This window comes from Musca autumnalis, unplaced genomic scaffold (genome assembly GCF_047663935.1).
Source record: "Musca autumnalis isolate F117 unplaced genomic scaffold, ASM4766393v1 scaffold_2, whole genome shotgun sequence".
Classification (NCBI taxonomy): domain Eukaryota; kingdom Metazoa; phylum Arthropoda; class Insecta; order Diptera; family Muscidae; genus Musca; species Musca autumnalis.
Window position 1 is genome coordinate 270,540,984 of NW_027411755.1, and position 144,179 is coordinate 270,685,162.

A 144,179-nucleotide genomic window follows, 5' to 3' on the forward strand; every position below is an offset into this window, starting at 1 on the left:
TTTTTGCATCAATTTGATGTTCTTGTTTTCCATGATTTTTTTATATTTTTCAGATTTTGATGTTTAATTTTTTGATATTTCAATGTTTAATTTTGTTTTCGCCAAACAAGAATAAAAAATAAAACAAAACAAATGTTTTCAAATCAGCTGATCAGACTTGCAAATTTTTGCGGGACAAATTTTCCCAGCAAAAATTTGCAAGTTCTTAGTCACAAAACTCTCCAAACTCGCTCTCTTTTGCTGGATAATTTTGTTATCGAACAGCATTCAGCAATAGGTGTGTACGATAACTTCGCAAGTAAAAAGTACTTGCAAGTTCTCAGTAACCTCTCTCCACCATTTTTACTCTCTCGAAGCAAAAAATTTGCAGATTGTTATCGAACAGCAATTTGTAAAAACTTGCAAGAAGTCAGCTGATTTGATAAACAAGAAGAAGTTGGCGGAAAAAGATTAAATAAAATAAATAATAAAATAGTCACCACAAGCTACAAAATAAGTTATTTTACTTACATTATCGTTTCCAAAATTTATTTAATATTTGTTCCCTTCTTTATATCTATTTATTTTAATAGCCAAACGTTTGTTTATGTTTTTGCCAAGACGTCCGCCACAAAACATTCGAATTTAAATCAGCTGATCAAACTTGCAAGTTCTAACAAGAAAAATTTCCCTTGCAAAAACTTGTAAACAAAAGTCTCCAAAACTCTCCAATATTCTCTCACAATTGTCTCCAAATTCTCTCTCTTTTACTTTGCAAGTTTGTTATCGAACAGCATTTTGTAAAAGTTTGTGCAAATTTGCACAAACTTTTGGGTTATCGTACAGACCTAATAATTTGTACGAATTTGTACAAATTATTGGGTTATCGTACACACCTATTTATGATTAAATTTTTATCGCATATTTAAATTTTTCATCAAAAGTCGAAAATTACAAAAAAGTCGATTTTTTTGAATAGCTTGGGTTTTAGGCCAATTGCGTGGAAATGCGTAGGTCAAATGAAGCGTTATAAGCGTGAAATAACAGATAACAGACAATACTATTACAAAATGCAAAAAACCCCACAAAAATATTCGAAAAAGCCAGAGATTTACGTCAATTTTTGCAACCATTTTTCGTGGCGTTTAAACGACCAGTGGCTTTATCTGGGTTAACCTTTGGACTTAAATTTTCTCTCTAACTTTTGGTTTGGCTTGAGGCCAGCAAATTAAAGACATGTTATGTACCGCCTAATGCGGCGCTATGGTGGGGTTCCAACTCGCTCAGTCGGGGCACACACATTCAGGGGGTTCTTAACCCTGCCACCATCAGCCCTAGGGGTCAAACAATAATGAGAAGGGGGGAATACATATACAAACAAAATAAAACGACACATACACAACATACTACCATGACCAGGGAACTTGCTGTCTTCGTTCCCACACTTGCCCACCCTACCTTGACTCTTTCGTCCTAATAGAAAAATTTCATAAGAGCCCCGAAAGCCACACACCCTTATGCCAAGTTTACACTAGCGCTCCAAAATCCACTGGATTTCACGAAATCCTGAAATACACCCCGGTGTTTACACTTATTTTTTGTTGATTTCAAACATATCAATATGATCAAGGTAGATGCATATGCGCAGCTGATCGAACATGAATTTTCACAAGTTGTTGTAAATTTAATTAATCATTAAAAATATAAAAATATAGAACTTTACAACTTTATTTGGAAAATTATCGTAAAATTATCTATATATTGTATTAATTGTGTATAGTACTAACAAATGAAAAAATAAAAAAAATGATTTCATCGTTGAGACATCATAATAAAAAATTTTGATAGATAAAAGTTGTGCTCAGAACCTGCATAATATTAGTACTTGCAGTAGTTTTCCCGTTTAGTGCTAAAAATGCGTTCCCGTACCCCGAAATGTAGCAAGACTTGCACTTATCTTTAAACGAAAATAACGCCAAATAACACCTCCTGTTTTCTGCCATACAATTTTGGTCTAGTAGAAACTAGCAGCAAGTATTTTCATTGGCATCTTATATGATAGCTGATACGTTGATTTTGACATTTATGCAATTTCCGTCATTTTTCCGTTCCCGTATTTTTTAAGAAATTTGTATAGGGAAGCAATTTTTGACTATTCCCTCTTTCTTCTAACACTACCATTAAAAAAGTACGGGAACACAATGAAAAATAGCATTGTAACAAAGTAATTTAATATTTTTTCACATTGTTTACAAATTTTGATACTAAAATTTTTTGTTGCAGCAATTGACCATCTACCTTGTTTATTGTAATACGTGAAAAGTGTTGCAACTTTTGGTACTGTTTGAGGCAAAAACAGGTTGTATATCATGTGTTCTGTGATTTTGATGTTGATTTCGCTGAAATCACGAAATGAGATGATTTCATTTTTGTATGCGAAATCATGATAAATTTAACTTGATTCCGCGCGAAATCACGAAACGCCTTCGAAATCACGAAACGACGACGAATGTAAACTAAGCATTACCGAACAGTAACTTACATCCTATTCCTTCCCTCACAAAGAAACACTTAGCAATTCATTATAATGACATACAATCAAACATTAAAATATTTTATTGACATTTTTTTAAACTTAAACCTAACAGCAAAACATTTAAACAAAGTCAATATTTTGAACTCCTAACACCGACGCTTCTATTGTGAGCCAATCGCTCAGGCTACCAACTAATACGCTTAGGAATATTTTTTCGCCAAAATGGCCACTTTAGAAAAGACTACAACCTTCTAATAGAGCTCTGTTATGAAGGTATCATGGACGTTACCATATGTCCATACACAAAATCAATTCCAATTTTTCATATCGTACATCAGTGTAACCCTACGCTCACGTAAACTCTAGGGCGTTAGAAATCCTAACAAAATTTTGAATCTTAAAAGTAAAATATACTAACTACGGACAACACGACTTAGCTTAAATTTTAAATATACTTAAAACTATTTGATTTCTTTAAGGTTTTTTTTTTTTTTTTTTTTTTTTTTGGTCAAGATTAGTGACTCTTAGTATAAAAAAATGCAAACATTAAAATTGTTAATTCAAAATTTCTTTTGTTCTTTTCAGGTTATCTTCAAAATTAAAGGGACGATTTAGTCCGTAATTTCATAGGAAATTACGGTACAATCACTCTCCTCCGAATCGGATGGACATTTAAATTTTGGTAAGTATTTTTAGTCTTGATTGGTTACCTTGTTTCCTCAATACTTATTTAATTTATCTTTATAAGGGTTCTGTCGTCTCTTTATATTTATTTTTAATATTATATTTATTTTCAGATATTTGTGTCATCTCCGACAACCATCATCAGGGATTTAATCTTTAAAAAGAACAAATTACATTTTTATATAAAAACATTAACAACAAATTGTTTTTATCACAATAATAACATTTGTTTTATTTTACTTCCTCATCTATTCACAAATACGTTCCAACTTAAGTTTTTGATGTTTTTCTTCCAAGTTTCTGTAGATTTGCGCACAGTGGTCTGTGTCTGTCTTGTAATTCATCCGATTTTCTGCCGGAACATTTATTATATGGAACATTTCGAGCATAAATCGTCGCTTGTAGTTATTTTCTTGCGTTAAAATGTCCACATTTTTGAAGCTAGGAGACGTTTAATCAATGGAATTGACAGTTGAAATCGAGTGATTTTCGTAAATGTAAACTTACTAGTACACACATATATAAAATCATATGAAAATGTTGATATTTTCATTGCTTTGCATTGGTTTGAAAGTTACGAATTTAAACACAAAGAATAATTTCAGAATACAGAACCTTGTGTACAGAGTTTCACCCCTTCAAACCCCTTACCTATAATGTGTGTTCGTTTACTTACAATTTGTACAAATTGTTACTGGATGTTGTTCGTTTACTCTACAGCACCATGCAAAAGACATTAGTCGATTATAAGAAGTTACTGGACTTGTACAAATTTGTACAAATTATTGAGTAAACGAACATACCTATAAACTAATTTTCATGTTAATGAAACTGAACGTGTGTACCCCACTTAATGTATAAAAATCGTCAACCGTAAGAAGTCGATTATTCGATTTTTTCTATAACCGAAAGTCGACTTCGATTTTCAGACTTTTTAAACTAAAAATCGATTAATCGAAAGTGTTTAAGTGTATGTGTGTGAGTAAAAATTACTTTTTTCTTTTGTTAGTCATTTTAGATTGCAAATTAATTTGCAAAAGAAAGACTGCATAAAACAATATTCAGAAGTTTTAACACTTGGAAACTGCGTAAAAAGTCTTATTGGGTAGTTTTGGAAGCAAAAATTTTATATTCAAGAAAAATTGAAGTCCCTAAACACCAAAAAAAATTTAAACTTTGCGTTTGTTCGATTCCCGAAGCCTAACAAAGGAAACAATGGGTATATTCGGTCAGTCTTCCGGATTTGATGCCGATGTCGGTAAGTAGGCTATAAAGCTTTGTAAATGCAAGTAGAACGGCTTTAATTCAATTTAGAAACAAAGTGCAACCCAACCCAGAACTGTCATATAATATCTTATTAATTATTATTATACATTTTCGTTGAATATCGCTTAATTACAGAAAAAGCCACAAGTGAATCAAACACCAATGAAAACTGGTCTCTAATTCTGGATGTTTGTGACAAAACTTCATCGAATAGCCGCAATGCCAAGGAATGTTTAAAAGCCATCATGAAGAGAATGGGCCACAATGACCCACATGTGGTAATGCAAGCAATCACATTATTGGATGCATGTGTAAGCAACTGTGGCAAGCCATTTCATTTAGAAATAGCTTCACGTGAGTTCCAAAATGAATTTCTTCGATTGCTGGGAAAAGCACAACCGAAAGTGGCAACTGTAAGCTCTTGAAATGAATAATATAAATTCAATATAATCAATTATTTTGTTTGAACAGAAAATGTGCCAAGTGCTTAAAGGATGGGCGGAGGGAGATTTTAAAAGTGATCCCGAACTAAATCTTATACCATCTTTATATGCAAAACTGCGCCAAGAGAATTATGATTTTGGCAATGCAAACGATAAAGCCACGAAGCCTACTGCCAAAATGATCTCTGGCAAAGACGCAAAGGGCACCAATCAGCAAGAGGAAGATGATTTGGCCAAAGCTATAGAGTTATCTTTGAAGGAAGTAAAAAATAGTCCAAAAAACACTGTATCCTCCTCCGGGGGTAGTACATCCAGTTATGTGAGTAGATTTCCTTTCAGATTCAGATTATCATCTCATCTCAAAACACTTTTCCTTTTTGGAAACACTTAATTTGCTGATTCTACGTATAACTAGACTTGAGCCGATTTTGATTTGAAAGTGCTGCAGCACATGTCAGTCTATGTTGCGCTTTCAAAAAACGAAAACTTACTGGGCTACGCTGCGAACATTGAAGTAGCTCAGTACATGCTCTTTCCTACGCTTGTGAAATCTTCGAAGCATAGCACATTATCATAGCCATCAAACCAACAAAAACTAAAAACGGGCTAAAATATTGCTAGCGATGCTGATGCTATTTGATATTGTTGCTATAATCGAACACGCATACTCATATTTTGCAGCACACATAATCAACACATAGGTATCAGAAAAGAAAATAAGCAACAAAGTTTCAACGGCTTATACCCTAGACAGTCAGCAGCGTTAATTTGCATTCACTGCCATAATTCAAATTAATTCAAATTAATTCGTTAATCCACATTCTTAATGCACAAAATCAAAGGAAATTTAAACTGAATTTAGCAATTTCAATATGGCAATGCTGTTGAAAATCAATTGTCTTTTGTCAAATTTCCATGTTTAAGAAAATAAAAAGTGAAAGCAAATCAGCAATTTTAGCGTTTCTTCAAAATAAGTAGAGGTCTTTTTCAAATTTTTATTTTCACAAAAAATTTCATTACCCACCATACCAATTCTATCGAAAATTATATCTTTTTTAACCCCCAGTTTTTGTAACTAATTTTTGTTCGTTCGTCTATATTCGTAATAATTTAGGCATCCATAGCTCTGCCCCCAGATGACATACATACCGAATTTTTCGTAAATGCGTTCCATATTTAGTAAAGAATTCCTCATATAAAAAATCAGCGCTCTATATTTGCGTTTTGGCGAGTAAATCGATCTACAAAATTTGACAATTCGTGTGAGAAGAAAAAAAATATTACAAAAACAGAGGTTAAATGTTTTTTAAAGTTTTGCAATATTTTTATAATATTAAAAAGGCTAAAAAATATCGCGAATAAATTAAATTTATTTTTGCTTCATCGTGGTGAAAATGTCAAAGGTAGAAGTGTATTTGTTTCACATATTTTGGCGAACTTGTATAAAGCTTTATGAAATGGTCTGCTGGGTACAAACAAACAACACAAACAGCTGTTTCATAAATGCAGATACTATCGTCTGTCAGGGTGAAAAATTAATTCAAATTAGGACATTTTTAACGCAAATTAACTCTGCCGTCTGTCTTGGGTATTAGCCAGGTTTTCAGCAAACAATTGTTTTTAAGGTCAGGGTTACCAGTGTAATGCATTAAAAATCACGATATAATTAATTCCACTTTTTCGTTCAAAGGGAATGTGAATTTTTTGTGAAGCCGTTCAATATATATTTTTTATTTTTAAAAAAAATAATTAGTATTCCTTAAGGGGTGAGTACATAAGTCCCAATTTACATTGGGCGAGTTTACTTGCGGCAATTGTCAGTTTGATGGAGAGAGAGGTGAGGCATATGGTAACCCTTTGCCTCTCAGCACCCTCTCTCACCTACAAACTTACAATTGCCGCAAGTAAACTCGCCTAATGTAAATTGGGACTAAGCTGACTTGCCTGCTTACCTTGCTTGCTTCTGATAAAAGAATAAAAAAAGAAAAGGGCAACCCAGTTCAAAATTTGCTCGGCCTTAAGGCCTGCGTACATAAGCTGCTCTGCCTGATTGCCTTGCTTTGCTGCTTCAATAAAAAATAAAAGAACAAAGAAGGCCGACCCAATTTCTAACTGATGGCAACCCAGTTCGAAATTTCGTCTTTATTCTATTATTTTTATTACGTCAGAAATGAAGCAGGTAAGCAAGGCAATCAGGCAAAGCAGCTTATGTAGCGAGGCCTTAATTCATTCTTTTATTTTTATTATGTCAGATATGAAGCAGGAAAGCAAGGCACTCAGGCAAGGTAGCTGATGTGCGCAGGCCTTTAGGTTCTACCATATGATGGAGGCATTTTGACATTAAATGACACCTTTTTTATTACTGCGTTGGTAACTCTACTCACAAAAATACCCTCGGGTTCTAATTCGATGCGACGAATGGTCAGTCGACTGCTAAAAATGTAGCGTGGTTATCGATTATGCCTAACGAAGAAAAGATTAGGTAAAAAAGGAAATAAGCAAAAATGTACAAAAATAAATATGCGTTCGGTTACTTATTTAGCCGTGTGTGTCAATATTGTGTAGCAGTTGAAGTGTACAGCTAATGCTAATGTTTTTAGATGCTGGCTTTTAAACCCTGATTCTCCAGCAAGATTCATACACTTTTGCATGCGCTCAAATCAATTGTTGAAGCAATTTTTCCACTCAGATTGAGACACATCCAGAATATGGTTTGCCGCCTACCCTTCAAAAATCGTTGACCATGACCAGTTTTTTCAAAAAAAAAAAAAAAATTCTTTAAGGTGGCAATTCATTAGAGTTTTTCGAAATACCCACTGAGAATCATCCCAGCAAAATGTTAATGTTCGATGTCAAAGATGTTATACAAGAATGGGTGCAAGTAAATGGAATGTCATTTTTTTAGCGTCTTCACTCTTTCTGTATAAGAGTGTTACCCACAGATGCAATTCATTTTCGGATCCTAAGCATGTCATCACTAACCCGGTGGATTGGGATATTCCCCAACTCTTTGGCATGGCATCTTTATCAAGCATTTGGCATGACATAACCAATACCCTAGAATAGCATTTCCATTAACCATTTGGCATGTCATTTTTACCAACCCTTTGGCGTGACATTTTCACGTCATGTTTGGAAAAAAATGCTTTATTGAAATATGATTTTCATGACAATACAAACTCTTTATCCAGAGAAATACATTAAATAGCTATAATTGAATTATAATCGAATAGTTTACATCCAAAATTTCAGGTTTTTATTGTTGTAACAGTATTTGATATGTTCGTTATGATATGTTTAGGTTTGAATATTTTTCCATCGCGTTGGACTTATATTCGCGGACCAAACTGGCTCCACATAGCTTTCCACTGACCGACCTATCGCGTTATGTGTGGTCAACAAGGTTTCTTTATCTGCTAACGAAGTGCTGCCGGCTAGGGACTTGAGGACCGTGTTCCTACATCTCAGCTTATCGCAGATAGATGTGGCCCTCGCGGAAGAAATGAACATACTGTCGAATGTGACCCATAGAATTTTGGAGTAGCTGGTGGTCTAAATTTAGCCACTATCGACATGACATTCAACTCTGTTCTCACCTCTGCCGCCCATGTGGTGAACAGTGTGGCCGTAGATTTAGTGGCGGATATTTGGAAAAAGGTGGTAAGACCAGACAAATAGCAGTTCCGTTTCAAACTTGACCAAAGGGTAATCTGATCGACGTCCTCAAACAGAGTGGAGTGCTTGTCGGTATCAAAGGCTTTTGATAAATCTAGCTCCACCATCACTGTTCTATCGAACGGCTTGCTACGACTGAGTCCTAGACTAATACGTGTGGAGATGGCGTCCAGCCGTGTTATTGTGCTGTGCTGCTTACGAGAAACAAAAGAAAAATCGGTCTGTACGATTCACCATTGCATCCTTCAGTAACGGGATCACCGTTCCCATTTTTGAAGACTTCGGAACCGATGTGGGTGGCTCCCAGCACACCCAGCTCTTTCAGTATCAGTTGCAGTTTAATCGCTACCGCTGCACCGAAACAGTGCCTGACTTCATATTTGCAGTATGATGCGTCAAATGACATCGTCGCGACTTCATAAATGCAGCATGTCTTTTTATTGACATCGTCGCGACTTCATAAATGTCACGCGACACATCACACTGCGCTGCAATTGCCGAATTGGTGCAGTCTTACCACTTGGACTGCACAATAATTGAAATTTCTTTAGTGCTGTTATGCGAACTGATATTTGCGAAGAAAACAAGAAAAATACATAAGAAACAATTCTTTTTTGACATTGTTAGTGTTGCCATGCATATTTACTTCGTTTTATGATATTGTCATTTTTTGCAATGTAAATCCTACATTTATGAAGTCAACCAGTGTTTGCTTCCTCCGCAACTTACTTACTTACTTAGCTGGCCCATTACAGAACATTTGTTCTATAGGCCGAACTAAGAAGAGATCTCCATTCCTCTCTATTTGTTGCTTTGCACTCTGGAATACCGCGCCTTGTCATCTCATCATCCACTTGTTTGCGCCATCTATTCCTTGGCCTGCCAATTCTGCGTGCACCGCCATGTGGCATGTATTCATACGCCTTTTTAGTGGGTTCATCATCGCTCATTCTTTTGATATGGCCTAGCCAACGCAATCGCTGCATCTCGATACGTTTAACAATATTGATGTCGTTGTATAGCAGATACAGCTCGTGGTTCATGCGACGTCGATATTCACCGTCAACGCAGATTGGTCCGTAGATCTTTCGAAGAATTTTTCTCTCAAACACACCAAGCACTGCCATGTCTGCTTGCGCAAGTACCCAGGCTTCGGAGCCATACATCAGCACGGGTAGTATCAGTGTTTTGTAGAGCGTTATTTTTGTTTGACGAGATGTGGCTCTGTTTTTAAACTGCTTACTTAATCCAAAGTAGCATCTGTTGGCCAATACAATTCTTCTTTTTATTTCACAACTGATGTCGTTTGTTGTGTTGACGGAGGTGCCGAGGTAGACGAAGTCTTTTACTACCTCAATATTATAGGAACCAACTTCCACAGTCGGTCCGAGCTCAATGGACGCATTGCGCGTCGACACCATCAACTTGGTCTTCTCACCGTTTACCGCCAGACCCACTTTAGCAGATTCTCCTTCGACCTTTATAAAGGTATCAGTTACTTCTTTTACTGATCGACCCATGATGTCTATATCATCAGCATAAGCAAGTAACATGTGACTATTGGTGTAGATTGTGCCACTTCTTTTGACGTTTGCCTCTCGTATAACCTTTTCTAGCAGGATGTTGAAGAGGTCACACGAAAGGCTGTCTCCTTGTCTGAAACCTCTTTTGGTACCAAACTCTTCGGAGAGGTTCTTTCCTATTTTAACTGAGGACCTCGTGTCAGTTAAAGTCATTTTACAAAGCCGGATGAGCTTTGCGGGAATACCAAATTCAGACATGGCTTGGAATACCTTTGAGCGCAGCGGACTGTCGAAGGCTGCTTTATAATCGACAAAAAGGTGGTAGGTGTCGATCTGCATCTCTTGGGTCTTCTCCAGGATTTGCCGCAGGGTAAATATCTGGTCAATGGTGGACTTGCCAGGTCTAAAGCCGCATTGGTATGGTCCAATAATCTCGTTGACCATTGGCTTTAGTCTTTCGCACAATATCCCTGACACGATCTTGTAGGCAATAGGGAGTAGACTTATGCCCCTATAGTTAGAGCATACAGTCTTATCTCCCTTCTTGTGGACGGGGCACAGGATACTCAGGTTCCAATCGTCGGGTACTCGTTCTTCCTGCCAGATGGTGCTAACTAGCTGATGAATACACCTTATCAGCGTGTCGCCTCCGGTTTTGAACAGCTCGGCTGGTAAGCCATCGGCCCCTGCTGCCTTATTATTCTTCAGCCGATTTATTGCTGTCTTTACCTCATCTTGGCTGGGCGGTATACATTCAATACCATCTTCTGGGATTGGGACTGTGGTATCTTCGTCGTCTTCGCTGCTATTGGATACCAACAGATTTGAAAAATGTTCTTTCCATATCCTGAGTACACTATCTGTATCAGTTACCAAATTACCTTGCTGGTCTCTACAGGAGGATGTGCCTGTACCAAAGCCATCAGTTTGATGCTTGACTCTTTGGTAGAATTTTCGTACTTCATTCTGGCTCCTGTACATCTCGATTTTTTCACACTCCCGCTTTTCCATCTCTCTCTTTTTCCTGCGGAAAAGACGTTTCTCCTCTCTCCTTTTCCCCCTGTATCTCTCTCGTGCGCTACGCGTTGCTACGGATTGTAAAGTAGCCTTATATGCCGCATTTTTCTCTTCGGTGGCAGCACGACTCCTCATCATACCATGGATTCCTTGGTGGAGGTCTCTGGTATCCAAGTATGGATTTTGCGGCTGTTTGCATGGAGTGGGATGAGGAGGGCTTTGATTAAGCAATTGGGCTAGTTGAGTGGAATATGCTGTGGCTATCTGTTGTGATTGCAGCTTACCGATGTCTAACTTTCGTGTTGTGTCTGTTCGTACTTTGTTTGCTACGTTTAAGCGGGTGCGTACCTTTGCTGCAACAAGGTAGTGGTCCGAATCAATGTTTGCGCCTCGGAACGATCGTACATCCAACACGCTCGATGAATGTCTTCCATCTATCACAACATGATCAATTTGGTTTCTTGTTTTCTGATCTGGAGACAGCCAGGTGCCCTTATGAATATCGAGATGATTAAATCTGGTACTGCTAACTACCATGTTTTTTGCAGCTGCAAAGTCTATCAGTCTCATACCATTGTCAGATGTTTCACTGTGGAGACTGAATTTCCCGACTGTTGGTCCAAAGATAATCTCCTTTCCAATTTTGGCATTAAAATCGCCTAGAATGATTTTAATGTCATGGGCAGGGCAACGGTCATATGTTTCTTCTAAGCGCTCGTAAAATATATCTTTGGTCTGTTCATCCTTTTCTTCAGTGGGAGCATGAGCGCAAATAAAGCTGATGTTGAAGAATTTAGCTTTTATTCGAATTGCAGCAAGTCTTTCATTCACTGGAGTGAAGCTGGATACAAGATGTTTTAGTCTCCGACTAACTACGAATCCACAACCAAACTCATGCTTTACGTCATGGCAGCTATAATACAGTGCGTCACCTTTAGGTGTTGTTGTGACGCCTTTCCCAATCCATCGTATTTCCTGTATGGCAGTAATATCGGTCTTGTACTTTTCAAGTACGTCTGCCAATGCGAAGACTGCACCTTCTCTATAAAGAGTGCGAACATTCCAGGTGCAGATTCGCAGATCATGGTCCTTAAAACGTTTGCGGGGTTCGTCAACTTTAGAGGGGTTTGTTTTTCTTTTCTTTCGTTTTTTCATAGTAGGCTGTTTTTTCTAGGGGAGGGTTACTAACCCGTCGCCCAAACCCAAGTTTTTAACGTTCTTATGGGTGAACGCGCGGCACATGTTAGCTCACTACCTTTAACGGGTGTTAAAGGCAGTTCCCCAGGTGACACCACGGGGAGGTCAGTGTCCACTTGGGATGAAAGAGGGACCAAGATAAATCCTGGGCTTTGCCATGTTAAAACCGGTCAGGACCGTTCCTTGGTATCTTCCATCCCCTACGTCACCCTCCTCCGCAACTTATTTTGTTTTATATTACAAAAGTTTTTTTGTAATTTCCCCATAACCAATTCAGGACCTGAACTGCACTCCATTAACAATTTCTATTTCTTGAATTATGAGTTGTCTATCCACTTTGGACATTCATTAGAGCTTTAACGAACATAGTTAACACAACATTAAGGATCCGCATGTTACACTCAAAGGCTGCTATTTCCCCGATTTTTAAAAATCTTGATCTTTAATGGGGGATCATTTTCAATTTTTTTCTTAAAATGCACCCAAAATTTTTATATCAGGTATTTATCAGTTTGGTGTTATATTACATCAGCAATTTACACAAATACGATGAATATGACGTGATCCGGCTTTCGGAATGGTGGTACATGAACTTGTTTGAGCTCTCTGGATCCCTTTCATTGACTTTCAGAATAATGACTGTTAAATATTTCCTAATGATGTCTTCCCAGTTATTATTATGTAAATAAACCCTATTTCGCATATTATTTTGCTTGGTCTATTTAATGCTGAGTTCGTTAAGAGATTGTTTATTTAATACAATAATAGAGATTACAATTTATGGCACTCATTACATTTCTTATCCATAACATGACTCGATTACAATAACATAATAGGTTTGTCCTTTTACGTACTGAACTTTACTGAACATTGTTTCTTCAGTAATGTTTAGCAACATTTCAATTATACAATTGTCAAAACTTTACTGAAGAAAAAATGTTCAGTAAAGTTCAGTACGTAAAAAGACAAACCAAATATTATACCATGTTTACATTATGACAGTTCTCCCCCCTTAATTTAACCAAATTCAAGGTAGGAATCTTGAAACCGCTTCGGTAATTTTTTCTCTCTCGTCGACCTTCGCAGTCCGTTTGGGATCGTCGTATCTGCACTCACCTCCACCGTGTCGGCTAGTACCTCTTCATGCAAATCTCCAACTTTATTTTGAATTACTCCATATCGCCACTTTTCCTGTTTTGATAAATAATCTCGCACTGCGACTCTCTCCCCACGGCCAAAATTGTTCATCTGTGCCGGTCGTATTTGATCTGTCACGTGTTCGTTGCTAATTAGTAACTCTAAACGTGATTGAATTTGTCTACCAATCATCAGCATAGCTGGTGACTTTTTAGTTTCTCGACGTATAGCTCTCCAGTAAGCTATCAGTATCTTTGACAATTCCGCATGCATTGTATTAGCATTACACTTGGATGCCATCAACTTGTTTTTGATTGTTTGAACATGTCGTTCCGCCTGCCCATTTGTTGCAGGATGATATGGGGCTCCTTCCTAATGTACGATGCCATTGACTTTTAAAAAATCTTGAAATTCTTTGGAGTCAAATTGTCTCCCGTGATCACTCACCAAAATGTTTGGAATTCCAAATTGAGCAAAAATTTCACGACACTTCTGGATCGTAATATTTGCATCCATACTGGAACAGATACACCCCTCCGGCCACTATGCATTCACTAACACGAATAAATATTTTCCAAATACTGGACCAGCATAATCAACATGCATCCTTTCGAAAGGTTTGCTGGGTTTCATCCATACATGTGTAATTAACTTTTTAGGATCAGGCCTATTTTGACATGCCGCACATCGAATGACTATGTTTTCTATGTCTTTATCCATTGCACTCCACCATACTCTGGCCAAACTTTTTATTCGTGACATGCCAAAATGTCCCATGTGTAACTCTTTCAAAACACGTTCTCTAGGTTTTTCGGGTATGTAGACACTGATTCCTCGAAAAATACAACCATTTTGCAAACTAAACTCAGATTGATCCACTCCAAAACGGTCTTTCGCATCACATTCACGACCATACTGCAAACATTTCAACAATTTTAATACTTCCTCCTCTTTTGAAGTTTCTTCTGTTAGTCCCAATTTACATTGGGCGAGTTTACTTGCGGCAATTGTCATTTTGTAGGAGAGAGAGGTGAGGCATATGGTAACCCTTTGCCTCTCAGCACCCTCTCTCACCTACAAACTGACAATTGCCGCAAGTAAACTCGCCTAATGTAAATTGGGACTTAGCTCTCCTGCAGCCACTGGCAAATTTTCTATAAATTGTTCTTGTATTACAAAAACTTCTTCCACCTTAGAAGAGTTTGTACCACTCGACAATCTGGACAATGCATCAGCATTCGCGTTATCTTTAGACTTTTTGCATTTTATTTAATAATCGAATTGCTGTAGGAAAACTGCATAATGCTGCATCCTTGTAGCTGAATATACAGGAATACCTTTTCCGGTGCGAATATTTGCGATTCTGCTCGGATATCTGTAACCGGATAAAATTTCCTTCCATATAGATAATCATAGAACTTACGTCCTCTATAAATTATTCCACTTGTGAATATTTTTGTTGTTTTTCAGTCAAAGTCTGCGATGCGAATTGAACAGGCTGAACATCACCAATTTGACTTAATACTGCCCCCATCCCTGTGGGACTTGCGTCGACTGCCAACACCAAATTCATCTTAAGGTCGTAATAAGCCAATACCGTATCTGACTGCATTTGCTTCTTAATTTCCTCAAAAACAAAATGTTGATATTTGCCTATTAAATGAAACATGGTTAAATAGTAACAGCTTAAAAAACCGAAAATATAACGTCTATAGAAATTATCGTATAGACAACAGGGGTGGCGGAGTAGTCATTCTTCTGAAAAAGTGCATAAACCATCAACTTTTACCACCTCTAAATACGACCAATATAGAGAACATTGGAATTAACACATTGACGATAGAGAAATGCTAATATCCTTTGATGTTGTGTCCTTGTTCCCAAGTATCCCAGTAAACTTGGCAGTAAATGCTATAAAAGAGAAGTGGAACATTATCCAGGAACACACAAACATCCCCTTGAATATATTCATAGATATTCTAACATTATGCATAAAAGACTCTAGATATTTTGTGTATAATGATAAAATATTTGAGCAATTAAAAGGGATGCCAATGGGCTCGCCAATTTCCAATATAATAGCAGACATTGTGATGGAAGAGCTACTCGATGAAACGATGAAAAAACTACTTATAATAAAACTACAAGGATATTAACAAAATATGTCGATGACATATTTTGTATAATAAAGAGGGATCAAGTTGAAAATACATTGGAAACTTTGAATACGTACAACAAGCATATACGATTCACGATGGAATCCGAATCAATTACCATATCTTGACGCCGTTGTTCTAGGACAAGGCAACCAACTAACTATAGATTGGTACCAAAGCCCACTTCTTCAGGAAGGTTAATCAATTATTACTCTAAACACCCACGTAGAATCAAGATCAATACAGCAACCAATTTTATTCAAAGGGTACTAAACATCAGCGATGTTAAATTTCATACAAAGAATATAAACAAAATTACAGATATTTTAAAGATGAATGATTTTCCAACCAGCACCATTAATGACCTCATCAAACATGTTACATACAAAAGGCGGGACAATATGGAGCAAAGGCCAGATAAAATCTACAAACGTTCAACGTATATACCTGGGTTACTGAGAGACTATCCAACTCTAACCTTTATAACAAAGAACAACACCAATTGGCATTAAAAAGCACAAACACTAACAACAACTTTTTTAGTCGAATGAAATCAAAAATACCTCGAGACGACAAATCCAATGTCGTATACAAAATCAAATGTAATGGTGACGGGTCCAACATATGCCAAAAAGTATATGATGGGACAACAAAATCCAAACATAAAACCAGGTTAAGCGCCCACAAATCTGACCAGAAAGCTAAAGGCAAACCTTTGGAACAAAAAACAGCACTTGCAGCACACTTTGCAACAACAGGACATGCACCTAACATTAAAAACGTTGATATTTTGACTCAAGAGAACAATTACAAGCGTAGATATATGTTGGAAATGCTCCATATTATTAATGTTCCAGCAGAAAATAGAATGAATTTTAAATCTGACACAGAACACTGTGCTCAAATTTATAGAAATATTGTAGAGAAACCATGGCACAATTACCCAGGTAGTGGCATCGTAAAATTTCGAATATGTTATGTCAAAACTTTCTTTATGTTGTTGGGGAAATTACAACAAAAATAACTTTTTTATAAAGGGATTTGACTTTTCATATTCGATCAGCTGGTGTGATACCACTACCTGGTAGTTCTGCCATGAGAGAAACATAGAAAAGTCGGAAAATAAATTATTGTTAAAATTATAAAAGCAACGTTATTTGTTCTTTTAAAGCATAATCCCTAATGATGATCGACGATGTTGATCGAAATATTGGAAAATAAAATGATATAAAAAACAAAAATTGTTTTTTATTCTACTGACCTCGAGCCAAACTAATCTAAAAAGGAATACTAAGCCCAAGGTCACCTAAAATCAATACAAAAACATTGGAATTAAGGTATACACAGGTGATAAATATTTACACATATAGCTCTAACGCAGTGTTAAGAAATCGTTTCTTATCGGATCTACGCAAATTAACTACAAATTCCAACAAGTCGGAGGAGACTTTAACAGCAGATGTACAAGAAACAATGCGTGGGCTAATTTAGTCTACGACAAACTCCAACACAACAATCTTCAGATTGTTTTCTCATCTAAAAACTCATATATACCAGCTGATCCAAGAAGGCGCCCATCAAATTTAGATATATTTCTCACTAACATTTCTCACAATGTGATTTCTGTAAAAAGCATAAACGATCTTAGTTCGGAAATTAACTTGAATGTAAGAACTATGACTGATATGTTCCTCAACTTTAACAAGGCAAATTTGTCCCGTTATAAACGTTTCATAAATGAACATCTATTTACTTTGGAAGAACCTGTTTTATGTGAAAATATTAAGCAAATTGACCCAGTTATTGACATATTTACGAACACCATAAAATCTGCAATTGATTATAGTGTACCTAAAAGGTCTACAGAAAAAAATCAATCCCAAACTTCATTAAAGTTTTGATTCAACTTAGAAACATATACAAAAGAAACTTAAAAATTCAGAGATGACGGCGATAAACTTGCTATGAACCGCCAAAAAATAAAAAATTAAACAGGAGTTAATTACCTTTAGAAACCAGACTTGGAACACCTTGAGGCCATCGACACATTGTGCTTAAAAATAATGCGAATAGGAACTTCTAAGAACTAGTTGGGGCCCTTATTTTTCGATATTCGCTCTAGATAGCACCCATCAAAAATACATCAATATACACCTATTTAAAAAAGACTCGTCAAGAAACGCGGATGTGCCTCCACATTCTATTTTTGTAAAATCCCCATATTACTCGCGTATCTCTGTAATTTATGACACGCCTTTTCGTGAACATTGTAATCGCGTATAAAGAATTCCATTTATATAAAAATATTCAAATATTTTTTTTGAGCACACTCATGAAATACACATCAAACGACGTAAAATCACGGGTTTTGTAATCCGGAATATAATCTCGTTGCACGTCCAGATTATTACAAAAAAATGAAAAAAAACGAAATTCAGTCTTAAAAATCAATTTTAGGTTGTCATATAATTAGGAAGGGAACATAAAACTCGTTGGCTTCAACCCATATTTTTCTACATTGATGATCCATATTATGATTTTTTTACATGGATTGAAAAAAAATCCCATTCTCAAATCCCACACCTTTTACTTATCAGTGCAAGTTTTTCTACAAGTTTTTGTAGACCTGATATGCTGCCAGCCAGTAATGTGATATCGTCGGCATATCTAATATTATTCACAAAATGTCCATTCACTTTAATTCCAATATTTTCAACTTCTATCGATTCTAGAAATATTTTTTCTTAATTTTTAATGCATCGTAATTATTATTATATATTTCTCATATGAAAACATATTTTCGAGTTTGTCGGCAATTCCGAATTAAGAGCTTCTCTGTTGCCCATCCCTTCCTTAACCCTCCCAGTCCATTTGTCGAATATATTTGACATTTAGCAATGTTTTGAGATGGGCAGAGATTATTTTTGACACAAAGGGTTAAACTCAAATTGTGTTTTTCCCATAGCTTGTTCCCAACTGCCATTTTTACCATTTTTAACCTGCAAAGCGTTCCTTAACCCCGAAAAGTGGCAAAACTGGAAGCAATTTTTAAGAGAGTGAGAGTGGAGAGAGAGCGAAAATGGCTTTCTCTTCTACCACAGGCTACCAGCAAAATGTCTGCAGGTAAAAAATGACAGAACTGATTTTTCGACTTTTGTTTGACGATTATTTCACAATGAAAAAGAAAATGGACGAAAAACAGAAGAAAATGTCGAACGCTGACAATATTAAATTAAAAACTGTGAAATAAAAGACGAAAATTGATTTTTTATGTTTCTTTTTGACATTGCTGCCAGATCTACCATTTTTCCGTTCCTTTACTTTTCTGGTAAAAATGTTCATGAGAGAGCAATTTTGACACTTTTCTCTTTTACCACCCTTACCATTAAAAAAGTAAAGGAACAAAGCTAAAGTTGTGTTCAAAATAATAGGAGTGCCAATTAAAGATGGGCAATCTAGTTTCTGGAGCGGATCGATACTTCTAGTAAATAGTTCCTTAATATAGTTCTATAGTTCCAAATAGTTCCGAGACCGATATAGTTCAATGAATCTTTCTCTTTCGTCGTTATTTTTATTTCCTTCGTTCCAAATAGTTCGAGAATGAAGTAGTTTAACGAACCTTTCTCTTGTTGTTATCTTTTGGTAGATGAATTGACATAAAAGTAAATAAATTGCAGCGATGTAACGAGGATGTGATTTACGTTTATTGAAACAAAGATCGAAGTGCGTGTGCAATTAGAGTTTTAAATAAAGAAAATGAATTATACAAATGAATGGACTTATATGCACGGCTGGAACTATATGAACTAAAGGAACTATACAAATGAAAGAGCCGGATATAGTTCCAATAATTCCTGGTCGAATAGTTCCTTGGAACTAGTTCATTCCGGAACTACACAACTCTAGTGCCCATACAAAACAAGGAAATGGAATGGAAACATGGTTACACTTATCCATTTTGGCTCATTCATGATACAATAAGAAGGTAGCATTATCAGCCCAGCTGAAGCCCAGCTGATGGTAACATAATGTGTCAATTGCATTGAATTTATGTCAAATTTTGACATCTTATGTTACCAAAAACGGCAGTTGCTGCTACCTTCTTATTGTATCATGGGCTCATTTTGTATTTGTTTAACATTGTTGACATCCCAACAGTTACTTCATTAGCAGAAATTTGACAATTTGTTTTTAATTATTAAATCGTCTTCAATTTTTTTTTATTAAAAAAAGGGTGCGGGAGAAAAAGGACAATAAAAATAAACTAAAATTGAGTTTAGTATCAAAATTGCCAATATTTTATTGAAATTTTGCCTGTTAGGGCGAAGATCATTTTTAATGATTTTTATTAATTTTCTCGTTTAGAGTTAAGCTTGATGATCGATGATTTTAGTTGCCAGTATTGAATCCAACAGAGTTGAAGGCAGTTTGAAAACAAAAGTCCTTTGGAGGTAGCCAAGAACAGGATATTGTACTTGCGGCGTTTTTTTTCCATAAATTGAGCACTTATTTATTTTTTATTTTTATTACTTTGCAATTGAAGTCATATTTTAAAGCAATGGGCAATTCATATTTAACTACAAAGAATCCACCTTACTTCATAGCTACTGCGCAAACAACTGATTGAACACTATTGCTCTTAAAAGTATACGTTGAAATATAAGCTGTGTCTGGTTACCCTAAAATTTGTAACAATTTGTACCAATTGTTGCTGGAAGTCGTCTGTTAACACAAAAAACCAGCAAAAGAGAGCGATTCGAGAGAGACATTTTGACAGTTCTTTCACTGAGAGCTTGCAAATTCTTGCTGGACAAATTTCTTCTAGCAAGCACTTGCAAGCTCTTCTTCTTCCTGAAAACAATCAATCAGCCGTTTTTAGTTTTTTGTTGATTTATGTTTGTGAACATTAAAAACAATTTTATTGTGGAAATAACATAGTCTAATTGTATTGTTTTATGGAGAACAAATTTGTAAAGTGGAAAAATACTTAGTTGTTTCATTTTCTCTTTTATTTTTAATAAAATACAACGTGTTTGCTTCCTTTGTTGCCGGACAAATTGTTCTGTTTCGGCAAGTCAGCTGATTGCTTGCTGGTTTTTGCTGGGAAGGTGTCTGTTTACTTTTTACAATTTTCTAGCAAAAGAGAATAAAAACCCCTTACTCTCTGAGAAAGTTCTTGCTGGACAATTCTTGCTGGGAAAGTAACCAGACAGACTTATAGAAATGATTTTTTTGGGTTATGAGTTATCTCCTTTACATCGTAGCTAATTAAATGTACATAATTATAAAAGATAAATAATTCATAAATAGATAAAATCTACTTATACATGAAATAAGATTAACATATTATAACTTAGGTAAACATTTTTATAGGACTTTCAAAAATGTTAATGCTACTTAATATAATGCAAGCTTTTAATTAATATCAAATAAATATACGTTATACAATTTTAACAATTCAATTATCTAATAGAATAATAAACAGTTTTCCACGAGATACTCCAACAACTGACGGAGTTACGTAATCGAAAAACAATCCATTATGTGGTTTCTCGGAAGTGAAGAAAAGGATTTTTTTATATAAAGCATTGAAATAACCGAAAACTTTAAGGCTGTTAGGAATCACGTTAAACAGCCTTGATACTCTAATAGTGAATGATTCGTTCATATGGGTTCCAATCCTCGGCAATATTAATTAGTTTGCTCGAACTGAATGTGAAAAAGAAAACAATTTTACCAAAAACAAAGGTGATTGTTGCTTGAAGACTTTGTAGAATAATAACAGAAGTCTAAAACTTATAAACGATGAAAAAGAAAATCCAAGGAAACGTCGCACAGTGTTGCCGCTTCCATACTAAGATGGACAAAAATAGAAGGAGTTGACCTAGGTTGATGAATTTTTGCACAAGTACTTATAAGGGCATAGGAATGAAAATTTTCAACTTTGGTCCATATCGGTTCCGATTTGGATATAGCCCCCATATATATCTTTCCCCGATTTTGCTAGAACTCGGTCAATTTTGATCGAATAGCCTTCAAATTTTATATGTCATATTTTCTTAGGCCCCTGAGTAGTTACCGATTTTCATAAAAATCGGTACAGTTTTAGATATAGCTCCCATATATATCTTCCCCGATTTTGCTATAAATCGCTAAAGTTTTGATGAATAGCCTTCAAATTTAACATGGGATGTTTCCTCAGGCCACTGGTCAGTTTTACCGATTTTGATTTGATTTCGCAAAAATCAATACAGATTTGGATATAGCCTACATATATCTTTCACCGATTTTGCTATAAATCGGTAAATTTTTGGAAAGTATCCTTCAAATTTAACATGGTATGTTTTCTTAAGCCCTTTTTAAGTTTCACCGATTTTGACAAAAATCGGGTTAAATTTGGATATAGCTCTCATATATATTTTCGCCCAATTTTATGTATTCGATGCACTAAATACGCAATGTATGTGAGATATTGATTAAATTAGGAAAATATGTCGTAATTATCAGTAATTGAGTGGCATCGGGCGAAATTATATATGGAAGCCATATTCAAACCTGAACCGATATGTACCAAAGTTGATATTTTTCATTCCTGTGCCCTCATAAGTACTTGTGCAAACATTCATCAACCTAGGTCAACGGTAAAACTGAACAGGGGCCTGAGGAACCTCCCATGTTAAATTTGAAGGATATTCATCAAAAATTGAGCGAATTATTGCAAAATCGGGGAAAGGTAAGTATGGGGGCTATATCCAAATCTGAACCGATTTTCAAGGCTATTCGATCAAAATAGAACAAGTTGTAGCAAAATCGAGAAAATATATATATGGGGGCTATATAAAATCTGAACCGATATATCTCAGAAGGTTGCAGGGATGGGCAGAATGTTTTTACACATTTCGCTTCGGAAGAGATGTCCAATTAACGGAAATCAAGAGCCAAGTTGGCAATAGGTGGCAATCAAAAGATATACTCTACGAAATATTAAGAATTTATACTTTTTTATCAAATTTAAATTTTTAGTTCTTGATAACGGTACTTTGCCCATGTGCAATTGAGGTCAACTTTTTGCACTAAATTTTTTTTATATATAGCCCACCCATCAAATCCCCATCCAAAACTTTTTATATTATCAACAAACTTTTCAGAAAATGTTATTTTAAATGTCGTCTAATTTTCATATGATTATCGCTTTAGATTATCTGGGAATATTTTTCATATTTAAAGAGCTATAACTTCATTATCGATGCACATATCGACAAAATTCTTTCAGATTCGTTGTATCGGATGTGTTTACTGTAAGAAAAAAACATAAACATATATAAAAGTTAACATCACATTTTTTTGATTTTTGGCCACGCGGCAACACTGTGCGTCGCACGAATGGGGATATATGTTCAAAAAGATTACGAGAGAATATGTAACGTACAACTCTATTAAACGCATGTTGTTGCTTTAACAAGTATCTAGCATCTGTGCCTAAATATACCTCAAAGCATTATAAAATATTAGGCATAACGAGCGCATGAATAAGTTTTTTCTTTATAGGCTGGGGTAATGCTAAGTCGGTGTTGTAGAATTGTCTAAGGGCATAATTTGTATGGGCGACCACCACATTAATATGTGACTCAAACGTTAGTCTGTCATCTAATTTACACCTAAACATTTCATGCTGTGTAATATTTGCTTGTTACCATTTAAGTAAGAATATAACAATTTACATGCACTATGCACTTTTGTTGAACCTGTATACGTTGCAGAATTTTTGAATTAGGCAGAAATAGTCAACCTGATCGAAAGCTTTTTCTAAATCAAGTGATATTAAGACGCAAAATTTTTTATTAGAGAGATAACGTCTTACTGTGTCGGTTAAATCTGTCATTAACATAGAAGTGCTCCTACCATTACGGAACCCACACTGACAGTCATGCAGCATTTTCCAAATAACTGGAAACGTGGATGTACAGATTACAGTGTTGATTATGTGCAAAAGGTCTCCAATATTTGGGGGAAAACTAATTCTAAAAACTTTTTTGTGAAACAATCATTGCCGGCAACATTGATCGAGAAATTAATGCCATAAAAATAAGTTTTTTTGGCCTATCCTTACATAATGGGCTAATGTAAACTGGATATAATTTGGCTCAAGGATCAAAATAAACAACATTCTGTGATTCCAACCATTATATTGTGTTCGAGATAACAGCCATAGCATCAAACAACTCTATTTACTAAATGTTTGATTTACCTACTAAGTGCTCAATTGATGGAAAAATATCGCCGCAAGGACTATAGCCCGCTTTTGGCTACCTCCAAAGGACTTTTGTTTTCAAGCTACCATCAGAACTATTCGATTCACTACTGCCAACTAAAATTTTGACAATTTTGATCCCAAACTTAACTAAACCTATTTTTATTGTCCTTTTTCTTTCGCACTCCTATTTTTTGAACAAAAAAATTTAAGACGAATTATAATGTTGGTGTGATCAATAAATAATTTAAAACAAATTGCCACATTTCTGCTAATGAATTAACATTTGGGATGTCAACAATGTTAAATACAAAATAGACGAAAATGGAGAAGTTTAACCATGTTTATTCGACCATTAACTTGGTTTGTATGAGCACTCCTATTATTTTGAACACAGCTGTATGTGCTGATGAATAATTTTTAGGGATTTTTTCAGTTCCTATTAATCTAAATTCACAACATCGTTTGGCATTGCTTTTCTTGGGAATGGCGATGAAAGTAGATTTGAGCAAATCTTCCGAATATTGAACAATGTCGTATACGTGGTTAAAAAGTGTTATAAGGAGTTCAATAAGGCGCATACAATTTCACTTTCACAATTTCAGCTGCTGGGGTCATTAGATCCGTCGCTTAAAAAAAAAAAACTAAAATCACGAGGGGTTCAAAGGTACCTGTATGACTGATATTATCTGGTTGCGCCCTCCAATTATAAAAAATCAAAAATCCCAAATTTGTTTAATGTGTTATATGTTTAATGGTTGAAGTCTTAAATCCCGGGCGAAGTCCAACTATTTAAATTTACAAAAAAGGACATAACTCCCATTCTGATTTCTGTCCTTCACATAACATCTGGCTATTGGTCCACAAAAGCATTACATCCTACTAACGATGTATCTAACGCATCTCGTTTGTGTTTCCTACATTAATTTCCCTTTTTCGTATTCTCATTTTTTTCTACAGCCTTCCTTATATCCATCGGTAACAAACAACGTTACACCACATTCAAGTAATCCGGTGGAACCCCGAAAAGTTCGAGCATTATATGACTTCGAAGCTGCTGAAGAAAATGAACTGACCTTTACAGCTGGGGACATTATACACGTACTTGATGATTCAGATCCCAATTGGTGGAAAGGGTTTAATCAACGCGGCGAAGGTTTGTTCCCGTCAAATTTCGTTACTGCTGATCTGTCAGTAGACCCCGAGCAACTAGAAATAAATCAACAACATAAAATGAAAAAAAGTTCCCAGTTTGAAGAGGACACCAAGGAGCTACAGTCCAAGACTGAAGCTGCAGCTGCCGCTGCTGCGTCTCAGAAGATCGAAATCGACGAGAAAAAAATTGACCGCTTATTGCATTTGATAAATGAAGCTAATCCCGAAGATCCTTCACAAGACTCTGAAGAAATGTTGCGTTTAGAGCAAGAAGTGCATCAAATGGGTCCCTTGATCGATGCAGAGTTAGAAAGAGTTGATCGGAAACATGCCCAGTTATCACAGCTATCTAGCGATTTAGTGGACGCCATTAATTTGTACCACTCCTTAATGAGGGATGATCGAAATTCTCTAGGAACGCCATACGGTGTAAGTAGTATGGCAGGAATCCATGGAATGCCCAATTATCATAATATGGCTCAGCCTGGTCATAATATTTTATATGGATCAAACACCGGTTTCCCAGGAGCATTCAATAGTGGGCCTCACAGTTTACAGGCTGGTCTACCATCCATGACTTTTCCGGCACCTTCTGCTAATTACCAAACAATGAGTATATCGATGCCGTACCAAAACAATCAAGCAAACACACAACAGCCATCTCAACATCAAGGACTTAATCACCAATCAAATTCGCATATAATGTCGCAACAGCCATTGTCTTTACCACCACCGAATCATTCGCAGCAGATCTATATGACATCCAATGGTCAATTACAAGGCCCCTCTGGTAATATGTCTGCCTCGTCAGATACACAGCCAACATACCAGATCCAACAGCAGTATGCGGTACAAACACAATCTCCTTCGATCACAACAAATTCAATGCCAACAAACCAACAGGTTCCACCTACTCAGTCCACTCAAAATCATCACTTCATTTCACCACAGCACAGCACGCTGCAGCAGCAAACGCCCCAGTCTTATGTTAGTAGTTCTTCCTCTCAACTCTTACCAAACAATACACCCATATATAGCCACCAACCTCCCCAAACAAATGCTCCACCACAACCCACATTCGTGGGCCCTCAACAACAGGCTTCACACTTGCCACCATCCCTTGATGACCAATTCGGGCAGCTGCAACACCAAATGGCTAACATGGCAGTCACTTCCCAACCATATCAGACAAATATGCAGCAAAACATTCCAGTATATAATCAACAGCGATAAAATAACCAAACTAAAGTAACACATTGTGGATAAATATTACCATTCAGCAATATGGATATGAGCCTTCATCGACGAAGATATTATTCAACTCATACCATTTCACATGTATGTATATGATTTTATTGTAATAACGCTAGAAAGCTATTTCCTAAAGATTTTGTTCCTCCTTTTCTTCGTTCGCATCCAAATTTAATTCGGTGCGTTATTTTTAAGAAAAAGAAGAGGAGATACGTCTAAATATATACTTTTATGTCGTATTGAATTATTAATAACCACATACACATTCATAATAAAAATTCTATATTATAAAAATATGTTATTAAAAAACTATTGTCATATAATACAAATAAATAAAAACATTAGAAACAGTTAATAAACAACTATTTTTGATTTTCTTACTGAAAATATTTATCTGATTTTTGATGATTGCATTAATTATTGTCCAAAATAGCTTTATATGTAATAAATACTTTGGGTTATGACTGTAAATTCCGATTACATTTCGATCCTTCCTGCCATTTCCAAAATTGTTGAGAATGTTCTTAAAGACCAGATATTTCAGCAGTGTTCCAGCAAAATTTGTCAATCTGAGTATGCGTTTCGACAAGGACATACTACAACGCATTTGCTTCTTAGCCTGACTGATAGCATCCGAGAATGTTGGAAAACTTAGTATTAATTCCATTAACTACAACAGACTGATCTTCAAACTATTAAATGAATATAGATTCCCTGATACTGCCCCCATACCATTGCTATCGCAAACGATCCGTTTTCGAATGTTTTTCGATAGTTTTGCGGATATTTTGTTCGAAAACGACACTCGAGAACGAATTAAAAACGATTCATTCGTCGCTCAGTTTGTGGCAGGAAAACCTTCGAATTCGAATGTCGTTAATAATATTATTAGCGAATGAAAGATGATAGTTTTTACGATAGTGCCGAAAAAGCATTTTTGGCGGAGTTTCGATTTTATGACATGTTTAACTTTATCTGACGTCTCTTGATTTTTCTGTTATGTACCTTTTCTTCTTTGTAATGTTTGCGATTCAATGCGTGTAACAGTTTATAAACATTGTTGTCTTGTATTTGTAACAAAGCTATATGTTGTGTTTATCATTACTTCTTGTTAATATTTGGTGTGTCTTTTTACTTACTAAATGTTGCTGAAACAATTTTTTCAGCAACTTTTCCTTTATACAACTGTCAAAATCTGAAACATTTGTAATAATTATTACAAATTATCGAGTACGCAGACAGGCATTATAGGTTTGTCCTTTTACGTACTGAACTTTACTGAACCAAAGACATAAATACAACAAGATAAGACATTTTGTTTGCTATCATTCTTCAGTGATTGGCTTTTGAATTTAACATAATGTTATATCACGATATGGTGATATAACATTTTTTTCTTTTATACATTTTTACGTATTTAACCGAATTTACCGATCCAATTGACATTGAATTATTCTTGAATAGATCCTTGAATTCATAAATTTCGTTTCTGATACCATTACATGAAATGTTCCTCCTTGTTCCTCCATTTTGAATTAACTGCAACCTGTTAAGGGTAATGTTTCTATACAAAGTTTCGTAAACATTTTTTGGTTGCATGCATTTTGTCATGTCTTAGTTGTATTTATGTCTTTGACTGAACATTGTTTCTTCAGTAATGTTTAGCAACATTTCAATTATACAATTGTCAAAACTTTACTGAAGAAAAAATGTTCAGTAAAGTTCAGTACGTAAAAAGACAAACCAATTATAAGTAGCATTTATATCGAAAATATTTGAAAAAAGCAAATGGCAATTTTTCACGAACTACATAAAATTATTTTTTAAAACGAAATAGTAGATTTCATGAGTCGGAAGAACATCAAGGTCCTGGTTAACAGGCTGGTCGGCGAGCATAAGCGGCACAAATGGTTAATTCATCTGAAGAGCTGCAACATTGGAGGTATAGGTGAATTGTGGTTAAGTCACTCTCGATCCCTGGAAGATAGGGCCTCAGTCACGTTTGCCGACGTTACGTTGACTGACCCGAAGAGGTGAGCAAGTAATTTCAATCGACAGTTTGTCGAGCACCCCGAGTGTGACAGGGCGAAGAGAAGAGTATTACGTCGCATCAGATCTCTTCCTGCCGAGGATGAACCACCACAATTTACAATGGATGATATTGCCAATGCCATCAGAAACGCAAAATCATCCAAAGCATTGGGCCCTGATGGAATCTCCATGGTAATGCTGAAGCAGCTGGATGAGCCGGGAGTGGAGTATCTCACTAAAGTTCTCAACTTGTCTCTAGCCACCCTTGTTGTTTCCGAAGTCTGGAAAATGGGCAGGGTGATCCCACTACGGAAGCCAGGCAAGGATGCCAGCAAAAGTGAATGGTACAGGCCGATTTCGCTTTTGTCGCCCGTAGCAAAGACACTTGAGACCTTACTCCTCCGCAGTATTAGAAATAGATATCAAGTTGCCGATCATCAGCATGCATTCCGTAAGCAGCACAGCACAACTGCGCTGCACGCCATTACCACATATATCTGTCACGGACTCAACCAGAGACGACCGTGCGATAGAACAGTGATGGTGGCGCTTGACTTATCAAAAGCCTTTAATACAGTCAGGCACTCCACGCTGTTTGAGGACATTGAGCAGACAACCCTCCGGCCAAGCTTGAAACGTTGGATAGTCAGCTATATGTGTGGACGCCAGTCGTACGTGGAATTCAGGAATAAGAAGTCCAAACCCCGTAGATTGAAACAGGTCCCCCGAGGTGGGGTGATATCTCCGGAACTGTTTAACCTCTACCTCTCCTGTATTCCGCCCCTCCAGACTGCATCGAGATCGTAACGTATGCAGATGATTGCACGATCCTGGCGTCGGGTACCTATCCTGATGACATCTGTGAGAGACTGAACTATTTAACCGATCTTATCACCTTTTTCCATTCTAGGAATATGCAGATTTCCGCCACAAAATCTACAGCCACTCTGTTCACCACATGGACATCACAGTTTGGACGTGAGTTGAATGTCTTGTTCGACGGTAGCAGAATTCTGAACACAAACTGCCCTAAAATTTTAGTGGTCACATTCGACACTACATTCACGTCGTGCGCACCCGGCACAGCTATCTGCGACAAGCTGAAAATTAGGAACAAAGTACTCAAGTCCCTAGCCGTCAGCACTTGGGGTGCAGATAAAGAAACCTTGTTGACCACATATAGCGCGATAGGTCGGTCTGTGGTAAGCTATGCGCCTCCAGTCTGGTCCCCGAGATTATCTGATACGAATTGGAAAAATATTCAAACCATAACTATCCTGCCCACTATATTGTGGGTAGACCCGACACATTCAGGCAGATCAGGAAGGATATCCATGCTCTAGAGGGAGAGGTCCAACGATACGAACGATACAGGGGAGAACCCCTAGATCAACAAGCATATCAAGCACCCAGCAAAATGTTCCATGCCAAACATGCTATTCAAGAATGGGTGCAAGTGAGATGGAATGCAATTTTTTGCATCTTCACTCATTCCTTTAACAAGAGCGTGACCCCCAAAAGATGCAATTCATTTTCCTAAGCATGTCATCTTCACTAACTCGGTGGAATGTGATCTTCAACAATTCTTTGGCATGTCATCTTAACTACTTCCCTAGAATAGAATTTTCGCTAATCTTTGGCATGTCATTTTCACCAACCCTTTGGCATGAAATCTGACCAAAAGATGCAATTCATTTTCCTAAGCATGTCATCTTCACTAACTCGGTGGAATGTGATCTTCAACAATTCTTTGGCATGTCATCTTAACTACTTCCCTAGAATAGAATTTTCGCTAATCTTTGGCATGTCATTTTCACCAACCCTTTGGCATGAAATCTGACAGGTTGAGAACTTTAGTAAGACACTCGACTTTCGGTCGTTCAGCTGTTGCGGTTTAAGCACCGCCGCTGCTCGCAACAGAGCTTAATTCTTCATTTCATTTCATTTAAATGTTTATTCATAATTTCAAAGCCAAAGGGCCACATTTAAGAAATTGAGATACAACTATGTAAGGAATACAATATCATAAAAAATTAAAGTAAAATAACAGAATATTTAATACAATTTGAGAAGACTTGATAGAGAGGATAAGTCATTAAAACACAAAACTAGCAGGCATTGGGATAACTATATACAACTACATTTCACTAATAATATTACAATTAGCGAAAATAGCAGTAATATAGATCACAATACAAAAAAAAAAAACAACTAAGAACTACTCGAAAAACCGAGCAGAAATAGCTCTCAACATAAGATAAACACAACATACACAACATAGAACACGTATCATGTAAAACATATCCTGACTATCAAATCAACTGGACAAAAATAATAATAATAAACTTAATATAATTTATAAAATATCAAAGTATAAATTACTACAATATTAGCCATCATTAAATGAATTATAAAAATAAATAAATCTTAAACAAAAAGGCAATAAATTTAGCCATACAAATTTTTGGAAAAAGAATTGAAAAACTACTCCAGCAACTGCCAAAAGGCAATAAAACAATTGTGCAATCATTGTAACATTACATTAAAGGCGTCAGATACAGAACGTAAATGGGAACAAAGTTTAGTACGGTAGATAGCAGGTGATGAAGTGAAGCTTCTTAAAGCTTGTTCAATCCCATCCACTGACCCAATGTGTCCGTTGGTTTATAATAGACTGTAAAACATCAGGAAATACAGATCTACCCCTAAACAAAATTTGTATATCATCAGCATATGCATACGGAATACAATTATGGGAAGCAACCGCATCAAAAAGATCATTCGTATATAAAATGAACAACAGTGGTCCTAAGACAGACCCCTGGGGGACGCCACTTAACACAGGAGACAATCCGGAAGTACGCCCATTGGAGGATACATACTGATAACGAGATGAAATATAAGAAGACATTAGACAACATGCATCTCGAGAAAAACCATAGACAGAGTTAAGCTTCTGCACCAACACAGAATGATCTAGACGATCAAAGGCCTTCTCAATATCCAAAGAAAGGAGAACACAACAGTCGCCATTACTTACAAAACTCCTTATAGAGTCAGTAAGCCCAATTAAAAGGGAGGTCGCACTGCGATTACTTCGAAATCCCATTTGACAGTCATGAAGCATGCCAGAAGACGAAACGTGATCCATGATTTGAAGCTTTATAAGACGCTCAACTACCTTGGACAAAATGGGCATTATAGAGATCGGCCTAAAACTACCACTAGCGTCATTTTTTAAAATAGGTATTACTTTCCCAATCTTCCATAAAGTCGGGAAAGACGAAGTCATGAATATTGTGTTGATTATGTGCAGAAAATGGTCAGCAATAAAAGGAAAAACAAGTCGTAGAAATTTAAGTGTAAAGCCATCAGACCCCACAGCGTTTGACTTAATGGACGAAAAAGCATCAGCTATCTCATTAAAAGTTGCTGGTCGAAAACCAAAGCTACCATCTTCTAAGGAAATATCTGAAACATCCGAACCCGTAGTTTGGAATGAAGAGAAAATATTATTTAAATCATTAACGTCCACATCAACGACTTCTTTGCTTTTCCCAACACCGTAATCATTCAAAACCTTCCATAAATCTTTTGGTGTACTCCCACGAAACAAATTGTCATGAACAGTGGTCTTAATTCTCCTGACAACCCTCTTTGCTTTATTCCTATGTTTGCAAAAAACTCTCCAATTATCAGGAGTTGGATTCTCTAAATAAGCACCCCATGCCAAGTCACGAAGGGATATCCGATGTTGAACCTCAGGTGAATTATACCAATCATCCTTACGAGTAAAAATCTTCCTACACCTACGAATGGGACAACTACTATGAACCTCGATCAGATTTCGATGTAGAGTAGACAAACTGATTGATTCATCTTGAAAAATGGTTTTGTACTTCCCATCACCAGTACAGATTTCGACATGGACTCTAAATTATTATTATTATCTGCAAATTATTTTACAGCATTTTGGAAATGTATACTCTTTTGTTTTGTAGGGATCTACAAATCGACTTGTGCAGCAGGGTTCTCTAGAGCAGGCAAGGAAACTTTTATAATACCAAAGAGTGCAGTCCGACTCAATTTCTTGCTAAATGATTGGGAGGTACATAGCTTTAAACGTATTTAGATAAGTAAAAGAAAATATACATGTGTATAAATAAAAACACAAAATTCATCTCTATTGGATCGATGAAATGGGTTCAAATGCTGATGAAAAGATCGGATCTATCATGACTTCCTTTGAATTGGTTCGAATGCTGATGAAAAGATCGGATCTTTCACGACATCATTTGAACCAATGCGAATGATCCAGTGAAATCATGGCATCTCATGGAACTACTTCCATTAAATTTTGCTGGGCAGGTTTAAATAGCATTCACACGGACGCAGTTGCCAAGGCCTTAAGCAATTATAGTGAGAATAAAGTACTCGGAGTACATCCCACATTATCGCAGCTGAGGAGCGTCAAATGCCACGACAAACCAGAGTAGTTTTGGCTCAACTACGCTTGGGATATTGCAGTCGCCTAAATTTTTATTGGGCGGTAATCGATCGCGCCGTGCAAGACATATGCCCAGTATGCGGCATGGGCCCGCCGACACACAACACCTTTTTAACTGCCCCGCCAAACCTACCCATCTAACTCCAGTGGATCTGGGGCTACATCCCATCGAAGCAGCCATTTTTCTGGAACTGGAGATAGACCCAGAGCCAGATTGAACAGAACATATAAACATAATAAAAACACTGTTACAACAACAACTATCCCCGGATTGTGATGAAACTTTTACCATAGCTGAAAATGTATTTCTTTATAACTTTGCCATTTATGGAACCAACAATTAATCGTAAATTTCCTCAAATAGCTTTCGTTCACTTTCAGGTGCAAATCTCGGCTAGTCGAACGATTTTTAGAAATCATTATCTTGTTTCGGCCCGGGATTTAATTGGAAAGTGATAACTTATATAAACTGGTTAAGAGCCTGGAGCGAATTTCGGCTACGTGGACAAAATTTTCCTTAAAAAAGTAATGGGCCGATTCCGTACAGCGAGGCGAGTCGTGTCGCCTTGCCAAATGCAATTTTTCGATTCCGTATGGCAATATCGCCTGACGTCGTCAAATTTTGTCGCCGAAATGTTCATTTTCCGGCGACAACAAATTAGCTGTCGCCGTACATTTTTACTAAGGAATAAAAATAAAATAAAAAAAAAAAATAAAAATAACTTGTTATCGACGATTATTTTCTATCGCTGTACGTAGTGCATTTTTTAAATGTTGTCACAGAGACGATAGACGACGCGACATGACTCGCCTCGCTGTACGGAATCGGCCCATAAGTTTTCTTAAGTAGCCGACCTTCGGCCGAGGATTTAAGACTTTCTCCTATAGACAGGTGCAAATTTCGGCTACGCGGACAAACATTTCCTTAACATTGTAAGTTGTTGGTTAACCAGAATTTGATGTCGTTTCTTTGTTCCCCAGCGTGCCAGTAAATCTTGCAATAAATGCCATAAAAGAGAAGTGGAATACAACTAAAGCATATACAAACATTCCTATGCATCTATTCATAGATATGCTAAACATGTGTATTAAGGACTCACGCTTTTTCTTATACAACGACAAAATATATGAACAACTCAAAGTATGCCAATGGGTTCCCCGATATCTCCAATAATCGCTGATATTATCATGGAAAAATTATTAGACGAGAGTATGGAAAAATTGACGACAAAACCAAGAATTCTGACCAAATATGTCGATGACATATTTTGCATCGTTAAAAGAGATGAAGTCGATACTACCCTCAATATATTAAATGCGTATAACCAGCAACTACGTTTTACAATGGAGTGTGAGAAAAATAATCAGATACCATACCTCGACTCACTGCTAATCCGACAAGAAAATAAACTGATGTTAGATTGGTACCAGAAACCAACTGCGTCTGGAAGGATTATCAACTACAATTCAAAACATCCAAGACGCATAAAAATAAATACTGCAACAAATTTTGTACGCAGAGTGCTTAACATAAGCGATAAAAGATGAAATGAAGATTAGAAAGATTTTAGCCATGAATGACTTCCCAAAAAGAACCATTAATGCTTTAATAACACAGGTAAAAACCAATAAAAGTGTTATTACTGAACCCAAAACAGTGAAAATATACAAGAGATCAACGTATGTGTCTGGTTTCTCTGAACGTTTTTCCAATTCAAATTTATTCAACAAAGAACAATACCAAATTGCATTAAAAAGTAACAATACAAACAACTTTTTCAGCCGCACAAAGGCAAAAATTCCCAATGAAGAAAAATCAAACGTGGTTTACAAGATAAAATGTAACGGCGATGCCACCAGTACTTGTAAAAAGGTTAATGTCGGGACCACCAAAACTAAATTAAAAACAAGGCTCAGTGGTCATAAATCTGACAAAAGGGTAAAAAACAAACCCATTGAACAAAAAACTGCACTAGCAGCCCACTGTGCAGTAACAGGGCATACACCTGACTTAAAAGATGTGCAAATACTAACACAAGAAAACAACTACAGACGACGATATATGTTGCAAATGCTCCACATTATAAATGTACCAACAAAACATCGTATTAACTACAAAACCGATACTGAAAATTGCGCTCAAATCTATAGAACAAATGTAATTATTACAAAAATCTTATATTTTTGTTAAATAATTTTTATGCAACTAAGTGTTATTGTTTTTCTGTTTAAAGCTACAACCCTGATGATGACCATCGACAAAATAAAACTTGCTTTTTTTATTTTCCGATGACCTCAAGCCAAACTAATAAGTCAAAGAAGATAAATTCCAAAGGTCAACTATAATATCAAAATAAAGAATTTTTAAGGAAAAAATAGAGTAAAAATACAGTTTTTACTGTAAATTCCATGCATCTTAATAAAAATTATATCATTAAAGAATTGTTTTTTAAGCTTTCATTTGATACCCACATGGTTTCAGAAAAACCGGTTATATATCCGAACTTTCGGTTCAAATAACCGGATAACCGGTTATGACCGCCGGCAAAATTTTACATTTTCGTAATGAGGGCATCGAGATATATATGGTAAAAAGTTCAGATTAATCCGACAGTATATAGCCTGTTCCGGTACTTTATAAAGTGGTAAAAGTAGTAAACGAACGCAAAACGTGTAAAAGTGGTAAAAAATTTAAAAACTTTTTAGTTCTGGGACAGAGCTATAGTTAAACTAAGAATAAACCGAAATTTTGTCTTCAAAATAAGATATTTGATTTTTTGAAAGTGATAAGTAATCCTTACCCCAACCCCTTAAGACGATCCCATAAGCAATAAATGAAATATGTATGTGGTTTTATTCCGTTATTTCATGGTAAGTAAGTACGACTAACAAAAATAACGTTAGTTTTCTTGAAATATGTAAATTCAGACCTTTCGAGTCCACGCTGCAGGAATTCTCATAATTACAACCATCCGTATAACACTCACAACACAATGCAGAAGGAAATACACCACATTGGGAATCGCCACATCCTCTTGATATTACAATGTTGCCGAGAATTTCAGCTAAAAAATAAAGATGTCTAGCTAAAATAACTTGAAATTACAAAACACCAATAAAACCGTACGATGTTGTTCTTCTTTTACGAAACACTTGCCAGCATTACATGCTTGCTGGAATTTCGATTGTCCCTCTTCAATGATATCGCATTCAGCATCATTACTGCATACGTAGCAGTTTATGTCTGAAAAAAAATATTATTATTATTGGATATGATTTGGTGCAGGAATTGGGATGTTTGTACCTTTTTCTTCTCCTTCGCTGCTTACCATTTTAATTCCCATAATATAAACGATGATAAAAAATATATGATGTATTTGCATTGTGCCGACCAAAAAATTAAATTCAAACATTGAATAGTTCAACCTAGCACACTTTTCCTTTATTAATTTTGTGTTATAATAGTTGTGTTCCTTTACATACCTGAGGTTACCATTTTTAATATTTCTTACCACCTGCAAAGCGTTTCTTAACCCAAAAAAGTCATGGTAGAACAAGAAAAGGTAACAACAATACCCAGCTGACTGAACTGGGCTGTAATGTTAGTGTCAAATTCCATACGACAGTTTTTATATTTATTTCTATGTTCGATGTATATTTTACTCTTTTTTAAGAAAAAAATATATTCATCAGAAAAAAACTATTTCCCATATACTCGTAGACTCCTCCAAGTCCGAACGACGTGCCGCACACTAAAACACCGGTACAACATTTGTTAATATGGTGTGGTATTTTGATAAGTTTGAAAAAATAAAGCCCTAAAGCGCCCCATACACTAATTTTGATGTCAACATTTGTAGTAGTATGTGTACATTTTTCAAAATATGAGAATGTGTGGGTGTATTTTATGGATTGAGGAAAATCAAAATAGTTTTGATTAAGTTCATTCGTTTTTTAGAGGAAAATTTGAAGATTTCGGTTGCAGATTGAAGGCTGATTGAATGCTTTGCTACACACTTATCAAGCACACACCTACAAAAGGAGTTCATTGGATGGACAAGCAAATTTGATAGTGTATGGCCCGCTTTAGGTATAGCTGAAAGTCCCAAGTTACATTAGGCGAGTTTACTTGCGGCAATTGTCAGTTTGTAGGTGAGAGAGGGGGCTGAGAGGCAAAGGGTTACCATATGCCTCACCTCTCTCTCCATCAAACTGACGATTGCCGCAAGTAAACTCGCCTAATGTAAATTGGGACTAAGATTCCAAATTTTAATTTTTTGAGCGATATAAAGCGGCCCATACACTATCAAATTGGCTTGTCCAACCGATGAACTCCTTCTGTACGTGGGTGCTTGATAAGTGTGTACCAACTCATTCAATCTGAAACCGAAAACTTTAAATTTTCCTCAAAAAATAAATAAACATAAGGCCCCCACTCATTTATCAGTCCGATGAATCCTTTGTGTATGTGTGACTGACAAGTGTGTAGCACGAGTCAAGTCTAAAAATCTTGAATTTCTCCACCAAAAATGAATGAATTCTACGTTTTTGTGTTCCTAAACCAACATTATTTTCTGTTTTTATACCCTCCACCATAGGATGGGGGTATATTAAGTTTGTCACTACGTTTGTAACTACTCGAAATAATCATTGTAGACCCCACAAAGTATATATATTCTTGATCAGCGTGCAATTCTACATCGATTTAGCCATGTCAATCGGTCTGTCTGTCTGTGGAAATCACTCTAGCGTCCGAACAGATTGACGTAGGTTGATGAAATTTTGGGAAAATCTTATATATATAAAAGAGTAAAGTGATGACTGACAGATCTACAACGCCCAGACGAAACGGCTGAAGCTAGAATCCCCAAATTTTGTGTGAGGATTAGTCTTGGGGCGAAGGTGCTCGATAAGGCTGGGTTTTTGGAAATTCTCCTACAAGGGTGCGAAAAGCACTAAAATGTACTAAAAATGGTCAAATTTGTGTGGGGGGCCAACTAAGAATCAACGCCCAGACGAAACGGCTGAAGCTAGAATTCCCAAATTTTGGGTGAGGATTAGTCTTGGGGCGAAGGTGCTCGATAAGGCTGGGTTTTTGGAAATTCTCCTACAAGGGTGCGAAAAGCACTAAAATATACTAAAAATTGTCAAATTTGTGTGGGGGGCCGACTAAGAATCAACGCCCAGACGAAACGGCTGAAGCTAGAATTCCCAAATTTTGGGTGAGGATTAGTCTTGGGGCGAAGGTGCTCGATAAGGCTGGGTTTTCGGAAATTCGTCCTAGAAGGATGCGAAAAGCACTAAAATGTACTAAAAATTGTCTCATTTGTGTGGCTGACCGCCTTATAATCAATGCCCAGACGAAACGGATGAAGCTAGAAGTTTGAAATTTTGAGTGTAGGTTGGTGTTGGTATGCAGGCGTGAGATAAGGCTCGGTTTTTGGAAATTCGAACTGGAAGGGTACGAAAAGTACAAACGGGAAAAGCTAGAATTCTGAAATTTGGGTCACTGGTGGAGAGTTAGAAAGATGTACCAAAGGGCTTTTGGAATTTGGACCTAGAAGTGTACGAAAAGTATTAAAAGTTATAAAATTTAGTACCAGTTGTATATTTTGTACGGCTATAGCTAGAATCTTGAAATTTGGTATGGAAATAAAGGATGGGAGGTGGTGTTTATGAAAGGAAATTTGTTCTCATGTGTACGAAAAGTACTAAAGTGTACTAAATTTAGTACAATTTGGATTTGAGTGAACGGATAAAGCTGGAAACTTGAATTTTAAAATTAAGACTCCTATTGAAGAGTAGGATTGAGATATGAGGGTTATTTTTGGAAATTCGTACTTATGTGTACGAAAAGTACTAAATTTGGTACAATTTGGATTTGGGTGAATGGATAGAGGTGGAATCCTGAAATTTTGAATTATTATTACTGTTAGAGTATAGGATTGAGGTAGTTTTGAAAATTTGTACTTATTCGTACGAAAAGTACTAAACGGTCTTGAATTTGGTACAATATGGATATGGGTGAATGGATATAGGTGGAATCCTGTAATTTGGAATCAAGATTACTGTTGGACTGTAGGATTGAGTTAATCTTGGAAATTCGTACCTATGGGTACGGAAAATACTAAATTTGGTACAATGGTACTAAATTTGGTACAATTTAAATTTAGGTAAACGGATAGAGCTGGAATCTTGAAATATTGAATTAAGATTTCTATTGGGCTGTAGGATTGAACAAGTTGTGGAAATTTGTACGAAAGTACTAAATGGTACTCAATTTGGATTTGGGTGCACGGATAGAGCTGGAATCCTGAAATCTGGAAATAAGGTTACTGATGGAGTGAAGGATTGAGGTAGTTTTGGAAATTCATACTTATGGGTACGGAAGGTACTAAATGTACTAAATTTGGTACAATTTGGATTTGGGTGAACAGATAGAGCTGGAATCCTGAAATTTATAATTAAAGTTACTTATGGGGTGTAAGATTGAGGTAGTCTTGGAAATTCGTACTTATGTGCACGGAAAGTACTAAATTTGGTACAATTGAAATTTACGTGGACCGATAGAGCTGGAATCCTGAAATTTGGAATTATGATTACTTATGGAGTGTAGGATTGAGGTAGTTTTGGAAATTCGTACTTATGGGTATGGAATGTACTAAATGGCACTTAATTTAGTACAATCTATATTTGGGTGAACGGATAGAACAGGAATCCTGGAATTTCGAGTTAACAACATTATTTTCTGTTTTTTTTTTCAAAATTGTTTATTGACAATTTGAAAATAAACACAATTCACTTAGGCTGATGGGCATGGTAGAACAAGAAAAGGTAGCAGCAATACCCAGCTGACTGAACTGGGTTGTAGTGTTAGTGTCAAATTCCATTCGACATTTTATGTATTTATTTCTATGTTCGATGTATATTAGGGATATATATTTTTGAAGAACAAATTTATTCATCAGAAAAAAAAACTATTTCCCATAAAGACGGCTTCATATCATTGACATGTAACCTCCTCCAGGTCCGAACGACATGCCGCACACTAAAACATCGCTTATAGAGGCGGTACAATATTTGTTAATATGTGTGGTATTTTGTTAAACTTGAAAAGAATAAAGCCCTAATAAACATGTGCTTTTTTGTTTTCAAAAGCAAATGATTGAAACATCTTTTCTTTTTTCAATGAATTACCAGCGACCCGAAACATTTTTGCAAGTATTCTACTTTCTGCGAGAAATTATGCATTTAGTGGAATGATATGGAAACATTCAAATTGAAAATCTAACGAGTTTTCATTCATGTTTTCCAAAATATTCAATCAAATGTGAAAAAATATTAATTTTTTAAATTCCAATAATTTATAGACATTTCCTTGTTTTGTTTACATTTACGTTGACACTAAGGTTTACAAACAAAAACAAATTCCTTTGTGGTTGTTGTTCGAGTTGTATTTGTTGTAGTATTAACTTTACCTTGTATTTGTTCTACCATGGCTGATGGGGGTTCATTTTGAAATCAAAACTATTTTGATTTTCATCAGTCTTCAAGAACTCACACATACATTCTCAAATTTTCGAAAATTTACACATACTATCTCAAATACTGTCGGGTAGACTGATAGGTGAGTGTCCAGCATTAAACATTTTTTTATTTCTTCACAAACACAATGTTCAGTTTTTCAAAATTGCTTTTTGACAATTTTGAAAATAAACCATATTCATCAGAATGACTGGGTTCATTTTGAATACCAAAACTATTTTGATTTTCCTCAATCCCATGGTAGAACAAAGAAAGTAAAGTAACTACTACAACAAATACAACTCAACAACAACCACATGTAATGTTTGTGTCATAGGTAAATTTAAACAAAATAATGAAATGTCTATAAATTATGGAATTTAGAAAACTAATATTTTCTCACATTTGACTGAATATTTTGGAAAACATGAATGAAAACTCGTTAGATTTTCAATTTGAATGCTTCCATATCATTTCACTAAATGCATAATATCTAGCAGAAGGTACAATTCTTGCAAAAATGTTAGGGATTCCTGGAAAATCATTGAAAAAGGAGAAGGTGTTTGAAACTTTTGTTTTTGATATCACAAAAGCTCATGTTTATTAGGACTTTAGTTTTTTTCAAATTTAACAGAATACCACACATATAAACATACATATGTTTTCACGCCTCCATAAAGGGTGTTTTAGTGTGCAGCACGTCGTTCAGACTTGGAGGAGGTTACATGTCATTGATTTGAAGAAGTCTTTATGATGAATATATTTTTTCTTCAAAAAATATATATCCCTAACATACATCGAACATAGAAATAAATATATCATGGTGTAAGAAGTAAGGTGTTTGCATGAATTACAATAACTAACAATATTACAATAACAACATGGTTTTATGGGAAAATGTCAATGGCAACATTTGAATACTAAGGTCTTTCCAAAATAGTTGAGAAAAATTTACAGGAAATAAATGAAAAGATTTAAAATTTAATTTTAATTGGCGTCGAAATTACTCTATGCGTAAAGTGATACCTTCTACACTTCATATATTTATTATGCGGCACTGAATAGAACAGATTGGTAGTCTGTTTATTAAATATTGGAATAGTCGGGGTAGATCCTAATGTATTCTGACAATTCAGTTTATAAAAAAGTTCAAACCCGTATGCTTATCACTTACACCATGAAATATATAAAATAACATATGGAATTTGATACTAATATTACAGCCCAGTTCAGTCAGCTGGGTATTGATGTTACCTTTTTGTTCTACCATGTCTCAACCCAACATACCAAATAGAAATTTACCCCCAGTTTATGTATTTCGAAATGAAAATGTGTGCGCATGAAAGACACCCAAACTTTAGTTTTTGAAATGTTATTTCATTTGCTTTTGCTTCAAAACAAAAAAAAAAAAACAAATTTGAAATACACACTCAAATTTGGTAGTTTTTCTTCCGCATTCGTTTTCTTATCGACATACATAAACAGGCCCTTAAAGTAATAGAACTTGAGAATAATATATGTATTTTAGTCCCAATTTACATTAGGCGAGTTTACTTGGGGCAATTGTCAGTTTGTAGGTGAGAGAGGGTGCTGAGAGCCAAAGGGTTACCATATGCCTCACCTCTCTCTCCTACAAAATGACAATTGCCGCAAGTAAACTCGCCCAATGTAAATTGGGACTTAACTTGAGAATAACATTATATTTCAATTTGAGAAAAATATTATATTTTAGCTTGAGCATAATATTATAAAATGTACAAACTTTTCAAAGGCTGTCTGAAAACTATTTGTATAGGGTAAGTGCACCAATAGTCGGCACTTTAAGGATTTGCCTAACTTTAAGCATTCACCATTCCGAGTAAATTTTTCCAATTGCTATGAACTAAAGCTTAAATGCTTCGAAATATTGTTTATATTTCGATGAAATAAAAAAAAATTGAATTATTTCTTAATCAAGTTGAGAAAAATGGGAATTTAGTGAAATAGTGCTTTTTTGCTAGTAGTCGGAACCATTTCCCAATAGTCGGCGTGACATGTTCCAGTAGTCGGCATATAGTATTTTAGTAAAGAAATGTTATAAGTTGATCGATTCTTTTATTTTAAACAACAATAAACGTACTTTTACAAAAATAATTGTTATTTTAATCCATATTGCTTTAAAAAATTTAATAATTTTAAGATTTTGTTAATGTTTGGAATTTATATTTTAGACGTTTGTAACATCAGCTTAACTATTTTAAAGGTCAATGGTTTCTTGCAATTTTGTTTATATTCCAATTAATTAAATTTTGCATCAGAAGTAAGAAAATTTAAATATGTTGCTTCAATAAATTAGTTATTGTCTATAGTCGGTAACTGTAACCTAATTGTCGACATGCCACAAACGCACGAACTTCAAACTAGGCCTAATATAGCCTTAAATCGCAAAAAAGGATCATTTTTATTGAAGTTATTTTTATTAATTTTGTCGTTAAGGTATATATTTAACATGTTTTTACAATTTCGAGCCAAAAATAATTGACAAAGCGCAATTTTTCAAGCCATGCCGACTTCTGGCAAACTTTACATCCTTAAGTCGGCATCAGCTGAAATGGCAGAAATAAAATAATTTTTTAATAATTTATTTTTCTAATGTGTTCTTTCAAATATTATCTACCATCATGGTACAAATACACAGGTAGCCGCATCGGCAATTGTTGGTAACATAAGATGTCAAAATTTGACATCAATTCAATGCAATTGACACATTATGTTACCATCAGCTGGCTTGATAATGCTACCTGTATTATTGTACCATGTCTACCATCACAACCATGGCACAATTACCCAGGTAGTGGCATCGTAAAATTTTGAATATGTTATGTCAAAACTTTCTTTATGTTGTTGGGGAAATTACAACAAAAATAATTTTTTTATAAAGTGATTTGACTTTTCATATTCGATCAGCTGGTGTGATACCACTACCTGGTAGTTCTGCCATGATCACAACAAAAACATTTTTTCATATTACTATAATTACAGGTATTTTTATGTTGGCGTCTCCACTAATTTTTTCTTAAGAGACATGCATTATAGGTTGTGGTGAAAAACCTTCACCAACAAAAAGTTAAATTCCGATATAATAAATGGTCTAAACTCAATGAAAGTCCCAATTTACATTGGGCGAGTTTACTTGCGGCAATTGTCAGTTTGTAGGTAAGAGAGGGTGCTGAGAGGCAAAGGGTTACCATATGCCTCACCTCTCTCTCCCACAAAATGACAATTGCCGCAAGTAAACTCGCCCAATGTAAATTGGGACAAATATTACACAAAGCTAGATAACAATATTATCGAAGCATTTTTAAAATCATTTTCATATTTTGTTACAGTAATTTTGAGTTATTTGAGTTCAAATATGAATGATGCCGACTATTGGTACATGCCGGACTTAGGAGCACTTAAGGCCTGCGTACATAAGCTGCTCTGCCTGATTGCCTTGCTTTCCTGCTTCATTTTTGACATAATACAAATAAAAGAATAAAGAAGGCCGAGGAAATTTCGAACTGGATTGCCCTTTTCTCTTTTATTCTTTTATCAGAAGTAAGCAAGGTAAGCAGGCAAGGGAGCTTATGTACGCAGGCCTTTACCCTACACATTTTTGTTGATTGACATTTATTCATAAATTCATTTTCATAAAAAAACATTTTTCCATATTTTACCTCGATCTTTAAATTTTGTATGTGATTAAATGCATATCCGCGTTGTGTTATAAAATAATAAATGTAAAAAGTGTTGAAAATAAAATTTGTAATAGACAAATTTGGCAAAGAAGTTATTATCAAAAATGATAAGTCCGAGAAAAATTCAAGAGTGGTGCTATGAATAGCGGTTCTGGTAAAAACAATATTCCGCGTTCTTGAAGTTGCAATGAACAAAGAGAAAAAAAGTTATGAATCTTCAATTAATTATATAATTAAAGAAATCAATATTCAAGATGAGTTGAGTAAGTGCATTCTAATCTTTTTCCAATAAGATGCAACACAAATATGCGCAATTTCATTCTATGATTTAAACTCGTATTTCAGCAAAAAATGTGTAAAATAGCGCGTACTTGTGCCTCATTTTATTGCAAAAAATTTAGAGTGTGGAGTGTTGAACATTTAATTAACAACTCTGCATTATTAAGATGATTGTTGTAAATCTACAAAAAGATAAGAAAGCATTAAAAACTCTCCCAGAGATGCCCGAAGTATCCCGCTTGCAGCAGGTTGAAAAAGTGTGCACTATAGAACGGCAGGCTGTTTGACAGATTTCCCTTTTAATTCGGTTTGGCAACTAGTATGCCAAGGCGCCAAATATGGCATAGGAGGTAATACCCTAGACAGACGGCAGAGTTAATTTGCATTAAAAATTCCTTAATTTGAATTAACTTTTTACTCTGACAGATGATAGCTTCTGCATTTATGAAACAGCTGTTTGTGTTGTGTTGTACCCAGCAGACCATTTTATTAAGTTTTACAAAAGTTCGCCAAAATATGCGAAACAAATATACTTTCTTCCATTGACATTTTCACCACGATAATGCAAAAATAAATTAAATTTACTCGCGATATTTTTTAATCCTTTTAATATTAAAAAATGTCTCAAAACTCTAAAGGAACATTTGAAGAAGATATTATTTTCGATAGAATTGGTATGGTGGGTAATGAAATGCTTGTGAAAATAAAAATTTTAAAAATAGATTTAATAGAAGACGCGAAAAACTATTAGCTGCTATTCTAATCGAGAAAGACCACTACTTTTTTGAAAGAAACTCGACAATTGCTGATTTGTTTTCCTTTTTTATTTTCTTAAACATGGAAATTTTACAAAGACAATTGATTTTCAACAGCATTGCCATATTGAAAATGCTAAATTCATTATAAATTCAATTTGATTTTGTGCATTTGTTTTATGTTTTTCAAATTTAACAAAATACCACACATATTAACAAATATTGTACCGCCTCTATAAGCGGTGTTTTAGTGTGCGGCACATCGTTCGGACTTGGAGGAGGTTACATGTAATTGATATGAAGAGGTCTTTATGGGAAATAGTTTTTTCTGATGAATATATTTTTTCTTAAAAAAATATATATCCCTAATGTACATCGAAATAAAAATAAATATATCAAGGCAAATTTATAGAAGGTATACTACAACAACTAAAGGCATGAACTACAACAACTAAATAATTTACAAAAACAACATTGTTGTTATTGAAAATTAATTGTCAAAGATAAATATTGAGTAATAGGGTCGCTCCAAAATTTTTTTCAGGAAAAACATAAATACGTTTTGTAAATCGTCTAAAATAGAAAAAATTTTAATCAAAATGTAAATTAACGCATTCAGAACTCTCGTAGGTAATTTTTATTAAACGTTTATGATGAAAAGAAGTATTTTTTGGTAGCAAATTTCGAAGTCTCAAATTTCATGAGTAGATCCTATTACATTTTGAAAACCAAATTTACAAAAAAAAGTAAAAATACAGCTGATTGTCACTTCTACCTTCTATAAATGTGCCTTGAAATATATAAAATGTCGTATGCAATTTGACACTAACGTTACAACCCAGTTCAGTCAGCTGTGTATTGCTGTTACCTTTTATTGTTCCACCATGTATAATTCTCAAGCTTTTTTGGTATGTTGGGAATCCATAAAATTCACACAGCTTTGCAAGTTCATTGTGTTGGTAAAAAACCAATTCTACAAAGGCTTATGAAAAAAGTGAGCGATATCGTAAAAATTCATCTTTGATCCCATACAAATTACTATAGAAATAAAGATTTGTCAGGGGTACGTGTTAACCTTAATCGATCGCAAAAAAATTCATATTTATGGTTTTTGGATCAAATGGAAAACATTCGGAGCGTTGTCATTTCTATAAAAACTGCATTGCTGCATAGTCAAGTGAAAACTTCAAATCATTCGAAGAAAAGTTTTTACTTTAATTCATGTAGAGTATGTGATTTTTCAAATTTGTCTTTGGTTTCGACTTAATTCCTCTTATATGTATTTCCTTTTTTAATGACTCATGACTTGTTGTTAATAACAACAATTCTTTGCATTTTACAGCCAGTGTTTCTAGACCAACCGATGCATGCACCCGAATTTTTTCATCTACACATTCTGAAGAAGCTAAAGCCTTTAATAGTCTATATATAGGCAAAAGCATTTCTTGGAAATCCATCAAATTGTCCATTCCTGATAAAAGTTCACTTAACACCATTACAGCAGCACGCTTAGCAGGCATATATTTTCCAATAGTCAGTTCACAATTGATCAAGTCAAGCAGCTGAAAAAAACATATGTATATACCATAAGTTTGTGTTTTCCAAATCGGGTGTCTTGGCTATTAGGATTTCCATAATCAGTAGAGCAATTCTCTAACTTATTTTTGGAGTTACCGAATGAACCAAACCATAATTTTGAATTGTTATAATGATGTAAACATACCTCTTGGAAATACTTATAAACGTCGTAAGATAATATTTTGCAAATTTGTGCCAAATTTGAAAACGATGAAAAGCGAAACTCGTCTAGTGGAGATCGACATCCATACATATAGCAATTCAAGAGTATGTTTTTATACTTGTAGCATAGTGGACCTATAAATAAATATACAAATAATAAATACATTTACAATTGATGATCAAATCTTACCGATTTCATGGCAAACTTTTAGTAGTACCTCGCCTACCAGTAGTCTATAATCCATACTAGCTGACTCATTTAAGTAATCTTCAGTCAATGTCTCTAGTATCATGTGTTCGTTAAAGTAAACCAACGCCACAAATAAACGAACACAATTTAGGAAGGTATATGACTCTGGCGATGTCAGGGTTCGTAGTGCCAGTGCAGTGACCACATGGACATTACTGATTGTAAATTCATCCCTTTTCCTTATCAGAGAGATAAATAATTGAATTCCTTCTACTTGTCTGTATGGCTCTTTTGATTCGACAAGTGATCTCGCCTCTTCAAATTTTTCTTTATCTATTTTATTCTTCTCCATCATAGTATTTTCGCCTTGGATTTGTTCTTTAAGGAATCCAATATGCAACTTCAAATCTTTATCCTCAGTTTTTGTCTCCAGTACTAATAACTTCTCTAAAAGCTCGTGTTTTATGTTTTCCAATTTGGTAGAAGAATTTTCCATAATTTCTCTCATTAAGGTCAACAAAATTACAACAACGCTTTGGTCCAAAAGATGATTGTTTTCGTCACCGTTGTCTGCGTAAATTGACAATATATCTTGAAGGATCATTAGAAGTTCTTTTATGTTTTCCACTAACAAACTTTTAATCGGTTTATGCTCTACTAATATTTGCAAAGCGTTAATGACTTGTATCTTTCCATTGTATCTATTAGATATTTCCCACATTATCCTGCTTTGAATGTCATCATTCGATATTAACAAATCAATATTGCTAGTTGAGTCGGCTGATTTTGTCTGATTTCCTATGGTGGAAAACAATCGAAACAGAACAATGAATATTTTGTAGGCGAGAGAGCTGAAAGTTGAATTTTTAATAAGTTCTGCCAAGGAGTTCATCAATGGGTCGATACCCTGATTCTCCTCTTTCCTTTGAACTATCTTTAAATGTTCGGAATTTAACACATCCTCTTCAAATTTAATATTGCAATGCAATGTCAGCCAATCTTTAGGATATTCACCAGTGACAACGTTCTTTGTAATAAAATTAAGTTCATCCATAGTACGATTGTTAAGAACTCTTAGAAGCAAATGCGATAGGTGACTCAATACGACATTTACACTAGGTTTTCTCTTGTAGTTGTCTATGTGCTGATAGCATGTGATAAGTATTGGTATGTAGGGAATTAATAAATCACTTGGCATACACTCAACTGTTGATGTACAAAAGATCTGGAAAAGAAGATGTACAGTTGAGCTAAAATCACTCCACTCCATTACTGTTATACAATCTTCTTGTACATTCAACAAAGGCTGTATCTGCTTCATCAGCCAATCTTTCACCAGCACTCTATTGTACTCATTGTTCTCATAGAGTTTTCTGAGTGATCCCAATCCGATTCCCATGTAAGACAGTACATCTTTGTTTTCAATACTAGCTTTTAGAAAACGCAAAATTTGGTTTACTATTGACTCCTGTGCCTTTTTAGGATAGGAAGGTTGTGACACTAATTTTACTACAACATCCGCTATTGATTGTCCTTCATTGTTTTCCGACTTGTGCATTGCAAAAAGTAGAGCTACAAAGCCCCCAGGAGACCATAGTTTCATCAACATTTCACGGTGTACTATGGGCTTGTTCTCTTTAGCAACCACACCGTATATCATCATTATATTACGGAAGTACATCGCCTTTGGCACGTCATTCCAAAGTTTGTTTAGTTTCGCAATCATATTCCGTTCACAGGTGTCCTTAATGTCACACTCCTTTGTCTGAGATGCAAACACCAAAGTAAAAACAGCAGCCATGTAGCAGAGAATAATCTCATCAGAAGATCGAATAGCAGGTAAACTCTTAATATGAATAAGTGGTGAAATTCCTTCTAATAGTAGTTTCACAAGCCAAAAATTTGGCGTTTTCCTGATTCTGTCACCAAAAACGCTGTTTTTAGCTTCTCGGAATGAGGGATGTAAATTCGGTTTCAAACCATTCTCTACTATATCTTCTAAACACGAGCATAACAATCCTTTATGATATTCTGATACAAGATCCTCTACCTTGTCGCTTTGGAAATCTGTTTTGGTGTATATATTTCGTATAGTCATAAGTATATAAATACAGTAACGTGATTTCACATCTTGTTTGTCTCCAACAGATTCTTCTTTGCTTTTCAATTCGGGTACATCCAAATCCTCAATTAAAGCCCTGACTACCTCTGCTTGTGACAACTTAAGACTTTTTTGTAGCAGTTCAATGTTTTTCTTGATGCGTTCATCTTCAGAAATGGTTGATTGATCATTGCTGGTTTCACCTACGTATATAGAAGTTTTTTATTTTATTTCTAAGCATAACCACCAATAGCACCAATAGCATACCAGACAGTGACTCCAGCAACGACCAGAATTTTAGTACATTTGAAGACATTGGGCAATATTTGCAATATTTATTTACTGGGAACAAACTTGTCAATAAAAAACCTATTCCGCGAAATGTACTATAGGAACTATATTAGAAGCATGGTCGATAAACATGTTATCGATCAGTGTTTTTTTCAAACTTGTGACCTCTATTCGCCAAAAAAAGACATTTTAAAAATAATTGCGCTTTGGATAACTCTTTTGTGTATTCTGGACAATATTTTAATATTTTGGCTGAGTTTTCGAGCAAATTTGGAAAACAACCCAAGATTGGAATATAAAACTTGAATCTTCGGATCGTCAAGTTTTATTTGCTGTCCCAAAAAATGATAAGTTCGGTGGAATTATTTTTTGATGATGAAGAAAATATACAGGACATTGCATCTATTAGAAGAAATTTGAGGGACAAGTCGAATCCATTGGAATTGCCATCTGCACTGTAAGCTGATGATCATGTGGAAAAATCTGTATAATCAGTAAATTATTTCAGGTTTAAGGCGTATTTTCGATTGCCAAAGGATGCCGTAGTTTACGTTGGAAACGTTAAAGGATGACTTCAAAGTAAGTTACAGATCAACAGCAATACCCCCACTTTCAAAAGTGTGCGCAGCGTTGGGATTCTTGGAGGAGGGAAGTTTCCAAAAGTCCCATGGCAATGATTTCAACAATTGCATGGCTCAATCTACATTGTCGAAAGTATGGAAGGAAGTTGTCCACTTGACAGAGGAGGAAAAAAGACATAATAAAAACCATTTTTATTCAAAAACGAAATTCCCTGGTGTAGTTGGCTGTATAGATGGAGGATGTTCCTCATTTGTACTTAAACTGAACCTACTGTATTTGTCACCAAATTCATTTGCAAAAGATTTGCTGCTGTCCACACCAAAGGCGATAAACCTCCACGCTTCATCCGCTGTGGCTTTGGTTTCACCAAAACTCCCGAACTCCTCGGGCTAAGTTTGGATTTTCACTCAGTTTATCAATTAATATTTCGAACTGCTGCTTTATCGTTATTTTCACCATATTGATACACAAAATTAATGATGCAAAGAATCAATAATTGTTAACAAAATGTTTATTTTTCCTTCTTGTTTCTTCGAAAATGTTCACTGCAACTGAAAATTTGTGGTTGCTGAAAAACAGCCGCTTCGTCAACTGAGATTCGCAACTTCAGTTGAGAGTTGCCATACGCGGATCAATTTTGACAACTGGCAACGCCACTCAACGATAATTGTTATCGATGATCGACCCCTTAGACTGCATTTAAATGCAATCCAAAACACTGCATCAAATGCAGTAATTTGGATCGAAAATGGACTGCATCCCAGCTGTGTGGTGGTTGCTGAAAAACAGCCGCTTCGTCAACTGAGATTCGCAACTTCAGTTGAGAGTTGCCATACGAGAATCAATTTTGACAACTGGCAACGCCACTCAACGATAATTGTTATCGACGATCGACCCCGAAATCGTGCTAGTCTGACCATCGACCAATTTTCGTCTTTTACTCTTATGTTACACGCTAAAACTTTCATACGAAACTTTCCCATTATTTTGGCGTTCTTAGGTCGAGTTCCCCATTACAGAATTTTCATAAAATTACTTTTGTATGGAACTCGATCTATGAACGCCAAAATAATGGGAAAGTTTCGTATGAAAGTTTTAGCGTGTAACACAAGAGTTATTTCACAGTTTTTAATTTAGTTTTATCAGCGTTCGACTTTTTCTTCTGTTTTGCGTCCATATTCTTTTTCATTGTGAAATAATCGTCAAACAAAAGTCGAAAAATCAGTTCTGCCATTTTTTACCAGCAGAAATTTTGCTGGTAGCCTGGTAGAAGAGAAAGCCATTTTCGCTCTCTCTATCGTCTCACTCTCTTAAAAAGTGATTCCAGTTTTGCCACTTTTCGGGGTTAAGGAATGCTTTGCAGGTTAAAAATGGTAACAAATGGCAAAAATGGTAACCTCAGGTAAGTAAAGGAACACAGCTACATTGTTATAAGTTGCCAATATTTTTAATACATTCACATTTTCTCCGTTCTCTTTTTGGTCATACCTGCTTTAGACTGCATTTAAATGCAATCCAAAACACTGCATCAAATGCAGTAATTTGGATCGAAAATGGACTGCATCCCAGCTGTGTGCTGTGGAAGCAAAATGGAGTGCATCCTAGCTGCGCGCTCTCTTGTAAAATTCATAACCATGGTGTGAACGCAAAAACTAAAAGTGATTGGACTTCGACATAAGACCTAAGAACATAAAGGATGTGGTATGGATAAAATGAGTGAAGGCCTGGGTACATAAGCTGCCTCGCCTGGTTGCCTTGCTTTCCTGCTTCATTTCTGACATAACATAAAATAAATGAATAAAGAAGGCCGAGCCAATTTGTAACTAGGTTGCGCTTTTCTTCTTTATTCTTTTATTTTTGTTATGTCAGAAATGAAACAGGAAAGCAAGGCAACCAGGCGAGGCAGCTTATGTACCCAGCAGAGAAGGAGGCCAGCCGGCTGAAAATCGGTGGTGAGCTAATTCTTTTGTTGTTGTTGTTGTAGCAGCATACAATGCTGGGTTGGCAGCCGCTGGCCGAAACACTTTTGGTTTCGGGTCAATCCGGTACGTAAGAACCTGCTGCCGTAATTCTTTTCGGGTCTAGCCGCCGCCTATTTTGTCGGCTCATATCGGCTAAAACTCGCCAGCCAATAAATCGGGAGAAACGGCGCGCGCCGATAATTTACAGCAAAAATCCATGAAATTTCGTGACATATATATATATATATATATATATATATATATGGGACTTATTAAGAAATGCTTAGTCCCTGTCCACAGTAGAGTGGATTTCATTAGAAAATTTCATGAAATTATGCGTTCTTAGATTGAATTCCTCACTACAGTAATTTCATTATTTTACTCTACTATGTCCCGGGCCACACTAAGAGTGATTTCACTGAAATTTTGACATGAAAGTAAAAGAAAATGTAAAATAAAACGGACACTAGTTTCTTGAAATTATGCATTTTTCCCAAAAAATGCAAAGTTTCATGTCAAAATTTCATTGAAAATGCTCCAGTGTGGCCGGGACTATGGTACTCAATCTAGAAACTCATAATTTCATAATTTCATGAATTGTTTTCAATGAAATCACTATAGTGTGAACCGGTACTTAAGAAGTCTCAGAAACATACTTTTCGTACAAAAAATTTCAAGTTTTCTTGCATTTTAACATGTCCTAGTCCACGCTTATACGATTTGTATGCAATAATTTCATTTAAAAAATTACTTTAATATGGAACTCGATCGCATAATTTCATGACATTTTATCAATGAAATCACTACAGTGTGGACCGGGACCATGTTAAAAAACCGAAATTTAGCCGCGAGTTGGAAAACAAGACGGCGCGCCGCCGCCTATTAGCTGGCATTGACCTGAGCGAGCGAGCCGAAAAAATCGGTCGGCTTCGTTGTTTAGTTGGCATAGTGCAAATGTTAAAATTGAACGTAGGTACAAAATTAAATAATTAACAATTTAACGAATCATGTATAATGTTGCCTAAAACACCCAAAAGTGGTTTCTGGAAATTTGTCAAAAGCAGCGCCAAGACACTTTTTGTTATTGAAGCAGTTTGCTTTGCAGCTTCGTATGCCGTGTATTATCGTATGAATACGAACAGAGGTGGGTAACATTTATATAACCTTTATTTATTTTTATTTATTTACTCTTGTTGAAGTTATTGCTTGTGCCCAGTACCGCAAAAAATTGTTAAATGCAAGGTATACTTTAAAAAGAAGAAATTGATTGATGATTGATTGAATGATTGAATTGATATTTAGGATGAGTCATGACAAATACAGTTTGTCAAGTAATTGTTTTCACACTACCAAAACTTTTCATGCATTAATTATATACGGGTATGCTCGGCTTGTTTAAGACCAGATTGAATGTATAAATTAAAAATGAACCCACGTAGTTCAACAATAATAACCAAAACTAATAATTAAGAAGTAATACGCTGTTTCTATTAGAGCCTTTTGCAGGGTTAACCTTTATGAGGATTTGTTTGAAATATAAGCAATGGAATTGACATTTAAAACCCAGTCGGTTTGTTAAATCCGGTTATATATAAACGGGGTATAATAGTACGTTGATATTATGGCACAATTACCAAGGTAGTGGCATCACACCAGCTGTTCGAATATGGAATGTCTGTCAAATCCCTTTATAAAAAATTAAGGAACAACTCTAGTCATGATACAATAAGAAGGTAGCATTATCAGCCCAGCTGATGGTAACATAATGTGTCAATTGCATTGAATTTATGTCAAATTTTGACATCTTATGTTACCAAAAACGGCAGTTGCTGCTACCTTCTTATTGTATCATGACTCTAGTATAGTAAAAACTCTCCGATTTTTTTGAAAATTTTTCCAGAGGTAGATATTGTTGCGCTGATCATGGGAGTGTATAATTTTCTTGGGGGACGGATCCGGTTATTGGACCGAAAGTCCGGGAGGTTATTTTCACCCAAAAACCTATTTTTGGACCCGGATTTTTTCATAAAACCCTCAAAAAGTCGAAAATGGGCCCATTATGTGTGCCCGCTTAATGTATGCCAGATTATAGCTCGCACTTTAGCCTTTCCAAAATTGTGCTATATGTTGTAATACCTTCTCTGGATCCAGAGATATGGCCTTTAGAATCTTGTAGCAATCGGTTCAGTCTCCACATTGCTGAGAATGCACATAACTATTTTGAAAGTTGTCGAAAAATAACAACAACCAATCGTCCACTGCGCTCTGTGTCTATTTAATAGCACCGTGGACGATTGGTTGTTGTTATTTTTCGACAACTATCAAAATAGTTATGTGCATTCTAGCAATGTGGAGACACATGACAGTGGGAGTAGTTAATTTGGTTTACATATGCGGCTACGAGAGTTTTTAGGTGTATTCTTGAGCTCGAGTCGTCATAGAATTGGGGAAGGGTTCTTTGTTTCAATACAAAGAACTAAGAGAACTGATGAGTCCAAGTGGCGTTGGACGAAACTAGTATTCTCTGCCATCCCCAAAAGTAATCAATTTTAACTACATCCCACTTTAAACTTGTTGTTTTTAAATTTGAAAACAACAAATATGAGATTAAGCTTGACTACATACAAATAGTAGGTAATATTTTCTACTTCCATTGACAGGCTTTGCCGTTGGAATACCCCTACTAGAAGCCGATATATTCACAAAGAATAAAACTTTGAATTTGTCCCCACTTGGGGTTATCCGACTATCACCAAAATCAATAGGCTTCTTCGTCTGTGGGCCCCCATCTACCCCCAAAATTTCGTGCCTATCCGATAAAAATTCCAACCTGTAGCGTGATTACAAAAAATGAAATAATTGGATATATTACTGACTTTTGCGATATCTCGGTTGTTTGCCAACTTACGCCAAACATACTTTGCATCAATATAAAAGAGATCTTTTCTTCTTCCATTGATGGGCTTTCCTTTTGGAATACTCCTGAATCGGAGATATTCACATAAGAAAAAAACTTTGACTTTTCTCCATATAAGCTTTTTGAATATTATCCGACTATCACCAAGCTTAATAGGCTTCTTCCTCTGAGGGACCCGCATCAAAAAATTCGTGCGAACCGATCAAAATTGCGACCTGTAGAGTGATTACAAAAAAATCGGAAAATGGGATGCATTACCGACTATTGCGATATCTCTGTTGTTTGACCACCTTCGACAATCTACTTTACATCGTTGTAAAGGTGATACATATTTTCTACTTTCCTTGCTAGGTTTTGCACATTCCGACCCTTGAATATTATCCGACCATCATCAAAATCAATAGGCTTCTTCCTCTGTGGGACCCCCATTAACCCCCAAAATTTCGTGATGGTAAGATAAAAAGTGCGAACTGTAGCGCGATTTCGAAAAAAATTAAAAGTAGGATGTAATACCGAATGTTGCTATATCTCCGTTATTTGGCCACCTACGTCAATCTATTATGCGACATTGTAAAGGTGGGATATTCTACTTTCATAGTCAGGCTTTGCTTTTGGAAACTCCCCATTCAAAGCTGTGATTTTCGCAAAAAAAGTTGGGTTGTATTAGCGACTATTGCGATATCTCTGTTGTTTGACCTACGACATCCCCTCCGGGAATCTCATCAACACCCAAAATTTGGTGACGATCCGATCAAAATTGCGACCTGTAGCGTGATTACAAGGGTTAGATGGACGGACGGACACACATAGCCAGATCGACTCAGCTCGTCGAGACATTCATGTTGGTATATATAAGTATGGGTCTACGACCATTATTTCGATGAGTTACAAACTTTTTGGCCAAAACCAACATATAATACCCTCCCCACATAGTGGTGTAGGGTATAATAATACACTTCCATAAAAAATATCTGTGTACAACATCTTTATGTAAGCTTCCCGAAGAATATTTTACCGTTTTGTTCTAACTTTTGTGGATATTTCGCGCAAAAAATTTTGACAGCAAATGACTACGGCCTGAATTCGCCCGAATTCGCCTTTTGGATCACCTTGTTAAATTCGACTTGGTAAATACTTAAAAATCATAACATCTTATGAATTTTATTCTTAATAAGAATTAATTATTAAAAATTATTAAGAATATTAGGTATACATTGTCCCTACTAGGGGGGTTACCATATGGACCAAAGGAGTACCAGGCCATATTACATACAGCGTGACGGTTGTGCTCAGGGTGTCGGAGTCTGAGCCGAAAAAATAATCGACTCCGGCCAAAATGTTTTCCTACATTTATTAGTCTTATGCCAGACTATGAAAGAGGTGTGAAGGGGGTGAAAATGTGTACACAAGATTCTGCATTTCTGCTCACTGGAAACAAAAAGCGCACACCGTCAATCGCCATTTTAAATAAAACATTATTTATTCCTGGAGATCGTCGATTTCGGATCTTCTTGGCTGACGTGCCAGTGTGGACAGTTGAATCACATGATGATGATGTTTGAGATACATTTGTACATTCTAAAGGTTTATTATTATACCCTCCACCATAGTCACTACGTTTGTAACTACTCGAAATAATCATTGTAGACCCCACAAACTATATATATTCTACATCGATATAGCCATGTCCGTCCGTCTGCGGAAATCACTCTTGCGTCCGAACGGATTGACGTAGGTGGATGAAATTTTGGGAAAATCTATTGTATGTACGTAGGACTTTTGGTATTGAAAGCGGGCTATGTAGCTCCACGCTTTCGTATAGCCCCCATACAAAATGACGCGTGACGCGTCGTTTTGAGTAATTTTTAAGATATTTGTCCCATTTTACCACCGAAACGGTTGTACTTTGGTATTTTGTGTATCCAGAGGCCAAAAAACATTCCTACCAAAGTTGGTTTATATAGATCCACGTTTTGGTGTTACCCCCATATAAAGTACGCGTCATTTTAATATATTTTGAATGTATTAGTCCCATTTGACAACAGAATTGGTTGTAACTTTGTATTTTGCATTTCCAGAGGCTAAGAAACATTTCTACCATAAAATGTTTATATAGGTCCACGTTGTGATATAGCCCCCATAGGACGATATCTGCCGATTTTCGGTATTTTGAAGGTTTTGGCCTCATTATCAGACCGAGATGGCTGAAATTTGGTATTTAGTCTTCGTTTAGGGGTATAAAGCTTTCCCCCTGAAATTCGTAGGTATAGGTCCACGCCATCATATAGCCCCCATAGAACAGTACCTTCCGATTTTCGCTATTTTGAAGGTTGTGGCCACATTAATTTACCGAAATTACTGACATTTGTGGTGGAGGGTATAAAAAGTTCGGCCCGACCGAACTTAACGCTTTTCCTACTTGTTCTATTTTCTCTTGTGCTGCTTTGGCAATATTCATTTTTCAGAAATTATACGTTTTGTTGTACTTTTTGAAGTTTCCCAGCGGTCACGCTGATTACATGTAAACAATTGGTCTGTTCCAACTGCAAGAATCTACTAATTTTTACTATTTTCCCGATAACATAAAGGAAAAAATGTTATCGTAGTAAAAAATAGTAGATTCTTGCAGGTTCTGGAACAGAGTAAAGTTTGAGTTTTTTAGTTCAAATTCATACATCAAATTTTCATAGAACAAGAATCCAGTTGCAATAAATATAACCTACCGACTAAAAAGTATCAGGTCTTATTAACAGTAAACGGGATCACCTAGGCCCATATCCAAGGTCTAAAAGCAGTTTAATTCAAAATTAATTAAGATATATGAATATTTCATGAAACTTTCGAAAATAGTAAATTTCAGAAATGCTTACTACGACCTATTGAAGACATTTCGTTTACTCTGAAGAAATACACAAAGAAATACAGTGGCATATTTTTCTAAGTTACGGGGAATAATGAAAGAAATAAAATAAATAATGATACAGGGTTACAATGCAATTCCATGGCAGCCATAAACATTAAAGAAGTCTTCGAAATTGATTGATTGATTTCATTCTGCCGTCTTTAGAACAGACAAGGTAACTTTTATTATATCAAAGAGTGCAGCCCAATTCTATTTTTAGCTCACTGACGTTTCGAGCTTCGGTACAACACCAGTTGTTTAGAAGTTGTACTTGTCTGATATACAGGAAATTTAAAACATTAGGACGACGAGATATTTAACAAATTTGGTCGTGATTTCGAGTCATCAAGCCTATTGTAAGTAATAAACCATGGTCCATATTTATATTAGGCAATTTTTCTTGCGGCAATTGTCACTTTGTTTGAGAAAGGGTGTTGAGAGCAAAGGGTTACCATATGCCTCATGAAATCACGTCATCGCATAGAACCCCTTCCTTCAAATTTTGCTGGCTAATAATGCATGCAAATTTTTGCTGGGATGGATCCGTTGGCTCAAAGGAGCAAAGATAAGGGATCTTTTGAAAACTATAATGTTCAGAACAGATTTGATGTAAAATCGAGTTGTATATGTCGAATGGGGAAATGGAAACATACTCGCGAAAATTTTACCACTTGATGGTTAATTACATTTTTTTCATATTGGAGCAATAGATCCTCGCTCCGAGTAATCATTTGGTCACAAATAACTGTTTGATGATGCTAAACAAATCATTAATTGTTTTAAAAACGTGTAAGTTATAAGTGTATATATTCCAAATTATTTATTTATTCATGTAATTGCCGAATACATGTCGACAGGAAGAAGTGCGGATTGTCACAATAATACATTTTGCTTGTCTTCCCGTCCGAACTGTTTTGGGCCATTGTTCGTACTTTTCTTTTAATTTTTACATATTACTAAATAATTTTCATTCGCTTTTATATTCTAGAATTCCGACAGCACATCAACGAAAACTATCCATTCGTTTTAGACTATTATTACAAGGTTGGCGAGATAATTGGAAATAGCAACTTGCGTGAAATTGATGCAACTATCTGGAGAACTGAACAAAAAAAGGACAACTAAACATAAACGTTATATTCACAACAATTATAACTCATAGCTACAAATACAATATATAATTGAGCAAAGTGTAAATGGCTACTAACCCCTATGTAAAGTCCTTAATATGGTTAGTGGCTTTTGGCGGCATTGGTTATGGTCTCTTACGTTTAACTGAACCCTCGGAGGAAAAAATTGCAAAGATACGTTCAACAACGGCTGGTGTTCACTTGAGCGAAGACGAACAGAAAAAGATTCAATTTTTAAGGAAATTGCAATCAGCTGCTTCCGACAACGCCCCTGTATACTTTAAAAGGAAAGAAGACAACTAGGGAGTATTACATCTTCCACATTAGAAGTAAAATCTACAGTAAAATATGAACAGCAATCGATTCTCCGTAACCAACATGGATAATGAAATTGTGGACGACGTTGCAACTTCCAAAAAAGATCAAATACTAGAGCGACTTAACAAGCGTAATAAAGAACGACAGAATTATTTGGATGTAAAATTGGAACAGCGCCATAAGGAAAGCTCAGATTCTGAAGGGGTTGACTACTTCTCACAGGTCTTCGCCGACAAAGTGAGGGAAATCGAAGCTCGTATTACAAATATAAGCGAAACGTCAGCAAAGAAGTCCCAAGGTGAAAACTCCAGCATTGAATTCCCTCGGCATTTCACAGAAATAACAATGGAGATACAGGAGTTGCAACGCTATCTTACTAATTCAACAATGTTTCTTACAGACTTCAAAATAAAAGCCTGTCAAAGCATACTAAACGATTTATTACAGACATGTGAAGAGGCAAGAGTAAAACTCATGCCAAAGAAGAAATTTGGATTTAGTGGACGCAAAGTGACACCAAAACCATCTCTGAATCCCAAACTTGCTAAAACGGACAAAGTAGATGGTGTTGTAAAAAATGAAAATCTTACTATGGTCTCAGGCGGCAAAGTAAGTTGGACGCTATGCAATAGATCGAACGAATACATTTGTCTCAGGGACGATGAAGTCCACAGTAAAGATATAACTATTGCCCATTTACAAAATTGTTTCGTTGAACTGCAAGGACCTGCAGGTTCAGTTCAAATTTCCCACTGTTCCAACTGCACATTTCTCTGTGGCCCAATTGCCCGCTCTTTGTTCGCAGATTTTTGTACCAACAGCAAAATTAGCGTTGCATGTCAACAATTGAGGCTACACTCCTCGGAGCAATGTCAAATATATTTACATGTCACGTGTCGTGCCATCATTGAGGATTGCAATAGAATAGAAGTTGCGCCCTATAACTATGACTACAGCGGTATACAAGAAGACTTTATCCATGCAAACATTGATAAAGAGGTCAACAATTACACAGATATTGCTGACTTCAATTGGCTATCGTCTGAGGTGCCCTCCCCAAACTGGCATTTGATCAAGGACACATGTGTCGTCGACTGGAATGAGAAGCGGCAAGATTTTTTATCAAGGAACGCGGATAACGCCTCATTATAGTCCTCAAGGAAATTGCCAAAAGAAAAGAGTTTACACATTCTATTTATTGCTTTACTAGCCCTAGCCATGATTGGAAGCTCATTGTATTGTATTGATATATTCAAATCACTTTTAATTTCAAACATTAATACACTTTCCCTTTTCAAAACACCCTAACGCTGTTCTCATAAATTATTAATTATACATATGTCATAAGACAGGATAATAACATGCTTTTTGTATTTTATATTTTTTGTCTAAAACCTTTATTTAGATTTTATTTTGAAAATAAAATGTTCTAAACTGACACAACCGTGCTATTAAATCTTAGGGGTCGATTATGGATAGCAACTTAACTGTAGTTGCGTTGCCAGAAGAGAAAATCATACAATTAAAAAAATAAGTGAAACGACACAAATTTTAGTCAAATTCAAATGAAATGCAAATTTCTAGTATTAAGGGGTCGATCATCGATAACAATTATCGTTGAGTGGCGTTGCCAGTTGTCAAAATTGATCCACGTATGGCAACTCTCAACTGAAGTTGCGAATCTCAGTTGACGAAGCGGCTGTTTTTCAGCAACCACCAATTTTCAGTTGCAGTGAACATTTTCGAAGAAACAAGAAGTAAAATAGAAGGAAAAATAAACACTTTTGTTAACAATTATTGATTCTTTGCATCATTCATTAATTTTGTGTATCAATATGGTGAAAATAACGACAAAGCAACAGTTCGAAATATTAACTGATAAACTGAGTGAAAATCCAAACTTAGCCCGAGGAGTTCGGGTTTTTGGTGAAACCAAAGCCACAGCGGATGAAGCGTGGAGGTCCATTTCGGACATTTTAAACAGCCATGGACCTCCAACACGAACACCTGAAGAGTGGCAGAGAGTCTGGATTCACTTTAAAGCAAAGTTGAAAAAGAAAATGACTCAAAATAAAAGAAACTTCAACGCCACTGGTGGTGGTCCATCACAATAAGTGAATTTATCGCCTTTGGAGCGGACAGCAGCAAATCTTTTGCAAATGAATTTGGTGACAAATACAGTAGGTTCAGTTTAAGTACAAATGACGAACATCCTCCTTTGGACTATAATGTGCACATGTGCTCCATCTATAAGCCAACTACACCAGGGAATTTCGTTTTTGAATAAAAATGGTTTTTATTTTGCCTTTTTTCCTCCTCTGTCAACTTCGAAACGACCCAATTTTGGCACAATTTGTCCTCTATCAAGTGGACAACTTCCTTCAATACTCTCGACAATGTAGATTGAGCCATGCAATTGTTGAAATCATTGCCATTGGACTTTTGGAAACTTCCGTCCTCCAAGAATCGCAACGCTGCGCACACTTTTAAAAGTGGGGGTATTCCTGTTGATCTGTAACTTTCTTTGAAGTCATCCTTTGACGTTTCCACAACGTAAACTACGGCATACTTTGGCAATCGAAAATACGCCTTAAACCTGAAATAATTTACTGATTATATAGATCTTTCCACATGATCATCAGCTTACAGTGCAGATGGCAATTCCAATGGATTCGACTTGTCCCTCAAATTTCTTCTTATAGATGCAATGTCCTGTACATTTTCTTCATCATCAAAAAATAATTCCACCGAACTTATCATTTTTTGGGACAGCAAATAAAACTTGACGATCCGAAGATTCAATGGGCAGGTTATATTCCAATCTTTGGTTGTTTTCCAAATTTGCTCGAAAACTCAGCCAAAATATTAAAATATTGTCCAGAATACACAAAAGAGTTATCCAAAGCACAATTATTTTTAAAATGTTTTTTTTTTTTTTTTTTGGCGAATAGAGGTCACAAGTTTGAAAAAACACTGATCGATAACATGTTTATCGACCACCCAGTTGAGTTGACATTAATGGTACAACATTTCGTCTCAGTCGCGCAGACAACTGACAACGCAACTCAAGTTTAGTGGCAATACAAGATAGACCCATAAATTTACTGTCGGCAATGCAACTGGGGTTGCTATCCATAATCGACCCCTTAATATATAAAAGAGCTTAGTGATAAGTGAGAGTGGTTGACATTAGAGTCGTACAATCCAGTTCGTTTGAAAGATCTAGTTCAATAGTTCAACTCTTTTAACTGAACTAGTTCAGTAATCTAGTTCATAGTGCATTATCCAGTTCCATCAGTCGCATCAAAATCGTTCACCGGCTCTTAATCGTGCTTTTGATAAAAACGCATACATACACCAAATAGTAACAAACAATAGAATAATATAATGTAACTGCTCCACAACAAAAAATATTACATTCACATATTTTTATTCCATTCATAAAAATGATTAAGTTGGTATTAATTTAAGACAAAACGTCCATCAAATAGTTGTCTGGCAAACAAAAATCGTATGTTGTGTGCGTGTAAAAATTGTCTTTGGGAAAAGCTTTGTGTGTGCTTCTCTTTTTATACCCTCCACCATATGGAGGGTATAATTAAACTTGTCATTCCGTTTGTAACACATCGAAATATTCGTCGTAGACCCTATAAAGTATATATATATTATTGATCAGCAATTCTATGTCGATTTAACCATTTCCGTCTGTCTGTTGAAATCAAGATACAGCTCACAATTTTAAAGATAGATAATCAATTTTTGGTACAGAATATTTTATTACCTGCAGGATATTCGGTATTTTGAAGGTTTTAGATTCATTATCCCATCAGAATGGTTGAAATTTGGTAATTAGTCTTCGTTGAGGATATACAATTTGTTGGTATAAGTCCCCACGCCTTAATATACATAGCGATTATGAATCTTCACGTAGGGAGCTACTCACAAGTGAGTTGCAGTTCACTTTCACCTGCTCGAGCTATTATGATTGAGCAGGGAGGAGCACAAAAAGTGAACAAGGGTTGACAAGTCGGAAAATGGAAAATAATGGCGCGACTTGTGAACCCTTGAAATAATAATTTGTGTTGCCATACCGTCATTTTTTGCACAAATAACTTTGAGATTAATTAATTCTTATTTTTTGTATAAAAAATAAATAAATTTTCAAATTAATAAACATTTCTAGCAAGAAAAATGTCAGTTATTAACAATCCACTGTAAAAGAACATGGATATTGGTAAAAGAAAATACAACATTAAAACAACATGGCAACATCTGTAACAGCTGTTCTTTTGTTTTGGCAGATATGTGAAAATTGTTTATTTTCACTGAAGAATTCGTGAAATTTATTGGAAAATCGTAAAAAAGTGAACAAATGTCGTTTAAATGGCAAATTCTGAGGAATACCACGGAAATGAAGTGGAAGTTGTGTTTAGCACCATCTCCCATTCTTTCCAAGACTGCGACCCCAAAAGATCCAAATCGTGTACATTACTCTCTCTAGGAATAACAATTGCAGACATGGGTTGCTCCTGATTGGGTCCTTGTATAGTTGTGAGCCGCTTTATGCAGAATGTACCTTTTTGATCTGTCCATACCTGAAAACTCGATTTAGGCCTTCCTTCACTGATACATACCACGGGCAACGTTTTAGTTACAGTACTTGCTCGGGCATTACCGTGAGATAGGGATGGCTCTCACGGTAATGCCCGAGCAAGTACTGTAACTAATGGGCCGATTCCGTACAGCGAGGCGAGTCGTGTCGCGTTGCCAGATGCAATTTTTAGATTCCGTACAGCAATATTCGCCTGACGCCGTCAAATTTTGTCGCCGTAATGTTCATTTTCCGGCGACAACAAATTAGCTGTCGCCGTTCATTTTTACTAACGAATAAAAACGAAAAATTGAATCGTAAGTAACATTTTCATTTATTTTAAGTGAATTTACTTAATATTATATACGTTTTTGGTGTTTCAGTACTTATAATGGTGAAAATTACTACAAGACAGCAATTTGAAATGCTGGTTCAAAAAATGGAAGCCCACCCAAACGTAGCTCGTGGAGTCAGACTTTTTGGGGAAACTAAAGCCACTTTTGATGAGGTGTGGAAGGATGTTGCGGAGCAATTAAATAGTTGTGGTCCACCAACCCGTACAACAGATGAATGGCACAGAGTGTGGACTCATTTTAAATCCAAACTAAAGAAAAAAATGTCTCAAAATAAGAAGAACATTACAGCTACAGGAGGTGGACCATCACAAGAAATATCTTTGTCGTCAATGGAGCAAGCGGTAGCAGACTTACTGCAAATTAATATGGTTTCAAATCCTGCTTGAAAGCTTCCTTCGGCAAAAAACCTTAAAGCAGCACACACTTTAAGGAGTGGCTGTATTGCTGTTGATCTGCAGGTTTGTTTAAAGTCATTTTTTAATGCCTCTACTATATAAATAACAGCGTCTTTTGGAAGCCGAAAATAGGATTTAAACCTAAAAAATTAACAATTATTTTGATGAATGTTGATAACCAAACATACTCACAATACTGATGGCAGTTCTAAAGCATTCGATTTATCTCTTAAGTGTCGTCTGATGGATGCTACGTTAACTACATCTTCGTCGCTATCATCAAAAAATAGTTCCACCGAGCTTATCATTTTAGAAAACTATAACTTTTGTGTACAACTTGCTTTGATATTTTTTTCTGATTTATTGAAATCAAAACAAAAAACGCTCCACAACATCACCGATAACTTGTTATCGACGATTATTTTCTATCGCTGTACGTAGTGCATTTTTTAAATTTTGTCACAGAGACGATAGACGACGCGACATGACTCGCCTCGCTGTACGGAATCGGCCCATAAAACGTTGGGTGGGTTGGCCCGACACACTAGGTCCATCAAGAATGATCACGTTCTAGAGAGGGAAGCCCAACCATACTGGATAGAATCCCTTGCTCAACAAGCATTTCAAGTAGTTTTGAATAGCTTTCACATAGTCGCAGGTTCTAATGTAAACAAATATAGTGTGAATAAAGTCCATAACAAACCAGAGTAGTTTTTGCTCAACTATACTTGGGATATTGCAGTCGTCTAAATTCTTAGGCAAATATTGATAGCACCATGCACAGCACTCTGGTGCGATGGCAAACCTAGTCATATAACTCCAGTGGATAGTTACATGCCATTCTTGGAACTGAAGGTAGACCCAATTTTGTACCAAATTCTGAAAGAATTCAGAGATTCAGACCGAATTCGTAAAGAACTCTGAAAAAATGTTAGCGGTCAATGTCCTAAGCTTTAAAAAACAAGAACATTCGTTTTATGCAACTATAAACATTATGGTAGAAATTTATAATAATGATATTTCTTTCTTTTTATAAGAATAAAAACAAAAACGCCCAAGTTGACCTCAAGCCAAATTAAAACCAAAGAAAATAGCGTCCAAAGGTCAACAATAACCTCACAACATAAAAAATCTCTTATTATTTTTTGTTACTTTCAACCTAAAATACAATTAATTATCATTACAGATACAAAATATTCGTATTTTTTAAAATAAATGTTCACACTTAAATTTTTTTGTTCAACTCACTTTGATTTCGGTAGTGAGAAATTTCAGCAGAAATTTGCCTCTTTTTCTCACTTTTTTTACATTTGTAATAGCTAATTTTTTCACGAACGTGAGTTTTGCTCACCCTCTTGTTGTTTATAATAAGGGAACAGTGAGAACATAACATCACTCACGGCGATATGATGTTTATAATAGGGGAGGAGGCGAGAAAGAGAAAACTCACGGTGAGAGGCCGTTCATAATTGGGGTGATAGTCACCATAGAACGGCACCTCCCGATATTCAGTATTTTGAAGGTTTTAGCTTCTGTCGAGGCTCGACCTCTAAAAGCGTCGCTACCTCTACCGGTGGGCCAACCCCTATGGATATTGAGACTGTCGATGGCCAACTTATCAATATCGATAATTAGAACCTCGATTATTAATTATGTATTTCCATCACTAAACTTTACTTACGAACCAGTGTCGTGAAGTGTAAGATCGTGTTGATCAATTTTTTTATAAACCCCCAAAAAACCAAAACCCCATATCAATAAAAAAATTCCTGTCGACTTGGAGTAGTTTTGAATTAAAAATAGTGTTTTTATTGTGCCTTAAAAACAACATCAGAGTGAGTATAAAAACGTATACGTCTGGTGTTCGTCCTTTTGTATTTGCTGTGTTGTTTTTGAGTTGTTGCATTTAGCGCCAACAACAATTCTCTAGACCTTAAATTACGCCTGTAATTTAAAGTCGAAATTGCAGATCCTTCGTCCTTTGGAGGGAATCTGTACATGGCCCTTCGAGCCGGATGAAAAGGTTTCCGAATCCATTAGTTCGAATGGAAAACGTTCATAGAACAATTCGATGGGATAGAGTCCATTAGAATACCACGATGGGTACATTTTAGTCTAGATAGCAATATTCAAATCCATTGATTTTGCGATGCTTCTGAGAAATCCTATTGTGCGACAGTGTACATTAGAACATAAACGGAAATCAGTACAGCAGTACATCTATTTGTAGCCAAGAGCAAAGTAGCCCCATTAAAGAAGTTAAGCCTACCCCGATTAGAATTATGTGGCGCGGAACTCTTATTTTCGCTGGTCAAGCATTTAATTAGTACTCTAAAGTTAACCCCCGACTCTATTTGTCTTTGGTCAGATTCAACCATTGTTCTGGATTGGTTAAAAAAGCATCCTTCCTCATGGAAGACATATGTCGCAAACAGAACCGCGAACATAATAAAAAATATGCCAAATGCAACATGGAGACATGTCTCTTCCGAATGCAATCCGGCAGACTTAGCTACACGGGGGTGTAATTCTTCTGGTTTATCCCAGAACTCCTTATGGTGGAATGGTTCTAAGTGGCTTCTAAGCCAACAATCTGCATGGCCACGATCAAACGTCGAGCTTATCAATCCGCCAGAAGCAAAGGAGACAGTAATAGTTCATTGTACTGATTTGAAGAAACGAAAGAAAGAAGATACAGAGTTTTTCGGGAGATATTCCTCATATAAGCGAACGACAAATATAATCGCATACATGTATAGTTTTATACATAGTGCAAGAAAGTTATCAAAGCCACCAGAAACTAAAGAACTGTCAGACGAAGAGATAGAACAGGCAAAAAGGGTTGTAATTAGGTTGACGCAACGTTTGCACTATAAACAAGAATACATAGATTTAGAAAGTGGGAAAACAGTTTCTCATCAAAGTACTTTACGTACTTTGAACCCTATCATAGATCACGGGGGTCTTCTGAGAGTAAACGGCCGTTTAGCAAAGTCTAATATGACACATGACGAACGATGCCCCATAATAATACTAACGGATTCGCACTTCTGTAAACTCTTCCTCAAATTTATTCACGACACTTTATTACACGCTGATATCCAACTAATGATGGCTACAATCCGAAATCAGTTCTATATACCTCGACTGGGAAGAACTGTCAAGAAATTTGTGCATAATTATTTAGTGTGCGTAAGGCACAAACAAAACGTAAAGTCTCAAATTATGGCAGCATTACCTCCAGAACGCTCAACGCTAACGTTGCCTTTCACGTACACGGGTGTGGACTTCGCGGGTCCTTTTCAAGTAAAGTCGGGAAACCTCAAGAATTCTCCAAATCAAAAGGCATATGCATGTGTCTTTGTATGTTTTGCAACAAAGGCGATCCATTTAGAATCGTGCACCAGTTTAACGTCTGATGCATTTTTAGCAACTTTTGCTAGATTCATAGGGTGAAGAGGTTTACCAAAATGTATCATGTCTGATAACGGCACCAATTTCGTCGGTGCGAGTAGAGAATTATTAAACGAATTCGACATTTTTCTCAAAATGTCAGCAAAGGCGATTTCGAATAAATATGTACATATGTATGTACTGAGAGGGTTTCAATGGAAATTCACAGGGTTTAAAAGCCAGCGTCTAAAACCATTAGCATTAGCTGTACACTTCAACAGCTACACAATATTTCTTACCATTTTTAACCTGCAAAGCGTTCCTTTACTTTAACAAGCATACAATTTATATGAGACCAGCTCACCACTTTTACCATTTTTTAAAGTAAAGGAACAGACCATTCGTTTTTTACGCCTAATCTTTTTTTCGTTAGGCATAATTGACAACCACGCTACATTTAGAATCGTGCACCAGTTTAACGTCTGATGCATTTTTAGCAACTTTTGCTAGATTCATAGGGTGAAGAGGTTTACCAAAATGTACCTATCATGTCTGATAACGGCACCAATTTCGTCGGCGCGAGTAGAGAATTATTAAACGAATTCGACATTTTTCTCAAAATGTCAGCAAAGGCGATTTCGAATAAATATGTACATATGCATGTATGTACTGAGAGGGTTTCAATGGAAATTCACAGGGTTTAAAAGCCAGCGTCTAAAACCATTAGCATTAGCTGTACACTTCAACAGCTACACAATATTGACACACACGGCTAAATAAGCAACCGAACGCATATTTATTTTTGTACATTTTTGCTTATTTCAGCTCTGATCCTTTACCTGCCTGAGGTTACCATTTCTTACCATTTTTAACCTGCAAAGCGTTCCTTTTGTCCCAATTTACATTAGGCGAGTTTACTTGCGGCAATTGTCAGTTTGTAGGTGAGAGAGGGTGCTGAGAGGCAAAGGGTTACCATATGCCTCACCTCTCTCTCCTACAAAATGACAATTGCCGCAAGTAAACTCGCCCAATGTAAATTGGGACTTACTTTAACAAGCATACAATTCATGGTTTAATAAGAAAGGTTAGCCAAAGCTTTATGGCAATTTAAATTTTTTCATTCGAGTATGCCTAAAACTTCAAAACAATATAAACAAACTGTGTATGTGTGTGTGGTGTTTGAATAATATGCCAAACAATTTTAAAAACAATCAAATTCAATGATTTTTAAATTTGTTTTTAGACCATTTGTATGGAAGAAATTGGAGAGATTTGCATTGAAACAATCAGTTTATCATATTCACAACTCGATTATGTGGAGAAAACTTAACTCTTCATTCATTTTTAGCGTTTTTTATAAAATGCTCAAAAAATGCATTGTAAACAAACCCACTTGTTGCTTTTATTTTGAAGTTTTAGGAATTGAAGAAAAACAAGGGTTCTATAGATTTTTTTCATTTAAATCTACCTCTTTACTTATACCATGATACAATTTATATGAGACCAGTTCACTTTTACCATTTTTTGCCACTGTTACCATTTTTTAAAGTAAAGGAACAGACCATTCGTTTTTTACGCCTAATCTTTTTTTCGTTAGGCATAATTGACAACCACGCTACATATTTAGCAGTCGGCTGACCATTCGTCGCAGCGAATTTGCAACCGACTGTGATTTTGTGATTAGAGTTGCCAACGCAGTAATAAAAAAGTGGTCTGTTCCAGTACTACACATTTCTACACATTTTTACTATTTTTTCGATAACATAAAGGAAAAATCGGTTATCGGAGTAAAAATGTGTAGAAATGTGTAGTACGGGAACATACCAAAGGTGTCATTTAATGTCAAAATGCATGGTAGAATAAGAAAAGGTAGCAGCAATACACAGCTGACTGAAGTGGGTTGTAACGTTAGTGTCAAATTTCTTATGACATTTTATACATTTATTTCTATTTCGATGTACATTAGGGACATATATTTTTTGAGAAAAAAATATATCATTCGGAAAAAAATCATTTCCCAGAAAGACTTCTTCATATCAATGATATGTAACCTCCTCCAAGTTCGAACGATAAGCCGCGCAGTAAATTCCCGCTTGTAGAGGCGATACAACGTTTGTTAATGTGTGAGGTATTTTGTTAAAATTTAAAAAAAAACCCTAATAAACATATGCTTCTTTGATTTCTAAAACAAAACATTGAAACAGCTTCTCCTTTTTCTATGAATTTCCAGCGACCCCAAACTTTTCTGCAAGAATTCTACTTTCTGCGAGAATTTATGCATTTAGTGGAATGATGTGGAACCATAAAAATTGAAAATGTAACGAATTTTCATTCATGTTTTCCAAAATATTCAATCAAATGTGAAAAATTTTTAGTTTTTTAAATTCCAATAATTTATAGACATTTCCTTGTTTTGTTTACAAATACAACTGGCAGTAACGTTACAAACAAAAACAAATTCCTTTGTGGTTGTTGTTCGAGTTGTATTTGTTGTAGTATTAACTTTATACCCCGTTTATATATAACCGGATTTAACAAACCGACTGGGCTTTAAATGTCAATTCCATTGCTTATATTTCAAACAAATCCTTATAAAGAAGGTTAACCCTGCAAAAGGCTCTAATATAAACAGCATATTACCTTGTATTTGTTCTACCATGGTCAAAATGCCTCCATCATACGGTAGAGCCTAAAGAATACTAATTTTTATTCTTTAAAAATAAAAATATAAAAAAATATATATTGAACGGCTTCACCAAAAATTCAAATGTTCTTTGAACGAAAAAGTGGGATTGAAGGCCTGCGTACATAAGCTGCCTTGCCTGCTTACCTTGCTTATAGCTCATTTAGACTAGCCATAAATCCTCGACTGGATTTAATAAATCCAGTACAAATCTCATTGCATTTAGATATACATTTTGGAGGATTTAAATGGCAGTCAGCTGATTTTTGTTCATAGCACAATTACCAAGGTAGATGCATCAGCCCATCTGATCGAATTTGAAACGTAAAAAAAAATTTTTGTAAATTGAATTCGTCTCAAAAAACATACGTCAAATTAAAAATTTATTGTTTAATACTGAAAATGGTCACACATTATGCTACTAATGCTTAGTAAAGAGCAAATAAAGAATTATTTTATCACAGTTTGCCCATCTAAAATAAATAAACGAATTATTTTATCGTTTAGCCATCGTAAATATTAGTCTTGGTTGATTAAAATCAACTTTGTACATCAAAACAAATTTAATTTTTCCACCTTGTTTACAAATTTTTACATTTTAAATTATTTTTAGTGTAGCAATTCACCGATGCATCTACCTTGTTTCTTGTGCCAGCTTGCAACTGTTTGTATTTTCTAGCAACATGTTGCAAAAAACAGAGTTGTATACGAGGATTTATGCCAGATTTAAAACAAATCCACTCAATACGAGGATTTATTTTTGTATGGGAAATCTGGTAGATTTTTGCTGGATTTAGCAAATAAAACCTGATAATGTGCTAAATCCGGCTAATGATGTCATATCTAAATGGCATATTACTTCTGATAAAAGAATAAAAAAGAAAATGGCAACCCAGTTCGAAATTTGCTCGGCATTCTTTATTCTTTTATTTTTATTATGTCAAAAATGAAGCAGGAAAGCAAGGCAATCAGGCAGAGCAGCTTATGTACGCAGGCCTTAATTATATCGTGATTTTTAATGCATTGCACTGGTAACCCTGATCTCAAAAACAATCGTTTGCTGAAAACCTGGCTAATGCTTGGTTTACATTTACGAAATCCACTCGATTTCAACTGTCAAATCCATAGGTTAAACGTCAAATGAAATCCAGATGAGATTTCATTTGACGTTTCAGCTATGGAATTGACAGTTGAAATCGAGTGGATTTCGTAAATGTAAACCAAGCATAAGCCGTTGAAACTTTGTTGCTTATATGCCATTTAGATATGACCCCATTAGCCGGATTTAGCGCATTATCAGGTTTTATTTGCTAAATCCAGCCAAAATCTACCAGATTTCCCATACAAAAATAAATCCTCCTATTGAGTGGATTTGTTTTAAATCTGGCATAAATCCTCGTATACAACTCTGTTTTTTGCAACATGTTGCTAGAAAATACAAAAAGTTGCAAGCTGGCACAAGAAACAAGGTAGATGCATCGGTGAATTGCTACACTAAAAATAATTTAAAATGTAAAAATTTGTAAACAAGGTGAACAAAATAAATTTGTTTTGATGTACAAAGTTGTTTTTAATCAACCCAGACTAATATTTACGATGTCTAAACGATAAAATAATTCGTTTATTTATTTTAGATGGGCAAAGTGTGATAAAATAATTCTTTATTTGCTCTTTATATGCCATTTAGATATGACACCATTTGCCGGATTTAGCCCATTATCAGGTTTTATTTGCTAAATCCAGCCAAAATCTACCAGATTTCCCATACAAAAATAAATCCTCCTATTGAGTGGATTTGTTTTAAATCTGGCATAAATCCTCGTATACAACTCTGTTTTTTGCAACATGTTGCTAGAAAATACAAAAAGTTGCAAGCTGGCACAAGAAACAAGGTAGATGCATCGGTGAATTGCTACACTAAAATTAATTTAAAATGTAAAAATTTGTAAACTAGGCGGAGAAATTAAATTTGTTTTGATGTACAAAGTTGAGTTTAATCAACCAAGACTAATATTTATGATGTCTAAACGATAAAATAAATCGTTTATTTATTTTAGATGGGCAAACTACGATAAAATAATTCTTTATTCGCTCTTTACTTAGCATTAGTAGCATAATGTGCTAACATTTTCAGTAATAAACAATAAATTTGTAATTTGACGTACGTTTTTTGAGACGAATTCAATTTACAAAAAATTCTTTTGACGTTTCAAATTCGATCAGATGGGCTGATGCATCTACCTTGGTAATTGTGCTATGAAGAAAAATCAGCTGACTGCCATTTAAATCCTCCAAAATGTATATCTAAATGCAATGAGATTTGTACTGGATTTATTAAATCCAGTCGAGGATTTATGGCTAATCTAAATGAGCTATTAGTTAGCATTAGTAGCATAATGTGCTAACATTTTCAGTATTAAACAATATCTTTGTAATTTAACGTTTGTTTTTTTGGAACGAATTCAATTTGGAAAAAATTCTTTTGACGTTTCACATTCGTTCAGATGGGCTGATGCATCTACCTTGGTAATTGTGCTATGAACAAAAATCAGCTGACTGCCATTTAAATCCTCCAAAATGTATATCTAAATGCAATGAGATTTGTACTGGATTTATTAAATCCAGTCGAGGATTTATGGCTAGTCTAAATGAGCTATTACTCTATTTTCTGATATGTGTTGATCATGTGTGCTGCAAAATCTGAGTATGCGTGTGCGATGCTTTTTTTATAGCGACAAAATCGAATAGCATCAGTATCGCTAGCAATATTTTTGTGAAATTTGTTGCTACGTGTTGCCGTTGTTCATTGTTGCTAAACATATTTCGGAGAAATTTTAGCAGGCAAAGCTGCAAATATTCGTTAGCATTTTAAACCCTGGAAATTCATTCCCCCAGGTGCTCCACATATGGGCGGCCTATGGGAGGCGGGGGTAAAGAGTTTTAAAACTCATTTCAAAAAAATAAGAGGACAGAAAAAGTACAATTTCGAGGAATTCAGTACAATTTTAGTAAGAATAGAAAGCGTATTAAGTTCTCGCCCTCTGTCTCCATTGTCCGAAGATCCCGAGCAGTTAGAAGCTTTGACTCCTGCTCATTTTCTTAAAGGGGGTTCGTTAATATTCGCACCGGAGATTCCGGACAACATATCAGACATAAATCGTTGGGAGAAACTCAAGGTCTTGCATCACGAATACAGCAGAAGCTGGAAGACGGAATATTTACACGAGATGCACAAAAGATATAAATGGCAATATCCCGAACGGGATTTAGAAAATAACGACTTTGTGGTCGTTAAAGACGGCAATTTACTAGCAAACGACTGGAAAATGGGGCGCGCCATAATGACATATATGGGTGACGATGATCACGTAAGAGTGGCAGACGTTAGGACTGGCGATGGTAACAAGGCCAATTTCGAAATTGTGTGTTCTTCCCGTAAACGGAAGACAGTAGTCAGTCCAATGTGTCGTTTATGTGTTTTCTGGAAAAATAACCCACTTATATTAACGGGCCATATATCGTATGGTCGAAAATGTATGTGCTTTGCTCTATACCTTTCTTTCCAGAATATGAATGGACCAAGAGAGCAATGCCTGGTATGCTTCCAATACCACCCTCTTAAGTCGTGTAAAATGTTTAGAAAGATGGTTACCAAGGACAGAGAGTATGCGGTGAGGGTACATAAATATTGTATCAATTGTTTGTCTCGTGGGCATTTTGTTCGGTTCTGCAATGCCGTTGGAAACTGCAGAGTATACAGGTAGAGGCACTACACCTTGCTGCACCCAGACAACCGAATGAAAAGGCCCTCCAACTATTATCTCAACAACAACAAGAAACAACAGCAACGGGGATACAACAAGAACCGCAGTCCCCCAAGCAACAATAAGTCCCCAGGCAACAACAATAACCAACGGCGGGGCAACAACAACAAGAAGCAGCCAAGTAACAACAACAACAATAACCAACGGCGCGACAACAACAACAATAAGCAGCCAAGCAACAGCAACAACAATCAACAGCGGGGCAACGACAGCCAGCATCGTGTCGACATCGATCCCAGAAAAAGAGTGACAAATCAGGCAAAAATTCGTCCGTCGATTATTCGATTATTAATTTTGTATTTCCATCACTAAACTTTACTTACGAACCAGTGTCGTGAAGTGTAAGATCGTCTTGATCAATTTTTTTATAAACCCCCCAAAAAACCAAAACCCCATATCAATAAAAAATCCTGTCGACTTGGCAGTAGTTTTGAATTAAAAATAGTGTATAAAAACGTATACGTCTGGTGTTCGTCCTTTTGTATTTGCTGTGTTGTTTTCGAGTTGTTGCATTTACCGCCAACAACAATTCTCTAGACCTTAAATTACGCCTGTAATTTAAAGTCGAAATTGCAGATCCTTCGTCCTTTGGAGGAATTCTGTACAGCTTCATTATCCTACCAAAATGGCTGAAATTTGGTATTTAGTTACCGTTGGGTGTATAGAACTTTCCACCTGAAATTTGTTGGTATAGGTTCACGCCTTCATATAGCACCCATAGAACGGTACCTCCCGATATTCGGTATTTTGAAGGTTTTAGCTTCAGTATCCCATCAAAATGGTTGAAATTTGTTAATTAGTCTTCGTTGAGGATATAAAACGTTCCACCTGAAATTTGTTGGTATAGGTCCACGCCTTTATAGCCCCATTTCCGACTGAAATTCGTCGTTATAGGTGCACGTTTCGATGTAGCCTCCTAGAACAATACACCTCCTCATTTTTGTAATTCTGAAGGTTGTGACGTCAATATCCCACAGAAATGACTGAAATTGGTATTTTGTCTTCTTCATAATGTCATGTTCACACGAGCGTTTGAAGTACGTTGTTCGCCTCTCGAAATACGTACACGAATTAACCCGTTTCCACGACACCATTCGTAATTAACAGCCAGTTTCTGTATGTCGAAAGAAGAATGTGTACGAATGAAGCACGCCCGAACTTGAGTTTTCGAAATAATTTTACCTTTGCTTTTGCTTCAAAACAAAAGAGAAATTTGAAAAACACGCAAGAGTTTGGACGTGTTTCTTTCGCACACATTCTTCTTTCGAAATACAGAAACAGGCTGTAAGAGAAACATAATTTATTTTTCCTTAAGGGGTGAGTACATAAGCTGCCTTGCCTGCTTACCTTGCTTGTTTCTGATAAAAGAATAAGAAAGAAAAGGGCAACCCAGTTCGAAATTTGCTCGGCCTTCTTTAAGGCCTGCGTACATAAGCCGCTCGGCTTTCCTGCTTAATTCATTTCTGGTAAAAGACTAAAGACCAAGTTCGACCTAATTGAAATGTGGTTCTGACATTTCTTTATTGCTTTACCAGAAATGAATTAAGTAAGAAAGCCGAGCGGCTTATGTACGCAGGCCTTTATTCATTTATTTTTATTATGTCAGAAATGAAGCAGGAAAGCAAGGCAATCAGGCAAGGCAGCTTATGTACCCAGGCCATAACTTTTTGTTTCCTCTTTTTCATGATAATTTGAACACATAACACGTGTAACATATATTAAATGCGCAGGAAAAACACTAACCTTTCCTGCGAATGTATATTTTACATTTAATTGCACAATTTTCGGCTTAACTCTAGTGTTGTAAAAACATTCCGATTTTCTTGAAATGTTTTGCAGTGGTAGATATTGTTGCGCTGATCACGGGAATATAAAATTTTCTTGGGGGACGGACCCGGTTATTTGACCCGAAAGTCCGGGTACCCGGTTCTACTGAACCGATTTTTACAAAATGGGTATCGTTGGAACAAGTGCACAGTGGATCCACTTGTATGGAGAAAGTGGCCAAAAATATTTCCCTTGTAAATATCAAGCTAATGTGCGGGTCACAGCTTTGTGTTGCTACGAAGAGTGTTTTATGAAACCATGAGCGTAACATTCTCCCCCCTTTCCCCTCTGGAGGGGGTATACGGTAAGAATTGTTTTATGCTGTTAATACCAAATGACATGAACAAAGGCCCCGATTATCTTATGATGCAAAAATAGGCTTGGGGAAACAAAATAATCTAAAAAACAACATAAAATCCAACCAATTTAGCTGAATAAAAAAAATCAACATTTTTGTCTGAAAATTGGTAAAATTTTTAATATAGATCTTATAGCGTTCTTCCTGGAACTCACGCCACGCCACCAACGCCAACGTAAGATAAATTTGAAAGAAAATTTCTTCATCTTGCCACTGGTACCAATTATGTTAATGTACGTGGTCAGATAACAGAGTTATACGCTAATATATCCATAGAAACCCTATTCTAGGGCAGTTTTAGTCAGCGGCCCACCATTTATAGACTGGCACTAGATGGCAGCTGATTTTAATACTGAATAATCTTAAATCCGTGAGCTACTTTGGAAAATTATTCCCGAGGTGGGCACTGGTGGGCATCATGACTAAAACCTTAAGTCAAATTTAAGTATATGGTCGAATTGGCATTACAAAATACACCAAGAAAATATGCAGCTAACTAGAATTCCACAACACGCTAAAACACTATTTTTTAATGAAAATTAAGCTATTACCTCCGTCCTCAAAATCCACTATAATATTTTGCTATAAGTATTAGTTTCGCGATATTTTGAATATATTTACTTATACTTAAAATATAGGTTGTATTCACAACAAAAAATTATTAGTCAAATATTCCGACTTTTGAAGCTATTCTTAAGAAGATCGCGTTAGAATGAAACAAAAATTAATATATTTTTAAAAAGGTCCATGTCATAGCTATCAGAGGTGCCAGATGTTGTACCAAAATTATGACATTAATTTTTTTATTTTTGGCAAATGGGTGGATCCACTGTGAAGTGGTGACATGACTGGGTTATTTTTATCGGTTCAGAAGTTATAGCAAAAATATCGATTTTTGGACCCGGGTTTTTCCATAAAACCCTCAAAAAGTCGAAAAGAGGCCCATTATGGGTGATCAACTAATCCATACCATATTGTAGCTCATACTTTAACCTTTCCAAAACGGTGCTATTTGTTGTTATATCTTCTTTGGATCCAGAGATAATCACCCTTATTACGGTTGGCGTAGTCGTATGCGTTCAAATGTCGTAGGCGTGGTCGAAGTTTGCATATTTTATATGATGAAAAATTATATACTACGAACATTTTTTTTATTTTATAGCATTATAGATCCATAAAATATCGAAAGAAACACATTCATCATTCCCTGGACGGATTTATTGGGTTATAAATAACATTTTTTTCATACGACAAATCGGTATCACGTATGGCGTTGAGATACGAGGAAAGATTCGTGACAGATTTTGTTAACGACTGCATATAAAAATAAAAACAAATCAATTTCGAATATATTGATTAATGAAATATATTGGAAAATAACTAAAATAAATACAAATTTTACTTGTTTAATTCATTTTCGTATGACAACTTTCGTCTTTTTATCAGATGACAAACTTTCTATTGAAAATCTGTTAGAGTCCTTGTATAACGATTCAAGCAATGCAAATTTATTAGTTCTTGTTCAAAAGATGATTTCGAAAGAATTATTTTATAATTAAAAAAATATATTTTTTTAATTTTGTATGAGAAAAAAATTGTCGTTGTCGTAAATTTTTCGTGATACCATAAAATAATCCTACGACAACGCCAATGACTACAAAAACGTCTACGCCAAACAATTATTTTGATTGTAAAAAGTTTTTACTAAAAACTGTAGGGTTGGTTTTTCTTCTGGATTAAAGGCCTGCGTACATAAGCTGCTTTGCCTGATTGCCTTGCTTACCTGCTTCATTTCTGACGTAATAAAAATAATAAAGACGAAATTTCGAACTGGGTTGCCATCAGTTGGAAATTGGGTCGGCCTTCTTTGTTCTTTTATTTTTTTATTGAAGCAGCAAAGCAAGGCAATCAGGCAAAGCAGCTTATGTACGCAGGCCTTAAAATCTTAAACATGATCTACTAACAATTCTATTACATTTTTTTACCAAAAGAATTCTTTAAAATTTGATATTTTAGCTTTTAAGGACGAAACCTACGTCCCATTCAATAAGAAATCCGCAGATAAGTATTCCTATACTTATTAGAAATACTTATACAATATCGTGCAACGCGAACTAAGCACGTACCTGGAATCCACTGCCTTACGAACTAAGGATATTTTCTCACTCTTATAATGTGTTTAGAAAGAAACTTCATACTCATCTAATTTTACTCCAGTAACAGTTTGAAATACAATTTTATCACTGTATCATTTTATTCGTAACTACGTATTGTTGTTTTCAATTATTCAGTTGCATTTTTTAAACATAATTGTAACATTTGAGGGTTATTGTTCACTTGGCTATGACATTTTACATTTATTTTTATACCCTCAGCCTTTAGGCTAAAGAGGGTATTTACACTTTGATACGGCCAAAAATGTGCCTCATCGAAATAATGGTTTTAGACCCCAAGTATGTTTGTACGATATCCGTTTCAGACAATTTTGAGTCGATCTAGCAATGTCCGTCTGTCTGTCTGTCTGGCTGGCTGGTGCGCACGATAACTCTCGAACGGATCAATCGATTCGGTTTAAATTTTGGGTATCGAAATATTTTGTCCAGATTTGATTTTAGTTCGAAGATAGGCCATATCGGTCCACTCCTTCAGGTACCTCCCCCACAAAAGTTCAAAAATGTTCGGAAAAATTGTCCGCACGATAACTCTTGAAGGGAGTAACCGAATTAGTCCATACTTTGCACATCGTGACATATCTACCAGACATAGATGAGGTTCCAATATGGACCCTATTGGTTCACTTTTTCGGGTACCTCCTACACAAAATTTTGCTTAAGTGCAGTTTAAGGCCTGCTCTCGAATCGCTTTGATTTTTGTTGCAGCCACTTGTATTCACTACCCCCATTACGACGATATAATTTTTTTCAGGAGCAAGTCCATATATACTCAGAAATCAGCACGAAAACTGCAAACAACACATATAATACCATGTGTCGTAGTTGGAGTGCACGATAACTCTCGAACGGATCAACATATTTGGTTAACATTTTGGGTCTTTCAATATTTTGTCCAAACTTAGTTTAAATTCCGGTACCTCCCCCACAAAGGTTCAAATTTTTTCGCCAAAATTGTGGGCATGATAACTCTAGAAGGGAATAACCGAATTGAGCCAAACTTTGCTATTGGTAATATTACTTTCAGGCATAGATCGAGTTCTAATATGGACTATATCGGTCCACTCATTTCGGTACCTCCCACACAAAATTTGGAAAAAGTATAGTTTAACAACTCCTCTCTGATCTTATTAATTTGTGACGCAGCAGGTTGCAGTTGCGGCCCCTGTTACGACGTTGTAATTTTTTTCGTGGGAAGTCCATACTTCCTGAGATAATGACCCAAAAAGGTCCAGAAAATCCTACCGGCACCACCTAAAGTGGCTAATGTGTAAAATAATCCTTTAAGAGAGAAATCGATTTAGCTCAAACTTTGTAAATTGAAAAGTAAAATTGTAATATATTTAAATTCAGAAAATTAAGTACAACATTTTTAATTATATAGTCTGTAAGGAAAATATCCATAGTCTTTTTCAAAAATTGAAAAAGACTAAAGAAAAAAAAAATATTTCCTACAGATTTGTATTAGGTCCGAATATGTACTACATCGGATCACTCCTATGGGTACACCCTACCCAAAGTTTGGAAAAAATGCACTCGTCTTGGATCATTCTGAATTTTGTTGCAACATGTAGTTTTTTGCGGCCCTTTCCATCTTGGAAAATTTTCGCAACAGCTAAAAAACCTACAGAAGTATTGTGTTAACTTTTTTTCTTCGGGTACGTGGCTGAGGGTATATCTCTGTCGGCTCAGCTGACTGATACTTTCTTACTTGTTTTTTTTATATTTTTATGGTTAGGTCATATCTGGTAAATGACTAACGGCTAAGGGGTCGATTATGGATAGCAACCCAACTCCAGTTGCGTTGCCCACAGCAAATCTAATAATAGAAATTTCCATTTCCGCTTTAAAATTTTTGCTTTTTCACTATTAAATTGCTAGCTGAAGGTTCAAAACAATGATATTGCATAAATTTGACTAACATTTCTGTCCTTTCACTCATTTTAATTTTACGATTTTCTTATCTGGCAACGCAACTACAGTTGAGTTGCTATCCATAATCGACCCCCTAATTCGACCTAATTCAAATGTGATTCTGAAATATTTTTATTAAGTCGAACTTGGTCATTAGTCATTTATCAGATATGAATTCAGCAAGACTGCTATGCTTCTTATGTGTCGAGGCCTTAAAGATTATAGATGTTAATAATTTTTATATTTTATAATGTAGTATTAAATACGCAGAATTTATATGCTGTCATGGTAGAATAAGAAAAGGTAGCAGCAATACACAGCTGACTGAACTGGGTTGTAACGTTAGTGTCAAATTTCATATGGCATTTTATACATTTATTTCTATTTCGATGTACATTAGGGACATATATTTTTTGAGAAAAAATATATCATTAAAAAAAAAAACATTTTCCAGAAAGACTTCTTCATATCAATGATATGTAACCTCCTCCAAGTTCGAACGATAAGCCGCGCTGTAAATTCCCGCTTGTAGAGGCGATACAAAGTTTGTTAATATGTGAGGTATTTTGTTAAAATTTAAAAAAATAAAGCCCTAATAAACATGTGCTTCTTTGATTTCTAAAACAAAACATTGACACAGCTTCTACTTTTTCTATGAATTTCCAGCGACCCCAAACTTTTCTGCAAGAATTCTACGTTCTGCGAGAAATTATGCATTTAGTGGAATGATGTGGAAACATACAAATTGAAAATGTAACGAATTTTCATTCATGTTTTCCAAAATATTGAAACAAATGTGAAAAAATAGTAGTTTTTTAAATTCCAATAATTTATAGACATTTCCTTGTTTTGTTTACAAATACAACTGACAGTAACGTTACAAACAAAAACAAATTCCTTTGTGGTTGTTGTTCGAGTTGTATTTGTTGTAGTATTAACTTTACCTTATATTTGTTCTACCATGATGGTAAGTAAAGGCCTGCGTACATAAGCTGCCTCGCCTGATAACCTTGCTTGCTTCTGATAAAATAATAAAAAAGAAAAGGGCAACCCAGTTCGAAATTTCCTCGGCCTTCTTTATTCTTTTATTTTTATTATGTCAAAAATTAAGCAGGAAAGCAAGGCAATCAGGCAGAGCAGCTTATGTACGCAGGCCTTTATACTTTTTTATGGCCTAGTATTACTAGAATGAATTTGAATAAATAAATAAATAAGTAAGTAAATAAATAATAGTTTCCAAATTGTTTCCAATAGTTGGTTCCCTATCGTTTTCAGTAGTCTTGTCATTGATTCCGACAGAAAGTATGATGTTCCTGATCGTAATAAGTTTCCCTTTGTAGGCAATTTTTTTTCCTGCTTAATTTCTGACATAATAAAAATATAAGAATTAAGGCCTGCGTACATAAGCTGCCTTGCCTGCTTACCTTGCTTACTTCTGATAAAAGAATAAAAAAGAAAAGGGCAACCCAGTTCGAAATTTGCTCGGCCCTCTTTATTCTTTTCTTTTTATTATGTCAGAAATGAAGTAGGAAAGCAAGGCAATCAGGCAAGGCAGCTTATGTACGCAGGCCTTAAAGAAGGCCGAGCAAATTTCGAACTGGGTTGCCCTTTTCTTTTTTTATTCTTTTATCAGAAGTAAGCAAGGTAAGCAGGCAAGGTAGCTTATATACCCAGGCCTTAAGGGTTATGTCTAGAGTACGTACAAACAATATAATGAAATGTAGAAAGTCTTGTATTAGCCAGGCTTTTGCCCTAGAACAATAAAAGGTAACAGCAATACACAGCTAACTGAACTGGGTTGTAACGTTAGTGTCAAATTCCATACGGCATTTTATATATTTATTTCTATTTCGATGAACATTAGGGATATATATTTTTGAGGAAAAAATATATATTGTTGCAGTTTGTTCGGCTGTAGGTCTCTATTTAATAAAACAGCCGAACAAACTACAACAATATAAAAAGATCAAAGGTCGACAAAAATATAATCAGGAAAAAATATATCATTTTGAAAAAAAAACTATTTCCCAGAAAGACTTCTTCATAACAATGATATGTAACCTCCTCCAAGTCCGAGCGACGAGCCGAACTATAAAGTACCGCTTATAGAGGCGGTACAACGTTTGTTAATATGTGAGGTAATTTGTTAAATTTGAAAAAAATAAAACCCTAATAAACATGTGCTTCTTTGATTTCAAACACAAAAGATTAAACCAGCTTCTCCTTTTTCAATGAATTTCCAGCGACCCCAAAAATTTTTGCAAGAATTCTACTTTCTGCGAGAAATTATGCATTTAGTGGAATGACGTGAAAACATTCAACTTAAAAATGTAACGAATTTTCATTCATGTTTTCCAAAATATTCAATCAAATGTGAAAAATATTAGTTTTATAAATTCCAATAATTTATAGACATTTCCTTGTTTTGTTTACATGTACCGGTGACAGTAACGTTACAAGCAAAAACAAATTCCTTTGTGGTTGTTGTTGAGTTGTATTTGTTGTAGTATTAACCATGGTACAATAATACAGGTAGCATTATCATGCCAGCTGATGGTAACATAATGTGTCAATTGCATTGAATTGATGTCAAATTTTGACATCTTATGTTGCCAACAATTGCCGATGCGGCTACCTGTGTATTTGTACCATGGTATTAACGTTACCTTATATTTGTTTCACCCAAGGCATATTTATATAAGGTAGAAGTGACTATCAGCTGTATTCTTACTTTTTTTTTGTAAATTTGGTATACTCATGAAATTTGAAACTTCAAAATCTGCTAGCATAAAATACTGCTTTTTATCCTAAACGTGTAATAAAAAATACCTACGAGAGTTCTGGATACGTTATATTTACTTTTTGATTTGATTGATATTTTAGAGGATTTTCAAAATGTATTTATGTACATATGTTTTTCCTGAAAAAAATTTTGGAACGACCCTGTTATTCAATATTCAATATTTATCTTTGACAATTAATTTTCAATAATATCAATGTCGTTTTTGTAAATTTGTTAGTTGTTGTAATTCATGCATATACCTTCTATAAATTTGTCTTGGTTCTACCATGATTTGTGATGTTATTCAAATATTAGGTGTGTCTTTTTACGTGATAATTTGTAATAATCAAGGCATATTTACATAAGGTAGAAGTGACAATCAGCTGTATTTTTAATTTTTTTTTGTAAATTTAGTTTTCAAAATGTAATAGGGTCTACTTATGAAATTTAAAAATTTCATCCAGAAAATACTTATTTTCATCGTAATCGTGTAATAACAATGACCTACGATAGTTCTGTATGCTTGATGTTGACTTTTTGATTCAAATTTGTTCTATTTTAGAGGATTTTCAATATTTATGTTTTTCCTGAGAAAATTTTTAGAACGACCCCATTATTCAATATTTATCTTTGACAATTAATTTTCAGTAACTACAATGTTGTTTTTGTAAATTTGTTAGTTGTTGTAATTCATGCATTTACCTTATATAAATTTGCCTTGGTAATAATTATTACCATGGTACAAATACACAGGTAGCCGTATCGGCAATTGTTGGTAACATAAGATGTCAAAATTTGACATCAATTCAATGCAATTGACACATTATGTTACCATCAGCTGGCTTGATAATGCTACCTGTATTATTGTACCATGATTATTACGAAATGTTACTAAATGCTGTCTTTTTACACAAAAGTTCAGTAAAAGAGAGCGAAGTGAGAGAACAATTTTGACAGTTGTTTGCTGAGAAATTGCTAAAAGTTGCTGAAAGAATTTTTCCCAGGAACATTTAGCAAGTCCGATCAACTGTTTTTCAATCATCTGTAGACATCGGATTTTAGCATGTTTTTTATTTCTTATCCGATTGGACTCAAATTTTGGATCTAGCCGATTTGAGGGTCAATTTTTCGATATTTGGGGTCATATCAAAAACATGCAAAAAATATGCAAAATACAGTATAGTCTCGATAATCCGGACAACGCGGTAATCCGGACACTAAAATTTTTTACATTGTAGACTCGGTAATCCGGTATCTCATATTTTTCGTACCTCGATAATCCGGACATCTATAGAAAAGGGAAACAAATCAGAAATGTTCGCGTTTCTTTCAAATAAGTAGTGGTCTTTCTCGAATAGAATAGCAGCTAATCGTTTTTCGCGCCTTCTATCAAATCTATTTACAAAATTTTTATTTTCACAAGCATTTCATTACCCACCATACCAATTCTATCGAAAATAATATCTTCTTCAAATGTTCCTTTAGAATTTCGCAACATTTTTTAATATTAACAAGTGGGAAAAGCGTTAAGTTCGGTCGGGCCGAACTTTTTATACCCTCCACCACAAATTTCAGCCATTTCGGTGGATTAATGTGGCCACAACCTTCAAAATACCGAAAATCGGAAATTACCGTTCTATGGGGGCTATATGATGGCGCGGAAGTTTTATACCCCCAACGAAGACTAAATACCAAATTTCAGCCATTTCGGTGTGATAATGAGGTCAAAACCTTCAAAATACCGAAAATCGGGTGATATCCTATGGGGGCTATATCAAAACGTGGACCTATATAAACATTTTATGGTAGAAATGTTTCTTAGCCTCTGGAAACACAAAATACAAAGTTGCAACCGATTCTGTTGTCAAATGGGACTAATACATTCAAAATATATTAAAATGACGCGTACTTTATATGGGGCGTTATATGGTGGCTATACCAAAACGTGGAGCTATAAAACCAACTTTGGTAGCAATGTTTTTTTGGCCTCTGGAGACACAAAGTACCAAACTACAACCAAATCGGAGGTAAAATGGGACAAATATCCCAAAATTCCTTAAAACGACGACGCGTCATTTTGTATGGGGGCTATACGAAAGCGTGGACCTACATAGCCCGCTTTCAATACCAAAAGTCCTACGTACAAATAATAGATTTTCCCAAAATTTCATCCACCTACGTCAATCCGTTCGGACGCTAGAGTGATTTCCACAGACGGACAGACGGACGGACATGGCTATATCGACGTAGAATTGCACGCTGATCAAGAATATATATAGTTTATGGGGTCTACAATGATTATTTCGTGTAGTTACAAACGTAGTGACAAACTTAATATACCCCCATCCTATGGTGGAGGGTATAAAAAGACTCAAAAATATCTCAAATAAATTAAATTTATTTTTGCATTATCGTGGTGAAAAAGTCAATGGTCGAAAATATATTTATTTCGCATACTTTGGCGAACTTTTGTAAAACTTTATGAAATGGTCTGCTGGGTACAAACAAACAACACAAACAGCTGTTTCATAAATGCAGAAACTATCGTCTGTCAGGGTGAACACTTAAATCAAATTAGGACATTTTTAATGCAAATTAACTCTGCCGTCTGTCTAGGGTTTTTTTACCCTAAAGGAATTAAGGCCTCGTCACATAAGAGGATTTCTGGCTTAATTCATTAAGTTGTATGTTCTTTTGACTTAAAGCCTGAAGGACATGCAACTTAATGAATAAAGCTAGAAATCCTCATATGTGACGAAGGCCTTAAGTTCTTTAGTCCTCCGATTAGTGAGAAAATCCCTTGGAACTGTGTAAAGTATTCCAATGATATTTTATTTAGAAATGTTTAAAACATTTAAAGCGTTGGTATTAATAGGTTCGTTTTTTGTTTTTTTAAATTATCAAACTTATATTTTGAGTTACCGACAAAAATCGGTCAAATAAAAACGCAAAATTATGAATGAAAAGTTTAAATAAAAGTTAACAGCACTCTTGCTATAGACAGAAGTTAACGACTACTTTTTTGATCACAAACTTACTGAAAAATATCGTTAATTACAGAAATTTTAAACAATTTAATTTTACCGATTTTTTCGGTAACGCAAAAAAATTAGTTGGAGAATCGCACTTCTTGTATAGAAATTGCAATAAATTATTTAAAAACGCATGACTCCTTATATTTCCATTCTTTGATATACAAAATCACCGGCAACTAGATTGTGGTATTGTATTCTCGTAATTATAGAACCAATAGATTTAAATTCCATTGTCTTATTCCAACATTTATATAAAACAATACCTTTTTTGGTTTCGACGACAAGGTAAAGCCAGTTGCTGATGTTCATAGAAATGGCTAAAATATATTCACCATAATGATGTGAGTGCATTTTAATTCTGAAGTTATATCTCAAGTCGTAAGAGAGTCATGTCCCATGGGAACTGAAAATCAATATGAGTACATGGGCTACGAAGTTTATATCCTTGAATAAACTATTAATAAATATACACCTTACAATTGGTGTTTTAGATGTTTTAGACTACAAAAATACACAGGAAATGTCACCTAAATTACGCTGGAGGAGTAAAATTAAGAAGTACATTTGGTAGCCAGGAAGGCTGCTTATAATGGTCGCAACCCGTGATATTTGCTTAATATAAATTCGGTTACCTTAGATGTCAGGTTATTATCTGTAAACCTCCGATATTAATGATTTTAACTTACAAAATTATGTGTTTTTGTGACTACTCGGTAATCCGGACAATTCGATAATCCGGACATCGCTGAAACATGTGGTGTCCGGATTATCGAGACTATACTGTATATGCAAAAAATATGCTAAATATGCTAAATATGGAAGTGTTTTTTTCGACGAAAATCGTCAATTAAATTTGGAAAATCATCAAAAAGCTTTCTAAATTAAGTATTTTTTGTCGTTTAACGTCGTTTGTTGCAGATTATTATGTTATTGAGACTCTCCACATATTCCGCCGCAGCAATAAATCAGGACTAATAAGACTTAAATCAGTTTTCACGAGGTGAGAAAATGTTAAATAACCCAGCATTCCTATTACGAGTACAACATAAGTTGCTTTCCTATACAAATGTAGGTAATGGAAAAATTTCAAAAACTCAATCAGAAATGTCAAAATCAACGTGTCGAAATATGGTGATAGTTTCTACTCGGCCAAATTGTCTAGCAGAAAAACGAAGGAGCTAGAGTTAGTCATCGCAATTTTTGTTTAGATAAAAGCGCAATTTTCTAGTTTTTAACAAAAAATGAAAAAAGTACTAGAGTACCATTTACGATTCCAGATTCTGGAATATATGTAACTATAATTAGAAGTATACGTTTTGAATATCCACATATTAGATTTGAATATATTTTATAGTGTTTAGTCCTTTATTCAGTATATACAGACACAAATTGACAATTTTTGTTCTTTGTGGTCAAAAAGCTTCTTTGGAAAAATGCTCTAACCACTTTAATATTGATGACATGGTTTTAGTTTAATGCACTGAAAATACATAATTTTATAATATCGATCTATATTGTACGCATACAACCGCTTAATGCAGAATTGGGAAATGTTCACAACTCGGCGAAAAGTAATGGATTATTGTTATACCCATCGACGATGAATAAAAAGCAAAGTTATGAACACCCAAAGATTAGTGCAAAATGACATCACTTAGAAAAACCACACAATAGCGTGGTAGTGGTAAAATAAGCAAAAAACCTTGGAATTGTCTTTAACATGACAAATCCACTCACATATTTCTGCTAGAAAAGCATTTGGAATGCTAAAAAATATGGTTCATTCATTATTGCTACAGGAAAACAATTTTGTGGTCTGTTCCTTTACTTTAAAAAATGGTAACAGTGGCAAAAAATGGTAAAAGTGGTGAACTGGGCCCTATTCCACGAAACAACTTATCGCTTTTCATTTTGCACTTATCAAAAAGTAGTTATTTTGAAAAGTGATAACCCTTTTTTGTTCCACAAAATTACTTTTCAATTTCCCTTGCACTTAGCAAATTTGTCTATCACTGTTCTTTTAGCACAGTTGTTGTGCTCTCTTGCTCAATTTTTCCGCCATCTTGGTAAGTCTCTCAGTTCTCTTGCAAAGTGTGAATGATATTTGTTCCACAGAACGTTTTATCATCTTTGCATTATTTTTTACTTGGCAATAATAAATAAGACATGTAAAATTGAGACGAGCGAAAAAATGAAAAGAAACTGATATTATTAAAAGTAAATAAAATTAAATTAAATACATTAAATTAAACTGAAATAAAATGAAACAAAATAAAATAAAATAAAATAAAATAAAATAAAATAAAATAAAATAAAACAAAATAAAACAAAATAAAATAAAGTAATATAAAATAAAATAAAATAAGATAAAATAAAATAAAATTAAATAAAATAAAATAAAATAAAATAAAATAAAATAAAATAAAATAAAATAAAATAAAATAAAATAAAATAAAATATAATATAATTAAATAAATAAAATAAAATAAAATAAAATAAAACTAATAAATAAAATAAAATAAATTAATATGAAATAAAAATAAAATAAAATAATTTTAATAAAGATTAAATAATAATTAAATGAAACAAATTAAAATAAGATCAAAATAAATCAAATGAAGTAAAATAAAATGAAATAAATTAAAATATAAATAAAAATAAAACAATATAAAATGAAGTGAAATAAAATAAAATTAAGTGAAATAAAGTAAAGTAAATTGAAATAAAATAAAGTTAAAAAAAAAAATTAGTGAAATAAAATAATCTAAAATAAAATGAAGGCAAATACAAATAAAATACAATAAAATTAAGCGAAATAAAACAAGTAAAAAGCGTTATGTTCGGCGTAGAGTAATTAGTTTTCTTTCTCCACAAAGTGGAGAAGTTACTTGCGAAAATATAACTAATTCGTTCTAGAAATGTATCTAAAAACCTTAAAATAGCTGAAATCGGACGGTACTGCTATATGGGGGCTGTAAAAAACGTAGACCTTTATCCTTAATTTTTTGTGGAGACGTTTCTTGGTGATTGACTGAATTATACCTAATTCGTCCTGGAAATGTAGCTAATAACGCCAAAGTAGCTGAAATTGGGCAGTATATAGGGGCTATAATAAAAGATGGAGCTATGTCGGTAAGTTTTGGAAGCATATTATAACAAATTCGTTCTGAAAATGTAGCTAAAAACCTTAAAATAGCTGAAATCGACGGCACTGCTATATGGGGGCAATAACAAAGCTCAACTTCCAACTTGATTTAAGACACGTGTGAACAGCATTTCATCCCCCTATCTCAACTCGTTCGGAAGATAGCGTGATTACAACAGACGGGCGGACGGATGTGGTTAAATCAACTTAGAATTTTACGCTGATCAAAAATATATGTATATACCTTATAGGGTCGCAAATGATTGTTTGGAGGTATCTGGGCTATACGAAAATATGAACTTAAATGAACCGTTATATGGGGGCTATACCAAAACGTGGACCTATGTCCACAAGTTTTGTCATATAAGTTTATTGACATTTAAGAACTTTAAATGTCAAATTATAGCTACATCGGTCTGAAAATGTACAGTCAACCAAAAAAGTCTACATACACCCTATAAATCTCGGGTTTTAAGGGTAAGGAAGCATTTTTATGAAAATCCAAGTACATAGTTCCATTTCATATCCCTAATAAACAATATTACATACAACAAAAATATATTCCATAATACGAATAACGGTAAATTCTATAAAAATTAAAAAAATAATAGGGAAAAAGTGTACATACACCCAATGAAATATTAAGATTACCGTAAAATTTATGAAATAAGCAATACATATTTTACATTTTATTGCTTTATCGAATGTCTCTGGTTGTCTATGATATATTTTAGACAAAATAGGAACATATTTGTGCTTTAATTGATGTTATTTAAGGACAGACTTCGCGTATAGCTCGTTAAGGCGGACCCTTGCAGATTTCTGTAAGTTTTTCAGTCTGGTAGTTTATGAAACCCCAGGAAATACAGTGGGACTAATAATTTTGAGATCCTAGAGCGTTTTGGAGTTGCTCATATGGATAATATATGACCCTGAGCTTTGCTAATTATACGAATTCCTGAGTTTTTCAAAAATTTTATAGTTTTCACAGCATTCCAAGGGTCAAATTACAAGCAAGAACCTTGGAATTACCTTGTAATAAGGTCTGGTACAATCCTCGAGCATCCCATGAATCAGCAATGTATAAGTATCCGACATTTATAGCGCTTCAAGTGACCCTAAAGATCATAATACGAGGGCATACTAGTTAACAGTGTAAATTTCATACAAATTTCATGCTTTCTTTGGTGGTACTTTTAATTTTTATGCTTTGGAAACTTTAGGAGCGGGTTTGTAAAATAATGTTGTACATTTCTGATTGAGTTAAGGTCCAACAATTTATTACAAGGTAATTCCAAGGTTCTTGCTTGTAATTTGACCCTTGATTTAGCGAAGCTCGGGAGCATAGTTTATCCATAAGAACAACTTCAAACGGTTCTAGGATCTCGAAATAATTAGTCCCACTGTATTTCCTGGTGTTTCATAAACTACCAGACTAAGAAACTTACAGAAATCTGCAAGGGTCCGCCTTAACGAGCTATACGCGAAGTCTGACCTTAAATAACGTCAATTAAAGCACAAATATGTTCCTATTTTGTCTAAAATATATCATAGACAACCAGAGACATTCGATAAGCAATAAAATGTAAAATTTGTATTGCTTATTCCATAAATTTTACGGTAATCTTAATATTTCATTGCAAGGGTCCGCCTTAACGAGCTATACGCGAAGTCTGACCTTAAATAACGTCAATTAAAGCACAAATATGTTCCTATTTTGTCTAAAATATATCATAGACAACCAGAGACATTCGATAAAGCAATAAAATGTAAAATTTGTATTGCTTATTCCATAAATTTTACGGTAATCTTAATATTTCATTGGGTGTATGTACACTTTTTCCCTCTTATTTTTTTAATTTTTATAGAATTTACCGTTATTCGTATTATGGAATATATTTTTGTTGTATGTAATATTGTTTATTAGGGATATGAAATAGATCTATGTACTTGGATTTTCATAAAAATGCTTCCTTACCCTTAAAACTCGAGATTTATAGGGTGTATTTAGACTTTTTTGGTTGACTGTAGCTACAAACGTCAAAACACCGCAAATCGGGGGTACCGTTATATGGGGGCTATACCAAATCGTGGACCTATGTCCACAAGTTTTGTTATATAAGTTTATTGACACTTAAGAACCCTAAATGTCCAATTATAGCTACATCGGTCTGAAAATGTAGCTAAAAACGTCAAAATACCGCAAATCGGAGGGTACCGTTATATGGGGGCTATACCAAAACGTGGACCTATGTCCACAACTTTTGTTATATAAGTTTATTGACACTTAAGAACCCTAAATGTCAAATTATAGCTAAATCGGTCGGAAAATGTAGCTAAAAACGTCAAAATACCGCAAATCGGAGGGTACCGTTATACGGGGGCTATACCAAAACGTGGACCGATATGTCCCATGTTCGAACTTGATCTTCCGACGGCTAAAAAAATGGTATTCCCCAATTTTCAGCGAAATCGGTCAACAAATGCGACCTGTATGTTGCGAACGGACGGACGGACGGACGGACGGACATGCATAAATCAACTCTGAAAGTGATTCTATGTATATCCCTAGAAGGAACTATGGGTCTATCTCGCTTCCTTTTGTATGTTACATACAAATGCACTAACACATAATACCCCTTACCACATAGTGGTGTAGGCTATAATAAAAAACAAATATTTCGCTTCTATAAAAAATATCTGTGTACAACATCTTTGTTTAAGCTTCGCGAATAATATTTTAACGTTTTCTTCCAACTTTTGTGGATATTTCGCGCAAAAAAAAAATTGACAGCAAATGAAGACTACAACCTAACGTCAACTATTGGATCACCTTGTTAAATTCGCCTTGGGTCTCATATAAATTGTATGCTTGTTGAAGTAAAGGAACGCTTTGCAGGTTAAAAATGGTAAGAAATAGTAACCTCAGGCAGGTAAAGGAACAGAGCTTTGATAACACAGTCGAAAAGCCATAAAACTTTTGTATACACAATTAATTAACTTATACCTGTTAATTATTACAAATGCTTCGAATTTTGGCAGTTGTTTAATGGAGAAGTTGCTGAAACAATTGTTTCTGCAACATTTAGTAAAAATTATCGAGTATAAGGATATAACATCTTTTATAACACATTAGTCTTGTTGTATAGGATATAAATAAATATGTATATTAAGAAGAATATTCGCCGTAATATTGTCATTAAAGTTTCCAAAGGCACTACACACATAAAAGGCAATGATTTCAAGAAATCTTAATTTCCAAAAAGATGAAATTTCACATCTGTCCCGTGTTTTACTTACATCCTGATGTAAACTTTAAACACGTCATATTTCTAGCTCTACTTTCACAATCTAATTGGTTTTTTCTGTAATTTGGGAAAATTGAGTCTTGTTGCATAGTAAATTGGTAAAAAGTAAGGAAAGGAACAAATACGGACAATGCCAATAAAACGTGTTAAGTGTTCGGCATTAGCAATTACAATTTAAAAAATTATTTATATATATATATATATATATATATATAGATCTGTACTTTTTTCAAAAATAAATGGCCAGATGGATAAGTGCAAATCTATGCAGATCATCAAAAGGAACTGTGAGTCTATTACGTTTCCTTTTGCATGTTGCAAACTCATTCACTAAGACATAATACCCTTAGGGTATTAAAATATAGTTATTCCGTGCAGAATTTGTTTCCTTTCCCCAATTTCACAATTTTTTATTTCCGTATTTATGCCCAAAAAGGGAATATTTTTGTCGATTCGACTAGAATACGCCATAATGAAGCGAATCTAGTAGTTTTCAACTTTTAACAAATATGAATAGATTTTTAAAGAATTTAACCTTTTAAAATTAATTGCCGTGCGGAAAATTCAGATTGCCCTGCATATGTTTTTGTACCCTCCACCATAGGATGGGGGTATATTAAGTTTGTCACTACGTTTGTAACTACTCGAAATAATCATTGTAGACCCCACAAAGTATATATATTCTTGATCAGCGTGCAATTCTACATCGATATAGCCATGTCCGTCCGTCTGTGGAAATCACTCTAGCGTCCGAACGGATTGACGTAGGTGGATGAAATTTTGGGAAAATCTATTATTTGTACGTAGGACTTTTGGTATTGAAAGCGGGCTATGTAGGTCCACGCTTTCGTATAGCCCCCATACAAAATGACGCGTCGTCGTTTTAAGGAATGTTTAAGATATTTGTCCCATTTTACCACCGAATTGATTGTAACTTTGTATTTTGTGTCTCCAGAGTCCAAAAAACATTCCTACCAAAGTTGGTTTATATACAGTATCGGCCAAAACTAAAGCACCCCCTCAATAAATTTTTTTAAAATGATAATTTTTTTATGAAAACTAAATTATCAATTTATTTTTTTATACCTTTTTAATTGAAAAATACAAAAATAAGGAGATCGGAATTTAATAAACAAAAGTTAAAATTCAAAAAACATTTTAGGTCGCAAATATAAGCGGACAAAACTAAAGCACCCCCCATTTGAGGTACAGCAAAAACTATTGAAATCAATAATTCGTTGCTTATCCTCTATTCTGGATGACACAATCACATCTTTTAGGCATAAAGGATACTAAATTATTAATTATTGCAGGCGAAATAATCGGTTTTCTGAAAATTTAGCTTAAATCCTCAAAATACTGAATCAAACGTGAACCCAGGTCCACGATTTTTGGTGGATATGTTTTCTGACCACTAAGAACCCTAAGTACCAAATTACAGCTAATTTAGTAGGAAAATGTGTCTTAAATATCCGAAATACCGAAGATCGGAAGGTACCGCTTTAAGAGGGCTATACCAAAACATTAGCCGATATTGTTCATATTCATCCAAAAATGATGCTACAACATTCTCTGATCAAATACTAAATCCTTAGGTTTAAAAATTAGCAAAAGTACGAATTGCAAAAGAACGGTAGACGCCGGCTTATTCAGTCGACGACCAGCAAAAAACCTTCCGCCTCCATGTTTTACAGCGTCTTTGCAATATTTAGGATTTAACGGTTGCCCATTTGGTCTAAGCCTTTAATCATCTGAATACTTTAAATTAAACATAGATTCATGGGAAAACAGTTCATATGGGTCTTGGCGAATGCCAGTCTGTCTCCTTCATTTTTAGTCGATATGAAAGGTTTTTTTTTTTGCTGGTCGTCGACTGAATAAGCCGGCGTCTATCGTTCTTCTGCAATTCGTTCTTTTGCTAATTTTTAAACGTTAGCGTATTGTATTTGACTAGTGGATGCTGTAGCATCAATTTTGGATGAATATGAACAATATCGGCTAATGTTTTGGTATAGCCCCCTTATAGCGGTACCTTCCAATCTTCAGTATTTCGGATATTTAAGCCACATTTTCCTACTAAATTAGCTGTAATTTGGTACTTAGGGTTCTTAGTAGTCGCAAAACATATCCACAAAAAATCGTGGACCTGGGTCCACGTTTGGGTATAGCCTCCATATAACGGTACCTTCCGATTTTCAGTATTTTGAGGATTTACGCTAAATTTTCCGAAAATCAATTATTTCGCCTGCAGTAATTAATAATTTAGTATCTTCTATACCAAAAAGATGTGATTGTGTCATTCAGAATAGAGGATACGCAACGAAATATTGATTTCAATAGTTTTTGTTGTACCTCAAATTGGGGGGTGCTTTAGTTTTGTTCGCTTATATTTGCGACCTAAAATATTTTTTGAATTTTAACTTTTGTTTATTAAATTCTGAATTCCTTATTTTTGTATTTTCCAATTATAAAGATATAAATAAATAAAAAGAAAAATAAAATATAAATTTATAATTTAGTTTTCATAAAAAAATTATCATTTCAAAAAAATTTACTGAGGGGGTGCTTTAGTTTTGGCCGATACTGTAGGTCCACGTTTTGGTGTAGCTCCCATATAACACCCCATATAAAGTACGCGTCATTTTAATATATTTTGAATGTATTAGTCCCATTTGACATCACAATCGGTTGTAACTTTGTATTTTGTGTTTCCAGAGGCTAAGAAATATTTCTACCATAAAATGTTTATATAGGTCCACGTTTTGATATAGCCCCCATAGGACGATATCTCGGTTTTCGGTTTTTTGAAGGGTTTGGCCTCATTATCACACCGAGATGGCTGAAATTTGGTATTTAGTCTTCGTTGGGGGTATAGAACTTTCCCCCCAGAAATGTGTAGGTATAGGTCCACGCCATCATATAGCCCCCATAGAACGGTACCTTCCGATTTTCGGTATTTTGAAGGTTGTGGTTACATTAATCCACCGAAATGGCTGTAATTTGTGGTGGAGTGTATAAAAAGTTCGGCCCGACCGAACTTAACGCTTTTCCTACTTGTTATATGTTATATGTTTTTAGTAAAATATGAAAGATGTTATGTAATATTCAATATTTTTTTTACAGCCAGTTTCTGTATGTCGAAAGAAGAATGTGTGCGAATGAAACACATCCAAACTTTAGTTTTCGAAATAATTTTGCCTTTGCTTCAGAACAAGAAACAAATTTGAAAAACACACAAGAGTTTGGACGTTTTTCTTTCGCACACATTCTTCCTTCGACATACAGAAACAGGCTGTTAGTCTTACAACCTGTTTCAGTATATCGAAACGACAATTTGTGCGAATGAAACACGCCCAAACTTTAGTTTTCGAAATATTTTTACCTTTGTTTTCGCTACAAAACAAAAAACTAATTTGAAAAACACACAAAAGTTTGGGCGTGTTTCATTCGCACATATTTTCGTTTCGACATACAGAAACAGCCTGTCAATTTCTACCTCATTTGTTTTTCTGTCAGACAATTTTGGGCGATCAGAAACTATCAACATATTTGGATACGTTCATTTTGACATTTCTGATTGAGTTTTCGAACAAATTTGTATAGGAAAGCAACTTGTGTTGTAACAAGAAGGCTGGGTTAGAGGAATTTTCTAAGTCTTTTAGTCCAGATTTATTGCTGTGGCGGAATAATAATTAATAATATAATAAGGTGTGTACGATAACTTTCCCAGCAATAATTACTCAGTCAGTTCCAGCAACCTCTCTCAGTGAATTTTACTCTCTCAAGCAAGAAAAATTGCAGAACGTTATCCAACAGCATTTTGCAAAATCTTGCAAGAAAGTCAGCTGTTTCCGAAAATGTATGAAATTTGTTTTTGTTTCTTTTGATATTTTAAACCAAACGGAACAAAACCAAATTTTAAAATTGCAGTTTACTAATTTAATGCTTAAATCCTATCCACAACGCTTTAGAATTAAAAAAAATGTGCAATTGTGAAATTCCCTTGGTCAAAAACGTTAATATTTCGAGTTGTTTACATTGAAAAGGTGATTAAAAGTCATCTGATCATTGGAACTATATCCAGCTCATGCCTTCATATAGTTCCTTTATGGGTACTTTACACGATATGTTTTTTACATATGGGTTGTCATTTTTTATATAAACAAGTAAAAAAGTATCAGTCGGCTTTGCCGACAGAGATATACCCTCAGCCTGTGCAAATTGAAACACTTTTTTCACAAAAAAACGTATGTATTAGGGGGTTTCAAAATTTTGATCGTATGAACCGACAGAAATGTTGATTAGGATTAAAGTTCAAAAATTTAGCGGAAAAGGTATTTAAAGGAATGGACCGACATAGACCATGGGGGAGCCATAGGGGGTTTTTACACCCATCGGGCTGTTTTCTCAAGAAGTATAGACTTGCCCCGAAACAACTTTTACCATCGTACTTGAGGCAGCGAATGTAAGTTGCTTCAACAACAATCAAAGTGATTCAATAGCAGGTCTTAAAGTGAACTTATCCAAAATTTTGTGTGGGAGGTACGGGATGGAGTGTACAAATATAGTTCATATTTGAACCTGATCTATATCTGGTAGATATTATGAGAATGTGTAAAGTATGGACCAAATCGGTCACTCCCATCAAGAGTTATCGTGCGCACAACTTTTCCGAATATTTTTGAACTTTTGTGGGGTAGATACCTGAAGGAGTGGATCGATATGGCTTATCTACGAACTTAAAGTAAGTTTGGAAACAATATTACGAAGGTCAAATTTTGGCCGGAATCGGCCTTTCCGTTCGAGAATTATCTTGCGCTTCCACCCATAAACACGGTGTCATAGGGTTTGTTTTTCAACTTTCAGGCTATTTTTCAGGAAGTATGGACTTGCCCCTGAGGAAACTTTTACATTCGTATAGGGGACAGTGAATACAATAGGCTACAACAAAAACCAAGGCGATTCGAGAGCAGGTCCTAAACTGAACTTTTCCGAAATTTAGTGTGGGAGGTACTCGAAGGAGTTTACCGATTGAGTCCATATTGGAACCTCATCTAAGTCTGGTAGAAATTTCATAATGTGCAAAGTATGGACCAAATCAGTTACTCCCTTCAAGAGTTATCGTGCGCACAAGTTTTGCGACAATTTTTGAACATTTGTGGGGGAGGTACCGGAAGGAGTGGACCGATATAATCCATCTTTGAACTTGAACTAAGTTTGGACAAAATATTACGAAAGCCAAGTTTTGGACCGAATCGGCAGATTCGTTCGAGACTTATCTTGCGCTCCAACCACTACACACGGTGTCATAGGCTTTTTTGTAACTTTCAGGCTATTTTATCAGGAAGTATGGACTTGCCCCTAATGAAACTTACAGCGTCGTATAGAGGACAGCGAATACAACTTGCGTAAACAAAAACCAAGGCGATTCGAGACCAGGTCCTAAACTGAACTTGTCCAAAAATTTGTGTGGGAGGTACCCGAAGGAGTGGACCGATTGAGTCCATATTGGAACCTCATCTAAGTTTGGTAGAAATAACACGATGTGCAAAGTATGGACCAAATCGGTTATTCCCTACAAGAGTTATCGTGCGCACAAGTTTTGCGGTAATTTTTGAACATTTGTGGGGGAGGTACCTGAAGGAGTGGATCTATATGGCCCATCTTCGAACTTAAATCGAATCTGGGCAAAATATTTTGATACCCAAAATTTGATCCGAATCGATTGATCCGTTCGAGAGTTATCGTGCGCACCAGCCAGCCAGACGGACCGACAGACAGACAGACGGACGGACATTGCTAGATCTACTCAAAATTGTCTGAAACGAATATCGTACAAACATACTTGGGGTCTAAAACCATTATTTCGATTAGGCACATTTTTGGTCGTATCAAAGTGTAAATACCCTCTTTAGCCTAAAGGCTGAGGGTATAAAAATGTATATGCAAAGTGACAGCACATATGTAAAATACATGTCGTGTAAAGTACCAATTAATTCATATAGTTCCAAGGCACATTTCTAAAACCTAGTAGTGACAATCAGCTGTATTTTTAATTAAGTGTTTCTGCGTACTCGATAATTTGTAATAATTAGGTCTGTACGATAACCCAAAAACTTGTACAAATTCATACAAATTTTTACTGAATGCTGTTCGACAACAAAATTATCCAGCAAAAGAGAGCGAGTTTGGAGAGTTTAGTGACTGAGAACTTGCAAATTTTTTCTGGGAAAATTTGTCCCGCAAACATTTGCAAGTTCTCAGTCACAAAACTCTCCAACAATCTCTCTAAACTCGCTCTCTTTCGCTGGATAATTTTGTTATCGAACAGCATTCAGTGAAAATATGTATGTACGAATTTGTACAAATTTGTGGGTTATCGTACAGACCTATAATCTGCTAAGAGATCGACGTTTAACGGCAATAAACTTAATTTAGAACACTTTTTGATGATTTTCCAAATTTAATTTTACGATTTTCGTCAAAAAAAATTGCTTGCGTGTATTGCATATTTTGGGCATATGCAAAATATGCAAATATCAAAAAAAAATAAAAATAAAAATTATGAGCCCGCCATTGCATTCAGTTTTCTTCAAAACGAATTTTGGTCCAATCAGAATTTTGGTATATGGTAATATTCAAAAAAGTTTTACAATCGTTGAAGTTGAGGTTCACCATTTAATAAGTCGCGAACTGTTAACATATTTTATAAAATATGAATATATTTATATTAATTGAAGTGTTTTAGCCACGATCTCATAATATGGACCATAACAAATAATTTTCGTGGAAGCTGCGTTGGTGGTAATATAAAAAATGGGAAAAATGTGTTGAAGTAAACAAGTTTTTTTGTGTACTTTCTTGATTTATGGCCAAACCACGCAGAACTCAAACCTGTGCTCAAAGAGAGAACTAAAGAATACCCCTTGGGCAACATGGTTCTAGTGTATGACTTTTCGATATATACACTGCATCCCCCTAAAATCGATACTGACATTTTGAAGTTTTGATTTCAGTGTTTTTCGAATTTTTCTTATAATTAGAGGGTGCAACTAGATAATAACCGAAACTAATATATAGGATTGTAGAACTCGCGATTCCACGTCGCACAGTGTTGCCTCAGTGGACAAAAATCGAAAAATGTGTTCTTGACTTTTTTATAATTTTATGGTTTTATTTTATTGAGAACACTTCAAATAGGACAAACCTCAAAGATGTTGCCGATATTTGGTGTTACTATAAAGTTATAGCTCGTTAAACATAGAACATTTTTCGTATGCGACATTTACTAAAATGTATTTAAAAAGAAACCCATGTTCATGGAATTTTTTAAAGAAGTTATTGACATATTCCACAACTTTTGAATTGGGAATTAAAGAGTGGTCGATAGTCTTGCAATTTATGAAAAAAAAGTTTACATATAATGTGTATACATAAAGTACCGTTATGTTGACTGAAACAGTAACGTGTTATACAAAACTCATGAATTTCGCTCCTTTCATGGAGTGTATCTAAAAATTGCAGCAAATTGCAGTTTCGACAATTTGGTACATGAAACAGACATCCCTTTCGAATTAAAAAATGCAAAGTTTACATCCTATAAAATCCGATTCTCGGAGCCACAAGCATATCAACATAAGCAATTTGTACGAAAGGAGCAAGAATCCTTGTTTTACCTCAGTGGATAAATTCACTTTATTTGACTACTTCGTTTTATTTTTGTTCTATTAAAATTGACTGAGTTATAGCAAAATCGGGAAAAATATATATGTGGGGGCTATATCGAAATCTGATCCGATTTTTAACAAAATTGGTAAAACTGATCAGAGGCCCAAGCAAATATCGCATATTAAATTTGAAGGCGGTTCAATTAAAATTGGCTGAGTTATAGCAAAATAGGGGAAATATATATATATGTCGGGGCTATATCGAAATCTGATCCGATTTTTAACAAAATCGGTAAAACTGATCAGAGGCCCAAGCAAATATCGCATATTAAATTTGAAGGCGGTTCAATTAAAATTGGCTGAGATATAGCAAAATCGGGGAAATATATATATGTGGGGGCTATATCGAAATCTGATCCGATTTTTTTAACAAAATAGGTAAAACTGATCAAAAGCCCAAGCAAATATCGCATATTAAATTTGCAGGCGGTTCAATTAAAATTGGCTGAGTTATAGCAGAATCGGATAAATATATATATGGGGGATATATCCAAATCTGAACCGATATGGACCAAAATGGGAATTTTTCATTCCTATGCCTGCATAAGTACTTGTATAAAAATTCATCGACCTAGGTCAACTCCTTCTATTTTTGTCCACGTTTACAAGGAAGCGGCAACACTGTGCGTCGTTCGATGTATATCTCATGAGTGTGCTCTGTACAGCTTCCTAGTAATAGGAGTCCAAAGGCGAAAATTTGGTGCGTAAATTTTCTGAAAAAAACCTATTTTTTGGCTTTAACAACTGTCGTACAGGTACCCCTGAACCCCGCGTGATTTTAGTTTTTTACGTGCCGGATCTAATAAGCCCTTGCGCGTTCGAATCCATCCACTTAAACGCCGGATATAGATACCTTGAAAGTAAGAAAATCTGCAAAAATATATTTTGACATTTCCGTGAATTGAATCGCGATTTTCTGCGATTATTTTTACATAAATGTAATCCTTTATAAGCGATTATAATATTTGTCAAAAAGGTGTGTCACAAGTTACAAAGATTCGGGAGAAATATCCCTATTTATCCCAAAATAGAATCTGATGGCACATCGGCAGTTCTTGACGAATCTGTCTAAAATAATATATATTGACGTATTTTTAATAGGCGATTGAAATAGGCCATTGAAATCGGATGCACCTTATAATCATATGCACATCGCGTAATTTTTGCCCACTTGAAGGTTTTTTGAATAGTAAGATGCAACTGATGGCACACTTTGGCCGCTGAATAAAACATGGGAAAATCCATGTATATTTATAGACATGGACTCCCTGTATCCGAAAAGCACATGCACCTCAACTGATTTAAACGGATTCGCGAATTACACGCTTTTTAATTTTTGTGTTTTTTCTTTGGTTGTAATTTCATTATTACGCTCTACTACTTATTTCTATTGCTTATCGCAAAAAGCAAATATACTTTCACGATGACAAATTATTTTCCTTGTAATAGTTTTAGCAAAATACTTCAGGTTTTGTATAGAAAATTAGCGAAATAGTAGAATAACTCCCAAAAATATTTCTCCAATTTTTCGCATTAAACCAAAATATATATTTTTGAAATAAATTTCAACAGTTAGTTTTCGTCTTTTGTTGTTGCTGTAATTTGCATGCAATGAACCCAATCTTTATAATTTTGGTCTCACATTTGTTTATGCGTTGTCTAGATTCTGTACGTATTTTTAATTTATTTTTTAGAGATTTTTATGGACTCTGAATTAGAATAAATAAAATTTACCCCAAGATTTCTTCATTATTTTTTATTTTCCGCGAAAATAAAAATAAATTTTGCAAATATTTTAGCATCTACGGATAGATATCAAATTCTGTTAACGATTTATGTATATTTTTTTTATTACAACCCAAAGGTAATTTTTAAATATTTTTTCTTTATAAGGAAACAAAACCTCCTATAACTTTTGGGTGCAGCATCCAATTTTGTGAACGCGAACATATTTGAAACCACAATTTTTTTCTTACGTAAGTACCAAAAATCGGGGATGTGCTCGCAAAAAAAATTAATTTTTTTTCAATGGTATTGAAAAGGAAATTTACCATATTTATTAATAAAAAAGTATGTGAAAAACTCCTTTGAAAAAAAATGTCCTCGGCCGGGATTCGAACCCGGCATTCTTCGGCTAGTAGTCTGGCACACTATCCGCTGCACTACGGCGTTGCCGACGGAAGAAGGAACTAAACGTAAATAAAAAGAATGTAAAGGGGTCGATAAATCGAAAAATGTGCAGCCAGGGGTCAATAAATCGAAAAATGCATAGCAAGTTGGATTTTTAGTTCTAAAAATGTTGCCAAATTATGTTTCTATTTTCCCACAGACAGATGGAGCTATTGGTCAAAAATTGACAGCACTCAAAACAAATTTCATAGCAAGCAGCTTTTCTATTGCAAGGTCTTTGAGGTTGTGTACCAAGATATATTTGTAGATCAAAAAATGGTGCCAAGTTTTATTTCTATTTTCCACCGACAGATGGAGTTATAAATAAAAAAATACGTAGGAAAGTCCGAACAAATTTCAAAGCAGCCAACTTTTGTATTTAAACATGAAACAGTTGAAACAAATTTCATAGCGCCATCTTTTGTATTTAAGCAGGAAACTGTCCAAAAGAATTTCACAGCATCAAGCTTTTCATTCAGTGAGAAATGATAGCAGATATTTCGGGAAAAATAAAATTTACATCGATATTAGCTCTGTTCCAGAACTAAAAAGTTTTTACAATTTTTACCACTTTTACACATTTTGCGTTCCCGTATACAAAATTTATATGAAAATCGTTTACGACTTTTACAACTTTTACGACTTTTACCACTTTATAAAGTACGGGAACAGGCCAATTAATTACTAGCTGAACCCTGTGCGCTTCGTTACCCCGACCAAGATAAAATATAATGGAAAGCTATACTTATATTGAAATTATTCTTTAAATTACTTTAATGCAGATATGAAGGCTTTCTCTACACATTCAGTGCCGTGTATGGAGCTTATGTTATGGTATTTTTGTATGGTGCAGGTATTAAGACTCCTGCTAAATCCTTTCCTGCTATAACTATACCTAACTGGGTGACATTTGTAAATGTCATATCGTCGCCATAAATGTCCCCTTTAAAGAAGAGAATTAAATTAGGAATAACGTTAAGATTGAAAACGTTTTCCCAAGGGCATATATCAAGCTGTTGTGACACCTTGAATTACTATTAGGGTAACTCCCATTTGCATTGACAATTTTTAATCCAATAATAATAATGAGGATAAGGACATGTCTTAAGTAAATATAGGTAACTGATACTCCTTCGCCCATGCCACCTAAGAAGTCTTTCAGATTTATGATATTTAATAATTTTAGCTTTGATTTTCTCCAACTATAAGTACACGCATACTATAATGATGACTTCTACTGACTTCAAAGACACTCTCGTGATATTTTAACAAAAGGATGAAATAAAAACTTTAGTGGGATTCTGTAATGCCTTGTTCAGACTGACGGTGTTTCGCTCTCTATTCGTTGTTCGACCCCAAATTACGATGTAATTACTTCATTTCCCATACAAAATTTTGAGAACGAACAACGATTTGTGTACATTGTTCAATTTAAACTACTCTCAGAACGACGATAAAATATGTCCCATCCCTAACAAATGAGAGAATTTTTCGAAATAAATTAGTTATGACAGGAAAAATATAAAATTTAAAAATGTATTAAAAAACCAAATATTTTTAGAAAAACTGCAAAATATGAATGAAAAGTAAACGGTTTAAAGACTAGCATATATTCAAATCATAGCAAATTGTGTCTTCTCTTTCATTGTACCTTCATTTCTTGTCCATCGTTTCAAATTCGGGTACAAAGTTAGAAACAAAAATCAAATGCCTGCCGGAAAGTCTGTATACCAAAAAGTTATTTTGGCAGGTCTCTCTCTCGTTAATTTTCAAAATAGAAAAATTTGAAAATATACTGAAAACACCAAAATTGTGAGAAAAAATAGAAAACATGAATGAAACTAATATAATTTAACATTAAATAGATATCTGAAAGAAGGACAAATATTTTTTCAGTTCATATAAATAAACTTTACTCGTCTTTTGGCTGAAACTTTCTTTAAAATCAGTAAACAACAACTATGAAAATATGAATCATGTTGCTACGAATTGTGTACCATGTCGTATGAACGGGTTAATTCGTGTACGTAATTATGAGAACGAATGACGTTATTCAAACGCTGGTATGAACATGGCATAACTCATTTTTGCTGTTATCGATAATTGTCGGTAAAATTAAAATGTTTAAAATTTCGATAATTAACAAAATTTTTCGGTAAGTTAAATATGAATAAAAAGTAGTTGCTAGCCTCTACCGACACAAACAGTGATTTATTTATGTTTTCAATATAATTAATAGATATCAATATAATTAATATATAGTCCCAATTCCTTCACACTTAAAAACTTCATTAAAATTGGACATTCATTTTATATGGGAGCTACATCCAAATCTGGATCGATTTCGATATATTTTGGCACATTTATTTGTAGGCAAAATTCCGTAACAAATTCCAAATTAATTACAATCGGGCGTATATTGCATGTTTGGTGCGTTAAATAGATTAAAAGACTTATATTCAATAAAATATAGCTTTTTAAGAACGACTTTTTGCCGTAATGGTGAAATGAAAGAAATAACTACTTTTTTACACCGCTATGTGGTATTTTCGATATTTGTAAAATATACAAAAAAATTATGACCCTGGTTCACATATTTTTAATCTGCATAAAATGCCAATTCGATGTCCCTCAGTCTGCCCGTCTGTAGAAAAGTAGCCAAAGCTCTCAACATTTTTGATGGAGAGTTTAATGAAAATTATAGAGCTCCTAAGACTTTGGACGGGTGTGCAAGAGGAACGAAGACTTTTGAAATCCACCAGAAACCGAAGGCTTTCGATAATTGAATAAATAAAGTTCATTATAGTAACACGAAATTGTAATTGTATAATCGGGAACATCCGAATACAAATTGGCAGATGAAGAAGAAGAGGTGTTTTTGTTATTGAAGATGATATTATAGGTCGTTGTTTTAAAATAGACTCCATAGAACAAAACTATATTTTCGGTATTTTGAAGGTTCGGAAATTAGATGTATACCACTATGTTCTAGAAAATTGTTGGTATAGACCCATAGTGTCCGTAAAACAATACCTACATATTTTTATACCCTACACCACTATGTGGTAAGGGGTATTATGTGTTAGTGCATTTGTATGTAACATACAAAAGGAAGCGAGATAGACCCATAGTTCCTTCTAGGGATATACATAGAATCACTTTCTGAGTCGATTTATGCATGTCCGTCCGTCCGTTCGCAACATACAGGTCGCATTTGTTGACCGATTGCCCTGAAAATTGGGGAATACCATTTTTTTAGCCGTCGGAAGATCAAGTTCGAAGATGGGCTATATCGATCCAAGTTTTGGTATAGCCCCCATATATATTTTCGGCCGATTTCACGTATTTTCTGTAACACACACGCTATATATGTCCGATTTCGATGAAATTTGGAATGTGTGACTGAATTTGGTCTTAAAAAAAAAATGTGACAAATTATATTGAAATCGGTTCAGATTTGGATATAGCTCCCATATATATGTTCGCCCGATTTCACGTATGCGATGTACCTATCACGCTATATACGTCCGATTTTAATGAAATTTGGAATGTTTGACTGAATTTGGTATAGAAATAAGTGTGCCAAATTATATAGAAATCGGTTCAGATTTGGATATAGCTCCTATATATATTTTCGGCCGATTTCACGTATTTTCTGTACCAAACACGCTATATAAGTCGGATTTCCATGATATTTGGAATGTGTGACTGAATTCAGTCTAGAAATAAATGTGCCAAATTATATCGAAATCGGTTCAGATTTGGATATAGCACCCATATACATATATTTTCGGCCGATTTCGCGTATTTGCTGCTCCAAACACACTATATAAGTCGGATTTCCATGATATTTGGAATGTGTGACTGAATTCGGTCTGGAAATAAATGTGCCAAATTATATCAAAATCGGTTTAGATCTGGATATAGCTCCGATTTATATTTTACATATTCACAGTGGTGTAGGGTATCATATAGTCGGTCCCGCCCGACTTTGATCCTTTCCTTACTGGTTTCGATATTTTGTTAGTGCCTAACACCAATAACAGTAAAAGCGTGTGTAATTATACCCTACACCACTATGTGGTAAGGGGTATTATGTGTTAGTGCATTTGTATGTAACATACAAAAGGAAGCGAGATAGACCCATAGTTCCTTCTAGGGATATACATAGAATCACTTTCAGAGTTGATTTATGCATGTCCGTCCGTCCGTTCGCAACATACAGGTCGCATTTGTTGACCGATTTCGCTGAAAATTGGGGAATACCATTTTTTAGCCGTCGGAAGATCAAGTTCGAAGATAGGCTATATCGGTCCAAGTTTTGGTATAGCCCCCATATAACGGTACCTCCCGATTTAAGGTATTTTAGGGATCTTAGCCGTATTTGTTGCCCAAACCAGCTGAAATTTTACATTTGAGGTTCCCAAAGGCCGCGAAATTGCTCCACTAAAAATTGTCAAGATAGGTCCACGGTTCGGTATAGTCCCCATATAACGATACCTCCCGATTTAAGGTGTTTTAGGGATCTTAGCCACATTTTTTGCTTGAACTAGCTGAAATTTTACATATGTGGTTCCCAGTGGCCACGAAATTTCGCCACTTAAATTGAGCCAAATTATATCGAAATCGGTTCAGATTTGGATATAGCTCCCATATATATGTTCGCCCGATTTCATGTATTTGCTGCACCAAACACGCTATATACGTCCGATTTTGATGAAATTTGGAATGTTTGACTGAATTCGGTCTAGAAATAAGTGTGCCAAATTATATCCAAATCGGTTCCGATTTAGATATAGCTCCCATATATATTTTCAGCCGATTTCACGTATTTTCTGTACCAAACACGCTATATATTTCCGATTTCGATGAAATTTGGAATGTGTGACCGAATTCAGTCTAGAAATAAATGTGCCAAATTATATCGAAATCGGTTCAGATTTGGATATAGCACCCATATATATTTTCGGCCGATTTCGTGTATTTTCAGCTCCAAACACGATATATAAGTCCGATTTCAATGATATTTGGAATGTGTGACTGAATTCGGTCTGGAAATAAATGTGCCAAATTATATCAAAATCGGTTAAGATCTGGATATAGCTCCGATTTATATTTTACATATTCACAGTGGTGTAGGGTATTATATAGTCGGCCCCGCCCGACTTATTTCATGAATCTGAAGAATGGTCTTTCACAACTGAATTCTTGGGACTATTTAAACCTATTTACAATGCTATCATTAAGTTACAAAGCGAACAGTTGTGCTATAGTGAATGTCATTTCAAATTGACGCTTTACCGGATAGCAACATGAAAACCCTTCTCAAGGAGTCCTTGAAGATAAGAAAGGATAAACTTTTAGAAAATGAACTGTTTAACACAGCTGTGTTCTTGGATCCACGAATCAAAGTATGCTTAACTTGCGAACAAAAACAAAGGGCGAAGAGCTACATACTATCGTTATATAAACGCATGAAGTCAACAGAAGCTAAGTTTGCTTAAGTTAACCAAATCAATGCATATTTATGTTTCAGAACACAATACAAGCCACCCAATATTAGAGGAAACTCCATCACCGAGCAGTATAGGAATTCTGTAACTTTTATCGATTGAAAAGTTGTTAAAATTTCTTTTGTTCTTGTAACAACTACAAAACAAACAAATGAAATTGTTGTAAAATAAACAATGAGTAAAGTTGTTAAAAAGTTACAGAATAGGCCTACAGACCACATGCAGCCAAATCTTTTTTCGAGTATCTGCAAATCATAGATCCTACCACAGAAATTCCGAGTTCATCTAATTTACACAATTTAGAAGCTGATTTTGCCACTTATGTGCTGCAATCAAGATTGCGACTAAATGAAAATATAATAGCATTTTGGTACTCTCAGAATACCATCATCAGTGAGATTGATAATATTGTACAGATAATACCGTCAACCCAATTAAGTGTGGAACGCTTATTTTCTGCTATGAAATACATACATATGTATTATCTGATCAGCGCAACCGCATGTCAGCAACAAATCTTGAACATATGTATATTAATGGTAAAAGTCAATGGGGATTTCAATTATTAAAGTTGAGCTTTCTCACATGTTAATCTTTTATATATTCGTTTTTATCTTGGTCTTCGGTCGATGTACAAAAATTTCTTGCCTTTTTGGAGTTGAGCATCAACCACTGCGCTGTGGGTATTCTTGATCACCTACATATATACCATTGATTGCGGTAATTTCGAAGTTTCAGACTCATAATAATTACCTCTCTCAATGCAAATTAAATTGATTGTCGTAAATAAAATATTTTAGAACTTTCAAATATTGATAAAGCTAAAATATAAATAATAACTTTAGTGTAAAAGTTGTAAATTTTCGCGGAAATTAGGAAATAATTCAAAACAATTGGTAGTTTGCAACTTGTTTTAATAAAATTCAAGCTGTTTATGCATCCGAAAAACATATAAAAATAAAACTGTACAAATCCGTTTAGTGGTTTGCATATTATAGCAAAAACAAAAAAATATTTATTAAAATTTATTTTGTGAGTTAAGGTAGAGTTACATTAGGCAAATATTTGCTCCAGCGACCGGCAGTGTGCGCTTACTGAGAGCAAGTTAGCATAAATTCAATGTATTATTAACACTCACTTGATCTCTATAAGCGCACAATGCCGGTCGCTGGAGCAAATATTTGCCTAATGTGACCTTACCTTAAGTTGAAGAAAATGTAGTAAAAATAAAAATTTTAGTAAAATTTCACGCAAAAAAATCACATTTTTTATTATATTCACTTCTCGACATCTAACGGAAGATCAGGATCAAATAGATTTTGGGTTCCTTTAAATGGCATATAATCTTGAAATAAAACTCTATCATTTTGAAATGCGCGTGAATCGCGAAATCCTCAAAATAGCTTGATGCGCATGTGGTATACCAATACACCGAATTCTTCTGTTTTAATTTGTACGCATTTGCCAGGATTTACTTTGGCTGCAAAAAACGGTACAACGCTTATAATTTGCATAAAGTCCATACACTTTTTATGCGCATCCGATGTCACTATCATCCATGAAAAAATACATCGATCTAAACCTATTTCGATAAAATCCATCAAGAACCGTGGGTGTAGCATCACACACTCTTTTTGGGATAAATCGGATACAGCTCCCATGCCACTAAATTTTTTAAACCGCTGTTTTCGCAAAAACGCGAGTGATGTGTCAGTTTCTTCATTGAAATGGAAACTATCCACAGAAACTATCCAAAAATATTTTACGCACATTTTTCGGTTTTTGCAGTTGAAGTTTTCGCCGTTATAGTGGATGGATTTTCACGATTTATGATTTATATGATCCGGACCGTCAAAAAACTAAAATATCTTGGGGGCCAAGCACAATCAAACGGATATTGTAAATACTGTACCCCAAAAATAGGGTTTTTCGAAAAAATATCGCACTAAATTTTGGCCTTTGGCAGTGGATTACTCTGATGCTGTCTGGGCTACATGGTCAATATACATATCAAATCATGCGTAAGGGTGATGCAGAGGAAATTTTGAAATGTGATACATTAGAAGTGTAATCTTCATTTTTATTCTTCTACTTTGGACTTTGGAATAACAACGGAAAAAACTTAAAAAAAAAACTTCGTTTGATGCAACTATGGTCATATTTCGTGGTACACTGCAATATTTCGCGAATTATAACCGTGCAAACCTTGGCTTCATCAATGTTAAATTTTTTTTTTTGACATTTCGTCCTATACACTTTTCGCTTAAAATTTGAAAAAGGTGGAAATAAGCAAGTCGACAACAAAATCCTGTAACGAAATGTGAGGAAACAATTAACTTTCTTCAAAATATATTTTTGCAAATTTTAGCGGATTCTTCGCGACATCTTAAAAATAAAATACGTCAGATCCTTCCTTGGATAAATACGAACATTTTAAGACAAACGCGAAACAAATCGGTTGTAAATTGGTCGAGTTTTTGATTCAAGTACGAACGCCATTTGAGTTTTATATAATAGATTTTTTATTTACTTTGGTTAAAATTGAAGAACTTTTTCATTGCTTTGGAGTTAGTTTTTTTTCGTTCATTGGTTATCTTGCTAAAGTTTACTAAATTCTGTCTTTTTACTTTTTTCTCTATTTTCGTATCAAAGAGTAAAATCTCTCTTACACTCTGAAAAGAAGTTACTGAATAATTATTACTGAAAAAGTAAAAAGACACAACTAATATTTTGTAACAAAATATGCAATTAATTTTTAGTTCCTTTGAAATTATGAGAAGCGACTGTTGAAAATCAGTTGCCACAAAATGATCATTTCAGCAACTGAATTTGTCGACGTCAGTTGCTGGTTGTTTTCTGTAATACAATTTTGGCAACCGCCAACGCAAAAGGACGATAGTTGCTTTCCATAATCGAGGCATAATATAACCGTTGGAGTGCGGGATTGGTAGTTCTGCATATTCGTACTTAGTGATACGGAAAGTACTAAATTTGATACAACTCGGAATTGAGCGAACGCATAGAGCTGGAACCTTGAAATTTAGAATTAAGATTACTAGTGGAGTGTAGAATTGAGGTAGTTTTGGAAATTCATGCTTATGATTATGAAAAGTATTAAATAATACTAAAATTGCTACAATTTGGATTTGGGTAAACAGATAGAGCAGGAATCATGAGCTATGGAATTAAAATTACTCATCGGATTTGTTCGAATAAGTTATAGGTACACCATAAAAATACATTTGTTATTATGTCCAATTTACATTAGCAACTTTTTCGTCATTTAGAGCTGTTTCGTCATTTATTTGCTAAAACAGGCACATTTTGCGTCATTTGCCATACAAAAATAAATGACGATAGCTACGTCATTTATTCTAAACAACGCACGAAAACACCATACTATTATACGCAACCCTGCTTTTTCGTCATAAGCTACCAAAAAATGCAACTGTTTTATGATGTCTTTGTTTGTTTGTGTGTGTTGTAGAAAAACAAAAATACTCAAACGATGACAAATTGAAAATAAATGGTTAAAAAACTTGCAAAAATTATGTTTTTTTGTTTTTGGAATTAATTTAACCCTCCGTTGGACACCAGAGTCTGGCCAGGCCTTTTTCATTTTATTTTGCATTTTAAACTGGGTTACGATAAGGCTATGAACCTGAGATTCCAGGTAGCTTCATGAAATTTTCTTACCTTTCAAATAAAGGAAACAAGAAGTCGAAAGGATCACCAGAGAAGGAGCTACAAGGATTTTTTGACATACATATCACATTCGTAACACATGAGTCTGGCCAGACCCCACCCATTTTTTATTGAAACTTTTCCGAAATTTTTCTTAAAATTTGATTTTTTCTACATTATTTCACAAAATGAATACCCTTTTTATGAAACTTGTCACATTTCACACTACCATGTCTTCAAAATTGCACTTAAAAAGGTCGCAAAAGCAGGATATGGGTTTGAAATCAGTGAATGCACCACAACCTAAAAAAATCCCTTGCAAATAAGATTACACTTGTATTCTAGACAATTATACACATAACTGGACTAATAAAACCCATTACTTAGCTTTTCTGCTCTTTTTGTGGGGTGGTTTGGGCCAAATAAAGGATTCTCCACATGAATTATAAGAAAATCCTTGGGATATATGCCTTTATTTACCTCTTGAAATCATCGTTATTGCACTGCAATAAGCTGTAAAGTTATAAAATAGACACTCTTAATTCTGAATAATAGGCCAAAACTAAAATAAAGTGCTTCAAAATGAAATATAAATAGGATTTTCGAGCATAGAGACAAGAAAGCTACGAATTTTTTACTTCGTAGGCATATGTCCTGTTTTACTAACTTGATAATATCATATAAATATATAGTTTTTCGGCATGTTTTTTGAAAAATAAGGATTATTTATTAAAGATTAGGGTCCTTTAAACATATTCTACAACTTTTTATATGAAAATGTTAATTAAGTTTACTAAAAAAATATAAATAATTTTATGGGTCTGGCCAGACTCAGGTGTTACGAATATGACAAACAATATTGGTGTCCAACGAAGGGTTAAGTTATTTGATACACATTTGTGTTGTGAAATTCCTATTTTTCTGAATAAATATATTGTGTGCGTGTGTTTGTGTTATTGTATAAGTGTATATGTGCGACCGTGGTGCAATGGTACGCACGCCAGCCTTGCACGCTGAAGGTCGGGGGTTCGATTCCCCGGCCAAGCAAAATCAAACATTTTTCAACGGAGGCAAAATACACCTCAGTAATGTTGGCGGCATTTCCTGAGTATTTCAGCCTTGAAAAACTTCTCCATATGTGGTGTCTTAAGACACGCCGTTCGGACTCGGCGATAAACAGTAGGTCCCATATCATTGAGCTAAATATGAATCGGGGTGCACTCATTGATATGAGAGAAGTCTCCCTTGTCCCGTATGGGATGTTGTGGAACAATGTTTTTTGTTTGTTTGTATATGTGCGATTGTGTGCGTAAGCAAATGACGCAAAAAACATATGTAAATGCACTTCATTTGATTCTAGGATTTCGTAAAACGAAACCATTTAATGTGCATATGTAAATTGGACTTTATTGTCATAGAAATTATGACCATTCATCAACTGACTAACGTTAGTTTTTGAGTGTAATAGTCATTCGGGTATTTTACTCACTCTAGCGTAATTTGTAATCTGCAAATGTGTGTTTTTGGCCATCAATGCTACAGAGGTACTTAAATAAAAAATACGGGACAAATTTTCACAGCAACAAATTGCAAGTTCTCAGCAACAGAACTGTCAAAAATCTCTCTTAACTCCCTCTCTTTTACTGGACAATTTTGTTATGGAACAGCATTCAGTAAAAATTTGTACAAATTTTTGCGTTATCGTACAGACCTATTAATATGTAATTTCATTTGCTCAAAATTTGTACAAATTGTTACTGGATGTTGTTCGTTTACTCTACAGTGTAATGCAAAAGAGCTTAGTCGATTGCAAGAAGTTACTGGACTGTACGAATTTGTACAAATTATTGAGTAAACGAACACACCTAATATAAAGACAGCGATTTGTTAGGCGTGTTTATGGGTAATTTACACGATATGTTTTTTACTTTTTAAATACAAAAAGCATATGCAAAGTGACAGCACATATGTAAAATAACATAGACTATACATCAATGTCGTATGAGCTGTCACTTATTTTATCCATACGACATCCTTTACTAGGCGTTTACACCAGACAGTTTGTCTTCAAATACAACTCGGATTTACCAACACATACATACATTTGTACGAATTTGTACAAATTATTGAGTAAACGAACACACCTAATATAAAGACAGCGATTTGTTAGGCGTGTTTATGGGTAATTTACACGATATGTTTTTTACTTTTTAAATACAAAAAGCATATGCAAAGTGACAGCACATATGTAAAATAACATAGACTATACATCAATGTCGTATGAGCTGTCACTTATTTTATCCATACGACATCCTTTACTAGGCGTTTACACCAGACAGTTTGTCTTCAAATACAACTCGGATTTACCAACACATACATACATTTGTCGGCTGTCTCCCAGCTGTCCATCATTTTTTCACAGACAGTCGGATTAACAAATCTTTGAAATTTTTGTAAAAATAAGTGAGATAATACATAATTGAAATTTGTTGAAAACAAAAGATCATGAACAAAAACAAAATATGTGAACAAAAAGAAATCGACGATTTTCATTCATAATTCTACAACTGTTTTTGCATTCGTCTGGACGCCTACGTCACACAGACAATCAATACATGTACTCAACTGTCCTGTCATGTGTAAACGCAGTGTTATGTTTGTCAAAGTCCATACCACTTTCAGTTTTTTGCAAAGACATAAGGTGTGTACGATAACTTCGCAAGTGAAAAGTACTTGCAAGCACTCAGCAAGTTCTCAGTAACCTCTCTCCACCAATTTTACTCTCTCGAAGCAAAAATTTGCAGATTGTTATCGAACAGCAATTTGCAAAAACTTGCAAGAAGTCAGCTGATTTGATAAACAAGAAGAAGTTGGCGGAAAAGATGAAATTTAACAATTGAAGGTGTCTACCATTTTGTTATTTTCCATTTAAAATTCTTCTTTGATCCATAAAATCTTGTACACACTTAACAGCTATATTATTTGATTTTGTGTCAACAGGTGTGAAAATAATCTTCTCTCCTTCTCTGGCCTTTCCTACATCTTGTTCTGAGTGCGAGAATGCGGATTAGATTATGACAAAAGTTTGTGAGATAGGGCAACACGAAAATCCAATAGTGTTGTAGCTTGTGCCTTCAAATATAGTGGCTCTCCTTCCACGTTCTTATTTGATAGTAGTCGATGATCCGGAACTGAGTTCCACCCGGCTATCGTGTTAAGGCCTCGGTACATAATCATTTCTGCCTCTTATGTGACGAGGTCCTTAGTGTTGCTACAACTATAATTCCCTTTCCAATGCACAAATATAAATCATACTAGAACGCAGTGCGATGTTTGGCATACATATTTATTGATATCGTTGGGAATACCTGGCCTTCTACACTGTGTTTCTCGCACTCCATGGATGCACCGCTTTTTGCTGGGATTTGATATCTTTAAAATAAAAAAATAGTCTAACAAACTACAAAATAAGTTATTTTACTTACATTATCATTTTCCATAATTTAATAATTTTTCCCCTTTTTTAATCTATTTTAATAATAAACGTTTGTTTATGTTTTTGCCAAGAAGTCCGCCACAAAACATTCGAATTTACATCAGCTGATCAAACTTGCAAATTCTTACAAGACAAATTTTCCTTGCAAAAACTTGTAAACAAAAGTCTCCAAAACTCTCCAATATTCTCTCACAATTGTCTCTAAATTCTCTCTCTTTTACTTTGCAAGTTTGTTATCGAACAGCATTTTGTAAAAGTTTGTGCAAATTTGCACAAACTTTTGGGTTATCGTACAGACCTATTGATAGATAGTGTAAACTACCCCTTACCTTGCTTGCTTCTGATAAAAGAATAAAATAGAAAAGGGCAACCCAGTTCGAAATTTTCTCGGCTTCCTTTCTTCCTTTATTTTTATTATGTCAGAAATGAAGCAGGAAAGCAAGGCAATCAGGTAAGGCAGCTTATATACCCAGCAAAAAAGTTTGGAAGTAGTGCAATGCAGAGTTATGATTTCAATACATCTTTCGACGCAGTCCACACGGAGTTATGAAAATGCACTGCGCTCGATACATTTTGGAAGCACTTGCTTAAAGATCCCTAGCCAAGCAAGCCAATTTTTTGATCCCTACAGTCGCAGTCTTTTTTTCTGAACACAAGAAAGTGTGTTAAAATTCTAAGAATTTGTTTTATAAAAAATAAAGAAATACAAACTAAAGTTATGAACATTGCTGTAATTCACGAGACGCAAATTATTTTTGAAGTGGAGTTGGAGTTTTTTGAAAATCTAAACTGAAGTGGGAGGAAAAATGAAAACCCATTTGGATGATGAAGCAATATCAATTTCGATGTCATAAAAAGCAGAGTAGAGGAAGTAAACTTAGTTACGATCAAATTTAATGGAGAGTTTTTATAATTTGTGTTAATGTAATAAAGTTAATATTCTTGTTTTACACGAATAAGCAATGTATTTTATTTATTTTGGGATATTTGCAATGGCTTGCATTTTATAACATCTTTAGACTGCATTTAAATTCAATCCAAAACACTACATCAAAGGCTGTGATTTGTATCGAAAATGGAGTGCATCCTAGCTGTGTGCAGTGGAAGCAAAATGGAGTGCATCCTAGCTGCGCGCTCTCTTGTAAAATTCATAGATGAATTCATAGGAAAAGATGTACTCCAGCGGCAATTGTTCTAGTGATTTAACTGCATCCGCGGATGCTAATTTTTTGCTGGGTACCTAGGCCTTTACATGTATACATTTAAAGAGAGCAGTTGGCTCGTTATAATAAAGTAATTCGTAAATTAATACTAACATAATAAATGTTATTTATTCATTGAGCCAAAAGGGCAATTTAATGAAATATTGCAGTAAAAAATAAATAATTTACATAGCCGAATAGAGCGCTCCCTAAAAGAATAATTGTACATATGTATGAGTTGCCACATCATTTTGAGAGATTCAATTTTTCATAGTGGTAACACTATGTGTACAACATCCACATTGTGTAAACACCGCTTTAGGAATGTAGCATGTTCTGTTCCTTTATGGGTACTTTACACGGTATGTTTTTTACATATGAGTTGTCACTTTGCATATACATTTTGTATGGGAGAAGTGACAACTCATATGTAAAAAACATATCGTGTAAAGTACCCATTACTTTTAAAAATGGTAATAGTACGTTTAGACTTATAAATCCACTCGATTTCAAATTCAATTCCATAGTGTATACGTCAAATAAATCGTAGTTCTAAATCCACTGGATTTTATTTGACGTATATTGTATAGGATTGACAATTTAAATCATAGAACCTACTATTTTTTCCGACAACATAAAGCAAAAAATGTTATCGTAGTAAAAAATAGTAGCTTCTTGCAGATTTTGGAACAGAGCAATACATTGTATGCTTTTAAAAGTAAGGGAACGCTTTGCGGGTATAAAGTGGTAAAAACTGGTAACCTCAGGCGCTTAAAGGAACAAGACTTATAGCATGGCCCCATACCTAACAAATGAGAGAATTTATCAAAAAAATAAAATAGGGCATGTCTCAATTAAAAAATTATTGAAAACACAAAAAATTTCAGAAAAAAAGAAAAAGATGAATGAAACGTAACTAACTGAACCTTTTATATAGATACAGAAGGAAGAAGGTGGTGTTTCATTCTTACTGTGGGTTTGGGTTTCAATTGTCAATTCCATAGCGCAAACCTCAAATAAATCCTCATGAAGTGGGTTAACCCGGCAAAAAGTTCTAATGTAACAGTGCTATTAGTTCAAAATCGCGTAAAAAATAGAAACAAAAAGGAAACCAATAATTGAAAGTCTGTTAAAAGAAGGCTATTGTCTGTTCCGTTTACTTTAATGTAAAACAGGAAACAAGAAGTGAGAAAGAATGAAACATGTTACTCCGAATGACGAAAGGAGTCGTGGAAAAGGGTTAATTCGTGTACGTCGTTAGACAGGCTAACAACGAAATTCAAACGCTCGTGGGAACATGCTATAAGGTAACAGCAATACCTAGCTGACTGATCCCAGCAAAAAGTTTACATCCACGGATGCAGTTAAATCACTAGAACAATTGCCGCTGGATTACATCTTTTTCTATGAATTCACCTATGAATTTTACAAGAGAGCTCGCAGCTAGGATGCACTCCATTTTGCTTCCACGGAACACAGCTAGGATGCACTCCATTTTCGATCCAAATCACAGCCTTTGATGTAGTTTTTTGGATTGAATTTAAATGCAGTCTAAAGATGCTATAAAATGCAAGCCATTGCAAATATCCCAAAATAAATAAAATACATTGCTTTATTACATTAGCTCAAATTATAAAAATTCTCCATTAAATTTGATCGTAACTGAGTTTACTTCCTTTGCTCTGCTTTTTATGACACCGCATCATCCAAATGGTTTATCATTTTTCCTCCAAATCCAATTCAGATTCCCAAAAAAAAAAAAAAAAACTCCAACTCCACTTCAAAAATAATTTCCGTCTTGTGAATTACAGCAATGTTCGTATCTTTAGTTTGTATTTCTTTATTTTTTTAAAACAAATTCTTATAATTTTAGAAACTATTTCTTTTGTTCAGAAAAAAAGACTGCGACTGTAGGGATCAAAAAATTAGTTTGCTTGGCTAGGGATCTTTAAGCGAGTGCTTCTAAAATGTATCGAGCGGAGTGCATTTTTCATAACTCCGTGTGGACTGCATCGAAAGATGGATTGAAATCCTAACTCTGCATTGCACTACTTCCAAACTTTTTTGCTGGTATGTAGTTATCTATGTCCCGGGCCACACTAGAGTAATTTCAATTAAATTTTGAGATGAAACCTTACATTTTCTTTTACTTTCATGTTAAAATTTCAGTGAAATTAATCTTAGTGTGGCCCGGGGCTTAGACTTAATTCACGGGAGATTTCTTCTTAATGCTTGGTTTACATTTACGAAATCCACTCGATTTTAACTGTCAATTCCATTGATTAAACGTCAAACAAAATCCAATGGATTTCAGATGAGTTTTAATTTGACGTATACGCAAAGGAATTGACAGTTGAAACCGAGTGGATTTCGTAATGTAAACCAAGCATAAGGCCGCTGCACATACGGCACGTTGCGTTACAAGAACCAGATAAAAACTTCAAGAACAAACATGGCATCACTTACACATTTTTCATGTGGTTGTTGTTTTCAACGCGCAACGGACCGTATGTATTTGGCCCATTAAGTTTTTTGTTCGGCTCTAGGTCATTTCAATAAAACAAATGCTGATTTTGTTTCACACTCTGTTTCATGTCAATAGCACATTTCAAATTGCTTTTTGTTACTTCAGTATAGTCGATATCCGTGGAATAACCTCGGGAAAGTATATATATCTTGGTTTGTAATTTTATGAAGTATATTTCAACAGAAAGTTTGGCTTCGATAACGTACCGTTATATATTTTTTTAATTTTATTTCAAAAATCCCGAAAGTCATACGGTCAATGATGGCATTAAGATAAGTTAAGCATTAAAATATCACGTGATTGTTATTGCTCTGGGTCTGAGCCAACATACTATAAAAAAACGAGGTCCTTCCTATACACAGAAAGAAACTAGGTGGAATTTCTGTGGCAGGTATAATGAATATTATAAGGAAAATCCAGTAGACATTACCCGAGGCAAAATAATCATTATTTGCAGGTTCTCGATGGCAGAAACTTTCACTTCATGGTTCTCCTGGAAGAGAAGAACTTAAAAGACCATCTACATTGCCGAGGTGACCGCCTCATGGAATCGGAAAGTAAAAAATATTGCGATACAAAATTTAAGGTTATCTCCTGTTTATGTCTGTGTAAGAAATTTAACCTATTTTCTTTCTGTGTATGGGAAGGATCTCGTTTTTTCTTTATAGTATGTTGGCTCAGACTCAGAGCAATAACAATCACCTGATATTTTAATGATTAACTTATCTTAATGCCATCATTGACCCGTATTATGGAATAGAAGTCGTAGGAATTTGAAGTTTCTCGATCAAAAATACCCAATTTTCAGTAGAATTTCAAGTTTATTTTGCACCATCTCTCTTCATTCCTTCCGTTTTCTTAAAACTAAGAAGAAACTGTCAATTTATGTCAAATTGTTAACGTATTATAGACAATTAAAGTCCACAGCTTTCATAAGGTATTATTTTCCCGGTATTAAAGTCATAGTTTGACCAATTTTAGTCTTTTAAACTTGAAATATCTTTTATTTATTCCAATTTTAAAAAATCGTAACAGTAGCATTCAAAATTTACATTTTTAATCAAGTTATTAAAAAATGCTTACTACGATAACATTTATTCCTTTATGTTATCGGAGAAAATAGTAAAAATTAGTAGATTCTTGCAGTACTGGAACAGACCATTTATTAATTTTCCGATATTTCAATCGTCTTTTATTTATTCCAATTTTAAAAAATCGTAACAGTAGCATTCAAAATTTACATTTTTAATCAAGTTATTAAAAAATGCTTACTACGATAACATTTATTCCTTTATGTTATCGGAGAAAATAGTAAAAATTAGTAGATTCTTGCAGTACTGGAACAGACCATTTATTAATTTTCCGATATTTCAATCGTCTCCGACGATCATCATCAGGGATTTTGTGTCTTTAAGTAAAACAAAACCAAAAACAAAAACGTACAATTTATAATTATGTACTTTTAAGTGTTACGTGGATTGCAACTTTATGTTCTGTCCTTCCAACTAAATTTTCTTTTCTCTTATGATGTTTTTGTGATACATTCCGGTAAATCTGTGCACAGTGTTCCGTGTCAGTTTTGAAACTCATCCGTTTTTCCGTAGGAACATTGATAATATGCAGCGTTTAGAGCATATACCGACGTTTATCATTGTTTTCTTTGGCAAGAATCTTTACTTCTTTGAAGTTTGGAGTATGACCCGATAGAGCGCAGTGTGCGGCGAGAACTTTTTTTGTTCTATGGGTTTGTTTTTAGCTTTTTGGTCCGATTTGTGACCACTAAGCCTGGTTTTAAGTTTTGTCTTGGTAGTGCCAACGTATACTTTTTTACATAAGTTGGACTTATCTCCATTGCACCCTATTTCGTACAAAGCATTGGATTTGTCGTCGTTTGCTAGTTTTGTCTTCGTTCGACTGCTTTTAAATTACAGTTGGTATTGTTCCTTATTATACAAATTAGATTTGAAAACTCTTTCTGAGAATCCTGGAATGTACGTAGATCTCTTGTACATTTTTGGTTGACTATTGGTCTGTTCCTTTACTTCTGAAAATGGTAAAACCGGCAAAAGTAGTAATAGTTGTAAACTGCTCCCATATGAATGGTCTGTTCCAGTACTGCAAGATTCTACTAATTTTTACTATTTTTTCCGATAACATAAAGGAAAAAATGTTATCGTAGTAAAAAATAGTAGCTTCTTGCAGGTTCTGGAACAGAGCAGAAGTGTATTGTGTCTCAAGTAAAGGAACGCTTTTCGAGTAAAAAGTGGTAAAACTTGATGATTCTTGAACGTAAAGGAACAGAGCTTATATGACTATGAAAGGTTTTATCACTAATGCTGAATACTCTTTGAATGGAATTTCTTTTCGTATTAATTTTCATTTGTCTGGGATGATTGGAATAAAAATTAATTATTTTTCCCGAAGTAGTAGTGCCTTTACTTTTAAAAAATAGTAAAAGTGGAAAATGTAGTAAAACTTGCGAACATGAGGCTTACATCAAGTAAAGGAGCACTTTACTATTACGTTCCCTTTTCTATGAATTATGCTGTCAAGATATGTAAGTGTTTTCTTCATGGTGGAATAACAAGGTGTAACGCCAAAAACAGCTGATCTTCATACCAGTTGTCAAAATGCGTTATTATGAATAAAATCTCATACAAAATGTAAACAAGCAATTCGCAGTAATGCATTATTGTGAGGAAATTTGACGTTTGACATGATTTGATGTAACACCTTCTTATTCCACCATGGTTTTCTTACATTCACACTCCATTGTGAATTTCAATTGTTTGTTAAATGCATTTAGTGCTGCCAAAACATTGCTAGAGTGGTATCAAAAAACCAACCAATGTAAAATGTTTGTTTTTTGTTTTACTTACACACGGGAAGTAAATTCAGTTTTTAGGCAATAGGGGGTAGGAGAGAGTATTGAGGGGCTCTTTCCTCTCCGCTCTCTCCCAAAAACTCAATTTACTTTCCCGAGAAATTTGTGTGTCTAAACACAGACTTAAAGACTGAAAATCCCTGAATCGGAGACGATCGAAATATCGGAAAATAAAGATATAAAACAAAATCACCATTAGTTTTATTGAAATATATGAAAAATTATAATTTCAACTCATAGGTAACGTTACCAGGTCAAAAGCGGCCGTGTTACTTACACCAAGGATTTTACCTTGTTGGCCGTGGCCAATGTGTTAAAAGTTGTAAAACACTTATATGTGGCAATGTATTTGCGGAATCATTAATGAAAATCACCAATGTTACCACATATTTTCAAAAATTACACGCTTCGGTAAATGGCACGTAGAAATTACCAAACGCGTAGGTAAAGATAACTAAAGCGCTCGGCACATACGATGCGTTGAGCGTCGCGGTACAACAACCACATGAAAAAATCGTAAGTGATGCCAAGTTTTAGTGAGACGTTGGGAAACGCGTTGTCCCAAAACAGTTAAATTATGTTTAAAGCGCTCGGCTGATACGGTCCGTTTAGTAACACGTTGGGACACGCGTTGTCCAAAAACAGTTAAATTTTGTTTAACTTTAATACGTCAGCCACATTGTTGTTTTTCAAAAAAAAAAACTTGGCATCACTTACACTTTTTTCATGTGGTTGTTGTACCGCGACTCTCAAAGCTTCGTATGTGCCGAGCGCTTAACTTTAATGCGTCAGCCATATTGTTGTTTTTCAAGAAACTTAGCTTCACTTACACTTTTTTCATGTGGTTGTTGTAACGCAGCGCTCAACGCACCGTATGTGCCGAGCGCTTCATGGTTAGATGCGTTGAAATTACGGGCATGAACTGGGTTGTAATGTTAGTATCAAATTCCGTACGACATTTTATATTTATTTCTATTTTCGATGTATATTAGGGATAAATATTTTTTAGGGAAAAAATATATCATTAAAAAAAAACTATTTCCAATAAAGATTTCTTCGTATCAATGATATGTAACCTCCTCCAATTCCGAACGACGTGCCGCACTAAAACACTGCTTATAGAGGCGGTATAACATTTTTAATTGGCCTTTTCCCGTACTTTATAAAGTGGTAAAAGTCGTAAAACTTGTAAAAGTCGTAAACGATTTTCATATAAATTTTGTGTACGGGAACGCAAAATGTGTAAAAGTGGTAAAAATTGTAAAAACTTTTTAGTTCTGGAACAGAGCCAATATGTGTGGTATTTTGTTAAATTTGAAAAAAAGTAAAGGCCCTAACAAACAGTTACTTTCTTGAGTTCCAAGGGGAACTGAAGAAATTGATCCAAAAGGTGAATTCAGTTCGCAGTCTTCATGTGCTGTCAATTTTTTTGCGCGAAATATCGACAAAAAATAGAAGAAAACGGTAAAATATTCGCGAAGATTAAATAAAGATGTTGTACACATAAATTTTTGATAGAAGCAAAATAATTATTGTTTATTTTTGTTTGTATATTTGTATCCCCTTCTTTCTTGCACCATGTTGATTTCAAAAACAAATATTGAAACAGCTTCCCCTTTTTCAATGAATTCCAAGCGACCCCACACATTTGGTATGTTTGAGTACTGCAAGAATCTACTAATGTTTACTACTTTTTTCGATAACATAGAGGGAAATTTGTTATCGTAGTAAAAATTATTAGCTTTTTGCAGGTTCTGTCAACCGACGAATTTTTGTAAGAATTCTACTTTCTGCGAGAAATTATGGAATGATATGGAAATATTCAAATTAAAAAAATAGTTATTATGAACAGAGCTATTACAAATTATCGAGTACACGGACAATCATAGACATTTCCTTGCTTTTTTTTTTCATACATATACCGTTGACACTAATGCTCTGTTCCAGAACCTGCAAGAAGCTACTATTTTGTACTACGACAACATTTTCCTTTGTGTTATCAAAAAAATTGTAGATTCTTGCAGTACTGGAACAGACGATAAAGGGCCTGTTAGACTATGAACTTATACAATGAACTACCTGTTAGACTATGAACTACTACAATTTATTTGACGTAGAAATCGTGTGAATTTATAAGTCTAAACGTACTATAACATTACAAACAAAAACAAGTTTCCAAGGCATATTCATATATTACAACAACTAAAAAATTTACAAAAACTACATTGTTGTTATAGAAAATTTAATGTCAAAGAAAATATTGAATAATGGAGTCGTTCTAAAAATTTCTCAGAAAAAAACAAAAAACAAATTTGAATTAAGATGTAAATATAAAGCATTCAGAACTGTCGTAGGTCAATTTTATTACACGTTTACGATAAAAATAAGTATTTTATGGTGGCAAATTTCGATGTTTCAAATTTCATGAATAGACCCTATTACATTTTGAAAACCAAATTTACAAAAAATAAAAATACAGCTGATTGTATATGACTTGCTGTTGAGTTGTATTTGTTCATGGCATCAGTCTAGCTGGTGTACTATGAGCTGTCAAAAAAGTTGTTGTAATTGAAAACACAAAATTAAAAATTAAAACTTTGAATGAAAAATAGTGAATTTTTGATTGATTTTTATAATAATCCGTCTATTAATACTTGTTTAAAGAAATTATGTAGAAAAATTGTGCGAATCGCTATATTTTTGGAAAACATTTTGACATTTCACAGTATTAAACTGTTTTTGTTGGCTGATGCATCTATCTTTGTAATTTTGCCATGTATTTGTTGTAGTATTTGCTTTACATTATTTGTTGTACCATGATTTTGTGGATAAATACTTTAGAACGTTTTTGTGGTATAATTGTATATTCATTACACTGCTCAACAAAATTGAAAAAGTTTAATGTTTTAACCGATTTTTTTCCCGGTAACACCCTAAGTATATCCGATATGCCATCCCCCCTTGACGTAATTTCAGATTAAAGTACTCAAAATATTCAATTTTTACAAGGTCCGTCGTATGTTTTCTATTGCTCTGTTCCAGAACCTGCAAGAAGCTACAACTTTTTACTACGATAATATTTTTTCCTTTATGTTATCGGAAAAATAGTAAAAATTAGTAGACTCTTGCAGTACTGGAACAGACCATATATTTCATTGATATCATGTTGTAATAATATAAGGCGTAAGCGACAATGATACGGTTTTGAATTTTTTTTATAAACTGAATTGTCAAAATATATTAGGATCTACCCCGAATATTCCAAAATTTAATAAATAGATTTCCAATCTGTTCTATTCGGTGCCGCATAATAAATATATGAAGTGTAGAATGTATCACATTATGTATAGAGTAATTTCGATGCCAATTAAAATTAAATTCTAAATCTTTTCATTTATTTCCTGCAAATTTTTCTGAACTATTTTGGAAAGACCCTAGTATTCAAGTGTTGCCATTGATATTTAGTTCCCATAAAACCATGTTGTTATTTTAAAATTGTTAGTTGTTGTAATTTATGCGAACACCTTACTTCTTATACCCCGATACACTTAACCGGATTATACACAGAACAAGTAAAAAAAGTATCAGTCGGCTTGGCCGACAGAGATATAACCTCAGCCTGTGTTTATTGAAAAAAAATTTTCCCAAAAAACGTATGTATTTAGAGGGTTTTAAAAATGTTGAACGCATGAACCGACAAAAATGTTGATTAGATTAAAGAGCAGAAGTTTTGAGGGGGAATTACTTAAAAGAATGGATCGACATTGACCATTATGGAAGTCGATCTCCAGCCACTACATACGTTGCCATAGGGGGGCTTTACTCCCTTCGGGCTGTCTGCTTAAGAAGTGTGGTTTTGCCCCTGAAAAAACTTTTACCATGATAATTGAGGCAGCGAATGCAAGTTGCTTCAACAAAAATAAAAGTGATTCGATAGCAGGTCTTAAAGTGAACTTATCCGAAATTTTGTTTGGGTGGTACTGGATGAAGTGGACAAATATACCATATTTGGACCTGATCTATATCTGGTAGATATATTAAGATGTGTTAAGTATGTACCAATTCGGCCACTCCCTTCAAAAGTTACCGTACGAACAATTTTTCCCAACATTTTTGAAATTTTGTGGGGGAGGTACCTGAAGGAGTGGACCGATATGGCTTATCTTCGAACTTAAACTATGTTTAGACAAAATAATACTAAGGCCAAAATTTGGACCCAATCAGCAGATCCGTTGGAGAGTTATCTTGCGCTCCAACCACCCCACTCGGTGTCATAGGGGTTTTGTGAAACTTTCAGGCTATTTTCTCAGGAAGTTTGGACTTGCCCCTGCTGAAACTTGTACCGTCGTATGGGGGGCAGTGAATACAAATTGCTAAAACAAAAAACAAAGCGATTCGAGAGCAGGTCCTAAACTGAACTTATCCGAAATTTTGTGTGGGAGGTACCCGAAGCAGTAGACCTATTGAGTCCATATTGGAACCTCATCTAAGTCTGGTACATATTTCGCGATGGGCAAAGTATGAACCAAATCGGTTACCCCCTTAAAGAGTTATCGTGCGCACAAATTTTCCGAACATTTTCGAACTTTTGTGGGGGAGGTACCGGAAGGAGTGGACCGATATAGCCCATCTTCGAACTTAAACTAAGTTTGGGCAAAATATTACGAAAGCCAAAATTTGAACCGAATCGGTTCATCGGTTCGAGAGTTATCGTGCGCTCCAGCCAGCAGGACAGACAGACAGACAGACGGACGGACATGGCTAGATCGACTCTAAATTGTCTGAAACACATTTCGTCCAAACATACTTGGGGTCTAAAACCATTATTTCGATGAGGCACATTTTCATCGTATCAAAGTGTATATACCCTCCTTAGCCTAAAGGCTGAGGGTATAAAAAAATTTTAGCCATTTGATCTTCTTCTTTATTTGCAGATTCGTTTTCCGAATATTAGCGACCAATACAATTTAATTACAATTATCATATATACATTATTTGTTTTCATACATTATTTATCAACTCTGCAAATCCCTCTCTGTCTCTCGCCATGCTTAATAGATTTGTGACATCTCGAATACCAGTCCATTCCGTGATGTTATCAAGCCATGTTAACTCTTTTCTTCCTCTAATGGGGTTTCCTTCCTTCCAATCGAGTCTTCGTTTCAAGATTGACGTCATGGCTGGTAAAAACTCGCTTGTATTTCAGAAATGCATCTCTCGCCAACTCTATTCGACATCTTATTTCCTTCGAGGAGTCCCATTGTTCGGTAATTGTAGCTCCAAGATATTTAAAAGTCTTAACTCTCTGTATGTTTGAATTGTGTATTTTTAATATGGCGTTATTGTGTTCTTCTTTTTTGCTTATAATCATAAATTTTGTCTTCTGGATATTAATTTTTAAGCCATATTTTTCACTGTTAGTCCCAATTTACATTGGGCGAGTTTACTTGCGGCAATTGTCATTTTGTAGGAGAGAGAGGTGAGGCATATGGTAACCCTTTGCCTCTCAGCACCCTCTCTCACCCACAAACTGACAATTGCCGCAAGTAAACTCGCCTAATGTAAATTGGGACTAAGTTGAGAGTGTATCCACAAGGTTCTGAAGTTGGGATATGTTATGTGCCATTAGAGTTGTGTCATCAGCATATCTAATGTTGTTTAAAACCGTACTGCCTATATGGATGCAATTTCGCAATCTATTGATCGATTCGTGAAATATTTGTTCTGAATAAATATTGAAAAGCAATGGAGACAGTATACACCCTTGCCTGACTCCTTTGGATATAGGTATTCTTTCCGTCATTTCTCCGTTTACCTCAATTTGAGCAGTCTGGTGCCAGTATAGACTCTTTATACATTGTATTTCTTTCTTATCTATATTTATTGAGTTAAGAATGTCTATCAGTTTATCATGTAGTACGTTGTCGAAGGCCTTTTCATAATCAACGAAACATAGGAATACATCTTTTTGGGCGTTTCTACATTTTTGTATCAGAGTGTTTATGGAAAAAAGGGCTTCTCTGGTACCCATGCCTTCTTTGAAGCCGAACTGAGACGTTCCCATTACGCTTTCGCATTTCGGATATATTCTTGAATGAATAATTCTAAGGAATATTTTTAGAGCATGGCTCATAAGACTAATTAGTCTGAACTCGTGACAGTATTTAGCGTGACTTTTTTTAGGGATGTAATAAATGTCGAGGAATTTTTAATATTCGCCGTTATATCCATATTTCAAAGGCTTCTAACTTTTTAATATCGGCAGATTTCACTGTCCACACCTCCATTGCGTACAGTAGGACTGACCACACATATGCTTTGACAAATCGAGTCTTCGTTTCAAGATTGACGTCATGGCTGGTAAAAACTCGCTTGTATTTCAGAAATGCATCTCTCGCCAACTCTATTCGGCATCTTATTTCCTTCGAGGAGTCCCATTGTTCGGTAATTGTAGCTCCAAGATATTTAAAAGTCTTAACTCTCTGTATGTTTGAATTGTGTATTTTTAATATGGCGTTATTGTGTTCTTCTTTTTTGCTTATAATCATAAATTTTGTCTTCTGGATATTAATTTTTAAGCCATATTTTTCACTGTAAGTTGAGAGTGTATCCACAAGGTTCTGAAGTTGGGATATGTTATGTGCCATTAGAGTTGTGTCATCAGCATATCTAATGTTGTTTAAAACCGTACTGCCTATATGGATGCAATTTCGCAATCTATTGATCGATTCGTGAAATATTTGTTCTGAATAAATATTGAAAAGCAATGGAGACAGTATACACCCTTGCCTGACTCCTTTGGATATAGGTATACTTTCCGTCATTTCTCCGTTTACCTCAATTTGAGCAGTCTGGTGCCAGTATAGACTCTTTATACATTGTATTTCTTTCTTATCTATATTTATTGAGTTAAGAATGTCTATCAGTTTATCATGTAGTACGTTGTCGAAGGCCTTTTCATAATCAACGAAACATAGGAATACATCTTTTTGGGCGTTTCTACATTTTTGTATCAGAGTGTTTATGGAAAAAAGGGCTTCTCTGGTACCCATGCCTTCTTTGAAGCCGAACTGAGACGTTCCCATTACGCTTTCGCATTTCGGATATATTCTTGAATGAATAATTCTAAGGAATATTTTTAGAGCATGGCTCATAGACTAATTAGTCTGAACTCGTGACAGTATTTAGCGTGACTTTTTTTAGGGATGGTAATAAATGTCGATTTTAACCACTCCTGTGGGTATAGACCTGTATCATATATGTTGTTGAATAATTTTGTTAAGAGATCCATGTTTTCATGATTTATTAATTTGATAAAGAAATTCAAAGATTCAAACAAAAATTTATCGATTTTCCGGCAATAAAAAAATTGTCATATTGACAAAATTCGATAAAATTATTTGATCACAAAGTAAAAATACAGTTCGATAAAATAAAATTGTAATATTGTCTAAAATATATATCGATTTTTTTTATCTTGAACTGATAAAATATTTCACATATTGACAAAAATATTTATCAAAATATTCCACATTTTTAAAAACAAAATATTTTCTTGATTAAAAAAATTGTTGAATACATTTTTTCAATCGATAAAAAATGTTCATATTTACAATTATTTCGTTGTTTTTTTGTTAAATACAAACCCAAAAGCCACAAAAAATATACATGCACACATTTATAACTGGTGGTGGTTATTTATTTAATCCCTGCAAGCAAAAACTATTGCGGAAGTGACTTGGGCGTGTCGCCCAGGGCGATGAAAACAGTCGCGGCGATAGTCGCAGAAGTCACCCTGTAGTGACCTCCGTTGTGAAGAAATGAACCACGCCGGCGTGTCGTCTTGGAAGTCACTCCAGCGACACTTCTAGAAGATCATTTCCGCGATAGTTCTAGAAATTAAAAAAATTTTTTTCTATTTATTTTTATTTATTTTTTATTTTTATTTATTTTTTTACTTTTTAATTTTTTCTTTTCTTTTAGAGAAATTGTTCTTTGCAATTTCCGCCTACATTAATTTTGTCATTTTAAAAATGTGATGTTTTGTTGCCTGAATTGGGAAGCGAACCCGGACCTTCAGAGTGCAAAGCGAGTATGCTTACCACTGCACCACCGCCTCATATAGTCATCAGATAGAAAATGTTCTATATTTGTTCAAATATGTTGAATCATTAAATAAATGTAAACAGTCGCCTTGGAAGACACTCAGAAGTCACTCCGAAGTGTCGGCATACGCGATAAAACGTAATCACAATAAGGCTATAAAAATTGTTTGTGTAATTTACCAACGATCTTCCTTGGCGTGTCTCCGGAGTGGCCTCTTAGGCGAGGGAGTGCGAAACTCACTTCCAATTGCTGGCAGGGATTAAACAAATGCCAAACGTACTATAGTACGTTTATATATAACCGGATTTAACAAACCCAGTGAGTATGTCAATTCCATTACATAAACGTCAAACAAATCCTCATAAAGAAGGTTAACCCCGCAAAAGGCTATAATATAAACATGGCCTTAGCCCAGTGGATTTAAATTTAAAATGTCAATTCCATAGCGCAAACGTCAAATAAATCCTCTCGTAGTAGGTTAACCCGGGAAAAAACTCTAGTGTAAACGTGCTATTACACCATGATTGATATATATATATATATATTTACCATAATTATTTCAAAAACGTTTTGTATGGAGCGCACAACATCTTCTTGATATATTAGTGTCGAAAAAACCACAAAAACATATTTGTTTGTATCCGGAAATAACAAAATTCTGGATGAAACTCGTAAAAAACTATTTTGAGCTATATATCAAGAACAAGAGCTGATGGAGAAAAACCGCGAACGGATTTGAAAATAACTCGCCGATTATAGTTAGAAAAAAATCGGTTGAAACAAAAGTCGTGTCGACCAGTGTTATTTATAATATTTCGATTCGACCCTTCTTATGTTTTATATAGTTCGCGAAGGGAGCTAAAGTTCCTCTGTCCGTTTTAAATAAACGTAACAATTAATGACGAACAAAAGAGTTAATGTTCTGTGCAAATATGACAACCGACGTATACGTTTTTTTCTTTCATACAAAAACTCCGACTCATGTTATGTTACTTCAACCCATTTACATATACTACATACATGCACACTTCAACGGAATAATCCTGTTTTCACCAAACATCAGTCATTCATCTAGAGTGGAACAAAGCCTCGTCAAATATTCAAATCAAGAATTGCAATGATGCTTATGTAAGCCTTTTAAACATTTAATTGTTAGTTACGTTACTTAAATTGAATTTCGAGTTAGTGCAGTGCGGTAGGACGACCTTGTCCTTCGTCCTTTTCCCTTTGGGAAGTCACACAACAAAGCGATACATAGCCTATTAAATGGATGTTAATGTTTTACAGGGGTGGTTCTTTGTCCTTTGATGGTTCGTCTGCTGCCGTGCGTAGTTGTTTCATACGTCGACTGTGGCACCTTAGGCTTGTAAATATGCCAATGTATGTTGTTTTTAATCCTTTTGTTACTTCTATAAAATTATACAAAAACAAAGGGATTTGTCCAGAATTGTTTTCACTTGTGAAGTGGTGGTTTGTTGAACTGGCTCACCCTCGTAGTATACACACTCTTCAGAAGCACTCAAAAGGTGCGCTGTGTTGTAAGTAGGACGGACGTTGTGCATTGATGATGTGGTCTAGATTGTTTTCCGGCTATAATACACGTTGGGCGTGAACACGAAATCGCCTTAACCCGCATAAAAGTGACAAAATCTCAATTTTGGTTTTATAATCTGCAATATGCAGTTTGCACGACATACGACTGTACCATAAGGACTTTTAAACGCACATTAAATAATAACTAAATTTTAATACTTCACTATAAACGCAATATGGTCTGTTCGATAACTTCGCAAGTAAAAAGTACTTGCAACAACTACTCAGTTTTGCCTATCGATATTATCGGAACAAAAACCCCCAACCTAAAATTCATTGAAATAAATAGAAATTTCGCTGTTTTCGGTTTTGAGTGTGAGAGAAAGTAAGTCCGCAGTCACACGTACACATTTTTCGGAAAAGTAAAATGTATTTTTTTAATATTTTTCTAAAATAACAGCAATTGTTTACTCTCCTTTACATTTCTATGAACTACTTGTGCAAAATGTCAGGAAAAGCATTGACATTTCATCTCCAAATTAATGGTGTTGACAACTTAACGACAATATCGATAGCAATCGATATTTTAAAATATTATATCGAAATTATCTAATGTTGGGAATATCGATTCCTGTAGCGAGAGTGAATGAACTTTTGCCTATTAAAAATTTGCTCCAAAATGTTTTTCCTGTTGCACGAATAAGTGACATTTTGCCTATTTGTATTCCATTTAAATATTGAAAAAGGTCCCTCACATATGTATATGGAATAAAGCTATATATGATATAAAATGATATATGGTGAGAAACAAAAGCTTATGTCACGTCACAGATTCCGATCGGAATGGTTTCAATTCCGTAATTTCATTTCGATCGTTTTTGTTTTAGCTTCTCCAGATTTCGATCGATTTGGTGAATTCCGAAAATCTTATTATTTGTATAAATGTGGCAACATTAGAGGAATCAAAGGAAACGAAACAAAAACATATGTTTAGAAAACACTGTAGAAGTGGGAATCGTGAAAATATTAGGTCTGTACGATAACCAAAAAGTTTGTACAAATTTGTAAAAACTTTTACAAAATGCTGTTCGATAACAAACTTGTAAAGTAAAAGAGAGCAAATTTGGAGAGAATTGTGAGAGAATTTTGGACACTTTTGTTACTGAGAACTTACAATTTTTTGCAAGCAAAATTTTCCTGGTAAGAATTTGCAAGTTTGATCAGCTGATTTAAATTCGAATGTTTTGTGGCGGACTTTGCAACTCTTGGCAAAAATAAATATTTGGTTATTAAAATAATTACAAGCTAAAAAGGAGAAGAGATAACTAAATAAATTATGGAAAACGACTTATTTTTATTTGTGATGATTGTTTTATTTCTATCAAATCCCATCAAAAAGCGGATTAGGAGGAACATTATGTGGACGGCCAGCCGTTAATTTAGGATATGGAAAGAGAATTATTTTTTTTTTTGCAAATCAGCTGACTTCTTGCAAGTTTCTGCTAATTGTTGTTCGATAACATTCTGCAAATTTTTAGCTTCGAGAGAGTAAAATAAGTGGAGAGAAGTTACTGAGAACTTGCTGAGTACTTGAAAGTACTTTTTACTTGCGAAGTTATCGTACAGACCTATTGTGTTTAAAGAAAGCTTTTTTTGTGCGAAAAGAAAGTTAATTTCTTTATTGAATTTTCAATTTTTCTATTGTTTCTGTAATTGAGGCGTAAAAAATCAAATTAACATTGAAAAATACCTTGCTTGAAGGCCAGAACAGAATCAATCGGCGCTTGCTTCCAAATGTCAAATTATAAAGGAATGCCAGATCCTCCTAAAAGAGAACGCAGGCGGGTTTGCAAAAAGACTCTGGCATTCATTTATAATTTGACATTTGGGAAGCAAGCGCCGATTGATTCTGTTCTGGCTTTAAGTTCTCTCTTGTTTTGTTTTCTTTCATCATTGTTTTAATTTATCATTCGTAATGCCAGATTGTCAAGTTTTTACAAATTTACAACGAAAAAATTATGTGCCAATACTTAGTTAATAATTGATTTCGTTGATTATATATATTATATATCGTTGTATTCAGGATGCCAAGGGCTATCTACTTTAAAAATTTCAGCCCGATTCGAGAGGTGCCCCTAAACGACATTTAAGCCAAATGTTCTTCATACTCCGAACAAAACACCCACAATTGGTTTTTGAACCTTATAACGGTGTTCCACTTTTATAGCGTAAAAATATCCCATATTTTAGCAAGACAAAACAATTGCAACTCACTCTGTCGCTATATAAAAAAAGTTACATTATGAATAGGAGCAGAATATTTAAATCTAATTTGTATTAGGAACTTGATAAGTTTGGAAATGGCCTAGGAAACGGGAGAATATAATCTAGGATCATCCTAAAGAATAGCATATAGTTGAATAAGAAAGCCCATACAACATATGGGCTGTGAATAACGGTCCCATACCGGGCTCATTTATGGAGTTTCCTTAAGACGACAGAAGTGAACAAGTAAAAAAGCGTTAAGTTAACTTTTTATACCCTCCACCATAAAATATTCTGAACTAAAATATTCTACCTAAACATCGACCTCTGTTGCCGGTTTTTAATGCATATACTTTGTGACCACTGGGAACCCCAAAACTGAAACTGGTTCGGTCAAAAAATGTAGTTAAAATCCACAAAATACCGAAAATCCGGAGGTACCGTTATATAGGGGCTCTACCAAAACATGTACTTATGTTAGGTTAGGTTAGGTTTAAGGATGCGCTACCATAATTCATAATAGCCGCTTCACTCGGTGACCATAGGTCAATTGTGTTCATCCTGAAATTAGAAAGAAATAAAGGGATAGATACGAAGGGTTCGTAGTAGACGAAGAAGGAGATGATAGTGTGTGGTAGATAGCGTGAAAAATACAGATTGAAACGAAAGAAAATTTTTTAAGTTTGTAGAAACACCCAATAAAAACGATACTCTCAATTTTGTATGGGTATAGCACTGTTTTCCCAAAGCCATTTACACGACTTTGAGAAACGGACAAGGGTTGCAAGATCTGCTGATGAGACTTCGGTGAGAGTAGAGAATTCGTAGTCACCCAATAGTCTCAGTCTAGTGTATCTAAGCCAGGGTCGCGCTGTCTTTGCAAAGAAGTATAGTGAGGGCGCCCACTGAGTTGTTTTTATGGGCGACGCTGATCTTAGCACTGTACAGCGACATAGCAGATGCTCAATCGTCTCTAACTCTCCCTCATCCTCACAAAGCATACAGAAGTCAATGCCGGTACCGTCCCACTTGCAAGTTTTTGACCTGATGCGACAGTGTCCAGTAATTACCCCTATCACGATTCTGATCTCGGACCTACTAAGCAAAAGTAGTGATGAGGTTCTGCGTGTCGATATAACAGGCCATATAAGTTTAGCCACCCGACACATCGGTTCCTCATGCCAAGCTCGACCGGATATATCCGAGTAGAACTTTACTTTGGTGAGCTCACCAATGAAATGACACATCGGCGGCCTCACACAGCATTCAGCCTGAGTACTTTCAGATTTAGAGCCTGTGCGGGCCAATTCATCAGCGATTTCATTACCCACAATATTGCAGTGGCCGGGTACCCAGCAAAAGACAATTGAGTTTTGAATGTTGCAAAGTATACGTCTACACTTGTGAAATTGAAAATGATAACAAAATTTATTTTCTGTATTCGACCCATCATCAAGTATTTTTAATCTTTCATTAAATTGATTAAGAACTTTTTTAGGAATTTTAATAATTCCATCCATATACTGACTAAAACCGTCTCGATATCATATTTTTTGAAATAATATTTTATTAACTCTTCATGTGAACAATTTCTGATTTTATTGTGCAGGATTTAAAAGCTTTTAGCGCAGTCTGGGTGCCACCGTGGTGCAATGGTATGCATTGCACGCTAAAGGTCGTGGGTTCGATTCCCAGGCCAGGCAACATCAAATTTTCAACGGTGGCAAAATACCCCTCAGTGATGTTGGCGACATTTCCTGAGTATTTCAGCTTTGTAAAACTTCTCTACAAGTGGTGTCTTAGGACACGCCGTTCGGACTCGGCAATAAACAGTAGTTCCCATATCATTGAGCTAATATGAATCGGGGTGCACTCATTGATATGAGAGAAGTCTCCCTTGTCCCATCTGGGATGTTTGTGGAACAATTATTATATATATAGCGCAGTCTGGCTGTCAACAAACAGGACTACTCGCCTATCCGCACAAACTAAACCATCACGGATCAGTTCAAGGGCCTTCACTATTGCAAAGATTTCCGCTTGAAAAACGCTACAATTGTTATTCAAATTATATGAAAGTCGAATACCAAGCTCCTCACAATATATACCTCCGGTGCCCTCCTCCATTTTTGAGCCATCAGTGTATATGGTCAATCTATCCGCCATGCGTCCATTCATCTCTCTCTGGTAGGTAGATTTCCGCCGTACTAAAGTTTAAAGCTGGCGTAATGTAGTCGCTAACTTTAGAGCCGATCTGTAGACCCGTCGCTTGTAAGATGATTGCGTGTCCTACTTGTGAAGATCGCCACGCCAGAATTTCGTTTAGTCTTATGGCACTCCGGGAGGCCTGTAATTTAACCACCACATCCAGAGGTTGAAGGTTTAGGATCGCGTTAAGGGCCGCTTGTGGCGTACTTCTTACAGCTCCGGTGATTAGCAGAGAAGCCGTCCGCTGCACACTTCCCACCTTAGTTAGGTATGTCGTGTTTTCGAGTGCTTTCCACCAGACCAGACATCCATATGTTAAAATGGGACAAACCACCGTAGCGTACAGCCAGTATATAATATGTGGTTTGAGTCCCCAGCTTTTGCCGATCGAGTTCTTGCATGAGTACAACGCAATTAGTCCTTTTTAGCTCGTTTCTCAGTTTTTCTTTTCCATCGCAATTGTTGGTCCAGAACAATTCCTAGGTACTTGGCTTCCAGAGAGAGACTCAATTGCACCCCATCCAAAACAGGTAGAGATATATTGTCTATTTTCCGTTTCCTGGTGAAGAGGACAAGTTCCGTTTTTGCCGGATTTACGCCTAAATCGTTGCGATGCGCCCACTTTGAGAGGTTGAGTAAGGCCCCTTGCATTAATTCAGACAGAGTTGATGGGAACTTTCCACTGATGAGAATAACAACGTCATCAGCGTAGGCGACAATCGTCCTGACCATTTCAAATTCTCTGAGAATCTCGTTTATCACCAGAAGCCATAACAGTGGTGACAGCACGCTTCCTTAGGTGGTGCCTCTGTTAACAGACTTTCTGATGACCCTCCCTCCTAATTGTGAATTTATGATCCTGCTCTCCAGCATCCTGTCAATCCATTGAATTAGGATGGAGGAGACACCCAGATTTGATAGCGCGTGGTGGATTGAATCTAGCTTAACGTTATTAAACGCTCCCTCTATATCTAAGAAAGCTGCTAGCGTGAAGTTTGAGCCGTACATATTCTTCTCGATGTGGCCCACCTCTAGTGTATGCGTGTTGAGCTTTACTTATTTGATTTGGACTAAAATTCAGTTCCAGGTCCAATAGCCTTTCCAAAATTTTCAACAGAAATGAAGAAAGACTAATTGGTCTGTAGTCTTTGGGGGAGAGAGTGGCTTGGTTTCCCAGTCTTGGGGATATAGATCACCCTTACCTCCTTCCACCTGCTCGGTATGTGCGAAAGCAACAAGCACGACCTGAATATCTCCCGAAGGTGTGGAATCAATGTTGTAGACGCATACTGCAGCATCGCCGGGTTGATCCCGTCAGGACCGGGAGACTTGTAGGGCTGGAATGTGTTAATCGCCCATAAAATTTTGGAATCACTTATTAACCTTTTGACAAGTCCCACCTCTCCATCTGTACGTGACTGACGTCCACGCCACTTCTCCGTGGTATTGTCAACATCCTTACAGCCGGGGAAGTGAGTGCTTGCCAGTAGTTCCAGGGTCTCAAAGCCAGAGTTCGTCCAAGATCCATCCTCTCGCTTAATGCTCCCTATGGGTTTTGGATCCTTCGAGAGCATCTTGCGGAATCTGGATGCGGAGTTCACTCCTTGCACCGACTCGCTGAATTTTATCCAAGTGTTCCTTTTGGCTTTCTTGACTTCGCTTTTGTACTTGTTGAAACACACCCTGTACGAGTCCCAATCCGCACTAAGCTTAGTCCTATTTGCTCTAATGTAGGCCCTTCTACTGATTTTCCTGAATTTGGCGAGTTCTTTATTCCACCATAGTGGTTGGGTTTTCCTGCCTGGGTACGTAAGCGGGCAGGACTTCTCATAGCAACTCAGAAGAACATTGGTGATTTCCTCCACTGCATTGTCAACTGCCTCGGTTGAGTGGACGTTGACAGATTCAGGAAGTTGAGCTGTCATCAGCTTTTTGAAATGCGACCAATCAGTTCTTCTCGGGTTACTATGAGGTTCTTGCCGTTCACCGCTAAAAGATACTTGAAAGAGTATCGTTTTATGGTCAGAGAAAGAGCAATCATTCGATACCCGCCAGTCTCTAATAGATGATTCATCCATATTAGTTACTGTTATGTCTATGACCTCTTCTCTAACCCTATTATGGAATGTGGCCGTATTGCCCCTATTGCATATTCTGAGATTATTACTTTAAATAAAATCGAAAGTAACTCACCCCTTGCATTGGATTACTGCTCCCCCAGTGAAAATGATGAACGTTGACATCGCAATACCACTTATTTATAGACATTTCCTTGTTTTGTTTACATGTACGTTGACACTAAGGTTTACAAACAAAAACAAATTTCAATGTGGTTGTTGTTGAGTTGTATTTGTTGTAGTATTTACTTTACCTTAAATTTGTTCTACCATGCCTTCTGGTATACCCCATACAGGAGCTGAGATATTCGCTTTGAAAAAAAAACGTTGTCTTTTTATCCACATAAGTTTTTTGTCCATTACGACCCCTAAATATTATCTGACCATCACCAAAATCAATAGGCTTCTTCCCCTCCGGGACCCCCATCAACATCCATTTCGTGACGATCCGATCAAAATTGCGACCTGTAGCGTGATTACAAGGTTTAGATGGACAGACGGACGGACGGACACACATAGCCAGATCGTCGGGACATTCATTTTGGTATATATAAGTATGGGTCTACGACCATTATACAAACTTTTTGGCTAAAACCAACCAAGGGTATTATACTTCCCACATAGTGGTGTAGGGTATAAAAATAATTTCAGCATGAGCCAGGATGGGATTCGAACCTGGGTCTCCGACAACTGAGTGTCAAGGTTGCCGGCGTCTTAGCGTTCTGAGCCACCATCAACTTGTCAAAACTTTAGTAGACTATAATTGATGACCAAAAACAAATCTTCTGATATAGAGGAGCAATTACTAATGACGTAGGAATAAAACGAATCATAGTATTTGTGAACATTGAAAAATGGGATTACCAAGCAGGAATATAGGAATAGTTTGGAGTTTCATTTAACTGACATAATTTCGCATATGCATTTATCTAATGAAGTGCGATATACATATATACTAGTTACCAAGCTTTGCCTTCGTCTGCCACAAAAACAACATCCTAATACGCTTAACCACCCGTGAAACGTAGCGTAATGGTTGGATGCGTGTGACTTCGGCAGGCTCCTAATTTTTCAATGTACATATCGACGCCTCCAAACAACAGTATGCTAAGTCGACTTAGCATGTTTTCAAGTTCTTTACATTTTTATATTTAACGTCCTTTAACTTAAATTCTGTTAAATTTTGGTAATAATCGGACCATCCGAACAGAAGTTATAAACAAATACTTACTTAGCATAGTACTGAAGGTCAAAGAAATTTCGAAACTTTTAGAGCTTGTCCTGCAAAACTCACTGTTCAGAATTAGCAAACTATTATTTGGAAGTGTCGAACGTCCTTTAACTTAAATTCTGTCAAATGTTGGTAATGATCGGTCAATCCGAACAGAAGTTTTAAACAAATATTGACTTAGCATAGTACTGAAGTTCAAACAAAATGTCCACACTTTGAGAGCTTGTCCTGCAAAACTTACTTTTTAGACTTAGCATACTATTATTTGGAGGTGTCGATATATCTAAGGTCTAACAGCTCAACTCTAAAGAGATTTAATTAAAAATTTCTTGTATTTGATAGTGGATAACTCAGTGAATATTTACAACAACAAAAACGAAAAAACAAAATTTTAGTCAGAAAAGTGTCTGTAATCGATACAATGGAAAATATTTCGCAATTTCATAGTTTGATTTTTGGACTTTCGCACCGCTAGATCAGTGGTTTCGACCAGTGTGCTGCGTAGTGAACATGATAGGCACAACTGTAGTCTATATACAGTCCATGTGTTATTATGTAATCGTAATATTTTTTTAAGCTTAATTCCGATACACCGCTAACATTTTCCACTTCTGCTGTCTTAAGTCGATGGTCAGACTAGCAAGGTTTCTTGAAACCAATTTCGTTAAAGTTTCTTTTCAAGTTTCGTTAGTGTCCACACATGTTAACGTGAAATTTAAGATTTTTGCGTGTCCTCTTTATTTTACCATTCGCGTTTGTTGTGTTTCCATACCAATAAAAAAAAAAAAACATAAATAAACTAAAAACAACACAAGATAAATAACATTAATAATTAAATTAATATTAATAGTTAAATGTTCACTATTTCATTAAATAAATGTTTTTATTAAATCTTTTTATGCTTGCTTTGTTGTTAACGTTTGCTTGAGAAAATAAAAATGAATGAAAATGGAAGAAAAAAACTTCCAACGAATAATAAGAAGAGGCAACACAACAAACACAGAAAACCATGTACATATGTACCATACCCCTCGCCTATAAACTTGACGTCGCCATGTTGAAATCGTGCTAGTCTGACCATCGACTAAGGAATCTTTCCAAACTTATCAAGTGCCTTGATGTACATTTTCTAGCTTTATATATTGATGTATTCAGTCTTAAAGAAAATGTTAACAAATAAAAATCTGGATATGACAAAAAAATAATGTAAAAAAATCCTTAATCAAATTGTGTTGTTACACATTATTTTAACTTAAATGAGACGTACATATGTATGTTACCTATACAGAAGAATACCGATAATTCGTAATCCAAGAGACCGGTCATTTCATACGAATTATCGAGGTTAAAATGTATGTATGTAGGTATATGTACGTTCAGAAAGTTAACATCAAAATTTGTATAAGGACAAATCGCTTTGGATACGGGATCTGTTTTTCCGAATCGACCAGGAAAATTTTACCCACATGGTATGGTACTGCTGGTATTTTTTTCGTCTATATCCCTAATGTACATTCATGGCGTTCGTTTTTATTTCCTGATAATGGCTATATCACACAATATGCTTTTTCACATGTATATTGTTACTTTGGGTATACTAATATACAGACCAGCTGATGTCATACATGTGAAGAAGCATATGGTGTGATATAGCCATAATATCGCCTCGGTATGTTGTTCACGCAAACGTCACTCAAAACAACACTCGAAAATGTACATTTAAATAACAATAGTTACTTTAATGTGTGTAGTCCTGTTCATAAAAGCCCTCTCTTTGATTTGTCTCCGTTGCATGTTGGGTTTTTTGTTATTTTTATTACCAAAACAGGGTCAAAATACTTTACGATTATCTTAAATTCGAATATGAAGTGTTGCATGTGCTTTGTTTTTGATTCCGGATGCTGTTTGTCGATCATTCCACCACCATCCTCCCCTATTGTAATGTGAATAACACAAACATAAATATGTATGTATGTATCTTTTTTTCGTTTTTTATTAAATTCGTCGTGTTTGTTGATTTTTTGAAGTGAAATTGTCACAAAACATTAACGGCATAGGGATTATTATGTTTTCGTTTCTCGACGGAACAATTCGTCCTGCCAAATTTGGAGTGTGTGTGAGGGAGAATGAGGAATTGGTTCACGAAGACTCAGCGGGTAACATAAAGCCGCACTGACAGTGGAATTTGAGGATGAGCTTGACATGTACATTATAGAGCGTATTTGCATTATTGAGTGCTTGATTATGATGTATTCTTCTGACTTTGTTGTTTCATAGGCGGTGGTGTTTTTGGTCTTGATTTTAAAAACTGGGCCTTGTATTCCTCATTGTTGAAGGATTATATTTTAATTGTTTTGCATTTTCATGTGTGGTGCACACTACACAAAAGCGGGTATGTCCTGTCCTTTGACTGGCATTCAATACGAATAGTTCGCAATTTTATATTGGACTGTAATAAATTATCAGTGAACGTACATGCACGAACATTAAACAATTGAAAATTTGTCAATTTTACCCCAAAATAATAATTTATTTTTTGACAACGTAACTGCCGTCTACCATGTGTAATCATAAAATAGGGTGGTAACAATAAAAACCGCCGAGAAAACTACAACAGCTATGAAATGATGAAATGCGGTATTGGCCAATCCTTCTGTTAACAAAAGCCTTCAGGTAAATAAGCATAGCTATCTATGTATGTATGTAGCTGAACATTGCCCATACGCTTGCGCATATTACACTTTAATGTAAATATAGAAACGCCTACTTCACAGCAGGACTCGGAAAAGAGTATATCCTTTATTAGGGAAACCTTTTTTTGTTGAGCGCATAGTTACTAGCGAAGCCCAAAGTCATGTCGAGTGACAAGCCATGCAGTTGCAATCCAATGTCCATTGGCCTATTAACCACTTATCAGTTAAGTGTGGTCACCACGGTAAAATATCCCCCGGTGTTTTTTTCGGCGAGAACTAAACTTGCACACACGTTTCTTCTAAAATCGACTTGTTGACAGCTGCGACCGTTGAAGGATTTTAAAGCGTTTCTGTAGTCCACTGACCACTGCACGGTGGAGTGGTCAGAAAATATGCATATGTTTGTACAATGTACATACATACACGCCAGGGGAATTGAATTGTTGCCACTGCTGCTGCTATTTTCCACAATAATTCTCCACAAAGAATGCGTTGTTCAACCACCGGCCGAAATTAATACCATTGTTCTACGGATCGTTGTTGACCATTTTCACAAATGAGATTAACTTCTAATTTTAATTTAAAGCGAAACTATGAAATCCGTGGTTGAAATTAAAATTGGATACTGATTGCAGATCGTGCTTATCATAATTTATATGACCAGCAATAATTATACGCCTTGTCAGACAGACAATGGGATGGACGTTATCCACATTGATTCGTTGTCATGCCACAATAATGAGTATGTCTGTTGATTTTCCGTGATGTTGCGTAAACGTTATGGGCATCTGTGGTCTAGATATGATGTTGAGGGTTGATTATTAAATGCGTGGGCCAAAAGCACACACGGGAATAAAAAGTATAGGCGTATTAACGGTTTTATTTCAAAATCATATACATACATACATTTCGCTCATTTACTCAAAGAGTGGCATAAGTCAAAATCAATTTTTGAGATGTGACACTTTTTGAGTAAATGAGCGATATGTACTTGTATATGTATTTCAAGTGCTCCTGGTCTTGTGATATTTTGCTGCTATTGAAGTTGTCCATTCGAATGGGAGAGCATTTACAATTCCTGCAATCGAAAACTCTTAAAGTATGCCTGACTGATTTTCGGAAAGTACCTATGTAGGTAGGTATTTACATTATTATAAAAAATAAAATTGCAACAGCAACAACAAATGAAACAATCAAATAAACAAACACTGCTGTATCCACCCCATCTATCCGAAATCTATGTATGTACGAACATATGTCCGACAACTGGAATAATGCTGTCATCGAAAGGATCAACCAACAAAGGCAGTATTTTACCAAACAATTGAACAATTGACGTTGTCGAAACAACCACCGCGATGCTTCTGCAGCTCGTAATTCGCAATGCACAAAGGACGACACAACAACAAATCAGCACGTCTATCTGTCTGCCGGCCAATTCTCGTGTGCATCCGAAGGAATATTGTTTGTATTGGAAATGGCAACACTTTACCCACCCATGTGTATTCACGCAAAACCACTACGAACGACCGACCCAATGTTTTTTGTTTGACACGCAACATTTGCCCCGCAGACGTTAATTCGTTCAGTTCAGAGTGGCCTCTTTTTCTTTTGTGTTTTTAGATATGGGTAGCGATTTTGTGTTGATAAATTCAACCCAAACCGATTTCATTGATTTCACAATCTTGATTATGTCGTTAATATGTTTAAAATTTATGTTTTAATCTGAACTTCTTTTCTTTCCCTATTGAGTTGTAACATTTTTTTTTTGCAAATCACAGTTGAAATCTTTGCAATTTCACATGTCAAAAAAACGCCGCATAGT

General features: G+C 35.1%; 5 protein-coding genes and 2 long non-coding RNA genes across 7 annotated transcripts; 4 read left to right on the plus strand and 3 right to left on the minus strand.

The window, feature by feature from the left end:
• Positions 1 to 4,147: 4,147 nt before the first annotated feature.
• On the plus strand, positions 4,148 to 26,629 carry Stam (signal transducing adaptor molecule). The gene is made up of 4 exons (XM_073964986.1): positions 4,148 to 4,457; positions 4,601 to 4,878; positions 4,937 to 5,227; positions 24,825 to 26,629. Exons 1-4 carry the CDS (start codon positions 4,415 to 4,417, stop codon positions 26,250 to 26,252), a joined length of 2,040 nt encoding a protein of 679 aa, XP_073821087.1. The 5' UTR covers positions 4,148 to 4,414; the 3' UTR covers positions 26,253 to 26,629.
• A 9,014-nt stretch (positions 26,630 to 35,643) lies between these two features.
• On the minus strand, positions 35,644 to 38,274 carry LOC141392065 (uncharacterized). The gene is made up of 3 exons (XR_012409776.1): positions 36,113 to 38,274; positions 35,936 to 36,052; positions 35,644 to 35,873 (listed from the first exon to the last, which is right to left on the minus strand). It is a non-coding gene; the product is annotated as an uncharacterized lncRNA (long non-coding RNA).
• A 6,858-nt stretch (positions 38,275 to 45,132) lies between these two features.
• Tango6 (transport and golgi organization 6) lies at positions 45,133 to 49,511 on the minus strand. Its single transcript, XM_073964994.1, has 4 exons — positions 49,384 to 49,511; positions 47,016 to 49,319; positions 46,809 to 46,960; positions 45,133 to 46,647 (listed from the first exon to the last, which is right to left on the minus strand). Exons 1-4 carry the CDS (start codon positions 49,430 to 49,432, stop codon positions 46,300 to 46,302), a joined length of 2,853 nt encoding a protein of 950 aa, XP_073821095.1. The 5' UTR covers positions 49,433 to 49,511; the 3' UTR covers positions 45,133 to 46,299.
• A 3,405-nt stretch (positions 49,512 to 52,916) lies between these two features.
• Positions 52,917 to 60,655, plus strand: LOC141392062 (protein CEBPZOS). The gene is made up of 2 exons (XM_073965005.1): positions 52,917 to 53,094; positions 58,758 to 60,655. The coding sequence occupies exons 1-2, from the start codon at positions 52,965 to 52,967 to the stop codon at positions 58,892 to 58,894; spliced, it is 267 nt and encodes an 88-aa protein (XP_073821106.1). The 5' UTR covers positions 52,917 to 52,964; the 3' UTR covers positions 58,895 to 60,655.
• Positions 58,966 to 59,202, plus strand: LOC141392063 (uncharacterized). The gene has a single exon (XM_073965006.1). The coding sequence runs from the start codon at positions 58,966 to 58,968 to the stop codon at positions 59,200 to 59,202; it is 237 nt and encodes a 78-aa protein (XP_073821107.1).
• Tbcc (Tubulin-binding cofactor C) lies at positions 59,248 to 60,655 on the plus strand. Its single transcript, XM_073964999.1, has one exon. It carries the CDS (start codon positions 59,248 to 59,250, stop codon positions 60,367 to 60,369), a length of 1,122 nt encoding a protein of 373 aa, XP_073821100.1. The 3' UTR covers positions 60,370 to 60,655.
• An 833-nt stretch (positions 60,656 to 61,488) lies between these two features.
• On the minus strand, positions 61,489 to 63,533 carry LOC141392066 (uncharacterized). The gene is made up of 2 exons (XR_012409777.1): positions 61,865 to 63,533; positions 61,489 to 61,813 (listed from the first exon to the last, which is right to left on the minus strand). It is a non-coding gene; the product is annotated as an uncharacterized lncRNA (long non-coding RNA).
• Between the last annotated feature and the right edge of the window lie 80,646 nt (positions 63,534 to 144,179).

Excerpts from the sequence above, each read along its gene's own strand:
- Tbcc (XM_073964999.1), top strand. The coding sequence starts at position 59,248 with ATGAACAGCAATCGATTCTCCGTAACCAACATGGATAATGAAATTGTG.
- Stam (XM_073964986.1), top strand. The coding sequence starts at position 4,415 with ATGGGTATATTCGGTCAGTCTTCCGGATTTGATGCCGATGTCG. Across the intron at positions 4,458-4,600 it reads CGGATTTGATGCCGATGTCG|AAAAAGCCACAAGTGAATCA; the intron begins GTAAGTAGGCTA and ends GCTTAATTACAG. Across the intron at positions 4,879-4,936 it reads CACAACCGAAAGTGGCAACT|AAAATGTGCCAAGTGCTTAA; the intron begins GTAAGCTCTTGA and ends TTGTTTGAACAG.
- LOC141392062 (XM_073965005.1), top strand. The coding sequence starts at position 52,965 with ATGTTGCCTAAAACACCCAAAAGTGGTTTCTGGAAATTTGTCAAAAGC. Across the intron at positions 53,095-58,757 it reads TCGTATGAATACGAACAGAG|AATTCCGACAGCACATCAAC; the intron begins GTGGGTAACATT and ends TTTATATTCTAG.
- LOC141392063 (XM_073965006.1), top strand. The coding sequence starts at position 58,966 with ATGGCTACTAACCCCTATGTAAAGTCCTTAATATGGTTAGTGGCTTTT.
- Tango6 (XM_073964994.1), bottom strand. The coding sequence starts at position 49,432 with ATGTCTTCAAATGTACTAAAATTCTGGTCGTTGCTGGAGTCACTGTCT. Across the intron at positions 49,320-49,383 it reads GTTGCTGGAGTCACTGTCTG|GTGAAACCAGCAATGATCAA; the intron begins GTATGCTATTGG and ends CTATATACGTAG. Across the intron at positions 46,648-46,808 it reads TTTATAAGTATTTCCAAGAG|CTGCTTGACTTGATCAATTG; the intron begins GTATGTTTACAT and ends TGTTTTTTTCAG.